Source organism: Heloderma suspectum, chromosome 2 (assembly GCF_057233095.1).
Source record: "Heloderma suspectum isolate Gila_16-S chromosome 2, 16-S_ref, whole genome shotgun sequence".
Classification (NCBI taxonomy): domain Eukaryota; kingdom Metazoa; phylum Chordata; class Lepidosauria; order Squamata; family Helodermatidae; genus Heloderma; species Heloderma suspectum.
Genome location: NC_139459.1, coordinates 183,284,298 through 183,428,022, shown reverse-complemented (window position 1 = coordinate 183,428,022; position 143,725 = coordinate 183,284,298). Strand labels below are relative to the sequence as shown.

Here is a 143,725-nt window from a genome sequence, read left to right as displayed (position 1 = left end):
GAGTAATAAAAATATGCCAAAAATCATGATAAGAGGAACAATGCAGCAGTACATGGCCCACAGTCTCCACCACGCCAGCTCCACAGAGGCATAAGCGCTCAGAGTATAAGGTACCATTGTATCTACCCTCCAAAAGTGCAGAGGGTAACACATTGAACTTGGCCAGCGTGAATGCTCTCCTGTATTTTGGAATGGTTAGAGCAGTCAAATAGGTTGCAGGTAAGAAAGCCCTCCCCCTATCTCTGAATTTGGAATATGGAGTAGCTACTCTTATATGATCTTGTAACTCATAATCCCTAATACTCTGGCGTATGTCCCCTTTGGCTTTTGCATGGCCAGGGCGAAGATAGCATTTTGTGAGAAAGCCAAATTATGAAGTTTCTTGTTCACAGCCCTTTTCCATTTTAACTGAAATGCATCAGTCAAAGTCAGAGGGGCCAAACCTTGAGGGGCAAATATCAGTTTTAACCAAAAATTTAACTTATACATCCAGACCCGGGATTCAACCAGGATTTGGCCTATCTCTAGACACAGGAACACATTGGGCACACAACTCGGAAGGCCGAGCATATTTCTCAGAAATTTTGTTTGGGTGGATTCCATAGCGGCAATGTTACTGTAAATACACAGCTGCGCACCATATAACATTTGTGTTAACACCTTGGCAGAAAAAGCTTTTTGGGCGGATGGTATGTGCTGGCCTCCTTTGGTGTAAAAAAAAGAGATGAGTGATTTAACACTCCTCTGAGCATTTGCAATGGCGTTAGAGATTTGGGTTCTCCAAGAGCCAGATGAGTGGAAAATTACTCCCAAATATTTGTAGGATTTAACCTGCTCAATTGGATGCCCATTTATCTGCCAGCGATGTTTAGTCCATTTTCGAGTAAAGACTATAGATTTGGCATAGTTAATCACCAATTTCTCAGTTTTGCAATAAATGTGCACGGTTCTTAGTAACCACCTCATGCCAATGCACGTCAGAGAGAGAAGTACCACGTCATCTGCATATAATAAGATAGACAAAGGTCTGTTTGCCAATTTAGGAGGGTGGGAGTTTGTCTCAGAAAGCCTATTGACCAGGGAATTGATGTAAATGTTGAACAAAGTAGGGGCTAAAACACAGCCCATTTGACATATAAGTTGGAATAGGTCTGGTCAGATGGCCTACGCAATTGCATCTCACCTGCAGCCAAGTTTTATCATAGAGACTACGAATAAGAATCAGCAATCACGTATTGATGTTAGCGGCCTCAAGTTTTTGCCATTAGCTGTCCCTTGGAATTAGATCAAAAGCAGACTTAAAAGTCAATAAAGGCTGTGTAAAGGGCCCCCCCCTCCAGCAAAGGATATTGTTACCTTGTCATGGTGCTGGAGCTTGAGCACCTCAATGACATCATGAGCTAAACCGTGAAGGGACACCCAAGACGGGAAGGTCATGGCAGAGAGGTCAGTCTAAATACGATCCCTGGGGAAGGAAACGGCAAACCACCCCAGTATTCTCGCCATGAAAACTAAATGGATCAGTACAACCAGAGATATGTTGGTTGTATATGTCGGAAGATGGGACTCCCAGGTCGGAAGATGGTCAAAATGCTACTGGGGAGGAACAGAGGATAAGTTCAACTAGCCCCAGATGTGATGACGCAGCTAGCTCAAAGCCGAAAGGACGGCTAGTGGCCAATGGTGCTGATGGTGAATGACGAATCCGATGTTCTAAAGATCAACACACCACAGGAACCTGGAATGTAAGATCTATGAGCCAGGGCAAATTGGATGTGGTTATTGGGGAGATGTCAAGATTAAATATAGACATTTTGGGTGCAGTGAAGTGAAATGGACTGGAATGGGCCACTTCACATCAAATGACCACCAGATCTACTACTGTGGACAAGAGGACCACAGAAGAAATGGAGTAGCCTTCATAATTAATAATAAAGTGGCTAAAGCAGCGCTTGGATACAATCCAAAAAATGATAGAACGATTTCAATTCGAATTCAGGGTAAGCCATTTAACATCACAGTGATCCAAATATACGCCCCAACCACAGATGCTGAAGAAGCAGAAGTAGATCAGTTCTATGAGGATCTGCAGCACCTACTGGATAGTATGCCAAAAAAAGATGTTATTTAGATGTTACAGATGTTACAGGAGACTGGAATGCTAAGGTGGGTAGTCAAACGACACCTGGAATTACAGGCAAGCATGGTCTGGGAGAACAAAATGAAGCAGGACATAGGCTGATAGAATTTTGCCAAGACAACTCACTGTGCATAACAAACACTCTCTTCCAACAACCTAAGAGACGACTTTATACATGGACTTCACCAGACGGTCGACACCGAAATCAGATTGACTACATCCTGTGTAGCCAAAGGTGGCGGACATCAATGCAGTCGGTAAAAACAAGACCTGGAGCTGATTGTAGTTCAGATCACGAACTTCTTATTGCACAATTTAGAATCAGACTAAAGAGAATAGGGAAGACCCACAGATCAGTTAGATATGAGCTCACTAATATTCCTAATGAATATGCAGTGGAGGTAAAGAATGGATTTAAGGTACTAGGTTTAGTAGATAGGGTCCCGGAAGAACTATGGACAGAAGTTCGCAACATTGTTCAGGAGGCGGCAACAAAAAACATCCCAAAGAAAAAGAAAGCCAAGAAGGCAAGATGGCTGTCTGCTGAGACACTGGAAGCAGCCCAAGAAAGAAGGAAAGCAAAAGGCAACAGTGATAGGGGGAGATATGCCCAATTAAATACAAAATTTCAGAGGTTAGCCAGAAGAGATAAGGAATTATTTTTAAACAAGCAATGCGCGGAAGTGGAGGAAGATAATAGAATAGGAAGGAGAAGAGACCTCTTCCAGAAAAGAGGTGAGTTCTGGGCAAAAATGGGTATGATCAAAAACAAAGATGGCAAGGACCTAACAGAAGCAGAAGAGATCAAGACAAGGTGGCAAGAATATACGGAAGATCTGTATAGGAAGGATAATAATATTGGGGATAGATTTGATGGTGTGGTCAGTGAGCTAGAGCCAGACATCCTGAAGAGTGAGGTGGAATGGGCCTTAAGAAGCATTGCTAATAACAAGGCAGCAGGAGATGACGGTATCCCAGCTGAACTGTTTAAAATCTTGCAAGATGATGCTGTCAAGGTGATGCATGCCATATGCCAGCAAATTTGGAAAACACAAGAATGGCCAACAGATTGGAAAAAATCAACTTATATCCCCATACCAAAAAAGAGAAGCACCAAAGAACGTTCAAACTATCGAACAGTGGCACTTATTTCCCATGCCAGTAAGGTAATGCTCAAGATCTTGCAAGGTAGACTCCAGCAATTCATGGAACGAGAATTGCCAGATGTACAAGCTGGGTTTCGAAAAGGCAGAGGAACTAGAGACCAAATTGCCAATATCCGCTGGATAATGGAGAAAGCCAGGGAGTTTCAGAAAAACATCTATTTCTGTTTTATTGACTATTCTAAAGCCTTTGACTGTGTGGATCATCACAAATTGTGGCAAGTTCTTGGTGGGATGGGGATACCAAGTCATCTTGTCTGCCTCCTGAGGAATCTGATTAACGACCAAGTAGCAACCGTAAGAACAGACCACGGAACAACGGACTGGTTTAAGATTGGGAAAGGAGTACGCAGGGTTGTATACTCTCACCTTACCTATTCAACCTGTACGCAGAACACATCATGCGACATGCTGGGCTTGATGAAGCCAAGGCTGGAGTTAAAATCACTGGAAGAAACATTAACAATCTCCGATATGCAGATGATACCACTTTGATGGCTGAAAGCGAGGAGGAGGAACCGCATGACGAAGGTGAAAGAAGAAAGAGCAAAAGCTGGGTTGCAGTTCAACCTCAAAAAAACCAAGATTATGGGAAGCAGCTTGATTGAGAACTGGCAAATAGAGGGAGAAAACGTGGAGGCAGTGACAGACTTTGTCTTTCTAGGCGCAAAGATTACTGCAGACGCTGACTGCAGCCAGGAAATCAGAAGACGGTTACTTCTTGGGAGGAGAGCAATGACAAATCTTGATAAAATAGTGAAGAGCAGAGACATCACACTGACAACAAAGGTCCGCATAGTTAAAGCAATGATATTCCCCGTAGTAACCTATGGCTGTGAGAGCTGGACCATAAGGAAGGCTGAGTGAAGGAAAATTGATGCTTTTGAACTGTGGTGCTGGAGGAAAATTCTGAGAGTGCCTTGGACTGCAAGAAGATCAAACCAGTCCATACTCCAGGAAATAAAGCCAGACTGCTCACTTGAGGGAATGATCTTAAAGGCAAAACTGAAGTACTCTGGCCACATCATGAGAAGACAGGATACCATGGAGAAGATGCTGATGCTAGGGAAAGTGGAGGGCAAAAGGAAGAGCGGCCAACCAAGGGCAAGATGGATGGATGATATTCTGGAGGTGACGGACTCGAGCTTGGGGGAGCTGGGGGTGGTGACAGCTGACAGGAAGCTCTGGCGTGGGCTGTTCCATGAAGTCACAAAGAGTTGGAAGTGACTGACCGAATAAACAACAACAACAACAAAGCCCCCCCCCCCCCGGAACAGAAGAATATTTTTCGAGCAGATGTTGTAACACAAGCCCCTGGTCAGCTGTGGAGCACCCTGATCTGAAACCTGCCTGCTCATCTTCCAAAAGGTTTTCCTCCTCCATCCAGTTTGAACGTTTCCCGAGGAGGTTGGTGGCGTACAATACTCACAATACTCAGTAGACTGATTGGCCTGTAATTAGCAAGATCCGATCTTTTCCCCTTTTTATATATCAGAATGATGGTAGCGAGGCCCCAATCCTCTGGTATACATGCTGACTGATCAATACAGGTAAATAAGACTGCTAGGACCGGGCCCGCTGTTCCATGTTGGCCTTAAGCAACTCGGGTGGAATTTTGTCACTCCCGGGGGCTTTGCCCAGTTGAAGCTTAGAAATAAGCCTGCTAATTTCAGAAATGGAGACAGAAGGCCAGTCAGGTAGATTATTCATTTCAGTTTGGAATAGTGGGGCTCCGGATTGTCTTTTTGCATACAAATTGCTAAAATATAATTCCCAGATCTTAACTGGAATGTGGAAATCTATTCCACCTTGTTTACTACGCCAACCTCTGGAGACAATTCTCCAGAAGGTGGCTGAGTCGTGAGCCCTCGAAGTGGCAATTAGATTCTTTTTCTCCTTTTTCTGGTTCTTTTTCTCCCTAATAAGTTTTTATATCTCTTCTTTAGAGTCAACCATTAAGGAGCTATAACTGGAAAATCTGATTTCCTGTATAGTCTATATTTATCTATTAGGGATTTCTTCATGTCCACACATTCTTGGTCAAACCAAGATTTGGACATACAAAGAGGAACGTGCTGGCTCACAGGAGTTTTATAGGTCAAGTAATTTTGCAAGGATAAGACCAATTCTTGATACAAGTCCAAAACATTTTGCAGGGATCTCGCAGTTAACAAAGTATCCCGCAATCTGAGACAGCTTTCAGAGAGTAACAACAAAGATCATTTTTCCTCTGATTTGGTTGACCATCTTATACGTGAGGCTCTAATTTCAGCTTCTGAATAGAACAGGTGTTCAAGATCCACATGGACATCCTGGTTCTCAGGGTTTAAGAGTACAATTAAAGGGAGGTGGTCACTCTCAGTGCGTGTAGCAAGGTGTTGGTGGAAAGATCTGCGTGTGCCACATGGCCTGACCTGAGCCCTCTAAACTAGCCTACCACCCTCAGGTGTAACAAAAGCTGCTGTCTCATTGCCAGTATTCAACTGCTAGTCTGATTATTTATTTATTTATTTATTTCTATACCGCCCAATACCCGAAGCTCTCTGGGCGGTTCACAAAAATTAAAACCAGACAACACATAAAACAATTTAAAATATATAGAACATTAAAACCACAATATAACAATACAACCACAATAAAACCTAGCAGCAGTACAGGAGTTTAAAATACAGATTTAAAACAGCAAAGATAAAAATTTAGAAAGCTAACATGCTAAAATGCCTGGGAAAACAAAAAGGTCTTCACCTGGCGCCGAAAGGAGTACAATGTAGGCGCCAGGCGAACCTCACTAGGGAGCTCATTCCACAGCCGGGGTGCCACAGCAGAGAAAGCCCTCCTCCTAGTAGCCACCCGCCTCACTTCCTTTGGCAGGGGCTCACGGAGACGGGCCGCTGAGGATGATCTTAAGGTCCGGGCAGGCACATATGGGAGGAGGCGATCCTTCAGGTAACCTGGCCCCAAGCCGTTAAGGGCTTTGAATGTTAACACCAGCACTTTGAATCGGGGCCCAGAAATGGACTGGCAGCCAGTGCAGCTGGAAAAGTACTGGCGTAATATGAGCTCGCAGGCCAGTCCCTGTTAACAATCTTGCTGCCCTATTTTGGACCAGCTGAAGTTTCCGGACCGTTTTCAAAGGCAGCCCCACATATAACGCATTGCAGTAATCCAGACGAGAAGTTATCAGAGCATGGATAACTGTAGCTAGGCCATCTCTGTCCAGATAAGGGCATAGTTGGTATACCAGCCTAAGCTGATAAAAAGTGCTCCGTGCCACTGAGTTCACCTGTGCCTCAAGTGACAGTTCTGGATCCAAGAGCACCCCCAAACTACAAACCTGATCCTTTAGGGGGAGTGCAACCCCCTCCAGAACAGGTTGAATATCACCTAGCCGGGCAGACGAACCACCCACTAACAGTACCTCCGTCTTGTCTGGATTGAGTTTCAGTTTATTAGCCCTCATCCAGTCCATTACCGTGCCCAGGCACTGATTCAGAACAGCCACTGCCTCACCTGGTTTTGATGAGAAAGAGAGGTAGAGCTGGGTGTCATCTGCATATTGATGGCACCTCAGCCCACACCTCCGGATAACCTCCCCCAGCGGTTTCATGTAGATGTTAAACAGCATGGGGGATAAAACAGAGCCCTGTGGAACCTCATGGCACAATTGCCATGGCACAGAGCAATAATCCCCCCGCACCACCTTCTGGAATCGGCCATCCAAGTAGGAGCGGAACCACTGTAGTACAGTGCCTCCAACTCCTAACCCAGACAACCTATCCAGAAGGATACCATGGTCGATGGTATCGAAAGCCGCTGAGAGGTCCAGGAGAATCAACAGGGTCGCACTCCCCCTGTCCCTCTCCCGGCAGAGGTCATCCCACAGGGCGACCAAGGCAGTTTCCGTTCCAAAACCAGGCCTGAAGCCTGATTGAAATGGATCTAAATAATCCGTTTCATTCAAGAGTGCCTGGAGCTGTTCTACAACCACCCGCTCAAGCACCTTGCCCAGGAAGGGGATGTTGGCCACTGGCCCATAATTGTTAACATCCTCTGGGTCCAGGTTAGGCTTTTTCAGGAGTGGTCTAATTACCGCCTCTTTTAAAGTGGCAGGCACCACTCCTTCTCTCAAGGAGGAATTTACATCCTCCTGGACCCAGCCAGACAACCCCTCCTTGTTTGATTTAATAAGCCATGAAGGGCAAGGGTCAAGCACACAAGTGGTCGATCGGACTTGGCCAAGCACCTTGTCCACATCCTCAGGCCTCAGTAACTGAAACTCATCCAATAAAACTGGACCAGACGGTGCTCTGAACGCCTCTACCAATGAAACTGCATTAATGGTGGTGTCCAATTCATGACGAATCTGAGCGACTTTATCCTCAAAGTGCCATGCAAACTTGTCACAGCGTGCTACCGTGGGTTCCACCGTCTCTCTCCCTGGCCCAGAATGTAACAGGCCGTGAACCACTCGGAAAAGCTCTGCTGGACGACACTGAGAAGATGCAATGCTGGTGGGAAAGAACTGCCTCTTTGCCACCCTCACCGCCACAGAGTAGGCTCGATAGTGGGCTCTTACCTGTGTTCGGTTAGACTCAGCACGAGTTTTCCTCCACCTGCGTTCTAGCCGTCTCCCCTCTTGCTTCATTGCCCTCAGCTCAGGTGTATACCAAGGAGCTGGCCGGGCTCTGCTCAGAGGGAGAGGGCGCTTGGGCGCAATCGTGTCAACTGCCCAAGTCATCTCTCCATTCCACAGAGCGACCTGGGCTTCGACAGGAGCACCAGCCATACCAGCAGGAAAATCCCCCAGAGCCCTCTGGAATCCATTGGAATCCATTAATCTCCGGGGGTGGACCATTTTAATAGGTCCCCCACCCTTGCAGAGGGGGAAGGCTGCCAGGAGTCTAAACCTCAGCAGGAAGTGATCTGTCCATGACAAAGGGACAGATGTTAATTCCTCCACTTTCAGATCACCATCCTCCTGCCCAGTCGAGAAAACCAGATCAAGCATGTGTCCTTTTATATGCATTGGGCCGATGACATGTTGGGACAGCCCCATGGTTGTCATGGCGGCCATGAAGTCCTGAGCCGCCCTGGATACAGCGGCCTCGGCATGGAAGTTGAGATCCCCCAGGACCATCATCCTGGGGGTCCTCAACACCAAGTCCGAGACCACCTCCGTCAGCTCAGGCAGGGAGTCTGATGGGCAGCGGGGTGGGCGGTACACCAACAGAATCCCTAATCTGTCCCGGGTACCCAACACAAGGTACAAACACTCAAGATCTGCACTCGAATGAGCAGGAAGCCTGGAGAGGGAGACTGAATTCCTATAGACCACGGCAACCCCCCTCCCCTCCCCTCAAGTCGGTGTTGGTGCTGCACCGAGTACCCAGGAGGGCACAGCTGGGAGAGAGTGACCCCTCCCAGTTCCCCCACCCAGGTCTCAGTAATACATGCCAGGTCAGCCCCCTCATCCACAATCAAATCATGGATGAGGGAGATTTTATTTTGGGCCGACCTGGCATTCAGCAGCAGCACCACCAGACCCGAGGGCAGACTGGTAAGGCTGCCAGGAACCATCAGGTTGGGGGAAGAACCAGAAGAGGGGACAGCTGTAAAGTGTCTAGCCCCTCTTCTCCTCAGCTGGCCTGTTAATCCCCCAACGCCATACCTCCCCCTGCCCGTGACCACAGTTATGGTGGCACCTCCCCCACCCCCTGAGTTGCCCAATAGTCCTCCCAGGCACATATTAAAATGTTAGGATATAAAATGCACAACAGTTTAAAAGAATATAAAAGAGATAAAAGAGAACAGCAGCTAAGACGGAGCAGATAAAGTGCACGTTTGCCCCTTTCCCCTTGTCTTTAAAGCTGCTGCCCTCTGCTGCTGCTATTTGCTGCTGGTATTGTGGCTGCTGGTGTCTCTGGAGAGGCAGGTGGGTAAGTCTTCAGATCCTACGCGACTCCAAGTGCGACGCTAAGTGCGCACTTAGCATCGCACTTGGTGCGACACCGAGGCGCTGCCTCTGGCAGCCCCACCTTAAGTACCTGTGGGCGGGGGCAGAAGCAGGCTCAGGCTCAGGATCCACCTGGTGCAGCTGCTGGCTGGTCCTCCTTCCCCAGGCTCCTTGGTTGACTTTGGAGTGGGGAGAGGCATCATCTTGTCCCTTGCTTCAGGTAGTAAAATGTCTTGGGCCAACCCCAGATGCAAATCTAATTAAAATACACATGCACAGAGAGAGAGCGGGGGAGACTCATTAATGTGAACTCTAAATTTAATTTTCCCAGGAGTTTTCCTATAATGAAATAGTTCCCACCACATTTTCACCACAAGGGAGCAGAACTTGTATTCCCCTGTCATATCAACGCAGCACTTTGACAATCCACAAAGAGTCTTCAGTCTTCATAGCAGGAGAGGCCCTTTCTTTATCGGCTGGGCTCACCCAGACAACAAAGAAAAGGGAGAGAGAAAAATGCAATTAAGGGCACAACCCTATACATGTTGAGACAGAGAAAATGCCTACAACTCCCAGAATGCTGGGAGCTGTAGGCCTTTTCTCTGTCTAACCATGCATAGGATTGCGCCCTAAAGTATTCACTGCACTAACCAAAGTGTTTATCTTCTACTGCTGAGCTTTCCCGCTTTCAGACTCCAGCAGGGAGGAGGGAGGGGGAGGATGAAAGAGTACAGCCATTCCACAGAACGATCATTTTGTTCTTCTCATTGCAGTCTTTCTCTCAAGCTAGAGCCAAGAAAATTATGGGTGACAGGAATGTGTAAGATAGCCTTTCCCAACCTGGTGCTCTTCAGGGCACTTAATGCAATTGCTGTGAGGAGTCCTACCTCCTTCTCATGGTTGCCATCAGAGGGCCATGCTGTTTCAGAGTTGGTGGACTGCACCCCACAAATATAGGGCTTCTCCACATCAGGCTTTTTATCTCACAACTTAACCGGGGGCTTCTGCTTCCAGATTCTTTGTGGGATTAAGATTGGCTCCTTCATATGCACCTCCTCCTTTTTCCCCCTGGGGATTGCCTTTATCTGCAGGTTCTATATGTTTTATGATACAGCCACTAGATAGTGCTGCTGTTATAGTGCAACTCAGTCATTACACGCTTAGATTCAAACCGCCATTTTTTTAATAGCTCATTATCCCCATTGCAAATAAAGCCGCGGAAATGGTCACAAAGCACAGGAGAGGCCCTGGAGGGTGATGACGTCATGTAATGGACCTGCAAACTTCCATGACTAACCAATCTCAATCACAGGATTTAAAGCTCTGTGTGGAGAAGCCCTCAGACAGACTCTGCTTCCAAACAAACTTCCAAGTTTTATTTAAACAAAGGCTTTTCTACAGAGCTCTCTCAGGCTATGGCCTCTCCCCGCTCATGCCAGAAGCAGTGGGTGTTGCCCTTAATTATTTCCTGAATCCTCCCAGGAAGCACAACCCACTCAGGCTGAACCTAGCAGTTCTTTCATATTGCTATACAGGGGACACACATCCTATTGCCCCTCCAGTGGTTGCAATGCCTGTGGTGAATATGGCCACTTTCTCCTCTCTCTGCCCCCCTATTAAGGAGATTTCATGGGGATTGAAGGAAATTATGCAGTTTCCCAAACCAGGACTGCTGCCTTTTTCAGATAAGCCCCAAGCCTACCCTACAGAGTGTATTGTTATGCACTTGGAGTCAGGGTAGTGACGTTGCTGACAGTTTGGGCATGAACCTCTTGGCCAGACCTGCTACACAGTGATGCCTCTCCCTTAGGGTGGCTCCCTCCTACTTTGGCTTCCAAGGGTGGCTATCCTGGTGGAGCGACTGAGCCCTGCCCCTAACTTTTCCCACTTTGCTTTGCGACTTGCCCTAGTGTCTCTCAAGTCACACCCCTCTTCCTCCTTGGAAACTTGAGTTCTAACAGTGAAGGGAGGGGGCAAGGACTCAGCCTAGGCCACCTGTTTGTCAAGGTCTTCAGAGGAATCTCTTTCAGCATCTTGGCTCACTAGGGAGGGTCCCTCCCCTGGCCTCTGAACTACCTGCTCCATCTCTGATTCCGAATCGGAGCTGTCAGACATCTCAAGGCACTTGGACTCAGCCCTGACACCCTGTACCATGAACTGAGGTTGGCAACCGCTACATACTAGTTGCCATGGATTATTTCACATGGTGGTCAGAGGCCTATGCCTTTGCCATATGCAAAGGCCTTGGTGGACAATTTCTTCACAAAATTTGGGGTGCTGGAAGAATTACGCTCTGATCAAGGGAGAAACTTTGAGTCAAGGGTGTTCCAAAAATGTGTGAAATTCTTGGAACTCACAAAACACAGAGTACCCCTGCCCACCCCCAGTCTGATGGCACGGTGGAAAGGTTCAGCTACACCCTAGGTGTCCAGTTGGCAACTTTTGTGCAGCAGCATCAAAGGTATTGAGATGAGCATATCCCAACTCCTCCTGATGGCATATAGGATGGCCGTTCATGAAAGCACTAAGTGTACCGCAGCCCTCCTCATGTTGGGCATGAACTGTGGACTCCACCAATCTCCCTTATGGTGCTCCTGATGATTAACAGAATATGACAGACCCTTTGGACTATGTGGAAAAATTACAATCTAAACTAGAGAGGGTGCATCAATTTGCAAGAGAAAACCTAAGGATCACATCAGATAAGATGAAATGGTTGTATGATGTGAGATTATATGGGCAGACCTTTGCGAGGAGAGATCTGGTGTGGCTTTACAAACATAAGTGGAAAAGGGGCAGGAATCCTAAAGTAGATAGGCCTTGGGAAGGGCCTCTGTGGTACTTAGGAAAATAAATGAAGTGATGTACCAGATACAGTTAGGAGCCAAACACAAGCCTAAAATTATTCATAAGGACCACCTAAGGAGATAACAAGGAGAGAAAACATGTGGCTGGCTCCATGAACTGTCAGTGGGGCAAGGCCTGGGGGCTGACTCTGGGAGCCTCAGAATGGAGGCTCTTGCATTGCCTAAGCCAGGTGGCTCCAGAACTGTGGCCGCTAAAAACAAGGATGTTGCAACTAGTGCTGTGCCGAAACTCCACCTGCCCTTTGACAACCTCTTTGTTTCGTTTTTCTGCCTCTTTTGCTGGGAAGTTGAGAATTTCTCTGAAATTTCTCAGTGTGCGGGGCTTCAGTGCTTAACGTATTGGAAGGAGGTGGCAGAGGGGCTCCTGTATGCTCTTTCGTTTACCATTTCCACCCCGCCGACCCACCCATTCTGTCCTTGCAGCCTCTCCAGCTGCTTGAGCTTCTTGGAAAGTCCACTGGAGGTCATAGCCAAGATTTCGTCCTGTGGGGCTTTCCAGTACCAAGTGCCTGAAAGCCAAGAGGGGCATTTTTTAAATGTTTCTTTATTGTTATTAAAAGTCTGAAGAAGAAGAAGACGTCGTCATCCTCCTCCTCTCTCAGCTTTCAGGCCCTTAGCGGAAAGCAGCACTGGAAAGCCCCAAGGCAGGTAGTCCTGGTTAAGTCCTCCAGAGGGCTTTCAGAGAAGCTCAACCAGCCGGAGAGGCTGCAAGGACAGAAGGGGGGGGGGATAGTAACAGAAAGAGCCCCCCCCCCGCCACCTCCTTCCAGTAAGGTAACCACTGAAGCCCTGCACCTAGAGAAATTTCAGCAAAATTCTCACCCCTTCCCACAATTTTTGGCTGCAGTTTCTCCCCCCACCCCCCACAAATGGTCAAAAATAAGTAGGTCAAAAAATTTCACGCAGTGCTAGATACAACTGCACAATGCGTTAGGAGACCACAAAGGCTAATATCTCTGTGTTTGTTTATGGACCGAACTCTGTCTTTGTTCTGTGCATCGGTAGCGTTACTGGAAATTTGTACTGATTTTTGTTGGAACTATCCTGTGTAGATTTTTGCCAAAATGTTCTTCCATATTTTGCTTAACCCTGTGCATTTGTGTCTTATAGGAAAAACTGTGATTTTGGTCTGCCTGTTTGTTTGTTTTTGGTGATCTGGAGTCCAGACCTCTTCGGAAGGGGGAATAGTGTTATGCACTTGGAGTCAGTCTAAGTAAACTTCCAGGGTTCCCTTACAACTCAGTGCCTCTGACTATAAGGAGAATGAGGTTTCTCCCCAACTCTTGAACTCTTGAACTGGCAACATCTGTTCTACTAGGACAAGGGGAGGGGCTGAGTGAGGCCTGTGGTGTAGCAGGAAGTCAGGCTGGCGGAGGGTAGATCTAAGACAGAGGAAAGAGCTGATTTCGGCTCTCTGCAGTCAGTCCCTACCAGCTGAGGGGGAGCAGGAATCTGTTGGACTGCTAATGTTGTGGAACCTCATCGTGAGCACAGGGTAAATAGAACTTTTATGAAAGAAACACCACAGGTCTCCAGTGTCCCCCTTCTCAGGAAACTGAAGTCTGAGTAAGTGTGGAAGCCCCTTAAACTTCTCACCTCTTCAGAAATGAGGTGCAGGAGCATAACCATATGTCTCATGGTGAGCCTGTTTACAGGGTCTGCCTTGGGGTGCGCCTCCCCGTTGTGGAAGAAGGGCGACACTTTGTTGGGATAGGGAAATATTGTCAATCTCGTAAAAGCCCTGACTAGTGTTTTGGGGGATAGTATCTGGATTTGTATGGTGGAGATGGCCCTACAAGCCCTATATCAGGGGAGGTGCTCAATGTCCCCACATGCTGTAGAATTCCATTGTCTAGTGTCAGATACGAGTGGAATGAGGCAGTGCAACATTTTCATTTCTACATGGTTGAAATGCCTCTATTAAGGATGAGCTAGAGTTGGCAGGGACTCCTAGGGGTTTGGATAGATTCATAGAACTTTGCAACTAGATGGATAAACTACCAGGCTGAGCATGCCCAAGAGAGTCATGGTAGGAGCTCAGCACTTACTTTTCAGCTAGCACAAAATCCAGCATAGTGTCAGGATTCCTTTTGCCCCCCACTTAACTTCAAATGCCAAAACATACACAGACAAGAGGCTTCAGTCTACAGCTTTTAATCCATTACTTCACAGGGTCATACAGATGCAAATTCGCAGTGACTCTCGGTCTACAAGGAAATGCCTTCAGGGTGTTCAAAAGGTAGCTACGAAAGTTCCAAACTTAAGGGGGGGAGGAACCTCTCTCCCATGAGGCTTCTGAGCACGGCTTCTCACGCAAGGCCAATTGGGTAAACCGTCTTAAGCTCCACCCCTGCCTTCTCTCTCTTTGCTCTGCATCTGTGCCTGACATCTATTAGATCAGATTCTGCAACCCCTCCCCTCCTTCTGTTTGCTGTCTCTCACAGAGGTGTGTGAAGAAGAACCCTCATCCTCAGCCAGCTGGGCATTTGTAACCTGAGAAGCTGGGCCAGTCATGTCTAAACTAGCCTGGGAAAACACCTTCCCCACGTCTGGTGGTTCTCCTTCAGAATCTGAACTGCTATCCCACTCCCTTACTGCACAATTTAGAATCAGACTAAAGAAAATAGGGAAGACCTACAGATCAGTTAGATATGAGCTCACTAATATTCCTAATGAATATGCACTGGAAGTGAAGAATAGATTTAAGGGACTAGATTTAGTAGATAGGGTCCCGGAAGAACTATGGACAGAGGTTCGCAACATTGCTCAGGAGGCAGCAACAAAAAACTTCCCAAAGAAAAAGAAAGCCAAGAAGGCAAGATGGCTGTCTGCTGAGACACTGGAAGCAGCCCAAGAAAGAAGGAAAGCAAAAGGCAACAGTGATCGGGGGAGATATGCACAATTAAATGCAAAATTCCAGAGGTTAGCCAGAAGAGATAAGGAATTATTTGTAAACAAGCAATGCGCGGAAGTGGAAGAAGATAATAGAATAGGAAGGACAAGAGACCTCTTCCAGAAAATTAGAAACATCAGAGGTAAATTCCAGGCAAAAATGGGTATGATCAAAAACAAAGATGGCAAGGACCTAACAGAAGCAGAAGAGATCAAGACAAGGTGGCAAGAATATATGGAAGGTCTGTATAGGAGGGATAATAATATTGGGGATAGATTTGACGGTGTGGTCAGTGAGCTAGAGCCAGACATCCTGAAGAGTGAGGTGGAATGGGCCTTAAGAAGCATTGCTAATAACAAGGCAGCAGGAGATGACGGTATCCCAGCTGAACTGTTTAAAATCTTGCAAGATGATGCTGTCAAGGTGATGCATGCCATATACTAGCAAATTTGGAAAACACAAGAATGGCCAACAGATTGGAAAAAATCAACTTATATCCCCATACCAAAAAAGAGAAGCACCAAAGAACGTTCAAACTATCGAACAGTGGCACTTATTTCCCATGCCAGTAAGGTAATGCTCAAGATCTTGCAAGGTAGACTCCAGCAATTCATGGAACGAGAATTGCCAGATGTACAAGCTGGGTTTCGAAAAGGCAGAGGAACTAGAGACCAAATTGCCAATATCCGCTGGATAATGGAGAAAGCCAGGGAGTTTCAGAAAAACATCTATTTCTGTTTTATTGACTCTTCTAAAGCCTTTGACTGTGTGGATCATCACAAATTGTGGCAAGTTCTTGGTGGGATGGGGATACCAAGTCATCTTGTCTGCCTCCTGAGGAATCTGATTAACGACCAAGTAGCAACCGTAAGAACAGACCACGGAACAACGGACTGGTTTAAGATTGGGAAAGGAGTACGCAGGGTTGTATACTCTCATCCTACCTATTCAACCTGTATGCAGAACACATCATGCGACATGCTGGGCTTGATGAAGCCAAGGCTGGAGTTAAAATCGCTGGAAGAAACATTAACAATCTCCGATATGCAGATGATACCACTTTGATGGCTGAAAGCGAGGAGGAGCTGAGGAACCTCATGACGAAGGTGAAAGAAGAAAGAGCAAAAGCTGGGTTGCAGTTCAACCTCAAAAAAACCAAGATTATGGGAAGCAGCTTGATTGAGAACTGGCAAATAGAGGGAGAAAACGTGGAGGCAGTGACAGACTTTGTCTTTCTAGGCACAAAGATTACTGCAGACGCTGACTGCAGCCAGGAAATCAGAAGACATTTACTTCTTGGGAGGAGAGCAATGACAAATCTTGATAAAATAGTGAAGAGCAGAGACATCACACTGACAACAAAGGTCTGCATAGTTCAAGCAACGGTCTTCCCCGTAGTAACCTATGGCTGCGAGAGCTGGACCATAAGGAAGGCTGAGCGAAGGCAGATAGATGCTTTTGAACTGTGGTGCTGGAGGAAAATTCTGAGAGTGCCTTGGACTGCAAGAAGATCAAACCAGTCCATACTCCAGGAAATAAAGCCAGACTGCTCACTTGAGGGAATGATTTTAAAGGCAAAACTGAAGTACTTTGGCCACATCATGAGAAGACAGGATACCCTGGAGAAGGTGCTGATGCTAGGGAAAGTGGAAGGCAAAAGGAAGAGCGGCCGACCAAGGGCAAGGTGGATGGATGATATTCTGGAGGTGACGGACTTGACCTTGGGGGAGGTGGGGGTGACAACGGCTGACAGGAAGCTCTGGCGTGGGCTGGTCCATGAAGTCATGAAGAGTCGGAAACGGCTGAACGAATAAACAACAACAACATCCCACTCCCTGCACTCAGAAACAACCCTGACACACAGGGGCTTTCAGCATAATGGAACCTGAGGCTGGGCAAGTGGATGGGTCCCAGGCCTGGCTCATAGAAACAGAAAAAGGCTGCCTCTGCCTCAGTTGTGGCCAGGAAGGACACCTCGGTGCCACCTGCCCAGCTAAGGTGGCCACCTACACATCTCCAAAAAAGAGGGCATGCATCACCAAAAAAGATGACATCAGTTCGCGAATTTGCATATACTAATTGATATGTAAAGATGCTCATTTTAGAACAAATTATCATAACATCAATAGAAATACAATATATCTCACCATAATGGGAAAAATGTTGACCAGGTGACCTGTGTGCCTCTCTGCGTAATCTGCTGTTAAGGTGCTAATGGTGGATGGCCAACCCGAAGGCCTTTGCTCTCCCAGCTTCTTATGTGCCTTTATAACGGATATGGACTGGGCACCCCTTTAAATAGAGGGCACCTTGAAATAGAGGACTGTCCTCTGACAGCTATTCAAATACAGGACTATCCTAATTTTCAGCCCCAGACACACTAGGGGAGTCCAACTGGGGATGCAACCAGGGCAGCTCCACTTCTTGCTCCCACTACAGGTCTTACACCGCACTGGAATCTTGGAATACCCACTCTCTGCCATGGCTGATCCCATGAAGTTAGCCTCTGCTAACTTCATGGATCTGGATTTTACCTCTGTGCTGGAGATGTCTACCTGTTGATAAGGCTACCCCATCCCAGTTGAAGGCATCAATGGTGCTTTCATGTCCTCAGAGCCAGTGTCCCAGGAAACCCTTCTCCAGGGGACACAATAAAAAGTTGAGATTTGAGCTGGTTCAGTCCCTGCATTTCTCCATCCCGGGAATCACCAGGTTGTCCACTCATGATCCTATGATTTCTTGGAGCCAGTGCACTGTTTCCAGTCTTCCTTTTGTCAAACCTCTTGCCTGCAGCAGCCACTGCCAGCTATGAAAACAAAGGAAACCGATATGCAGGCCATGGGGAGGCACTTGTCCACTCTACAGGGCATCGCCATGCCCTTCCAAGAACTCCCTGCCTCTGTGACATTACCTGACAAGTATAAGGACTTTCCAGATGTTTTGAGAAGAAAGGCACCAAGATATAGCCCACTTACCAGCCATATGATTGCTCAGTTGATCTCCAGCCTAGAGCTAACATCCCTTTTGGATGTGTCTACAACCTTTCCACCCTGGAGCTCAAGATATTATGGGACTACATACAGGACAACCCTGAAAGAGGGTTCATCCAACTATCTATTTCCATAGCAAGAACACCAGTTTTCTTTGGGCGGGGGGAAACTGAGGACTGTGTCCCTACGTCGATTATCAGGCACTTAATCAAATAACCATAAAGAAGCAGGGCCTTTTGCTGCTCATCCTGGAACACTTTGCCTGCAGGGAGCCTGATGGTTTACAAAACCGGATGTGAGAGGGGCCTATAACCTAGTGCAAATCAGAGAGAGGTGAGTGGATTCTATATGCATCGTGGTCATTTTGGGTATCTTGTAATGCGATCTGGCCTTTGCAACTTTGCAGTACTGTGTCAACAATGTCCCCAAGGACTTTCTAGATCAGACTTCCTCAACCTGGTGCCTCCAGATGTATTGGACTGGAACTCCCATCACCCCCAGCCAGCATGACCACAGGGAATGGTGGGAGCTATAGCTTCACATGTCTGGAGGGCACCAGGTTTGGAAGACTGTTCTAGATCAAGATGTAGTCTTTTACCTAAATGACATTCTGATTTTGTTCAAGGGGCCTGAGGAACAAAGCCAACATGCCCATTTAGTACTGGAGTGGCTATGGAAGCACCAAGAAAAGGGGCAATTCTTGGAGAACATAATTGCTCCCAGGGGCTTTTGGATGGATCCCCAGAAAGTGGCAGCCATAATCGACTGGCCTCCACCCATAGATATATGGGGAATCCAGAGGTTTCTGGGATCCACCAAGTTTTACTGCTGGTTCATCCACAACTTCTCCCAGGAAATTCCCCATCTCACAGTGCTCCTGAAAAAGTGGACCTGATTCCTATGGACTCCAGTAGCAGAAGATGCATGCAACCAGCAAAAATGTCCCTTTACATCTGCTCCCACCTTGGTGCACCCTGACCCAAGTTGTGCATTTGCAAAAGAAGCTGATGCATCCAGTCAGGCAGTGGGGTCTGTCTTGTCACAAGGCCAAGAGCCTTGCAGCCTCCTCCACCCCATGCCTTCTATTCTTGGCAACGGGCCCGAGCTGAACGAAAGTATGACATCTGAGGCTTGGAGATATTAGACATTAAGATGGCCTTTGAGGCATGAGCACCACCTTGAAGGGACTCAGTATCCCAACCAGGTACGCTGGAATACTTCTGAACCATGAAGTCCCTAAATCCCGTCAAGCTCAGTGCGCTTTATTCTTCACCTGATTTCAGTTCATAGTGAAATACCAACCAGGTGGTGGTGGTGGTGGTGGTGGTGGTATTATTATTATTATTATTATTATTATTATTGCCAAAGCTCTCTGTGCAGTTTACAAATATTAAAACCTTAAAAATACAATATAAAACATAATGTAAAAAACATATAAAATACTCAATAACAAAAATCCCAGGACCAGTTAAAACCTTATCATATGCTATCAAATGACTGGGAGTAAGGCAAAGTCTTAACCTGGTGCTGAAGGGATGACAGTGTTGGTGCCAAGCAGACCTCAGTGGGGAGAGAATTCCACAATTGGGGGGGCCACCACCGAGAAGGCCTTCTCCTTTGTTGCCATCCTCTGAACCTCCATCGGAGGAGGCACCTGGAGGAGGATCTCAGATGACAATCATAGTGTACGGGTAGGTTCATACTGAGAGAGGCACTCTGAGGTATTAAGAACAACAAGGTAGATGCCATATCATGGAAAGACAAACTCTGTCCCAGTGAAGAAATCTCTCCCCCCAGTCCCAATGTTAACCCATGTTAATTTTCTCAGTGGGACTATGGACAGGAATAGTTTTTCCCAAGTCCAGAGAACCCCACCCACTTGCTCCTAAACTTTGGGCAAGATTGCAGACACCAGATGATGACTTCTCCTTGGTTCATTAATGAGATAGTTGCCTATTCCACCACCAGAGGCTCTACATCCCTGAAGGCCCACTGAGGCTTCAGGCCCTTTACCAAAGTCATGAAACTCCCACTGCAGGACACTGGGGTTTTCATTTTGAAAATTCTTAAGCTCATGACTCATGCTTTTGGTGGCTTGCTGTCCAAAGATATATCCATTGCTGTGTCCACTCCTGCAACATGTGTGTCTGGACCAAGATGCTGCATCATAGACCCAGGGCCAGCTCCAGCCACTGCCTGCCCTTGAGAGGCTGGGAGCTAACCTCTCAATAGACTTCATCACCAAGTTCCTGCCTTCATGAGGAAGCACAGTTGTCTTAGTTGCAGTATATACACTGATGAAAACGGCACATCTTCTTCCAGTTTACGTCCTGCTGTCTGCCCCCCAAGACAGCCTACCTCGTCATTGACCAGGTGTTCCACCTGTATGGATACTCAGAAAATGTAATATTAGACTGAGGTTTACAGTTCACCTCTGGGTTCTGAAAAGCATTTATGGAGCTCCTTGGAGTACAGGTGCGCCTGTCCACAGCCGACCATCTGCAGATCAATGGACAGGAAGATCAGGTAAACCAGATCCTGGAGAAGTACCTCCACTGAATCCTTAACTATGACCAGGATGACTGGATCTTACTTCTACAGCTCACAGAACTTGCTTACAAGAATGCCGCCTATGTATCAATCTTCCAGAGCCCATTCTGTGCTAACTATGGATACCTTTGTCAGGATCATCCAGCCATGTCCGCCTCATTCTTGGCCCTTGCTGCTGGAGACTGTCTGGTGCATCTATGCAAGGTTCAGATGGTGCTGGTCCAACAACTGAACTGTGCCAAGGAAACCTACAAAGGCCATGTGGACAGGCATCAGGCAGCACTTAACTTTGCTATGTCATACAAGGTGTGACTCTCCACTGAGCACTTCTGATCCAACCACCCATTGGCCAAGCTGAATCATTGTTACCCGGGGTCTTCCCTGGCCTCCAGCAGATAAATGCAGTAATTTAGAGACTAGACTGTCTCACTACTATGAAGCTCCACCAGGTTTTCTATGTTTCTCAGCTGAAGCCCTACCTTTCAAACTCCTTTCCTGGGCATATGCTGCAACCTCTGCTTTCTGTGCTGGTCCCAAGTCACAAGGAATACTATGGACCAAGATTTGTGGCTGGCTGCATTACCTCATTGACTGGGATGGCACCGACACCTGCTTGTGGGAGTCTGCAGCCAACAGTGTTCCACTATTCCTACCCCAACAAACCTGGCCCCTAAGAGTGTGATGTACCTCACCTTTGTGTTCTACCACCGTTGTGGTCCATCACACAGTCATCAGGAACTACTGACCATTGCCCCATGTGGTGAAGGGCATAACTGCAGCCTCTCAGTAAAGGGCCAGGAACAGCATGCAGCTGCCCCATGTGGTTACATACTGGAGACCCGGTGACAGCTTCTCAGCATAGAATCTTCCAGACCTGGACTGACTCTGCCCATTGGACCTTCTGGGCAGGAAGGAATATAAAGGGCTTCCTGTTGCAACTGAGACTTGCTTGAATAACAAGGTCAACTTAAGCTATGGTGTCTTTTGTGTTTCTGGGTCTTGCTGTTCTGAAGGGTGGCCAGGTGCTGTCTTTTGTACTAGACCACTGCCCAGGAAAGTGTCCAGATATGTCCAGTACAGGACCAAAAGGATGAAATGAAGTGGCCGGCTGATGGGGCTGGCTTTCTTATTTAAAAAACGCAATAAAGCCAGCCAAAGACAAGACACTGCACCAGCTGAGCTGACCCGCCTGCTGCAATTGGAACTGAGACAGCTGGCATTTCAGATGTCTCTGTGAATTTATTTTACTTATTCATTACACTTCTCTACGGCCCAATGGCCAAGCTGTTTGGGCAGTTCACAAATATTAAAGCCCCAAACTGCATGATAAGACACGGATGGGGAGGGAAATGACTGTTTCCATTTTCGTTACAGCAACAATTATATGGAAGAAGAAAGGGCAGCTCCAGCTCCTCTGGGCGGGCTATGTGGGCAGCCATTTCTTTTATCTTACAATTGTTGCTGGAAAGGGCATGGGAACAAGGACATTTCCCTCCCTACCCAGACGCACTTGAATTTGTGCCATGCAGCGGGCAGCCCAACTCAGCTGCTGCAGTGCCTTTGCCTGCCTTTATTATATTTCAAAAACGGAAGACATGCCAGCCACACGCTTGGCCACCACGTGTCCTCGTTTCTTAGTAAGAATCCCACTATCAAAAGGGAATCGCAATGCGGGCCGTATTGACCATGAATTTAACTTGACTGAGAGGCAGTGCTGGCTCCAGGTTTTGAAGGTCCTTGGTCAAGACACCCTGCGTGGGCCCCTCCCTCAGTGAGTCTCCCTTCTCACCCCCATTGTCCCCGGCTGCTCTTGCCCCTCCTCCTCTTTCTCAGCACTGCTACCACTTACTACTTGACTGGCAGAGGGCCAGGGAGCAAGGGGGCCATGGCATCTGCTGCTCCTCCTCACCACCACTGTTGTCTGGGCCAGCACAAGAGGCAAGGGAACAAGCAGGTTGCCATGGTGAAAAGGAGGAGCAAGTCCAGGGGGCTCTGGTCAGTGGGCCCCTGCTGGGGTGGGGATCCTCAGCTCTTGACGCCACCCCTAGTTAGAGAGGATAATATGAATGATTGAACTGAATGGGGGTAATTAATTGAAGGGAAATTGGATTTGGAGCAGGATCTGCTAACCTGGTGATTAACTGAATAAGAACTGATCTAGGAGACCTGGGGAATGGAGCAACTTTGATTTGCATGGGAAATTAATTGATTTATCCTCTGTTAACATTTGATTCCAGCAACCATTTCCAAATCTGCATATGTGCCTATAGATTAGCATATGCAAATTAGCATCCCCTTCTGTTGTCTTTATTGGTGGTGCATACCCTCTTTTTTGGCAATGCGTAACAAGCCACCCATCTCTTTTGCCTTGACTCCTGGTTTGCTACCTGGCCCTGTCTTCTGGTTTGTCCTCTGATCCCAATTGCTCTTTGGTCCTGACTCATGGCTCCAGACTGCTGCCCATAGCCCAGCCTTGGCAGTGATTTTATATTTCAAAGAGCAAAAAGCCAGAGGTTAGCATGCCCAGTAATGCTAATGTTTCTGGGACAGATCTCATTGGATATCTTCCCTGTTAGAGGGAGATTGCCTGGAACTGTGAGTGGTCACTCTTAATTATAATTGCATTAAAGGTGCAATCCTATGCATGTTTAGGCAGAAAAAAGGCCTACAATTCCCAGCATTCCCCAGCCAGCCAAGTATACAGCCATGTATACATAATATACACATTGGCCCGGCTTGCATGATCACTGCATGGGCTGTTTTAAGGCCGTGAGTGGTTTGTTAACCACACCAACAACCCACCCGCACCAGGTTCGGATGTCACAATAAGCCACAGCAACCACTCGCCACAGCTTGAATATTCAAAATGGCCACCAGCATGCCCCACAACCCACTGTGGCTTAAATAAGCCACAGTGGGCTGCAGTGATGGTGCAAACCGGGCTGTTGTGTATATGAACCATGAACCATAAGGAGGTGACTGACCAAGAAAGAGATCTTGGAGTTGTGGTGGACACCTTGATGAAAATGTCAGCCCATATGTGCTGCTGCTGTGAAAACGGCAAATTCCATGTTAGGCATAATTACAAAAAGAATGGAAAATAAACATGCCAATATTATACTGCCTTACACAAATCTATGGTGCAACCACACTTAGAATACTGTGTACAGTTCTTGTCACTGCACCTAATAAGGATACTGTAGAGTTAGGAAAAAGTGCAGAAAAGAGCAACTAAACTGATCAAGGGGCTGGAGCAACTCCCCTATGAGGAAAGGTCACAACCTCTGGGATTGTTTCTCTTAGAAAAAAAGGCAAGTAAGGGGAGAGATGATAGAGGTGTACAAAATTATACATGGTGTGGAGAAAGTGGATAGGGAGACATTTTCTCCTCTCTCATAATACTAGAACCCACAGTTATCCCATGAAGCTAATTGCTGGGAGATTCAGGACAAATAAAAAGCCTGATTCCGTCTGGGAATCAGGCTTCCTGCATTGAGCAGGGGGTTGGAATCGATGGTCTTGTAGGCCCCTTCTATATATCCATGATATGGGAAGAGGTCATCCATCAGAGATATTACAGCTCCACCTCCCCCCACAAAGCTACATTGTCTGTCTGAGCCCTGGCACTCCCATTATGTAATTTGAGCACAGGTCGGACTCCTTGCATTACCCAGGAAAGACATTCTTTCCAGTCCTGTAGAAATCGATGGGAAACTAACCTGAGCTTTCAGGCCTGCTCAGCCTTTGGAACTAAAAGAGAGCCACTTACTTGCTCTGTGAATCGGGCATTGTGCTAGGGGCGGACCCAAGAGCCATGCCCCCACACAGAATGGCTCCAGCAGGAGCCCAGCAACAGAAATAATGGAAATCTTTGTATGATCTCAAAGTGGTGCATACTGTTTTCTGGGCTGTAAATTTGTACCACTAGAAGGGCTGCTGCAGCTGTGGTGGATGAGAGGCCCTAGATCTGGATCACACGCTCGCTGCTTTGATATGACTGCGTGCTGTAGGAGAGAAAAGAGAATTGTATTTGGCTGAAGTGCACAAATCCTTCAATCCAGGCAAGTTACTGGCAATTGCCAGAAGCTCAGCCATTAGGGTCATTTTATGTAATGCAGTTAAGGGCTGGGATAACAGACCAGGGCATGTCCAGATCAGATTAATGGAAATAAGACACCAGAAGCTCAAGTGGATTCTTTTGCGACAGATTAGTGTTGGACAAAATATGAACAGAGATGCAATCAGAATTCCAAGTACCTGGATGCGGTAATGGACTGGATGGGGGCCAATAAACTGAGTTTCAAAACAGACAAAAGGAGGATACTTTTAGTAGATGGTTCAGCTGTTCAGGCAACCTCCAGATGTGTTGGACTACAACTCCCATCACCCCAGTGACATGGGGATGCTGGGAGTTGTTGTCCAACACATCTGGAGGCCACCAGGTGGGGGAAGGCTGTGCTGCCTACTTGGGCCTTCCATGATCTGTGGTGTATGCCTAATGGTAGGGCTGGCCCTGCAGAGTGAAGTGGCCACTTTGGGCAGTCGACACTGGGCAATAGGGTGGGGTGGGGCAACAGCAGCATGTCCCCTGAGCCCTGCAGTTGTTCCCCTCTGCTGGAGGACAGAGCTGTGTGTGTGTGTGTGTGTGTGTGTGTGTAAAAGATTCAGCCTGCACTGTGCCCCCTACACTACCCTGTGGCCCTCAGTTCAGGGGAGGATGCCATCCCATTGCCAGTGTTGAAGTAAAATTAACACTGCCAGCCCAATTAGCTTCTGTATGTCAATTGAGTGGGGGAAACCACTGTGCTCATACATCTAGGGATGTATGAGAAAATCATTGCAATTTGTTTTTGATCAAGTTTACCCAGTTTGCACTTTCCCGACCAAGCTCATACTTGGACACAATCTGCGGTCAAAGTCTGTATATTTCTGACCTTGCAATCTGATTCACAGACCAAAAAAAATTTGTTCGACAGCATGCATACATTTGAAAAACGTGCATGAAAAACTGCATGTTTTGAAAAATTCACACAAATGCACTTTAATCAACGGGAGAAAAATGTGTACGTTTCTACAATGCATATCTTTTAGAAGGATGCAGATAAACTGGAGAGGGTTTAGAGGAGGGCAAAGATGATCAGGGGACTGGAAACAAAGCCCTATGAGGAGAGACTGAAAGAACTGGGCATGTTTAGCCTTGAGAAGAGAAGACTGAGGGGAGACACGATAGCGCTCTGCAAGTACTTGAAAGGTTGTCACAGAGAGGAAGGCCAGGATCTCTTCTCAGTCATCCCAGAGTGCAGGACACGGAATAATGGGCTCAAGTTACAGGAAGCCAGATTCTGGCTGAACATCAGGAGAAACGTCCTGACTGTTAGAGCAATACGACAATGGAACCGATTACCTGGGGAGGTGGTGGGCTCTCCCACACTGGAGGCGTTCAAGACGAGGCTGGACAGCCATCTGTCGGGGATGCTCTGACTTGGATTCCTGCATTGAGCAGGGGGTTGGACTTGATGGCCTTGTAGGCCCCTTCCAACCCTACTATTCTATGATCCTATGATATGTTTGGAAAACTGATGCACTTGTTTGGAGAAATATGCACAGAAATACAGACGGTTTTTTGAGTAAAAAGAAACAAAAAAAAAGCTCGCAATCCGCTATGAACTCAAGTTGGAACGAGCTTCAGGATGGAATTCAGAAAACTTTGGTGAACTTCAGTTTTGCTGATTTATACATCACTACCTTTGCCTCAGGCAGCAAAATGTCTCCAGCTGGCCCTGGGAGTATGGGGACTTTCCTGGAGTAGGAACTTCTTCAGTCTGTTTGCAATGTCTGCCATGCTCACAATAACTTGTGATGTTACACTCAGTTCGCCATTAGAGAAACAAGGGTTTGTTTGATTTAATGAGATTTTAGGGGATTTTTCCTGGAAGTGCTGATCCATAGGAATACTTGCTTGTTTTGCAGTGTGAATTTGTGTAGCCCTGGGAGTCATAAGTGAGTGTAGGAGTATACATTAAAGGTAAGCCAGGATAGTAGCTACATAAATAGTTGGAAAGAACTAAAACCTAGTGAAATAGATAAGGCATTACATTTATTTATTTTACTATTTTTATTTACTGCATTTATATCCCGCCTTTTTTCCTCTTGCACCTGATGTCCTCCTTTGGGTAAAGGAACTGCCAGATGGGTGGAGGAGCCATTGGAAAAACTAGAGTGGAAAAACATTGGAAAAACTAGAGTATTATCCATCACCTGAACACTCCTCTCGTTTTCTTCCTCTTCATTGAGTTAGGATAGATGTGGACAACAACAGAGTCTTGTGGCACCTTGAAGAGTAGCAAATATATTTTGGCCTAGGCTACAGTCCACTTCCTCAAAGGCGGTAATTCTCTGGGCAGGCACCTACCTGCACAGCTGACGGTGAAAGGTCACAAAGTGGCCTCGGTGGCTTGGAGTGCCTTGTATCAACTCTATTCGATAAAGAAACTGAACTTACCTGGCCAGAGATCGCGTTGCTTCAGTTATCCATGCTAATTTCCCATTTGGACTGATGCTGCAGCACAGTGCAGTGCATTATATGCAGGGCTGAGTTTGAAAACAGACCAGAAACTTCCATTGCTTCAAAACAGGGCTGTGAGTTTGTTAACTGGTACTGGACATTTAATCATATTACAGCAGTTTTTTGTCATCTGCTCTGGCTTCAAGTCAATACCTGGGCACAATTCAAAGTGCAGTTTTTGATGTTTAGAGCCCTTAATAGCTTGGGACCAGGTTATCTAAAGGAATGCTTCTTCTCACATGTGCCTGCCCTCATCGTGAAATTGTCTGCAGAGGTCCTTCTCTCAGGGGGCCCCCATCAAGCAAGTTTAGCTACTGGAGGAGGGCCTTTTTGGTGGTGGCATTGTGGCTGTGAAATACTGTTGAACCCCTATATTCTAATGTAGCAACAGGGCCCCCTAGAATGCTATGTTTTGTTACACTGTGGAGTTATCAGTAGGCAAAATCTTGTATTCCCCCCCGCCCACTACATCCTGAGGTTAATCTTTTTCACAGTAGTGCAACAAGCTAGAACAAACTAACTCTTTTGAAATGTAAGTTCAGCATCATTAGGGAAGTGGATCTAGCCTCTCAATCTTCTAACTGGCCATTGGCCATGCTGGCTGGAGATGATGGGAGTTGTAGTCCAATACATCTGAAGGGCGCCAGGTTGGGGAAGGCTGGCCTAGAGTTTTCAGCCAAGGCTCAGCCTGTGGTTGCAACTTATAAGAATTCTTTTTAAAGGATTCTTCATTTTTTTAAAAAGGGGATCCACCAGTAAGCAACAGCCTCCCCCAGTCTGTAAGAAATGCTTTCTCCAGAGAGGCTGAAATGGCACCACCTTGCAGTCTTTTCAGAGCAAGGTGCAGAACTTATTCCCCCCCCCCAAACCTCTTAACACTTAATTTAAAAAATGTGAAACCATTTAAATTGTTTTGAAAATTGGTTTAAAGTACTGTTGGCTTTACATTGAGAGTTTGTTTTTCATCTCTGCTGTTGGCATTTTTATGCTGCACTGTATAATATTCTGATGGTTAAAAACTGTATTTTATTGTTTTTTATTTCTGTAAGCCATTCAGCAAAGTGGATTATTGGGTGGCATACAAACTCAGTTAATAAATTATTATTATTATTATTATTATTATTATTATATTATGATTTTAACAAAACAGTTCATGAAGAGAAAAGAAAAAAAGAGAGGGGGGAAAGGACAGAACATTACATACATAAAAAATGTCAGTATTCTATTAAATACAAAATTCTAAAAAGATAGAAGATTATGCATAAACATCAAGAAAAGCAGACCAAATATCCATGTATTTATCCATTCGCAAGTGGCACCTATATACCACCTGTTCAAATGTTGATAGCATTATTAGGTCCTCAATCCACCGCATTATAGGAGGTGAGCCTTTGTCCTTCCAGTGTTGTAATATCTGTCCTTTGGCAGTCAAAAGTGCTCAGAAAATCCATTTGTGCTGACCATACATTAACTTCCAAGAAACTGGGAAATAATTTAGGAGGACATGTATATCATTCAGCATTACAGAGTGTTCCAATACAAAATTTATTCATATTATGACCTCCTCCCAAAAGGAGGCGACTATTGGGCATTGTGAAAACATAAAAGAAGCATTAGGTATATTACATCTCCAACAATTATGCGGATTAGACAAACCTTTATTAAAGATATGTTGTGGAGTCCAATAAACCCAAAACAAGAATTTTTGTTGAATAGGGGGTAGCCTAAGGCCCATAGATATTTCAGGTACAGACACTAAAACCACGATCCACGATTAGGCAAAATGGGGCACTCCAATTCTCTATTCCATTCCTGTCTTACACCCTGCGCATCATATTTATTTACTGATAACAAGTATTTATATACATGAATCATGGGTCGATATGACTGATCAGCTGCTATGAGTATTTCCAATAACGATGGAGACTCTGAAGCTGTGAAAGTGGCTGGACCAAACCTAGATTCCAACAAGTGTTGCAACTGCAAGTATTGCCATTCAGCTGTAGCAGGTAAATCATATTTAGCAAGCAAACCAGACAATGACAGAAACTTATTGTCCGGATCGGATAATTGATCCAGGGTAAAAATCAACTTATCTGTCTCATCATTAAGATGCCAGAAACTGGGAGGTCTAGGCAAGTCTGAGAATCGTAACTCCAAACGTATTGGGGTGTGGTCTGAACGTAAGAATGTATCAATCTTACAAGCATTTATTTGCTGCAGCGAAGAAGTAGAGACCAAAAAATAATCTAGCTGAAAACAATAAATCATGAGCTTTTATCATGATTGCTTTTATTTTCTGGAGGGTTAGCAACTGTAGCCTGGCAGCTCCCCATCTTCTTCATGGCATCTGCACAGGACAGCTTCCTGATGGATTGTGTCCCATGTTAATGAGTGGGAGCAAGGGTGCCATTTGGATTGTCTTGGACTAGCCCTGGAGATACTTGTACTTATTAATCATCCTGCTTCTCAGACTGGATTTGTTCCTCATTTTCCTTCATCAGTAGGAAACCCTTCTTGGAAGGATGTTGCTACCATAGGAGCACTCTTAAAAATAAAAATTCTTCCTTACCCAGACTTTGTCTATGCCCATTCTCCTTTTATATGTGAGGGTTTCTCTCCATAGAGATAAAATTCTAAGGACGTTTAGACAGAAAAAAGTCCTACAACTCCCAGCATTCCCCAGCCAGCTATGCTGGGAGTTGTAGGACTTTTTTCTGTCTAAATCTGCATAGGATTGCTCCCTAAAAGAATAACTCTGTTAGGTTTGGGCAGCAGCAAAAGGAACAGCGATAGCATCTTCGGAACTGTCTTATTGGGGCTTTTTTGTGTATCTGATGTTGACTGAATACCTTCAGATGCTTATGGCTCAGTTAAATTAAAATTCCTCCCCTCCCCACCCCCACCAAGCAGCCTTCCCTAAGGTAGTGCCACCTAGATGTTTTGGACTCCAACATCCATTATCCCCAGCAAGCATGGCCAACAGTCAGGTCTGATGGGGTTGTAGTCCAAAGCATCTGCGGGGCATCAAGTTGGCCATTGGCAGGTAGACTGGCCAAGCTGCAGGTAGACATCAACAGGGGCAGTTTTCCCCATTTTTGTATCTCTCAAGCCAAAAAGGCTGAACCTGTTGAATTTCTGCCTGTTATGCAACTATTACAGATGCTGAGGGAAAAGATAATCCTCATCCAAATCAGCCAGTTAAAGTGAAACTCTATGCATGTCTACTCAGAACTAAGCACCATAGAGTTCAATAGGACTTTCTCCCAGGTAAGTGTGTATATATAGAATTGCAGCCCTTATTCTCAACCGCCACCACATAAGATTTTTAGCCAGCCTTTCTGAAACGTATGTATCAATCATGGCAGTGTTACATTAGTTACAATTACAATCCACAAAAACATACCAATAAAATACAATAAAGGCATGTGTGACAGATCAAAACGAAAAATTAATTCTATTATAGTTGTTTTCAGTGAAGTTGTAAACTGCCTTTAGAACTTGAAAAGTAGAGCAGAATGCTTAAATAAAACCTTTTTTTATTTATGTAGTCATTCATTTCAAGCTTGTATTATTCCAAAGCACTGGGTTTGATAACAAGCAAAAAAGAAAAGAAAACTCCTATTGCATTAACATTTCTCCACTGGCTTAAATCTGAGCCCCAAAAGCCTTATCTGAGAGACAGAACTTCTGAGATTGTCATGCTTGGACTTTGGTGAGTCCTTTTGGGATGGGGTAGAATCATAGAATAGTAGGGTTGGAAGGGGTCTACAAGGCCATCAAGTCCACCCCCTGCTCAATGCAGGAATCCAAGTCAGAGCATCACTGACAGATGGCTGTCCAGCCTCGTCTTGAAGGCCTCCAGCGTGGGAGAGCCCACCACCTCCCCAGGTAATTGGCTCCATTGTCGTATTGCTCTAACAGTCAGGAAGTTTCTCCTGATGTTCAGCTGGAATCTGGCTTCCTGTAACCTGAGCCCATTATTCCGTGTTCTGCACTCTGGGATGATTGAGAAGAGATCCTGGCCTTCCTCTCTGTGACAACCTTTCAATTACTTGAAGAGCACTATCATGTCTCCCCTCAGTCTTCTCAAGGCTTTTAAACATGCCCAGTTCTTTCAGTCTCTCCTCATAGGGCTTTGTTTCCAGTCCCCTAATCATCTTTGTTGCCCTCCTCTGAACCCTCTCCAGTTTGTCTACATCCTTCTTAAAGTGTGGTGCCCAGAACTGGACACAGTACTCCAGATGAGGCCTAAGCAGTGCTGAGTAGAGGGGAACTAGTACTTCCCAGGATGTGGAAGCTATGCTTCTATTAATGCTGCCCAAAAGAGCATTGGCCTTTTTTGCAGCCACATCACATTGTTGGCTCATATTCAGCTTGTGATCGACAACAATTCCAAGATCCTTCTCACCTGTAGTGTGGTTGAGCCACGTATCCCCCATCTTGTAACTGTGCATTTGGTTTCTTTTTCCTAGGTGCAGGACTTCCCTAGTGATGTGATTTGGGGTGGGGTGGGGATCTGTTTCTGGGTGCAGAGGGAGAGTTGGTACCATGTGTCCAATCATCTGTCCAATTTATGTTGTCTTAAGGGGGGGGGCAGAGGGAAAAGTCGCAAGATGCGGCTGACAGCATTTTTTCCCCTGCCCTTGCCTTTAATAGCAGCTTAACACCAGAAATTAAGCACTGTGAGTTTCCTCATCTCCGTGGAAGCGTCACTTTCTTATTTTCCACCTGGCAGGTTACTATTAAAGAGAAACTTCGCAAAGTTGGCATAACAACCCCAAACTCACTGCATCTCCATGCTCTGGCATTTTCCCTCTAGACAGCTGTTGTAGGACAACAGTGCTTTGCAATCTTTGCATTTTCCTCTTACAACATCGCTGGTAAATTGACCGTATTACTTACTTACTCTTACAACATCCCCGCAAGGCAGTCCAACTATTCACATTTTCGAGACTGATCTCTCTGTACAAGCTTGGGGGAGGACCGTTGCCGACTGTTCCCCCTACCAGGGCGCCTGTGATTCTAAATAGCTGCGTGAGAAGCAGAAATGCAGAATGTAGGGTCGAACGTAGGTTTGTCAAGCACAGGAGCTGTGCGGGAGAGGGTTGGGGAGGAGATGGTCAACCCAGCAAACAAAAGACTGCATTGTATGACGGGGCGTCGAGGAGGAGTCAACCGCTGCATTGTCTAGCATGGATGATCATTTTAAATACTAGCTTTCCGAGCAGCACTTTGTGCTTTCCAAGCACTTAAGGGTACTTTATTTTTTAAACGTCCCGATTTTCAGCAGAGTTTACATTTTCAGTAGGGCGAGTGGGTGCCTGATGGATGGACTAGAAGAGAAAAAGCGAAGGGGGAGGAAAGGGATGAAGCCACACCGGCGTGTTTCACTCATCGCAGAATTTTCTCGCCTGCTTTCCGGCTCTGGCAAGTAGGAGAAGTCAAAGCCATTCTCCGTTTTATGCCATGTAGCAGCAGCAGCAGCACAGACTGGACACTCTCCCCCCCCCCCCTTCTTTCTCTTCCTCCTTTGTACATAGAGAAGAGCTTGGTTTACTGAGACATAAGAATCCTTCGTTGTGTTGAAACCACCAGGTCTGCGGAGCCAGAAGGGAGGCTATCCCGGGGTCGAGCGGCTGCACCGAACGCAAGATGTGAACATGGCCCAGAAAATGGTGCAGCGTTGAAACTGGGAGCTCCTCTCCTCCTCCAGAGCAAGGTACCCCCGCCTGCCTTCCCGCCCGCCCGCCTGCCTTCTCCTCCTCCTCCTCGGTGCCTGAACGAGGCTAAGCCAGGGGGTTTGCTTTTGTGGTGGCCTTTGTGGAGTGGAGACGGATCGAAATGATGGCGTGGGCTGGGCAGGTTTAAGAAGAAAGTGGCGGCGGAGCGAGAGGCGGAAAGATGCGGCTTTGGGGAGTGCGCGCGCGGGGATTACGAAAGGGGGATGGGGACTCTGCCACAATTTGGATGGAGAGGTGGAAACAACAGGCCTTCCTTGGATCCGGATCAAACGGAGCCATTTCTCCGACTCCCTTCCTCCCCCCCCCTTTCTTTCTTTCTTTCTTTCTTTCTTTCCTTCCTTCCTTCCTTCCTCTTCTCCTTTGGCAGAGAAAAGCGCCCCCTTTCCCACTCGCCTGCTGCTTGCCAGGGCAGTGATGGGTTAATGCCTCCTTCTCGCCGGCTTCCCTTGTCACGGTCGGGGGCTGGGGGGGATCTCCTGGGTGCAGGGTGCATTCTCTCTCTCTCTCTCTCTCTCTCTCTCTCTAGCTGTACCTCCCTCCCTCTGCGATAGAACCATCTTCTCCATGAGGTCTGGGATTTATCCCAAGGAGAGACAGTTAACCGAATTACCGTCTGGCAGGTGGCAAGATGAAGCTCCGGGAGCAGGCCCCGAGATGCCACCATGGCCTCTGAAGGGGTCCCTTCTTCTGCCGGGCCTGGGCTGACGGTGCTTCCAGAGCTGGCTTGCAGCCATGGACGGTCGGTCTGACTAGAGGGACACAAGACAAGGAAGAAGGAAGGTGCCACAGGAGGAGGAGCAGGCTTGGGCTGAATGGCGCAGATGTCTCTCGGATGATTCTCTGTTGGGGCCCCGCGGTCTGGAGAGGGCTTGCCTTGTACAGCTGCTGGGGGTGTCTTTTGAAGCAACAACCCTGGTTTACATAAGGATTCCAGCACTGGGCGCTGTCATCATTGCCACTGCTGTAAGGAATGGCTCAGATTCAGAAGCCGGGGTTGGTTCTTCCTCATTTCTCCTGCACCCCTGGGCGGATGTGACTCTTTAAAAAAAGAAGTCTGATGTATCCTCATGACAACCTGTGAGGTAGGTGAGACTGCCTGGCTTGTAGCCCCCAAGCCCGTGCATTTATGGGCCCGTGCATTTATGGGCAGACCGTGCTACATCCAATGGGACTTACTCCCAGGTAAAGTATGCGTTGTAACCTAAGGCTGTGAGTCTATGCACGCTCCTTGCTAAGGAGCAAGTCCATTGATCTCGATGGAGCTTCCCTCTGACGGTGCATTGCTCTTCAATCCCTGTAGGTTAAAAAAAAAGGCGGGGTTTTCTTTTCATGTTTTGCCTCCTTTCAGTTTATGCTTCCTGGTGGTAATGTAGCTCTCTAGTGTGTGATCAGGATCGTACTTAATTTAGATAGAAGGAAGGTACCTAAGATTTGCTCGTGTGTATGGTGTGGGCAGGTTTCATGGCTGCGAGTGGAGCCTTGAATCTGGGTCTCCTACATCACCACTGACCCATTCGTTTAGCTCCACAACTGGTAACCGCTCCATCACGTGCTCATCTCTTCTTCTTCTGGGTAGTCAAAGAATCACCTTGGTCCCCTTTCCCTCTGGTTTGGAGCCTGCATGCAGGGCCTTGCTCCATCACCAAGGGCAAGACCCTGGGGGAAGCCTGCTAAGCGTAGAGGGGAGTTCTCTCTGCCTGGCATTTCTTTTTAACCCATTATCATCCCACAAGGCCTATTGGCACCCTGCCTTGTCTGTCACCCCAGGCCTCGATGTGCTGCTAATCAGAAAGGAGGTGTATGTGAGTAGAATAGCAAATCAATCTAATGTGCGGCACATGCTTTCTTGATGGCTGTTACCCTCATCAGTTGTCCATTTCGCCCCTGCTTTCCGTAGCGATTGGAAATTTGGGGCAGTTTTTCCAGGAACAGAGTCATTTATATATTATCTTTTGGAAATTATGCATGTATACAAGGTTGCTTATTGCACTGAGCTGTGGGAGAGTGGTGCCATTACCCCATCACCTGATGGTTCTCTGGAAAGGGTGGGGGGGTGATGCAGCTACCACCTCTGCAAATAAAGGGGAAAGTGCCCCACAGCTGTCTGCCCCACATCCTTCCAACTAAAATGTTTTTAGTTTCATGCGGTGAGTCAAAGATGGGGTCTAAAGAGCTGTAAAATTCAATCAATGCTTTGAAAGTTAAAGTGCAATCTCTGTTTGAGGGTCTAAAGTGCAATTTTACAAAAGGGCTCCACATGCACAACCATTCTTGACTGCAAAATCAAAGAGGGGGAAACTGTGCATACAGTTCCTAATTACTGTACTCCAACTAACTTGGGGTATGTATGCAGAAGCTTTCTCCAATACACCCATAGTGCAGGCTGGATTGGGGCATGTGTATATTTTAATATGCTAAAAAAAATCAGTTAATTATTTATTCAAAACAAATGCATCTGCATGCTAATGATCTGGTTAACTTAGCTGCTCAAACATCTTAAATTTACAACGAACACTATGTAGGAAGTGTGTACCTTATACAATACGTGCAACTCAGTATTTTTAAATTAATTTTAGAAAATGTTACATGCTACACTGCTTAATTAATGTTTAACTTTGCTCGTTATGTATCTTGTTATGTACTGAGCAGAGCTGTTTCTTTTCACAGGGAAAATAAAGGAAAGCAAAGCACCCTTGTTTTTAGAGAGAGTAAATATTTATAATCTGAGAAATGAGCAAATGGAAGAGCTTGGATAGTTTTAAAGAGCATAAAAACAGGAGTATGATCCTCTTGGTGATATACAGCATGGCAGCTGGATCCCAGAGCCAATGATGTCTTGCCAAGCCCTGGCCTCCTCTATCAAGCCCATAAGAAAAATAGAGAATATAACTTAGTGTCCTATATTTATAATGCTTGATCTAAAGTGGCTATTTTCCCATAGTTATTTATATACATAGAAAAACAGCCTTTAACTCAATGTGTTTGATGGAGGGCCATTGATTCACTTTTAAGACAACATCGTCATCATTAGCAGCAGCATCAATGTGCTTTGCAGGGATACGGCATTCCAACAGGACAGGCCTGAGCTGTAGGTGTGTCGCTAGATGAAACAAAGCTAATCCCATTCTTAGCTACAGTAAAGCTGGTAGAAGTACACATAATTGGGAAGGCCTTATCTCTACTCCAGCACCATCTGCTACGGTTCCAAAACTGGATTTTTATTTTTATTTTGTGCTGAAAGGGGGCTTCCTTGATGCTTGCAGCTGGCTCCCCTTTGCTGGAGTGGAGGTATTTAACCAGAGGCTGGCACGCGGTGGTTGTATCCTGCACATAGATCCTGCATTGAGCAGCAGACAGTTGGAGCAGATGACCTCCAAGGCACCTTCCCATTCTGTTATTCTACCAGTACAAAACATTGCAAACTGGAATAGGATCCTTCCATTCTGACCTAAAGCTCTCTATCTGTGTGGCAAATTTTGCCTACAGCTGCCTCCACCGATCAAACCACAAGCCTAGCAGTGAGGCAGCGGAAAAACCTCTTTGCCAAAAAAAAGTGGGAGGTTCCCAGGTTATCTGGGAATGGTGTTGCTGATGCTGAACTAGTCCAAGCCAATGTTAAAAGCCTGTATATTTATTAAGAGACATCGCAGGATATGCATTGCTTTGTTGTATTCTGTTGCTTAGCATGAGAAATGTAGGATCCATAACTAATCAGCATGGTTCAGAGCATGGTTTGATGCAGAGGCGGCTCTATATTTGGGGCGAATGGGGCAGTGACCTCCCCTCCATCCACTTGCAGCAGAGAGATCTGCCCCACAACCAGGTACATTTGCTGGCCACCAATTTGGATGGCTTTAAAAGGTTGTTGGAGAAATTCCTGGAGGAAAAGGCTATCAATGGCTATATCATGATGGCGATGTGCTACCTCCAGTACCAGAGGCAGTGAGCCTATGTACACCAGTTGCTGGGGGACGTGGGTGGGAGGATGCTGTTGCACTCATGTCCTGCTTGTGGGTTCCTGGTTGACAGCTGGTTGGCTGCTGTGTGAACAGAATGCTGGACTAGATGGACCCTGGGTCTGATCCAGCAGGGCTCTTCTTTCTTACATTTGCCCCAGTGCACAGTATGCTGCTTCTGAGTGCCATTCCTGTTCTTCTCCTGACCTTTTCCAGCAATTGGTCCCTCCAAGGCTCCCTAGATAGCCCCACCCTCTTTCCCTTTCCCCCTACCACTGATCATTGCTGCCTTCCCAACTTTTGTGCAGTTTTTTCCTCTCCTCTCTCATAAGTCTTAGTTACTGGCACCAAGAACTTTAAACTACAATATGCTTGCATTCATATCCCACCCCTTTTGCTTTTGGTCCCACCCCCTTTGCCCTCATCCCCTCCCACCATTGAGTGCAGCCCCCGAGAGCTTCTCTGCAATGGAATTTGTCCCTCAGGCTGAAAGAGGTTCCCCACCCTTGCATTACTACCAATATAATTTCACCCCCAACCACCAAACCTAATTGTGCATGAGGGGAGGGCATGTTGGGCAGGGCTGGATGGGGAGGCGGTCCCCACCCCTGGCTTAAATCAAAGGATATAGGCTTTATTACAAAATATGCAAGAACACCAACTATATGGCTTTGATACAGAATGGAGAAGCTGATTGGACTGACCCAGTTAACCTTGGACTGGCAGCTATATCTCATTAGATCTAGTCTAAGCAACAGGAGAGGAGGAGGATAATGTAAGCCGCCTTGGGTTCCTTGCAAGAGGAAAAAAGGCAGGGTATAAATGCAATAAATAAATAAATAAAGGTTGGTTAGCTTTTTCTGAGAACAGTATATGCCAAATTCTTGAATGCCAGTTCTGGACGGGGTGCCCTGATTTGGTCTTCCCACGCTTGCAATTACACGCACAGGTGGCTGCAAGCAAAAGGGAAACTTGTGGCAGATGTGAGATATGAGGAATCCTTAAACATAGACAAGAATTCCAGAAGCCGATTTGGGATGACCAGGATGTAGACAGAGGAAGAGAGGCAGTGGAGGCAGGGGAGTTATGGCTGGCAAATGAGGGAACAGAGAGGGCACTAGGGCAGTGTTGGGGATCGACACAGTGGGGCAAACTCAGAATGTAAAAGACGGTGGGCGATTTGAGGCAAAACATGGAGCTGATAGCGAGAAATGTAAAAACCTAAGGAGAGTCTTTCCCAAAGGTGATCCAAATGTTCACCAAGAGCAGGGTGTTCAACCTCCTCCAGCCCGAGGGCCGAATTCCATTTTGGGGAAGCACTCGGGGGCTGTGTTCCAGAGGTGGGTGGGGCAAAAGGGGTGGAGCCACAATTCCAGCGTCTTTCAGCTTGCAGCTCTTGCTACCATTCTCTAAGCCGTAGGTTTCCCTTTCTCTTGCAGCCACTTGCGTGTGTAATTGCAAGCGTGGGAAGACCAAATCAGGCAGGGTATCCTGCCCAGATCTGGCATTCAAGAATTTGGCATGTAATGTTCTCCAAAAAAGCTAACCAACCATAGCAGGTTGCTTAGACTCCTCAGGGGTAGACAATCTGGGGTAAAATCCAACCTAAGTCCTACTTAGAGTAGACTCATTGAAATTAATGGAATTTAAGTTAGACATGACTAACTTAAGTTCCATTCATTCCAATGGGTCTACTCTAAGTGGGACTTAGGTTGGATTTTACCCCTGGTGCCCTCCAGACATTTTGGACTACATCTCCTATTCGCCCCTGCCAGCATGGCCAAAGGTCAGGGATTATGGGAATTATAGTCCGATACATCTGGAGGACACCAGCTCACCTACCCTTTGGCTTAGAGGAGTGAGCAAAATAGGATTTTTTGACAGAAGAGTGGTTTCTGTTTATAACATATGCAAACAATTGAAATAAAACTTTCACATCACCAATATCTCGGAGATCCTTTTGGACGGATCTGTTGTCTTAAGCATATAATAAGATACATGTATTGAGCCATTGCATGCCGAAATAATGACTCAAAAAGGGTAAAAAGGAGGAACCTGGGAACTACAGACCAGTCAGTCTGACATCAGTCCCTGGGAAAATTCTAGATTATAAAGCAATCCATCTGTAAGCACCTTGAAAACAATGCGGTGATTACTTGAAGCCAACATGGATTTGTCAAGAACACATCCTGCCAGATGAATCTGATCTCCCTGTGGACTGTGGAAATGCTGTGGACATAATATACCTTGACTTCAGCAAAGCTTTTGACAAAGTGCCCCATGATATCCTGATGAGCAAACTAGCTCAAAGTGGGCTAGATGAAACAACGATCCGGTGGATCCACAGTTGGCTACAGAATCGGATTCAAAGAGTGCTTATCAATGGGATCTTCTCCAACTGCGGATGGGTAATGAGCGGGGTACCACAGGGCTCAGTCCTGGGCCCAGTGCTCTTCAACATTTGTATTAATGACTTGGAGGAGGAGGTGCAGGGAATGCTGATCAGATCTGCATATGACACAAAATTGGGTGGGATAGCTAATACCTTGGAAGAAACAAAATTCAAAGTGATCTTGATAGACTGGAGTGCTGGGCAGAAAACAACAGAAAGACATTTAATAGGGATAAATGCCAAGTTCTGCATCTAGGAAAAAGAAACCAAATGCACAGTTACAAGATGGGGGATACGTGGCTCAACCACACTACAAGCAAGAAGGATCTTGGAATTGTTGCAGATCACAAACTGAATATGAGCCAACAATGTGATGTGGCTGCAAAAAAGGCCAGTGCTATTTTGGGCTGCATTAATAGAAGCATAGCTTCCAACTCCCAGGAAGTACTAGTTCCCCTCTACTCAGCACTGCTTAGGCCTCATCGGGAGTACTGTGTCCAGTTCTGGGCACTGCACCTTAAGAAGGATGTAGACCAACTGGAGAGGGTTCAGAGGAGGGCAACAAAGATGATCAGGGGACTGGAAACAAAGCTCTACGAGGAGAGACTGAAAGAACTGGGCATGTTTAGCCTTGAGAAGAGAATAGTGAGGGGAGATATGATAGTGCTCTTCAAGTACTTGAAAGGTTGTCACAGAGAAGAAGGCCAGGATCTCTTCTCCATCATCCCAGAGTGCAGGACACGGAATAATGGGCTCAAGTTAGAGGAAGCCAGATCCCAGCTGAACATCAGGAAAAACTCCCTGACTGTTAGAGCAATACAACAATGGAACCCATTGCCTAGGGAGGTGGTGGGCTCTCCCACACTGGAGGTGTCAAGACAAGGCTGGACAGCCATCTGCCAGGGATGCTCTGACTTGGATTCCTGCATTGAGCAGGGGGTTGGACTCAATGGTCTTATACGCCCCTTCCAACCCTACTATTCTATGATTCGGTGAACTTGAATTTCACATTTATTTTGTTATATTTGTTATACCCATGCATGCATGCATGCGCGCGCACACACACACACACACACATATATGAAAAAATGAACTGAGTTGGAAGACGTTAGGTGACCAACTTGCTTGTTCCCTGCTGGCCATTGTTTGTAAAACCTTTGCTGGCTGGAGAAATTTTAAAAGAAAAAAAAGGGGTTCCAAGTTGATCTTGACCTTTGGTGTGATGTGCAAAATTGAACAGGTAGCTGATCCTTTACCAGTGGTGCACAGGGCGGTGTTGTTTGTAAACAATGTGGTGGAAGTCTTATCTTTAATGGCTGTAAACAAGTGCTAATGTGTTTCCTCATGATGGCCCTTCATAAATTGAGCGTTCTTCCTGCCAGGTCTCTGGGTTGGCCAATTCCAGATGGACCCTGAGTAGCTTGAATAGTGAATAGGCTATCAGAGCCTTGCTGGTTCTGGAGTTCCCATGCCCTGTATATCAGCAAGGGTTACTTTTAGACCCAGTTCGCATGATCAAACAACCCATGATTTGTTAACCATGGGGTTGTTTGTGAGTGTGCAGGAATAAGTCAAGGTGCTGATTCTTGCCTGCCTCTGCTTTCAATGAACCCAGGAACATGATGTGCGAACCTGGAAACTCTGGGTTGTTTAGGGGTTAAACAATCCAGAGTTAGTTCCCATGTACCCCTGGCTATTCCTCAGTTAAACAACCCTGGAATTGGCTGTCACACGTGAAGCAGTTCTTAGTGTTTTGTGTAAGTTACAGGTCAGCAATTGTGAATGAGTGTTCTTTCTCTAGCTCAGGGGTGGGCAAATTGTGGCCTGGAAGGCCTACAACTCCCATCATCCCTCACCATTGGCTACGCTGGCTAGAGCTGATGGGAGGTGCAGTCTGGCCCACCAGATGGCATCACCAACCTTCCAGGACAAAATGGAGATAGAACCAAGGTGTGTGAGGCATACCTCAAAAAAGCAGTACCACTGAGCTCCTTGGTAACACCACTGTTCTTCCTTCTCCCCCTGCCCGCCAATATTTTTGTCAGCTCACCCCCAAAATTAGGCAATAGGCAATGTCCATTCCTATGGATGCAATTGAATTAGCAGATGCTGAGCTTTGCAGGATGTTGTGTGGGTGAAGGAAGCTTCATCAGCCATTCATTTGGAGCTGGTTGTTGACCTCTGGGTTGCATCCATCAGTACAGTCTTGTGACCATAGAACTGAGTCTGGTAGCTCACCTGAATGGGTGAGGAGAAAGGGAATTGGGGAAGTGCTTTGCTGGCTGTGCAAACAGGATTTGAATAGAAAATATAAGGGGCTATTAAGCAAAACACTTATTTTTAAAGTTGTTTAAAGTTGTTCCTGCTGTGGGCTGGCTGGAGATGGAAACAGCATTTCATGTGATACATATTGTCTGGAGGTGTCTGGCAAGGATCATGACTTGAAAATCTTGTAATGTGCATTCTTTGTTGCATGCCACATGTGTCTCTGCTGATTGTTTCCTTATGGCAAAAGCTCCCCCCAGCCCCAGTTCATTGCTCTCAAGTCCTGTTTGCCTTGCTCCTTCAGTCATTTCCGAGCACTTACCAGAGACCTCATGCTTGCAATATCTACCTCCTTGCCACATACTGCAAGAGGAAAAAACTGACTTACGCCCCATTGACACAGAGACCCTTTCTGAGGTGATTCCGTTTAAATCCGGATTTTTATGAAATCAGGTTTGTTCCTCCTGCAGTAAATGTAGCCAGCAAAGTGGTGTATACATTTTTTAAAAAACAACACTTCAAGGGGCAAACGGCATCTAAAACCACATTAGTTGGGGGTTGGGTGGGCGGAGTCCCACAAGTAGAACTGAATGTCATCAGTGGTGTAGATGTGGGGCAGCAAATGAGCAGAGGCTTGCTCCCCACCCCTCTCCTTGCTTCTGTGCTCAGTGAACTGCAATGGAAGAGAATGAGTTACTTCTGAGTAGATCTCGCCTCATGCCCACCCTTTCTTGGCAGGAATAAGGGTCATTTGGGGGTGATCAGCTGTTAAAATAATTAAAGCCATTTGGTCCTTCGCTCTTCCATAAGAGCAGAGATATAAAACAAGAGGCTTGCTCCCCGCGCCTCTCCTCACTTCCGTGCTCAGTGACTGAGGGAAGTGGGGGAAGCCGAGCTAGCTACAGATAGCAGGCAGTAGGCGGAACTCCAGGGTGATGACCAAGAGAGAACTCTTTGCATGCCCTTTTGAAACAGTGGGTTTGTAGGATGGGCTTTCTTCCAGATCAAAGAGAATGAAAAGGGGGTCTTGGTTAGGCCTGCTCTATGCCATGGCAGCGGGGTGCAACACTGACAGAAAGCTCTGGCGTCCTTTTTAATCAATTTTTTATTGTGAGTTTCAACAAAACAAACTCTCAAGTGTAACTGCATACTTTAAAGGCCTCAGTTTGAAATATAACAACATTCTTTAAAAAAAGGAAAAAGGAATAGATTACACACAGACTTCAGTAAAAGCAGACCAAATGTCCAAATATAAGTCCATTCTTGAGTGGCACCTATATACCCCTCTTCCAAATGTTGCAAATGTTGTTAGGTCTTCAATCCATTGCATTATAGGCACTGAGCTTTTATCCTTCCAGTATTTCAGTGTCAGTCTTTTAGCAGTCAAGAAGGTGCAAAAAATTCATTTATGCTGACCATGTGTTACATTCCAAGAAGCAGGTAAATAATTTAAGAGAACGTGTACATCAGTAAATATTAAATTGCTTTCCAATACAATATTTATCCATCTAATAACTTCCTCCCCAAAAGAGCCAACTATTGGTCATTTCCAAAATATATGAATAAAAGAAGCGTTAACTGTATTACACCTCGAGCAGTTAGCCGAGTTAGACAAACCTTTATTAAAGAGACATTGTGGCATCCAATAGACCTGAAGCAAAAGTTTTTGCTGAATAAGACATAGCCAGAGGTCCATAGAGATATCACATACCGATGCCAAAATGGCAGCCCATTGATTAGGCAAAATAGGACATTCCAATTCCCTGTTCCATTCCTGCTGAAAACCCCGTATATCATATTTATTAACTGATAATAAGTATTTATAAACATGAATCGTGGGTCGATATACCTGATCATCTTCAAACAAAGATGATAACAAAGATAACAAAGGGGACTCGGAGGCAGTAAAAGCAGCGGGACTGAATCTAGATTCTAACAAATGTTGCAATTGCAAATACTGCCATTCAGCTATAGCAGGCAAATCAAATTTAACAAAGGGGACTCAGAGGCAGTAAAAGCAGCGGGACCGAATCTAGATTCTAACAAATGTTGCAATTGCAAATACTGCCATTCAGCTATAGCAGGCAAATCAAATTTATCAAGCAAAGTTGAAAATGGCAAAAATGCATGATCGACACCCAATAATTGATCCAGGGCAAAAATCATCTGTCCAGGTCCACCACAACATTTTCTTTCCAATTTTTAAATCCGGATTTCCCCATAAAGTCAATTTAGCATGGGAAAGTGAGTCAAACTGTAATTAGCATGACATTATACGCCACTCTTCTCTGGCCACCAAGATTGTGGGAAGGGCTCTGATTGTGGAAAGAGCTCCTTAATATGATGAGAACCTAATGCCATCTGTTTGGAGAGAGGCTCCAGACAGGAAGATTCCAAAACTAACCAAGGTAGAAAATCAAATCTAAGTAGAAAAGAGCACAATTTAGTACAGGACAGCAAATAAGCCCAATGATATGTAGCAAGATCTGGAAAGCAAAACCCATGTCTTTAATTGGAAGTTGCATCCTTTTCAAAGATATTATTGGTGGAAAGGACACCCCCCCCAATTTGCGAAAGAAAGCATTAAGCTTTTGGAAATATTTGCCTGGTATAAGTAGGCTCTGGCTTCCTAAGCTCCCTTGCCATAGGTGCCTTGTACAAAACTGAATTGGGTATCTAGGCTGGGTTTGGATGCCAGACTATGGATGCCATGAGGCTTCCATACACAAACCTTGGCTGGAGCTTCCAAACCTTTCCTAAGGCCAATGGTGCCGATTTACTTCTCTGGAATGGTGCTTCAACTCTCCCAGATTCTGAATGGCCACTTCAACCAGTTGCATCCAGGAAGGCTGTGCACAGAAGCTTCAGAGCAAGGGCAGGCAGCTTGTGGTCCTCCAGATGGCTGGCCCTGTAACTCCCATTAGCCCTAGCCAGCTTAGCGAATGGTGAGGAATGATGGGAGTTGTAGGTCAACACATCTGGAGGGATGCAAGCTGGTTTAGAGCAAGGCCTTTGCATATATCCAGTGTTCTCACACTTCTCTGTAAGATGAAGGCAATCCTGGGGTGGGCCACTTCTGCGACCTCCAAAAAGAGAGCAACAGAAGGCACAGATGAGCATGACATTTGCACATGTTAATTTATTTATATAGATGCACATTTAGAAATAATTACTCTAATTTAAATAGAAATCCAGTACTATAGTGGGGAAGACTGTGCCTAGGTGGTGACCTGCGTGCCTGCTGTTCCGCTCTGCTGCCCCGGGGCTGACTGTTGATGGGCAACTTCAAGGCCCCTCCCTGCTCTCCCCTCCTCAGGGTTATTTCTCTTTAAACTGCACATGGACTGGAGAGCCCTTCAAATAGAGGACATGTGGCCACCCTAGGTGAGCCACCCCTTGTGAACACTGTAAAACGAGAACAGTAAACACATGCCCTGGTTCCTCAAGCCTCTGCTTGATGCACCTTCCTTCGGCAAAGTGGGTTTTTTTTTTCCTTTTGAGAGTTAAGGTATTAGGAATATACTTAAAACAGCAAGAAGGGCTGAGCTATGCAAAGTCCAAAGAGCATGATACCAGCCTATAGAGATCATTTAGACTGGGGTCTAAATCCAGTCTAACATCTTTAAAACGTGATGACTGAGACTTGGTGTTGCTTCTGAGGAGTTTTGCTGTGGTTTCAATTATCTGTATCTTCTATGGGTTGATATGTATTTAATGTATTACATTTATATCCTGCCTTTTTCCCTCTTGCAAGGAACCCAAGGCAGCTTACATTATCCTCCTGTAATGGTTAAGGCTAACATAACTAGTGTTACTCTTTAGGTAAGCGCCATTTTCTCCAAGCGAGGCAGTCATGTACTGCTGAGATGGCATAAGGGAGGGAGAAGGAAAGAGCAGAGAGATAAGAAAGCTGAAGAAGTCAGAAGAGACGTTGCCTCTTGAGGGAATGGAATGTGTGACCAAAGCCAACTGTATAAGACCCTTTGTGTACTGTGAGGCAGGGTCCTTCGACGTAAGGAACCACTGTGGTGTGTGTGCCTCTGTTTCCTTGAATAAAAGCTTTGCGAGAGCACGAGGTGGAAGTGTGGTCCCTGAAATTCCACCACAATTTCCTTGGTGCGTTGGTGGGGAAGCGGCAACGGAACGGTAAGCCAATTTGGGCACACCCTTGCTTCAGTGAGTGGCCCTCACTGGCTGTGGGTTCAGGAACCCATTTGATCATTTTCCCTTGAGCCGCTCCTTGAAGGGGAAGGGGGGACCCGTGAAGCTTTCCTCAGTGCCTGCTTCCCCTGGGAAACCCACCTCCGTGACCAGGGAAACAGATTCGCTAGGGCGAAGGACATTAATAACCTTGGCGTAGGTTATAAGGGAAATTGTAAGAGGTCTCGACTTGGCGTGGTCATAGTAGCCTGGTGAGGTCACCACCTTAAGGTATTGTTTTCACTTGGTGTTAGGGTCTGGACAAAGTAAATGGGTACCAACACCCAAGGTGGGGACGCCCGCCAGGTTAAGCTGCAATTCCCTTTGGAAGGGACATTCAAGTTAGAAAGAACAGTTCACCTTGGAGGTAAATGGGAGTCCCAGAGAGCTAAGGTCAGGCAGCCCCAGTGGGATGCGTTTTATAGATGGTATGAGGAAGCCGCTAAAAGTAAAGACGAGGCCATCATTAAGTCTTTGCAAAATTCTAATAGGAAATTAACAGCAAAATTGGCTGCTGTAGTAACACCTGCAACTGCACCTATGTATGTATCCACTTTGGCCTAAAGCAAAATCAAAAGAGAGTGATGAAGAACGGGGGGGCAGAGAAGATTTGTTGCTAGATATTCTCCTCCCCTCCCCCCCAATAATCCCAGGCTATTCTGTAGCAAGATCCGTGAAGCAGACAGGGGCGGGTCCACTGGTATACCAGTCCAACCAGCCCCAGCAGAACCGGTGGTAGTCACACACCCTACCCTGTCTTTCCCAGATTTAGATAGGTCTCTTCCCTCCTGCCCCCCTGATTTTGAGCCCAATAGATTTGGGGGTGGTGGGCTCGACCTCGCCATGGATCAGCACCCATGGTGCTTCCTGGGCAAATTGCCCAATTGCCCCTAAGGCAAGTCCTAGATTATAGAAGAGAAACCCAGTGGGTCCATGCCCCCTGGACCCCCACAGACCTTAAAAACGTGGCTCCCAATCCAAGGAAAAACCTAGCGAAATTCACTGATGAATTGAGAACTACCCTTGATTGTTACAAACCAAACTGGGCAGATGTAAATCAATTGATGAAAGTTTTTTTAAAGCCCACTGATTGGGCCAAGTTAAAAGAAGAAAACAAGCACCAAGCAATTGCAAATTACAGAGCAACTCAAAAGCTCAAACAAACAATCAGGTTGCAATGCAAGCATACGTGTAAGAAGAAGTGCAGGCATTGCACTTAAATAATCAGGAACATGAAATGGGTGCTGTGCACTGAGAGAATGGGCAAAGCAAAGTTCCAGGGACTTACAATTAGAAATCAAATATATAACAGACAAATAAAGCAAGGTGCATGAGAAAAAGATTGCCAGCTTAAATTGTTAATTGGCTATATGTGCAATTCAAATGGCCAATCTTTCAGTGAGCAGGGAATTGTCCTCCTCTCCAAAGAGAGGGGGGAAAGAAAAAGATCCTTTCTTGAGGTTTGACACATCCCTATGCAATTATCATTGGTACATTAAAAGTCATGTTATCTGGTAGCAGCTTTAGTAAAAATCAATCATTGTACAACTGAAAAAAAGGAAAAAGGAAAAAGTACAATGGGTCTGAATTTAACATGTTAAGTCACTAGTGAGATTCCACTGGCCCCAGTGGAATATCATGCCATTGACTTGCGGGTTTGATCCATTTAAAATAAACAAAGCAGCCCCTTTGGCTGATCACCTTCTAAAAGAAAATTTGAGACAGCTTTGCTGAAATAACTCATCAAAAATAGGCAAAGCAAAGAAGTGTGCTAGATATATTGAGATAGAGAGTCCAAAACAAAATTCCAGAATCTGTGAAAATCAAAGCAGCACTGCAGTGTGTGACTGATTAAGAGTTTGAGAAGAATGAATGTTCAATCCCTAAGTGTGTGCCTTAAGATGGGAGGGTGCAGGCTAAGCATCTAGAAACAGAGATGCCTGCCAATCTAGCTGTTAGAAAGCAGCTTAAAAAGATGACGAAGTGCAAGCAAGAATATAGATACCTTGATTTTAGAGTCCAGTTGAAGAGCTCATTAAACTGCAAAGATGTGACTAAAAGGTGAAAGAGAGCCTATCCCAAATGTGCAATCCTTTATGGATGTCACTGAGACTAGTGTAAGGCAGAAAGGTTTAAGTAGTTCAGTTTCTGTTGAGAGAGCTAGATGTATAGAAAAAGGGCTAAATGACTTTATAGCCTAACTTGCGGAAAAGACAGGCAAGGGTTAAGGCTTGGTGTATGCAAAAGAAGGTTTTATGTAAAAAGTTTGAAACATGATCTGCAAGATAAGCAGGTCAGAGAGAGAGAGAGAGAGAGAGAGAGATGTCTCCTCCAAAGAAAGAGAACAAATCCTGCCAGACGAATCTGATCTCATTTTTTGATCAGGTAACCTCCCTTGTGGACTATGGGGATGCTGTGGACATAATACATCTCGACTTCAGCAAAGTTTTCGACAAAGTGCCCCATGATATCCTGATGAGCAAGCTAGCTCAACATGGGCTAGATGAAACAACGATCAGGTGGATGTACAGTTGGCTACAGAATTGGACTCAAAGAGTGCTTATCAATGGGATCTTCTCCAACTGGGGAGGGGTAAAAAGTGGGGTACCACAGGGCTCAGTCCTGGGCCCAGTGCTCTTCAACATTTGTATTAATGATTTGGAGGAGAAGGTGCAGGGAATGCTGATCAGATTTGCAGATGACACAAAACTGGGCAGGATAGCTAATACACTGGAAGACAGAAACAAAATTCAAAGTGATCTTGATAGGCTGGAGAGCTGGGCAGAAAACAACAGAATGAAATTTAACAGGAATAAATGCCAAGTTCTGCCCCTAGGAAAAAGTAACCAAATGCACAGTTATAAAATGGGGGATACGTGGCTCAACCACACTACAAGCAAGAAGGATCTTGGAATTGTTGTCGATCACAAGCTGAATACGAGCCAACAATGTGATGTGGCTGAAGAAAAGTCAAATGTTATTCTGGCCTGCATTAATAGAAGTATAGCTTCCAACTCCCAGGAAGTACTAGTTCCCCTCTACTCAGCACTGCTTAGGCCTCATCTTGAGTACTGTGTCCAGTTCTGGGCACTGCACTTTAAGAAGAATGCAGACAAGTTGGTGAGGGTTCAGAGGAGGGCAACAAAGATGATCAGGGGACTGGAAACAAAGCCCTATGAAAAGAGACTGAAAGAACTGGGCATGTTTAGCCTTGAGAAGAGAAGAGTGAGGGGAGATATGATAGCGCTCTTCAAGTACTTTAAAGGTTGTCACAGAGAAGGCCAGGATCTCTTCTTGATCATCCCAGAGTGCAGGACACGGAATAATGGGCTCAAGTTACAGGAAGCCAGATTCCGGCTGAACATCAGGAAAAACTCCCTGACTGTTAGAGCAATACGACAATGGAACCCATTCCCTAGGGAGGTGGTGGGCTCTCCCACACTGGAGGCGTTCAAGATGAGGCTGGACAGCCATCTGTCAGGGATGCTCTGACTTGGATTCCTGCACTGGGCAGGGGGTTGGACTTGATGGCCTTGTAGGCCCCTTCCAACCCTACAATTCTATGATTCTATGAAAGAGTAACACTAGTTATGTTAGTCTTAACCATTGCACTCCTTGCCTCCATTTCATCCTCACAACAACCCTGTGAATTATATTAGGGTTAGAGTCAGTGACTGCCGCAGAGTCACCGAGTGAGCTTCATTGCCCAGTGGGGACTAGAACCTGGATCTCCCGAATCCCAGTCCAATATGCTACCCACTACACCACATTGGTTCTCATTGGTCTAACCACTACACCACAGTGGCTCTCAACTTCTATGAGTTGATATTTATTTGTTTTGTTTTATTTTATTTTATTTTAATTAATTAATGTATTACATTTCTATATTGCCCAATAGCCAAAGCTCTTTAGGCGTTTCACAACTTGGGCTTTGCATAGTACTGTCACAGGATATGATCAGATGTTTCCTTCAGTGTCACCGCATCAGCCTTACCACTTTCACTAAATATGATGATCCTGTCCCTATTGGGTTTTATAAGCTTGTGTTTGATGTCTTCTATCATACGCTTGTGAATCACCACCTGCAAAGAATAAACTGATTAGTGATGTGACTTTTGCAGCACTCAACGTTCTTCATAATTAGCTTCTAAGTAACTACAAGCTCTTAGAAATGCTTTATGCCCACCCATTAGGTGGGCGTCCCATCCCACATTCAACTTTTTGGCAAGATGTTAAATACTTGCATGCTGTTGTGGGAACTAGACAATGTAGACCAATGGAGGCTGGTGGCTCCAGTTTTGGAGGGGCAGTGATTCTATTCTGGGTTTTAGTTGGGACCAGCCAGAGCTCTAAAGATGCTATCCAAGATGCTGAAGCCATTTTGAGGATAGGGTGCAGCACCTTGGGTAGCACCTTTAGAGTTCTGGCTGGTTCTAACTAAAATCCAGAATGCAATCATTGCCCCTCTGAAACCGGAGTCACCAGCCGCCACTGATGTAGATCAGAAACGTGTTGGGGTGATATTGTCAGGGCAGGCAAGTGATGACAGAGAGCTAATCTGCACATACAGGTGGAAGAAACCTGGATTGTACCACTTGAGGCTGCAGATGTCATTTTTAAATGCTTCCCCACACTTAAAAAACACACAACCCTTCCCACATGTAGTAAACTAGCACATCAAGTAGGGGGCTATACTACATCTTTCCCCCTAGTGTGCTAGTTTACTGCATGCAGGGAGGGTTTAAAAAAAGAAGCACCATGGGGGAAGCATTAAAAATGTTTCCTGCAGTCTGAAGTGGTATAGTCCAGAATTCTATTTCTCCATTCAGCATAAAGTGATCAATCAGCATTGAGTAATGAAATATGATGGTTCCAAGTATATTGTTTGTTTGTTTGTTTAAAACATTTCTCTGGAAAAACTAATCAAGCCGGGTAACAAAAATATTAGAAAAACAAAAATGACAAATAAAACCTTAAAAACAACCTTAAAAACCATAACAATTTAAAAAGCCAAATTAAATAGTTGTGTCTTCATAGAGTCATAGAACAGTAGGGTTGGAAGGGGCCTACAAGGCCATCGAGTCCAACCCCCTGCTTAGTGCAGGAATCCAAGTCAGAGCATCCCCGACAGACGGCTGTCCAGCCTCGTCTTGAAGGCCTCCAGTGTGGGAGAGCCCACCACCTCCCTAAGTAATGGGTTCCATTGTCGTATTGCTCTGACAGTCAAGAAGTTTTTCCTGATGTTCAGCCGGAACATCAGGAAAAGTGTGGTTGAGTAACTGTGCATAACCCACACCCTGCACCCAGACACATGTTGTGCAGTTCCTGTGCTTCCTACGTGACGCCACCTAATTGTTTCCCCTACGGATGGTCATCGTTGCTTTCACAGTGGCAGCATGGAGGCAGCAATTCCTGCTGGGGCATGTGGAGTGGAGGAGGCTAAAGCGAGCGGCTAAACCCTCCTCCCCCTCCCCCTCCCCCCAGCATTGCTGCTTCCATGCTGCTAATGGCCGTGCAAATGCAGCAATGCCTGCTGGGGTGGCTGGGGCTGGGGGTGGAGCAGGCTTTAGCCTCCCCCTCCGTCAGTGACCCCTGAAGCAGCCTTCCCACCACCTCAGCAGTGTGTGTATGTGTGTGTGCGCACGCGCGCGCTCACACACATGTGGCCCCCTAGTTTGCTTCTGAGTAAGCATGCATAGGATTGCATTGTAAATCTTTCATTGCCTTCCATGTATAGAATGGGAACAATGCTATAGCCCTGCTTTTATTGACTGATTGTGTTTATGTCCGGCCTCTCCTCTGAGGCGCTTGGGGTAGTGTATGTGATTTCTCCTTGTTTTATCTCATTCATTTCATTTCATTTCATTTCATTTCTATACTGCCCAACAGCAGAAGCTTATCTTCACAACAACCTTGTGAGGAGGGTAGTCTGAGAAATGGTAACATGCTCAGAGTAACCCAGCGAATGTATTGGCTGAGTAGGTGCTGGAATGTGGGACTTCCACTTCTAGCTTCACACCCCATACACTGCATGGAGGGCTGGCCCTACCCTCAGGCAGAGCGAGGTGGCTGCCTCAGGTGGCAGCTGTTGGGAGGTGTGGTGCAGTGGTGGGGAGTTGGAGGATAGAGCTATGCTTGCCCTGATCCCAGTCCAGGGCCTTTGGGCAAGACACTAGGAATGGGCCCCCTTCCCTCCCGGAGTCGACCTTCCCACCACCCTTGTCACCCAATGCTCCTCCTTCTCTTTCTCATCATTGCTGCTGCTTGCATGAGAGAGCCAATAAGCGTGTAGGCTGTGGCCTCTGTGGCTCCTCTTCTCACCACCTCCATTGTCTGGGCTAGAGTGAGGGGCAGGGGAACACGCTGGGTGTAGTGGTGAAGAGGAGGAACAAGTCCAGGGGGTTCATGTCCATGGGCTGGGGTGTGGGCCCTCAGCAGGTGCCCAACCATGCCTTATTTATTTATTTATTTATTAATCACCAATCTGGCTGGTCACCCAGCCACTCTGGGCGATGTGCAAGCATATAATAAAACAGTTTAAAACAATAAAATTCTACAATAAAAGCATTTTCTAAAATACCTTAACCCACCCCAAATGCCTGCCTGAACAACCAGGATTTTAATGCACGGCAGAAGCTCATTAAAGAGGGGGCATGGTGGAGTTCCCTAGGGAAGGAGTTCCACAGTGTGGGGGCCACCACAGAAAAGGCCCTCTCCCTCGTCCCCACCAGTCTAGCTGTCCTGGCTGATGGGACAGAGAGAAGGCTATCCAAGGCTGATCTTGTTAAGCGGCCTGTCTGGTGTTGCTGGACGTGCTCCTTAAGATAGGCTGGGCCGGAACCATATAGGGTTTTAAAGGTCAAAACCAACACCTTGAATTTGGCCCGGAAAACAACTGGTAACCCAGTGCAACTCCTTCAGCACGGGAGTGATGTGATCTTGCCGGCGGCTGCCTTTAATCAGGCGAGCCACCGCGTTCTGTACCAGCTTCAGCTTCCGAACCGTCTTCAAGGGTAACCCCACATAGAGCGCATTACAGTAGTCTAAACGAGAGGAGACCAGGGTATGTACTAACAATGGGAGCAGATGGTCGGGAAGGAAGGGGCGCAGCCGCCGTATCAGATGGAGTTGATACAGCGCTGTCCAGCTCACAGCTGACACCTGAGCCTCCATGGACAGCTGGGAGTCCAAAATGACCCCCAGGCTGCGGACCTGGTCTTTCAAGGGTAGCCGTACCCCATTCAACACCAGGTCAACATCCACCAGCCTCCTCTTGTCTCCCACCAAAAGTACCTTGATCTTGTCATGGTTCAGCTTCAGCTTATTCCTCCCCATCCAGCCACTCACCGTCTCCAGACATTTGGACAGGGATTCTACGGCCAACCTTGGTGAAAAATTTGAACAAGAGGTAGAGCTGCGTGTCATCCGCATATTGATGACACCGCACCCCAAACCTCCTGATGATAGCCCCCAGCAGCTTCACATAGATGTTAAATAGCATCGGGGAGAGGATGGAACCCTGTGGCACCCCACAAGTGAGTGGCCACGGGTCCAAAACCTCCTCTCACAGTGCTACCCTCTGGTACCTGCTGGAGAGGAAGGACCAGAACCACCGCAATATGGTATCTCCAATGCCCAACCCCTCCAGGCAATCCAGGAGGATACCATGGTCAATGGTATCAAAAGCCGCTGAGAGGTCGAGGAGAACAAGGAAGGAGCATTCGCCCCTATCCAGAGCCCTCCTCATTTCATCCACCAAGGCGACCAAGGCCGTTTCTGCCCCATGCCCAAGCCTGAAGCCTGACTGAAATGGGTCTAGATAATCGGTTTCTTCCAAGTGTGCCTTCAACTGCATTGCCAGCACCCGCTCAATCACCTTGCCCCAAAATGGCAGATTCGAGACTGGGCGAAAGTTGTTCATAACTTGGGGATCCAAGGAGGGCTTCTTTAAGAGCGGTCTTATCACTGCCTCCTTGAGGGCTGATGGCATCACTCCCTCCTCAAGGGAGGCATTCACCACCGCCCTGATCCCCTCACCCAGTCTCTCTCTGCAGCCCATAATGAGCCAAGATGGGCAAGGATCAAGTAAGCAGCTGGTCGGCCTTACAGATGACAGGACCTTGTCCACTTCCTCAGAAGGAAGAAGCTGGAACCGATCCCACAAAACCGGTTTGCCACAGGCCGCCTCTTGCTCACTAACCGTATCCACAGCGCACGGAGTAACACTCCTAATCTGATCAATTTTATCTGCAAAGTGCCTTGCCAAGGCCTCACAGGAGGCCTTAGAATGCTCCAGTGGTTCCGGAGCCATTGGACCGACCAGGCTCCGGACCACTTGGGACAGCCTCCTGGGACAGCACTCTGCAGACGCGATAGAGGCAGCATAATATTCATTTTTTGCTGCCTTCACCGCCACGTGATAGGCTGAAGATACAGCTCTAGCCCGTGTCTGATTGTCTTTGGAGTGAGACTTCCGCCACCAGCGCTCTAGCCGTCTCACCTTCTCTTTCAGAGCTCGTAACTGTGGATTGAACCATGGTGCAGTCTGAGCCCTGTTCAGGGGGAGAGGGTGTTTCGGAGCCACCCAATCTAATGCCCCATTCCAGCCACCCACCAGGGTCTCGACCGAGTGGCCGTTGGCGTGCTCCAGAGAATCCCCAAGCGCCTTCAGGAATCCATTCGGATCCATAAGACGCCTGGGGTGGACCATTTCAATGGGTCCTCCACCCTGTGGAGGGGTTGTGGAACCGAGAAGTCCAACGTCACCAGATAGTGATCTAACCATGACAAGGGAGTGGTGGATATACCCCTGACTTCAAGATCACTCCCCGCTTCTCCAGAAACAAACACAAGGTCTAGTGCATGACTGGCTACATGGCTGGGCCCCGTTAGAATATGGTGCAGCTCCCAGGAAGCCATGGTCTCCATGAAGTCCCGAGGTGCCTCCGTGAGGACAGCCTCTGAATGTACATTGAAGTCCCCCAACACCAATAAGTTTGGGGACTGCACACGCATATCAGAGACCACCTCAAGCACTTCGGCCAGGGAGTCAGTCGTGCAGCGGGGTGGGCGGTACACGAACAGAATCCCCAGACTGCCCTTCAGGCCCAACCTCCAGTACATGCACTCCGCAACCTTGGTCTCCCAGAGAGGGGTTCTGGTGAAGACCAAGGGCTCCCGGTAGATAACAGCAACTCCCCCTCCCCCATCCCCATCCCTCAGCTGCTGTGCGTATGAAAATCCAGCCGGACACATGGCCGCCAGAGTTGGAGCAGCAGCCTCAGCCAGCCAGGTCTCCGTAATACATGCCAGGTCTGCACCCTCATCCAGGATCATGTCATGGATGAGGGATGTTTTCTGGGTAACAGACCTGGCATTGCAGAGCAGCAAACGAAGGCCAGAAGATGGAGTCACACCTCCCCCAGCCATCCTTTGGCTCTGGACAGGCCCGGCACAGCGGACAGATATTAGACATCTCCCCCATGTTCCCCTTGCCTGGCATGGCCTGCCCCTAGTGCTCCTCCAGTGCCTGCCACCCAGCCTCGATATGTTCTGGTCCCCAGCCCTCCCCCCACCGCCTCTGTCAGGGGGACACATGCCCCCTCACTCCCGCCTATCAGGCAGGCTACCCACCCCTAAAGCACAACAGAATCCCCCAGAAATTAAAAAAAAACTATTTAAAAATCCCCTTTAAAAATACTGCCAGGCAGGCGTCCACAGTAGTGATAGTGGTGGTGGTGGTGGTGGTGGTGGCAGCGGCAGCAGGCACGCCTCTTCCCCGGTGGTGGCAGCATCTCCTGCAGGTCCTGGCTCTCCCGGGCCACCTCAGCCAGCCAGCTTATGTAGCCCCTCCAGGAAGGGGCAGGTGGAAGCAGCACAGCTGGCTCAGTACCTGGGGGCTGGTCCTGCAGGGACTGGTGGTCTGCCAGGTCGAAGTCCGCAGGGAAGGCCTGGTGTTGGTGGCGGCCTACCCTTGACACCGGCCCTGCCTGCTCCCCCTAAACTAGTCTGCTGCCCTCAAGTGCAGTGGAAGAGGTTGCCCCATGGCCAGAAATGAAGTAAGGTTCAACTGTCAGTCCAGCCACTTTCTGTATGTGGAATGGGGAAGAGGAGAGGCCATCTTGTCCTTTGCCTCAGGCAGCAAAATGTCTTGGGCCAGCTCTGCACCTACATCACAGAGCTCTCTAAGTGGCCACACAGCTATGCAGCTGTTTAACAACAAAATGCCAGACGTTCAGTTCTCTACACCTCAACCACAGCACATATATGCAAGTATATAAAATATATATTTATTTGCTCTCACTTACCAGGGCCTCCCACCAAGGCCACTGATCATCCCTCCACCCTTGCAGCTTCTATGCTGTTGAAGTATCAGGTTCTCCCAGATCATTATTTGGGCCCAGCATGTCACAATAGTTTGTTTGTTTGTTTGTTTACAATATTTATATACCCCTCCTCATCAGAAGATTTCAGAGCGGTGAACAACATGATAAAGAATAAAACAATGGTTAAAAGAGTTAAAAGAGCTAAAACGTTTTTAAAAACGACAAATCCCAACAAAGTGGGGTTTAGTTCCTTCCCTGGTTCTCATTGCAACACATTTTCTCAGCTCAGCCACTTTTGGATGCTGTCAAGCCCCATGTCTCACTATTTCCCCCAAATCTTGAGAGCCTCTGGTCTGAGATCAGTACATTCAGACTCCCTGGCAGGCAGCCTAAGAATGCTTGAAACCTGCCAAGCGCCCCAGCTGACACTTTAGCCCAGATGACTTGCAGATGAGCAGCGGCTTGCAGGAGCAGCTATGCCCTAACTTCCATGAAATTTTGTCTGGGGGGTCTTATTTTGAACGGAGCAAGGGCCAGCAACATTGTTTCTGCCCACCGACACTCTCCCATATGAACCAGGGTGCAGGCTCGTGCTGGCATCAGGTTTTGGAGGGCCCCTGGGCAAGACATCTTCAATTGGCCCCCTCCTTCAGCAAGTCTATCTTCTCATCATCATTGTCACCAGCTGCTATTGCTCCTCTTTCTCAGCACTGCTACCACTTGTATGCTTGAAGGCAGGCAAAGAGCCAGGGAGCAAGCAGGCTGTGGGATCTACTGCTCCTCACCACCACCACCACTGTTGTCTAGGCCAGAGTGAGAGGCAGATGAACAAGCTGGTTACAGTGGTGAAGAGGAGGAGCAACTACAGGGGGCTCTGGTCAGTGGGCCCCTGCTGGGGGGTGGGCCTTCGGCAGGTGTCCAACCATGCCTACCCTTGATGCTGGCCCTGGTGCAGGCAAAGGGTTTGTTTATCCCTGAGCTCTCATAGTGAACAGCACCCGAGAAGGAATGTAGTAGGTGATAGTCTTGGGATTGTAGGATGGATTGGAAACAGACCTGAGCCCCTCAATTTGCTAGTTGCTGATCCTTAGAGTAGGATAACTAGCATGACTCAAGAACTTGGCTTGCTTTGGAATTGTCTGTTCCTAATGGAGCAGAGCTGAGGCAGGAATCTCTCAGCCAAAGGAAGAAGGCTGCTCATGCAAGTGGGTGGTTTCTTTAGTTGAGTCACCAAAGCATCTTCTGTTGCATCACTAATGGAGGAATGGAGACTTTTTCCTTTCAGTTGGGTGTCTTGCCTGGTTGTCTTGAACCCTAAGGTCAATTTATTTTAAAGAAGTGGACTTTCCCATGTGTGGTATTAGAGTCCAGGTAATCCTAGATAGCGGCCTGTGTTGCACATAACGACAACCCTGAGTATGGGTTGTGGGTTGTCACTGAATTGTGGGCTGATGCTGAATTGTGGGATATTGTTATGTGGAAGCCCTGCACTATGGTCTAACTATGGGTTGTTAATCACAAACAACCCAAGAAGAGAACCCATGGTTTGTTGTTGGGTTATAAACTCTGGGTTGTTTGTGGTTAACAACCCACAGTTAAACCATATGCAACCCCTGTTCTGGGTTGTCATTATGTGTGAACCAGGTCAATGGTTGTCAGATTCTGTCAAAAAAGGCAACAAGAAAGAATGTAGCTGCTGTGCTTCCATTCATCCCTTTTGCCTTCCCTCCTTCCCCACTGGATATGGCCTCTGTTAAAATAAGATCTGTTAATAAATCAGGGGCCAAAATGTAATTAAATATTAGTTTGCAGCCTGTCTTATGGTGGTGTCACCAATAGTCTTCAGAACAGTAGCTGTAAACACTGGTGTTTGGTAGAGGATATTCTGGGTCCAATTATCATTTTTCAATTAACAAAAAATTCAAAAGTTTAGTTGGTACATAATAATACTAGTTTTTGATCTAGGATAGTTCAGTCTATTCTCCAGGCTCATGGCATCTGGGCCCATGGGACATCACCTGTGTGGACATGATGGTTGGGTTCAGGCAATTCAACAACCCACACTCAGGGGTTGAGTATGGGTTGAGTGTGGGTTGTCACTGAACCGTGGGTTGATGAAAGGTGGGTTAGGTTGTCTGAACCCGGTCATGATAACAAACCATGGTTTGTTAACCATGAACAACCCTAAGTTCACAACTCAACAACAAACCGTGGGGTTTTTTCATGGTTTGTTCATGGTAATGAAACATGGTTTGTTATCATGACTGGAGTCAAAGAACATGATAACCCATATTTCAACAACAACCCATACTCAACCTTTGAGGGGCTGTTAACACAACATACTAACCCACACTCAGTAGTTGAGTGAGGGGTGGTTTTGAATGGTGAGTTGTTTCTTGAACTATGGGTTAGCATTTTGTCTGAATGCAGCCAGGGTAGCTTGTTAACCATGTAGTGTGGTTTGTGAACCACCCTGAAAAGCCCAACAACCATGGGTTCAAACAAGTAGCTTGTTTGAGAAAATAACCCACACTGCATGGTTAACAAGCCATCCTGGCTACATTCAGACAACATGATAACCCATGGTTCAACAAACAACCCCTGGTTCAGAATAACCCACACTCAACCACCATGGGTTAGTGTGTTGTGTGAATAGCCCCTGTGTGTAGGTTATTGTGTTGTTGGAACCCAGTCTGGGTTTGCATGACATGACAACTTGTCATGGGTAACTAGCCACAGTAGGTTGTTGTGTCATCCGAATCCAGCCTATTTCCCTCAGGGTGGCTTATTTTGGGGCAACAAGCCACCCTGACAACCCATGGCTTATTCTAGGTACTGTTCAACCCATGATGGGTTGGCATGTTGTCTGAACTGACAGAGCCAACCCATCATGGATTGTGGCAATCAGGCACAGAGCTGCTTGGCAAGAGCAGCAAAAATCCCTTCTGCATTTTGCGATCGTGTCCATCCGTGCCACCTCAAGCCTCCCCCACCAGTGACTGCCCTTCCAATTATACCCAAATGATCCTTTGGAAGGACTGTCACTTGGTCTCTAACCCCCTTTTTTAATTATCTTTTTGGCCCCAGACATTTGCACAAATGGGGCTGTAATATTATTTTTGTCGGTCTTATGGCTGCCATATATATGGCACTTACTGCTGTCTAATATGTATGGCCTTGCCTTGTCAATGGCCTTGTATGTTTCAGCTGTCAAAGGGAAGGAAGTGCAGTAGGAAATGAACAAGGAAATTGACAAGAGGAGACTACATATAGGCTAATTTGGTTGCTGTTGACAGTGACAACTGGGGAAACAGGGGAAAGATTAGGAGAAGCACGTGCACCAAAAATGGGGTGGGGACAAGATTGGCCACTTAGCAAGGTGATCCTCAGGGTTTTAAGTGTTGAACTGACATAAGAAGAACATAAGAGCTGTGCTGGATCAGACCCAGGGTCCATCTAGTCCAGCATTCTGTTTCCAACCTTACTATTCTATGAGGGGTTGGACTCGATGGTCTTATAGGCCCCTTCCAACCCTACTATTCTATGATTCACACAGTGGCCAACCAGCTGTTGACCAGGAACCCACAAGCAGGACATGAGTGCAGCAGCAGCAGCACCCCCATGTTCCCCAGCAACCAGCGTACATAGGCTTACTGCCTCTGGTACTGGAGGTAGCACACAGCCATCAAGATTAGTAGCTATTGACAGCTAACTCCTCCAAGAATTTGTCCAACCCCTCTTTAAAGCCATCCAATTTGGTGGCCATCACTACATCCTGTGGTAGAGAATTCCATAGTTTAACTATGTGCTTTGTGAAGAAGTACTTCTTTTTATCTGTCCTAAATCTCCCACCAATTAGCTTCATAGGATGACACAAGGTTCTAGTATTATGAGTGAGGGAGAAAAATGTCTCCATGCATAATTTTGTAGACCTCTATCGTATCTCCCCTTACTTGCCTTTTTTCCAAGCTAAACAATCCCAGCTGTTGTAAGCTTATCTCATAGGGGAGGTGCTGCAGCCCCTTGATAATTTTAGTTGCCCTTTTCTGCATTTTTTCCAGCTCTACAGTATCTGTTTTTATTTGTGGTGACCAGAACTGTACACAGTATTCCAAGTGTGGTCGCACTATAGATTTGTATAAGGGCAGTATGATATTGGCAGTTTTATTCTCAATTCCTTCTCTAATTATGCCTAACATGGAATTTGCCTTCTTTTTGCAGCAGCCACACACCGGGTTGACATTTTCATCGAGCTGTCCACCACAACCCCAAGATCTCCTTCTTGGTCAGTTACCACGATCTCAGATCCCATCAGGTTATATTTGAAGTTGGGAATTTTTGCCTTTGACTTTACGCTTGCTTATATTGAGCCACATTTGCCATTTAGATGCCCATTGCCATTTAGATGCCCATTGCCCAGTTTGGAGAGATTGTTTTGGAGCTCTTCAGAATCCCTTTTTGTTTTACCCACCCTAAATAATTTGGTGTCATTGGCAAACTTGGCCACTTCACTGCTCACTCCTAATTCCAGATCATTTACAAACAGGTTGAAAAACATCGGTCCTAATACAGATCCCTGTGGGACCCCGCTGTTTACTTCCCTCCATTGGGAGAATGTACCATGTATTCCTACTCTCTGCTTTCTGTTCTTTAACCAGTTATTGATCCATAAGAGGACCTCTCCTCTTATTTCATAACTGCTAAGTTTGCTTAGGAGTCTTTGGCTTTTTGTCAAAAGCTTTTTGGATGTCCAAGTAAACAATGTCTACTGGGTCACCCCTGTCTGCGTGTTTATTGACACTCTCAAAGAACTCTAAAAGGTTAGTGAGACAGGACTCACTTGTCAGTGTCCTGCTTCCATTCATCAATCCCCAAGTTTCCAGCAGTTCCAGAAAAGGGTGATCTGGGTAACCCCCCCCCGCCTTTTGTATCCCCTGTTCATAGCAGTTACTGCCACATTTACTGCAAAAAAAATTTACTGCAAAAGGGGGTTGGGGAGAGGGCAAAGCAGTTGTAAAGTGCTGTCGGGGGAACTGAAATACAAAAAAGTACAAACAGTGATAACTACTGGTTTTAATCCACTTGGGTTCTAGCCCTTGACCCATTTCACTGAAATGGGTAACTTGTTTTTATTCCTGTGTTCAGCTTTGGTGTGGGGAGGGGCAGGCAGGCAGGCTGAAATAGAAGGCCTAAGGCTATCATGTTTGTTGACATGAACTTTGGAAAAGGAGAGAGGCAAAACTCCAAAACAAAAGCAGCAGGTTTATAGTGGGCCTGTGAAATTTGTGACTAACCAAGCTGAGTACAGCTCACCATGCATATTGTGGCCAATTAAGGACTTGGGGCCAAACCAGGCATGATGTAATAATATATAAATACATATACATTTCCTTCCCACAGGGCAAATAGCTCAGAGCAGAGATCAATATAGATTTGGGAAATGCTGTAGGGAAAGGGGTTAAACTGCTCTCCCATAGCCCTGGTCCAATTTCTCCCCCCCCCCAATTCTGCAGCTGTGTTTAACTTCTCAAAAATTTCTTTCTTCTGCTATTGGAGAATTTCACAGGGAGGTCATGGCGCTCCTGTTCTCTGTGCTGGAAAAAATACCACATTTTTTGCATTTGGGGAAAACATGAGATAGGCTGGGGGAAATTGCGGGAGGTGCCTTGGAGGGTACGGCATCATGTAAAGACCCTGCAGACTTCCAGAAGAGAGCCATCTCAATAGCAGGATAAAAGTTCCATGTGATGAACCCCTAACATGAATGCCTGCAGACCCCTCCTCCCCCATTCCATCTTGGGATTCTGATCATGCAGACAATGTGACTTCACCATAAAGTCAGCTTTCACTCTCTGTCTCTCTATCTGTCTCTCCCTTACTCCCTTGCCCCCTCACAACCTGCTTTTTATAATATCTTGCCTAATGAAGGGATCTAGAGAGCTTGAAAGTGCGCATATTTTTAGTGATCTTTTAGTTGTCCTAATAAATGTATTCTGCTACTATGGATTGAAAAAACAGCGACCTGGTTCAGACAACAGGACAGCCCACTGTGGGTGAACTAACCCTTGGGGTGAGCCCCGGCCAGGGGTTGCAATGGCTTGCCATGTTATCCGAACCCAGGTGGCGGGGGTTATTTGAGGGTTAAACAACCTGCGCATAACCCAAGGTCTGTTTTAGGGTTATGAGAGGATTATTTAACCCTCAAATAACCCCTGCTGTGGGGTGTGGGTGACATGACAAGCCACAGTCATGCCTGGGTGGAGCTTGCATATTCATAATGGTGGCACTGGCCAGCACACACTGCAGCCCCTCACAGGTAAATTAACCCACAATGGGCTGTTGTGTTGTACAAACTGGCCCAGTTGTGTGAAGCACCTGGCAGGCTGACTGATGGACTGCCTTTTGCTTGGGGAGTTGGAAGTTGTACAGGCCTGGGAAAGTAATTGTCAGAGCTCAGCTAGAGTTTTTGTGAGATTGCCCTACCCAGTTAGGGTGGGAGCTACTGAGGCAGTGTTTGTTGCATGGCCTGCCTAAATTCCCACTGGGTCTCAGTGAATGCATAGCAACAGTTATTAAATGCTGTTTCTTCTCCAGCTCCATGAAATACATTCAGCTCTTTTCCTGCTTCCTTTTCCAGCTGCACTTTGCTGCTATGAAATCAGATGCAGCTCTCATGGAGACCTAGGCGCCCAGCCAGTTGGCCATTTTGCAGTGTTGCTGGGGCTGCCGTGCTCTTTCCTGTAGCTTGCTATGAATCTGAGTTAAATTCCTGTCAGGTTCTGGTTCACTTGTCTGTCTGGTGGCCAGTTCCATTGCAATGATCATCTGTTTGCAGTCAGTGCCTTTTTGTTCTTTCAACAGTGCAGTCCTCGGCTTCAGTTTTCAGAAACCACTTACCGAAGGAGTGGGAGGAGATGAGTAGACAACTCTGGAAGGGAGAGAGGGGGAAGCTGAACGGAGTGTAGCTTAACCACCAACTTCCTCCTTGTCGCAATCCAGCCTGCCAAATTCAAATAAGAGACAGGGTTCCTTCTATAGCTTTCATCTGTCCCACAGAAAAAAGGATTCTGGCAGGTATAGTATGTTGATGGTGCTGGGGTGGGACTTAGTTCCTTCCTTGGTTCTTGCAACACATCTCATTGCAACACATTGCAACACAATGAGAACACTTGGTTCTCATTGCAACACACCTGTGAAGCTTCTGCTCATCCTCCCAAGCAGCTACTTATGTTCTCAGGAGACCTGTCCTGTCCAAAATCTCCAGCCGGAGGATCTGGAGATCCTCTCTCTGGGAGGATCTCCAGCTTGAAGCTTAGCATGCCGAGCTCTGTGCACTTAAAATAAAATAAATCACATTTCAGCACATTTTCCTGTGCCAAGGAAAAGCTGCAATCTGCATAAATTATACAAGGACTTTTACTGACACTCCAAGCCCCAGCCACTCAACATGTTAGGACCAAACTACATATTACATTGGAGCTCTCAACTTAATTTTCTTTTTTTAAAAGCTGCCACAGGGGCCTACATCTTGCAGCTAAGGTGGCCGTGTGTCTTACTTTCCACAGGACAGTCCTCTGTTTGAAGCTATCCTCTCTTGAAGGTCCAAGTCCAATTTCAACATAAAGAACTGTAAGTTGCCCACTACCCATGAGCACCTGGACTGCAGACTGAGCAGGCATATAGGTCACCTGTAGGGATGCTGGAGAAATCTGTTGTGGACTCCAGTGAGGCTGGATCCCAAGAATCTGACCTGCGAAGTCTACAGCGGACTGGTCCTCTTTACCTGTGCTGCTCGTCCTCTGGATTTCATGTGGGGCAGTTTTCTGGCTTTAAAAAAGGCAAGTTGTAAGAATGGCAGCTGCCATTAGTGTCCCTTGGGGAAATTGTTGTTGTTCAGTCGTTCAGTCGTGTCCGACTCTTCGTGACCCCATGGACCATAGCACGCCAGGCCTTCCTGTCCTGCGCTCTCTCCCAGAGCGTGCTCAAGTTCATATTCATTGCATCGGTGATGCTATCTAGCCATCTCATCCTCTGCCGTCCCCTTCTCCTTTTGCCTTCAGTCTTTCCCAGCATCAGGGTCTTTTCCAGAGAGTTTTCTCTTCGCATTAGGTGGCCAAAATATTTGAGCTTCAGCTTCAGTATCTGTCCTTCCAATGAGCTCTCAGGGTTGATTTCCTTTAGTATGGACTGATTTGACCTCCTTGCAGTCCAGGGGACTCGTAAGAGTCTTCTCCAGCACCACAGTTCGAAAGCATCAATTCTTCGGCGCTCAGCCTTCCTTATAGTCCAGCTCTCACAGCCATACATTACTACTGGGAAATTACAGCATATTAAATTTGCATATTAAAATTTCCCACGATAGGTTAATGGCAGCCACCATTAGCCTATCTCACCTTTTTTAAAACCGGAGAGCCGCCACGCAAAATCCGGCAGACACACCAGGGCTCTGGTGAAATCTGCAGGTCCCCAAGTGGCCTGGATTTCTCTGTGGTGGAAACCCCACCCCCTGGAATGGACATCGGGGGGTTTGCCCATCCCTAGTCACCTGGTCACAGCCTTCCCCACAATGGGGAAATGACTTGTATTTCTATTTATATGATAGTGTTGTTGTTTTTTTACTTTAAACAAATTATATTTGCAGTTTCTAGCCTACACTTGCACTCCTAGTTTAAAGATTCAGTAACTATCATTCAGTATGACCAAACTATGGGGACTGTGGTCTGCCTTATACAATAAGAAGAAAGAATCTTGTGGCACCTTAAAGGCTAACAAATGTATTTTGGCATAAGTCATAAATAAATGTGCTCATCTTCAAAGTGCCACAAAACACTTCCTTGTTTTTGCTGCAGTAGAGAAGAGAACACGGTTACCCCTCTGGAAATTATACAATAAGGTAACTGCTGAAGGTGTGAGTGAACATGACCTTAGCTATAGCCTCTGCTATACCTCTAATGCACCCTTGGGTTAGCCACATGCAGTGCTCAGATAATTATGGGGCGAGTATGGAGGCCCTTAATGAAATCCACAAGCCCCATTCCTTGACTCCCCCCAATTTTCACCAAATCATGCCCCCCCCATAGCCTTCTAAACACAGTAGTTACAAGGGACAAGCCCATTATATGCCCAATGTGTAGTGGTTACATGGTGTAGTTGTTATAAGCCCATTGTCTAGTTGGACAGTATTGCCCAGAAAGTGAACCTGCCCCATGGACTGATTCATGCTGAGGTTAGTGGGGTGAAAGTAGTTTGAAACCATGATGGAATTTCTTAGAGGGCGCCTGCCCCTGGGTTCAGATGATGTCATCCATGTATCTGGGGAGAAACCTTTGGGGGCGGGAGCTGAGGAAGCGTTGTTTTGAAATACACATGAATATGTTGGCACACTGTTTCAGGAAGGGTAGCTCTGTTAGTCTGTTACAACAAAAATAACCGAGTGTCTTGTGATGCACAGAAAGTTAGCATATTTATTATGGCATAAGCTTTCATGGCCTGCATACTGAAGAGCTGTGCACGTACCTGTCCTAAGCATGCAGCTAGAGCAAGGTAAGTGCTAGCTCTTTGATGTCTATATGCTAATGCCCAGAGTATGGGAAACAAACAGAATGAACTTGAACTCTTAATACAGGGAAATTATGACTTGATAGGTATAACCGAGACTTGGTGGGGTGACTCTCATGACTGGAATACAGCAATTGAAGGATATAACTTGTTCAAAAAGAACAGGAGGAACAGAAAGGGAGGTGGGGTTGCACTATATGTTAGAAATACATATCTCTGCACAGAGGTACAGGAGGATGGGCTTGGTAGCCCCATCGAAGGCATCTAGGTTAAAATAAATGCAGCAAAGAATAAAAGGAACATGGTGGTCAGAGTCTACAACTGGCCACCCAATCAAGGAGAAGATGAGGATGAAAGAGCAAATAGCCAATGTTTCAAGGGAGTATGATGTAGTAGTAATGGGGGACTTCAATTTTCCTGATATTGTTGGGAGACAAATTCTGCAAAACATGGCCCCTCCAGGAAATTCCTGACTTGTGTGGCGGATAACGTCCTCCTACAGAAAGTAGAGGAAGGAACTAGAGGATCAGCTATCTTTGACTTGATCCTAACCAACAGAGATGACTTAGTGGGTAAAGTAGCAGTTACAGGAACTCTGGGGGAAAGCGACCATGTTATACTTGAGTTCATGGTTCTAAAGGAAGCAAAAGCCGAGTGTAGCCAAACCTGTACCCTGGATTTTAGGAAAGCTGATTTTAATAAACTCAGAACAATGATCAGTAAGGTCCCATGGAAAACGACTCTAATGAGAAAAGGAGTCCAAGATGAGTTGGAGTTTTTAAAAAAGGAAATTCTCAAGGCACAATTACAAACAATTCCAGCAAGAAAAAAAGGTGGAAGACAACAGAAGAAGCCAATGTGGCTTCACAAAAAGCTTAGCGATGACCTGAAACCAAAAAAGTGCACATATAGGAAGTGGAGAGAAGGCCAAGCAACAAAGGAAGAGTACAGGCAGGTAGCACAGAATTGCAGGGATGGCGTCTGGAAGGCTAAAGCTGAGAACGAGCCGAGGTTAGCGAGGGATGCTAAAAGCAACAAAAAGGCTTTCTTCAGCTACGTGCATAGTAAAAGGCAGAGGAAAGAAATGGTGGTTCAGCTATTAAATAAGGATGGCAAAACGATAACAGATGACAAAGAAAAGGCAGAGGTGCTCAATTCCTACTTTGGCTACTGTCTTCACGCCCTGCTTGGGGGCTTCCTGGAAGCATCCGGTTGGCCGCTGTGGGATGATGAACTATATGGATCTTTGGTCTGATCCCTTTGGCAGGACCCTCATGTTCTTTTGCTGTTTTGGCATCACTTAACCCATGCGGGGCCAGAATGTAGATCAAGAAAAGGCAGAAATGCTCAATTCCTACTTTGGCTCGGTCTTCTCCCAAAACAGGGTCTATGACCCCCCTGGCAAAGGCGAAGTACAGGCTGAAGGGGCAGGATTGCAGGTTCAGATTGATAGGCATAAGGTCAAGGAACACCTACTTACTTTGAATGAGTTCAAATCTCCAGGGCCAGATGAACTGCACCCTAGAGTAATAAAGGAACTGGAAGAAGAACTCTCAGAACTGCTGTCTATTCTCTTTGAGAAATCATGGAGAATGGGTGAAGTGCCAGAAGACTGGAGGAGGGCTAAAGTTGTCCCTATCTTCAAAAAGGGCAAGAAGGAGGAGCCTGGGAACTACAGACCAGTTAGTCCAACATCAATCCCTGGGAAAATTCTGGAGCAGATGATAAAGCAATCCATCTGTAAGCACCTTGAAAACAATCCAGGGATTACTCGAAGCCAACATGGATTTGTCTGATCTCATTTTTTGATCAGGTAACCTCCCTTGTGGACTGTGGGAATGCTGTGGACATCATATACCTCGACTTCAGCAAAGCTTTTGACAAAGTGCCCCATGATATCCTGATGAGCACACTAGCTCAAAGTGGGCTAGATGAAACAATGATCTGGTGGATCCACAGTTAGCTACAGAATCGGACTCAAGGAGTGCTTATCAATGGGATCTTCGCAAACTGGGGAGAGGTAACGAGCAGGGTACCGCAGGGCTCAGTCCTGGGCCCAGTGCTCTCCAACATTTTTATTAATGATTTGGAGGAGGAGGTGCAGGGAATGCTGATCAGATTTGCAGATGACACAAAATTGGGCAGGATAACTAATACTTTAGAAGACAGAAAGAAAATCCAAAGTGATCTTCATAGACTGGAGCGCTGGGCAGAAAACAACAGAATGACATTTAATAAGGATAAATGCCAAGTTCTGCCCCTAGGAAAAAGAAACCAAATGCACAGTTACAAAATGGGGGATACGTGGCTCAACAACACTACAAGCAAGAAGAATCTTGGAATTGTTGTCGATCACAACCTGAATATGAGCCAACAATGTGATGTGGCTGCAAAAAAGGCCAATGCTCTTTTGGGCTGCATTAATAGAAGCATAGCTTCCACATCCTAGGAAGTACTAGTTCCCCTCTACTCAGCACTGGTTAGGCCTCATCTGGAGTACTGTGTCCAGTTCTGGGCACCACATTTTAAGAAGGATGCAGACAAACTGGAGAGGGTTCAGAGGAGGGCAACAAAGATGATCAGGGGACTGGAAACAAAGCCTTATGAAGAGAGACTGAAAGAACTGGGCATGTTTAAAAGCCTTGAGAAGAGAAGACTGAGGAGAGATATGATAGCACTCTTCAAGTACTTGAAAGGTTGTCACAGAGAGGAAGGCCAGGATCCCTTCTCGATCATCCTAGAATAATGGGCTCAAGTTACAGGAAGCTAGATTCCGGCTGAACATCAGGAAAAACTTCCTGACTGTTAGAGCAATACGACAATGGAACCAATGCCCAAGGGAGGTGGTGGGTTCTCCCACACTGGAGGCATTCAAGATGAGGCTGGAGAGCCATCTGTCGGGGATGCTCTGACTTGGATTCCTGCATAGAGCAGGGGGTTGGACTCGATGGTCTTGTAGGCCCCTTCCAACCCTACTATTGTATGATTCTAAGTGGGCTGCACAAAGCGTAGGACCTGTGAGGTTCCCACAGTGGATGGACTGGAACTGAAGCCTTGTATAGCCTGCTATTCAGAGTCCTGCCCAGACACAGCTACAACGGTTTACCAGGCTTCCTACTCTTGAGGAGCCCTCCTACCTCTGATGAGTCTTCTTACTCCTAAGGGTTGGGTTTCTTTGGGCCCTCAAGTGTGTGCTTTGGCGACATGAGGCCACCTCAGCCTGCACATTTGGGCCTTGATGTTCCCTAGCATTGAGTGGTTGCTCAGCCTCCTCCTCCAACTCCAGGGGTAAGGTAAGGTGATCAGGAGCCCTGTCCACCAGTGCCTCTAGGACCCCTTGTTACCAAAGGGTCCTGGTGTGGCCTCTTTGGGGGCGTGAGGGACATCTACAGGAATTCTGGAGTTGAGGCGTCTCATAGGGTTGTACCCTCAGGACCTTTATCAGAGAAGGAGACTTCCTGGTTTGGGGCAGGCATGGTACTACTTATGCCATTGACCTGAAGATGCAGGTCTATCCTCATCTAAAATTATTTCAGATTGGGGGGGGGGAGTGGCAAATATTGGAGGCCAGATATGTCGGAGCATCATCACGGATAATATTTCTCATGGCTTGCAGTCCATCTTTGTGGGGGATATTGGTGTACAGAGCATCAGTGTCCATGGTAGCCAGGATGCTGTCCTCTGAGAAATGGTGAAAGCATTGTACTTTCCTCAGAAAGTCATCGTGGTTTCCCATGTGCAAGGATGCTATGATCAAATGTACTCCTGTTCTGAATCCCAAGGGCTGGGCAGCCCACTACCAGCTACATTGGGGCTGCTTTTTGGGGGTCCCTCCCATCCTATTTTAACGTATGAATCTCTTGTGTCAATGGCTTTGCAATGCAAACCTAACACTTGCAAACTGGACAGCATCCTCTTTTGCATGAGAAATTGCTCTCACCAGCCTTTTCCTTCCTAACAAGGAAGTTAACATTTAAAAACTGTCGTGGTGGTGATGTGAGCCTCATGTATGAATTAGTTCATAGGCTTGCAACCTGTTTTCAGGTTGTGCCTCCAAGTATGTGAAGTGAGCGGAGATATTAAGGGCACAATCCTATGGAGATAGGCGGCCACCTCCAAACTTAGAGGCGACCGCCTATCTAATGCAGGGCAGGAGAAGCACGGAGGGGATTGCCCCCTCCGCACTTCAGCCACCCTGCATTTGTGGCTAGACAGCTGATTTCAGCTGTCTAGCCATGGGAAGGTGGAGTGGGGGAAGCGGCTGCCCGACGACACATAGGATGTGTCGTACCCGCATTTCTGCCTTCCCCGCCCCGGAACACCACCTGAAACGCCCTGTTTTCACCACTCCGCACCCCTCTTCCGAGCACAGAACTGTTCCGAGCTGCCTGTAAGGCAGCGTGTGGGGGGAGGGGGAAGGTCAGTTCTCTGACTGCGGGCTCCAAGATCAGTTCCCGGAAACCGACATATCCTATGGCCGTCTAGCCACAAATGCAGCCATAGGATTGTTTCATAAATTGCCTTTGAGTATGTGCGGACTGCAAAGTGCTTTTCCCTCACTGCCTAACAAATACAACCAGTTCCCACCCATTCTGGCAGAGCGTTGGGCTAGGATTGACTCAGCCCTAAAGCATACTAGGTGTAGGCCTGCCCAGAGGGGGTGGGAGCAAACTGACAAGTGTTTTTTAAAATATTTAAAGCAGGCCATTCACATCAGCCCAGGCAAGGGGAGTGTCAGGTCTGGGGCATGGGTGGCAGGCATCCTTGGTGAGAACACTGGAACCAGGAGGGATGGAGGTGGGCAGAGAGCAGGGGCTCCCTGCCAAGGGTCAGGCCCAAGCAAGGCATGGCAGGGCCAGAGGCAAAAGCAGAGTCCAAACAGGCAGTGGTCAAGAACCAGCAAGGCATAGCACAGATCAGGAACAAGCAACTAGAACATGATACTGCCACTTGGATGATGTGTTGCTGTAGCAAGGTTTGCAAGGAAGCAGAAGCTCTTTATAGGGCTTCCTGAAACTCCCAGCTGGTCTGCATTAGAGGACCTGGGAACACCTGCAGGGCCAGGGCCTAATCCTGCAAATACTGTGAGCCAGGCTGTCCTCTATGTCTGGCCCCCAGGTGGCACTGCAGAGCTTCCCAGACTGAACAGATGTTGACAGGGAGCATTTTTAATTTTTTCTTAATTTCGAAAAACTGAGGATTTAAAAAAACCAGATAAATAATTATAATTTTGTTAACGATAAAAGAATTTCCGCTTTAGTGTGTGATTATATTCCTTGAAGACAGACACTCTGCAACTACTGTTTCATCTGTTTTCCTAGAACTCAAATAAGTCTCTGGGTTTTTCTTTTTCCCCTAGAATCCCCCAAATCCCACCCACCTATGTACACAGTTCAGACTCTAATTTTCACAGTATACAATGATCTGTAGTGTGTCCAGTTTCAGTTTATATTCATCTGTTTTTTTAAGTGTTTGTAAATTTGAGCCTATTAAAGATAAACAATAAACAAGTACCATGTTGTAGCAATAAAAAATAAATAAAAGCATAAAGAACATTTACATTTACCTTCTTGTTATTAGTGGCAGATTAGTATGGGGAAAATAACCTCTGATTTTATTTTAGGAAATTTTGATGTTAAATATTGTTAAAAAGACGTAAAGCATTATTAAAAAGGACTGATTTAATGTTTTTGTTTTGTTGCCATTTAATGTTAGCACTGCATCTGAATCTGGCCCAGCACTGATTCTCAAAAAATACGTCGAGCAGACTGAGAACCTTGGGGCCTGGGCAGCTCTGAATCCTTCTCCACCTCAAGCTTGAGGTGCATTGGCCATTCCCAGTGATTTTTAATCCTTTTTATTTAACCCAGTACTTAAGGGCCCCACCTTTTATTTCTGGTTTTTAACTTAAAAAATAAAATGTGAAAGTAAAAAGAAAAGGCATCAAGGGCCCCTCAAACCCAGTTTCTTATGATGGCCCAGGCGGCGATCGCAACCCAGCTCCCTGACCTGCTGATGGTATGCCAGTTCACTCCTGTAATAACGGCAGCATTTTAAAGTAGGGTCAGAGTGCCCCCAAAAATCTTTGTCACCATGTTACTCAGGCTGTAGCTAATACGGAATTTTAAATTTTAATTAAATGAAAAATAGTAAATTTTTAGCCATTTTTCTTCACCAAAATTTCCTTTAAAAAATTGTCAGTTTGTAAGAGGTAAACAACTTATATTTAAACATGAAAATACTCAGCCCAATAACAGATGGGATGCTGCTCTCCAACCCCGTTTTAACATCAGGTCTGAAATATTGTTAATTAAAGGTTAAATGTAATAATTAGTTATTAGGTTCAGATATTTCCATATATACTTTTTAATTATGCAGGTATTTATATGTATACTATCATTGTTTGAGAAGCTGAGACTTTTTGGTTTTGGTTTTCCTGACCAGACAGCCAGTCAAGTTAGCTTCTTCTATATGTTTTAATGGAGTTATGGTCTTTCAACTATATATATTTTCAAAATGATTGTAATTTTTGCATGTGACAAGGCCCCCCTGAAAATTCCATTGCTCCGGGCCCCCAGATTCCTCTGGGCAGCCCTGACTGGGTGACCTTGGGCTGCTCAGTATCTCTCACCCTAACAGGTAAGTTGTTGTGAGGATAAAACTGGGGATGGGCATGATCAGGTGCTGGTTAACAATACCTGACTTGGGTGGGATGTGTGTAGATGGGGCTTGAACCAACGCCAGCAGCCTCTGTTCCCGTGGTTTTCCAAGTATGACCTGAGCCTTGCAAGGAAGGTTGTGGGTGTGTTTGCTGAAATAGACGCAATGTCTTTCCTGTCTCCTCTTGATTGATTTAAGACAGTTATACCCTACTTCTTGACTGTTATTTTGAAGGCAGGAAATGCAAGGAGTTATGGGGTTCCTGTGTGTGTGAGAGAGAGAATAAACTGAAAAATCACCCCTGTGCAGGCTGTGAGTATGAGCAGAGGAAGGATGGCTGGGGAGAAGCTACTTACTTTTTTCTCCTCTGGATGTTTTCCAGCTCAAAATCAGCCTTCCCCATCTCTCAAAAGTAGCTTAGGGTGAGGAGGGCAGTTTTGAGTTGGAAAAACAACCTGAGCAGAATGGATGTTTGGGACTTCAACTCCCATCAGCCCCAGCCAGCATGGCCAATGGTCAGGAATGCTGGGAGTTATAGTCCAAAACATCTGGAGGGGCCCCGGTCGGGGAAGGCTGCTCTAGTTTGTCAATGTCCTTCTTAAAATGTGGTGCCCAGAATTGGACACAGCACTGCAGATGCGGCCTGGCCAGTACAGAATAGCAGAGAACTATTTTTGTGATCCGGATTGCTATGTGTCTATTAATGCAGCCTAAGATTTCATTAGGGCTTTTAGCAGCTGCATTCCAGTGGTGGATCATGTTCAGCTTGTGATCAGCTAAGATACCTAGGTCCTTTTCACATGTACTACTACCAAGCCAGGTCTTCTCTCTCCTCCACTTGCACCCTTGATGTTTTGTATCTCAATTCAGAACTTTTCATTTATCTCGGCTGAATCTTGTCTTGTTGATTTTGGCCCAGTGCTCCAGTCTGTCAAGATCATTTTGAATCTCGGATCTTGTCTTCTGTGGTGTTAACTTCCCACCTTTGTGTCATCTGCAAATTTAATAACCGTCCCTTCAGCGCCCTCATCCAAGTAGTTTATAAAATGTTGGAACAGCACAGGGCCTATGACAAATAGCCAATAGCACTATTGGATCAACGCAAAAGCCACAAAAGGTGTTTTGGGCCTTCTTCACTATTGCTGTGGTGAAGCCCGGGAACTTTTCAAAGGTTGAATCATCCCCATTTTTAATATGACCCGAATCTCTTGGGCTATACACCCAGCATGTTCCCCAGTCGCCCTTTAAAGTGGTCAGTGTTCTGCAGTAAAAATGGTGTGTTCTGTAAGGCTAGATCTGCCTGGCTGACTGGAGAAAAGAGCTTGATAGTGGCTGCGTTCGGACGTCGCTTTAAGCCATGGTGGCTTAATACGCTCCTCACAGTAGCTTATTTTTGAAATAGTCCACAATGCCCCATGGCAGGAGTGGGCTAATAAGCTAGTGTGGGTAGCTCATTAAGCATCTGTGCGTAATCCGAGTCATCCCCCCACCCCCTGCCGTATCAGTGGCTCTGTTTCACCCATTGACAACATCACAACAGCCTGTTTTAACCTTCCACTGTATCTTAGTGAGAGGGGAGAGGTGTGCGGTGAAGTGCAGGGGCTTAATTAACATCACCTTGGCAAGGGGTGGTGGCAGCTCTAAAGCACTGGGAGTTTGCAGGATTAGGACCAAGCTTCATACAAAGCCTCCTCTAGTTGGGAGGCACCCAACACATCATCAAAATCCTGCATGATTATTCACAAAAGAGAAGAAATCCCATGTGCACCAAAAAGAGGGTGGCAGCTATAAAACCTGGAGGTTTGCAGGATTGGGACCAAACTTCACACACAGCCTCCCCTAGTCAGGAGGCACCTGATGCACCATCAAAACCCTGTGCAATTACCCCAGAGGAGGGAAAATCCCAGGGACAACAAAAAGGGGGTAGCACAAATAAACCCTTGGGGGTTTGCAGGATTAGGACAAAACCCTCAATTGCTCATTTCCCCCCATAGCCATTGCTGGCATAGATGCCTTTATTGTACAAAATCAATGACAATAAAGTGGAGTTGCACATTTCACACACACACACACACACACACACACCCTGACATTGCTGGCAGAGCTTCTTTTGTTCGCTGTAGTGTTTTAGCGCAAAAGCGCAATTGCGCATCCCCCCCCGGCAGCCATTTTACTTCTTCATGGAAAAGTGACCAGAGAACAAAAAAAGGAGATGGGAGCTATAACTCCCAGACAGTTTGCTGAAATGGGGCAAAATTGCACAGCTGGGGTGCCCTCATGAGAGCCTTCAGATGCTGTAGTGGATTATAGGGGAAGCAGTTCTTTCCCTATTCCCCTACTTGCCCCTATTTGCGGTTTCAAAGTAGTGATCAGGGAAGCCTGCCATTGTGTAACATTGCTGTAGTGGGATAGTGCAACAGCATGAGACTGTCATACTCAGGGAAAGCTGTTAATTTTGTAACTGTAGTGCGGTATCAAGGACGGTTGTGCTTGTTTGTGGCTGTGGTTGTCTCTTGGCTGCTCGTCACATCTCAGAAAAAGAGCTGTGCAGGCTGCAGCAGAGTGGCCACAATGGTTTTGACTGCTTTTGCCAGGCGACTCTGTAGGCGATCAGAATCAGTCATGCTGACAGCCAGAAAACACGATAACCCACGGTGGGTTAAATAACCCTTACCTGCAGACTGTGGGTTATCGAAGTGGCTATTTTGGCCAAATAAACCATCCTGGATTTAAAAATTTCCAACAGACAACACAATAACCAACAATGGGTTAAATACGCCATGGTGGCTTATTTAACCCATTGTGGGTTATCTTGTCTGATCCCAGTCAGTTAGAACTGCTCTCATCTGCCCAGCTTGAACTGCAGTTAACATAGAGGGAGGGAGACATACTCATCCCTCTTGCTGGCTTTCAGCTCATATGTCTAAGGGCCAGTTCTTATCTACTTCATGATCAGTGGTACTTGTAAATATAACGTGAAGCATATTTTTCAGTTTGTTTTAATTTTTTTGCAAAGGCCTTTGGGCACAAGCAATAAACGTTCAACCTGACTTGACCTAAAAATGCAGGGAGTTGGAGACCTTTGCTTTGGTCATTGGAAGATTAGCAGCAGTCCCTTTCTAGAGTGCTTTGATTGCCAGGTGGCCTTCCTGCTGTTGGTAGAAGGTCCCATAATAACTTACCTTGATGTTCCACAAAACATTACCCAAAGTGGGGCAGTTCCACAAAAGCCCTATTCGCGTGTTCTCCTCCAATGTGGTTAAGATAACATGAGAGGGAGGGCGCAGCCCCCCCCCCACTGACCCCGCTCCCCCCCACACAATCAGCACACTGGGGGAAGGTCTGAAGAGGGAACTCTGCTCAATAAGCATAGGCTCTGCCCATAATTTGAAACCCTGATAGCACAGGATTCCAAATCACAGGGGGAACCTACATGCCTAGAGCAAATTCCTCTCTTCAGACCCCTGCGCTCCTGCCAGCAATGTGTGGGTAGTGGGGGTAAGATGGCAGAGGGGTGATGATGGGTTGGGGCCAGTGGATGCAGCCCCCTTCTCCCTCTCTCAGCCCAAATAAAGTTCTCTCGTATTCCTAGCTACAATTTGGGTTGCTAGGCAGGGGTGGAGCAGCAGTTCCACACGTTCTGCACCACTTTGTGTCAGGGCCGGCATCAAGGGCCCACCCCCCAGCAGGGGCCCACTGACCAGAGCCCCCTGGACTCGCTCCTCCTCTTCACCACTGCAACCCGCTTGTTCCCCTGCCTCTCGCTCTGGCCCAGACAACGGTGGTGGTGAGGAGGAGGAGCAGGAGATGCCCCGGCCTGCTTGCTCCCTCGCTTTCTGCCTGTCAAGCCAGCAAGTGGTAGCCATGAGAAAGGTAAGGAGGAGCGGCTGGTGACAAGGAGAAGGTCGCTTCACTGAGGGAAGGGACCATCAAGGGTGTCATGCCCAAGGACTCACAAACCCCGGAGCCAGCACTGCCCCCACACACACACGTGTGCGCGGTCTCCTCACTGTATGTTACTGAAGCGGAGAAGGCCGTTGCCATGACTATGCGGCAACGATGCCACTCAAGACACATAGGATCCAGCCCTGAATTAGAGTTGGTGGAGTAACATCCTAAAAAGAGTCAGGGACCTCTCGAGCCCACCCATCTTTGAGCCTCTGTGGAGTGTGTTTCCCCTACCACCAAGTAGCTACATCTGGAATCAGCGGTAAGGGCTTCAGGTCATAAGGAGTGACTGCTGGGCTTCCCAGCCTCTAAGTTTAGAAAACAAGCACCTCCCTGTTCTGGGCCTCAAAAAGAGTAGCTGCAGCTGAGACCTGGCTCAGAATAAGCCCTCAAGATAATGAAGAAGCAAGTGATGGGAGTCCAAATCAGCCCCCAGTGAGTAGCCACAGACGTGGCCAAAACACACTCGGGTGGTAGGTTAAGAACAGACTTTTACTGGAGATATAACAAACTTACATCTCAAGGTGAGTTGGCTGAGGTCAAGGTGAGTTGGCTGAGGGAGGAAGAAGGAAGGAAATAGAAAAGTAGAGGGAGGAGACCAGGAGAAGGCTGAAGCCTCTCAGAGAGCCCCTCCCTCCACACTCAGGCATATGTTAACCCTTCAAGTGCAGGCTAGGTGACTCATGGCCCTCGTCCCTCCAAAAAGGGGTAGCAATGACGAGACGGAGACGGAGGAGCAAGAGCTGCTGGCGACTCACTGAGGGAAGGGGCCCAAGGGGGGTGTCTTGCCCAAGGATCCTCCAAAAACCTGGAGCCAGCACTGCTTGGTGGTGTTTTCTGAGGCCTGTCTTTCCCTGGCATTCTGTGTGGAAGGAGGGGCTGATGCTCACCCTCCTTTTCTTCCTCTTCTTTCCTGCCTTCAGCTCCGAGACCTAGGCTGAGGAGCAGGGCCAATCCTCCCTGGCCATCCATACCCTCCCTTGAAGCCTGACAAGTCATGGAGGCTGCCTGCTGCATCCCATCCACTCCCAGAGCAGCCAGGGCCTTCTCCTGGAGTGTCAGCATCCCCATCTCCTTGGCCACCAGGTCGCTGTGCTCCTCCTTAGCATCCCGCGGCGTTCGTTGGCTCCGCTGTTGGGGCAGTTGCCACATTTGACAAAACAGCATCCCCCCACCCCCGCCGCCGCGCTACCCGGGGTGAAGCACTGTAGAGTCACATGTGCCACCTGCCTCAGGATTGGGACATGCCAGGCATTATTTATTTATTTATTTATTTATGTATTTATGTATTTATTACATTTACACCCTGCCTTTTTTCCTCGAGGAACCCAAGGCGGCGTACATAATCCTCCTCCTCTCCATTTTATCCTCACAACAACAACCCTGTGAGGTAGGCTGGGCTGAGAGTCTGTGACTGTCCCAAAGTCACCCAGTGAGCTTCCGTGGCTGAGTGGGGAGGAGAACCCAGATCTCCCGGCTCCCAGTCCAACCCTCTCACAACTACAAATAGATTGGCCCGCCCCACCCAAGAAAGCAGGCATGTGTAAGCTTGTTTTGTTTGCATAATGTATTCTTTGTAGCAGGGCCAGTGGAGTGTTCTTTTGTTGTGCCCTTCCCTGTGTGTTAAGCAGCCTTTTCACTCATAATGAGCGAGCGTTCCCAACAGCAGGGTCATGGGAAGAAAACGTTTTGAGAAAGCAGGCAGACCACCTGGAATGAGAGGAAGCAGGGCCTTCCTCATCTGGATAAGGTAAGCAGAGCTAAGGGGGAGGAATCATAGCTCAGTAGCAGAGCACGTACTTTGCATATGGGGGTGCAGGGTACTGGTCCTAGGTTCAATCCTTGCCGTTCCTAGGTTTGCAAATAAAGAAAAGGAGGGGGGGAAGGATCATATGGCACAGGGGTGTTCATCATCAGCCCTAGCCAGCATAGCCAATGGTGAGGGATCTTGGGAGCTGTGGGCCAAATCATTTGGAGGGCCACAAGTTGCCCACCCCTCAAATAGCAGGTGATGGGGAAAACTCCTCTCTGTCTGAGGCTCTGGGGTAGATGGACAGTCTGATTTGGATTACGGCCCCTGCCTGTTTCCAGGGCCAGCCGTAGGGGTGGGCGAGCTAAGCAGTTGCCCGATGCACCAAGCTGAGCTGAGGGGGCGCCAAGCTGAGCTCAGTGACTGTACATTTTTTGAATGTGCTGTCTGCAGTGAGCTAGGGTGGCAAAAAGCAAGTGTCTGTAGCCTTTTCCCCCAGTGTTCTACAGGTTGTTTGGATACTAATCTGTTTCTTTTAAGATGTTTTAATTGCTTTAATATCATGCTTTATTTGTTCACCGCTCTGAAATCTTTGATGTGGAGGGATATATAAACCTTGTAAATAAAATAAATAAATAAAATAATTACAAAAAATGATCTTCCTTCAATTAGCTTTAAAGTATCTTTCCTTTTGAATTTCCACTTTGATGTCATTTGTGCTAGGTAAAAATCAATGGAATACAGCTTTACTTTGAGATGTTACCAAGCACGTAGCGCTTCAAATACTGTCCGTGCATACAATAATTCTCACATGTGGCCCCAAGCTTTGTACACATATGTATGGGTCCTTATAGGGAACAGCAGCAGGGCCCCCAACATCACACCTGCACCAGGCCCCATAAACCCTCTGGGTGGCCCTGCAAAGCTGACCATTGGGGGGGGCAAAGGTACTCCTCGTCCAGGGTGCTATTTATCCTAGGGCCGTCACTGCCTGTTTCTAATGTGGATCGTAGGTTGTATCAGTGACAAGCAGGGTGTCAGTTTTGATCTGGAATGTGAAAAACAACAATCTGGGAGGTGAAGGTTTCAGATCTATGCACCCTTACAAACACCGCCGCATATAGACAGGCGGGGGAGGGGACTATGACCGGATACAGTAGCGAAGGTGGAAAATCAGAGCACATTAAGGGGAAATACCGGGATATTAGGGTATTGAAAGCGGGAGCACAGAAGTGGGAAATTCTGGTTCCAATTCGAGGCGGCTACTGCGTAGTGTGAAAGGCAGGCGGTGGAACCTCATTGGAAGCAAAAAAAGGCAGTAAGTGTAGATCCAGCCCTGGAATAGCCCTGCGTCTCTCTTCTCTGAAGAGAAGAGAGAGGGCTCTGAAGCTTGATGGAATAATTAGGCTAAGAGATAATGGCTGACTCAGGGTCACCCTCTCCAGATACTGAATGTGTCTTAGACTTGCAGAACTATACACACTTTCCTGGGAACACGTCCCATCGAACTAAATAGGACTTACCTCTGAATAGCCATGTGTAGGATGCATTTGCACTGTTAATGTATTTGCATTGCACCTCTTCAGTGCAGTTTGCAAAGCTAATGTATTTGACTTGTACCACTTCCAAAATAAGCACCAATCAGACCCATTGCGAAGAACATTCTGTTAAACATCCTTAGAAGTAAATGGTCATAGTTCATGTACTAATGCATCCGGCAGTCCAGATGTCAGTTCCGGAGAGCCAAAGGCATTTGGTGTCTCAGGAGAGGTGATGGAATAGTCCTGCTCTTCTCTTCTCCCTGTGCTCTGCAGCCTGATGGAATAATTAGGCTAAGGGATAATGACTGATCCAAGGTCAACCATCGTATTGGGGCTGGGGGCCCTTTCCTTGCTATCCCATCCAGGACACTGCTCTCTTTTTAAAAATGTTCCTTCTCTCGCCTCCCACTCCCCCCCCCACCCTCCAGGATGCGTCCAGTCCAAAAGTCCTTGTGTGTGCTGATGGTGCTGACAGCATTCTTGGCTTTTCTCTACCTTCATGTGTGGTTGCCAAAGCCCTACAGTACAGTGGACCTGCGGCATCGGCCTGACCGAATGCCCGAACAACTGCTGAATGACCACCTGTTGGTGCCTGACAAGAAATATGCGCACATTGCTTTCCGGATCAAGGAGGAGATCCTAGAGTAAGGCACCCCCCCCCCACCAATAACATATGCTCCCAATGCCCCTATTTTCTAGTATCCATCCCTGATAAAATACTGCCCCTGTTTTGTCTTTTGGGAAAGTGTTGCATTATATGTGCTTTTAAAAAATACTAGTGAGCAGTAATGAACAGGGATGGCCAGACCTCAGGCTTGCAGGAACTACTTTGTTCCTTACTAGAACCCCGAAATCCATCCACCCACGGGACCCCAGTGCAAAAGACAGTCACTTAGTAGAATTAAAGAATGCTGAGCCCAGATATTTGTTTTGAAGCCCAGAACTGACTGGAGCTCACAATCTTTCCACACAAAAATCTGCTCCTGCTTACCCCAAGCTTTCAACCTTTCAGCCTTATAATTTAGGCTGTGTGTGTTGCTGCTGCTATTTTGTGTCCATTTTGTTGCAGCTATTGAGAGTCAGAAATCCTTGCTGGTGTACTGCAAATTACTCAGAGATCTGCCATTAGATTCAGCTGTACCTTCTGCTGACCCTTGCACTAGATTTCTAGGGATTTCAGCACCCCACACCACCCTGGGTATTGAGAAGCTACATATCTAAATGTGGGGATGGATGCATCTTTACACAGGAGTACACATGCATACAAACAAGACAGGAGACTGTGCAAGGTGTGTGGCTTGGCAGGGCACCTGGGCTTATCTACTTTGTTGAAACAAATAATGCAAAGCCCATCTTCACTGTGAATCAGGGGTAGACAACCTGGTGCCCTCCCGATGTTTTGGACTACAACTCCCATCAGGTCCAGCCAGCATGGCCAATATCGGGGATTATGGGAGTTGTAGACTGAAACATTTGGAGGGCGTTAGATTGCCTACCCCTGATGTAAATTTACCCAAATACACACCAATTGCTAGTCCACTGTTTCCCTTCCATTCCCCCCTACTATTGCCTCTCCAGATGCTAAAGATGCCTTAGGCTGCAGTCGTATGCACACTTTCTCAGGAGTAAGTCCCACTGAACTCAATAGGACTTACTCCTGAGTAGACATGCATAGGATTGCACTGTCAGTGCTGTGCCTCTTCTGTAACAAGTAGCAGCCAGACCTTTTAACAGAATGTGAGAAACTTTCTGTTAAACATTCTTAGAAGTAAACTGTCATGGTTCATTTACGAATGCATTCTGTACTGTAGGACGAGCTATTATATATTCCATGAATTTGGCATACAGCAAGTGGAGAAGGCCCTTCCACAATGTTTACTGACATGGGCTCATCCCTTCGCAGGCTCCTTCCTAAGAATTCTTGCAAGTGTGAGGTGGAACCTAGTATGAACCTCCCCTTTCAGAAGCAGCTCTTCGGCCACATCTATTCTCTGGAATTTACTAGCGCCTTCAAGCCTTCCGAACTGCCAGAAATCAACAGCAAGCGAGAACAGGAGTACCGCAGCTACCGGCAGAGGTGAGCTCCACCCACGGCTGGATGTACATTTTGTTTGTTTGCTCACAGGCATTGCGCAAGCACAGAAGTTAGGATGCTGCCTTATACTGAGCCAGACCTTGGGTCCATCTAGCCCAGCGCTGTCAGCACTGACTGGCAGCAGCAACTCCCCAGGATTTCAGGCATTTCTAGCCCTACCTGGAGATGTTGGGGATTGAACCCGGGGCCTTCTCCATGCAAAGCAGGTCCTCTACCACTGAGCTGTGGCCAATCAGGAGATTTTAATGATATAGGGTGGGATATAAATGTTTGGAATAAATAAAATTAAGATAAATAAGATTGGTACCACACACAGAATTCATCATCCTAATACTCTCAGCTTTCTGTCTTTTTTTAAAAAGCAAGTTTCTAGCCATTAAGGCTGCCAACCTATCGACTTGCTTGAAAGTTTGCAAACAGAGCCTGGTGAAATAAAAAGCCAGAGAGAAGTGGACTGAGCAAGATTTCCATGAACGGTAGCTGAGGAATCTGGGCTGTGCATAGGCCTTTGCCCTTTCCACACCCCCTTGACTAAGCAGAGCAGGATAAATTAGGCAAATAAATGTAAATGTGCTTGGCTTGCATACATTGAACAGGTTGCAGAATTATCTCTTTTTCTTTCTTTTTTTTCCTTCAGAACAAGTTTAGGGCAGAAAGGACACAGCTCTGGCTATACTTCAAGTTGGCTACCACCCCCTAAAGCTGAAGGAACCTATAGCCCCATAAAGACTCCAAACTGGTTTCACTGAGGGTGTATTCATAACCCAGATGATGTCCCCTAGCCCATTTTCAGAGATGATGTATTGACTCATATACTCCGAATTTTGGCAACAAAAGAGCTCTCTAGGTGGCTTACAAATTAACATCAATAATGACAAATGAAGTACAACATCTTATCAATAAGTGACACAGACAAAATTAGTCTACCACGCAGATAAAAGATCACAACGAGATGGAAATGGGTTCAGCTAGGATCTTCTAATGCCTTCTGTCAATGGCTGCTAGTCCTGATGGCTATATGCTACCTCCAGTATCAGAGGCAGAATGCCCATGTACACCAGTTGCTGGGGAACATGGGCAGGAGGATGCTGTTGCACTCATGTTCTGCTTGCTTCCTGTGGGCAGCTGGTCAGCCACTGTGTGAACAGAATGCTGCACTAGATGGACCCTTAGTCTGATCCAGCAGGGCTCTTCTTACATTCTATTAAAATATAAGAAAAGTTGCTTGGCAGGCCTCCTTGGGCAGGGTCTTCCAGAATGAGGGTCCCAAGAAGGCCCCGTTGCTTGCTGCCATTTTTCTAGTTGTGCTAGGCTATGGCATCCAAAGCAGGGCCTCAGTTGATGACAACATGGGGCTCATGTGGGAGACAACATTCCTTTTAAGTAACCGGGCCGGGGGGGGGGGGGTCTCTATGAGTGATTTACTGCAAGTTGGCTGCATTTGGACTCAGGTCAGCACTTTGACCTCAGGTCCCGGACTCAGACTCCAGTAACTGGGAGCCTGGGAGCCTTTCAAAGAACTGGCATGATATGTTCTCTGCAGCCTATCCTGGTGAACAAATGGGTGCCACAATTTGCGCTGGTGGAAGTTTTCAGAATAGTTTTCAGTGGCAGACGCATCTAGAGCTAGGGTTGCCAACTTTCAGCTGGTCAGTGCCTTTAGCAGCAGCTTCGTATACAGACATGCGCAGGTAAGAATGTTTATTTCCATGCTGTGAAAAACTTCACCAGCTGACTTCTGTAGATCAAACTGCTGCTAAAAGCACCACAGCAGGCCAGGCTGGGGTTGGTTTGCTTGCTTGTTTGTTTGTTTGTTTGCTTACCACTGGGAATTGTAGTGCAACACACCTGGAGGACACCAGGTTCAGGAAGGCTGTTGTAACCTGCCCAGGCCAGTGGGAAGGAATGGGCAACCTGTAGGTCAAAGCATTCCATTGTACTGCTTGAACCAGTGTGCAGGGCTGCAAACAACGTGCAGGCCTTTCTCCTGAGCCTTGTAGGCATGTAGATTCCCCTTTGTCCTTGCGGATAGCAGGATGTAATACAGTAGGCACAAATAAAACTACTAACAACAGTACAATACCATAAAGCAATCTTCATAAAACAATTCAGAAGTAGCTATAAAACAAGCAAAGCAGATTAAACAATATACCAACTCAAAATGCACCAGCTCCCATTGTAGTTAGGCAGTTCGGTGTAATGACTGTTGCTGGATGGATAAAAGCACCACATTTTCAGCAGGTCTTTGCATTCAAATTTATCCCTTATCCCTTATAAAATCCTTTCTTTGATCTGGATGTGATGCTTGGCATGAGTTTGTGAAAGCCCGAGGGATGGTTTGCGTCCCCCACCAGCCTAAGCTGCCTGGCTCTGTGAACAGGACTGGTGTGGGTCTCTTGTGCCAGAAGAATTGCACTATGGACAAGTTGCCGTCCACTCAGGAAGCTGTACTTTTAACAGGCTCAACAGGCTGTCTACCAGGCTGTAGTCTGGGTCATGAGCACCATGGCGCATTAGCTGGCTCCTTCTCCAGGGAGCCTTGGCTAGGCCAAAGTGGACAAATCATGGGTGGCAATGTGCTTAACCATTCCAGAGCTCTTTAACATGCTGATGAAGCAACCCTGCAAGGGAAACTGTTTGAAGTGTAAGGGTGTGGAAATATATATGAGGAAGAAGATTTACCAGTTTGCCAGCTATCCTGGGTATCAGCGTCATCTCTGAATGCTGTTGAAAATTCAGAAGGGCCGTTAGGCTGAATTTCACTCCAAGGTCTTTAAATACAAACACAAAACAAAACCCCTCCCCAAACTCACAAAATGTGGTGCTTTTATCTACTTTGTAATGGTAATGCGAAATAAAGACACTAAGGGTGCAATCCTATGCATGTTTAGATAGAAAAAAGCCCTACAACTCCCAGCATTCCCCAGCTAGCATGCTGGGAGTTGTAGGGCTTTTTTCTGTCTAAACATGCATAGGATTGCACCCTTAGGCTACAATCCTGTCCCCACTTACCTGGGACTAAGCTCCATTGCACTCAGCGGGACTTAATTCTGAGGAGATATCTATAGGATTGCACTATAAAGCTGCTGTCCCGTACACGCTTAGGAAGCTGCTCCACTGAGCTCAATGGGACTGTCTTCTGAATAACCATAGGCCTATACTGCAATCCTAAGCATATTTCATAGGGAGTAAATTCCATTGAGCATTACGGGGCTTAACTTTTGAGTAAGCATCATGTTTAGGGACTTACTTCTGAATGAACATGCTCAGGATAGGGATTTTAGCCACCTGCCTACCGAGAGTCAAAGCAAAGCGTCAAGTGAAAGCACCCAAGCAGCTGATGTGTGGGTTTGTTCCTATGCCTCCAGTGGCCGTGGCAAGGCGATGGCTGGCAGGCCTGTGTGGGAGCATTTGTGCTTGTCACATGTCACATTTTAAGACACATGTTTGTGTCTTAAAAGCACAGGACCACCTTTTCAAAGCCAGATGCTGGCCTCCCTGATCCTTCTTCCATTACCTGCTCCCAGGTCCCAGTCCCCAGCTGACCAGCTTCTCATAGTCCGAGCCAACTCACCGCTGGAATATCCAGCCCAGGGGGTGGAAGTTCGGCCCCTGCGAACTATTCTCATCCCAGGTGAGTTTTCTCCCCACACCTCCCCAAAGTTTCCAAGGAAGGAGTGGGTGACAGGCAGGGCTGGTGGATAGGATGCCATTTGGGGAGGAGGTCTGTTTGATACGGAGACTTCTCACAGTGGCCCAGGGGCTGGTGAAAACTTACTAACCTCCTTGTACCTTTTTATTCCTCAGGCCTGAGCTTACAGGCGGCTGAAAGGACGGTGTACCGGGTAAGAGGCCGGGGGCACAGAGATTTGAGGGTGGGGAAAAGGTGCTGTTTTTTTCTTCTCAGCCTTATTTATTTATAATGCTTCTATACTGCATAATATAATGAAATCTCTAAGCAGTTCACACTAAAATGCATCTACAATGCAATATAAAATCAATATAAAATATAAAAATATTGATATAAAATCAATATAAAAACATTGCCCTATGACAGGGCAATGTCGTAGTGCCTTACAGTTCAGGGAAAGCCTGTGTGAACAAATACATTTTCGAGTTGCTTTTCTTCGTTGCTGACACCCCTGTATCCTTCTGAAAATGAAGGCCGCTTTATGTAGGGTACCACTTTGGGCTGTGCATGGGGTTGCATGTTTGAATGCTCCCCTGGGGTGGGAGGTGAACTCCCTGCATAGGGCCAGGCCTACCGTTAGGCACGGTGAAGTGGCCACCTCAGGCAGCTGATGTTTGGGTGTCACAAAAGGGCAGCAAATGGTTAGTTATTCAGCGTATTGTTGTATTTTTGCTGCCAAGGTAAAGAGGGATGCTTGAGGGTTTTTCTGCCTCAGATGCCAAAACAACTTGTCTGGTGGTACCATTTGCTGTGCCACCTCAGTCCCTGCATATAGAAAAAAATAGTATGTACCAGAAAGAAAGGTCCGGCCTAGGCTTCTCCCTCTCATACTATTTGCCTACATGCAGGCATTGGGGAGCAGACCATTCATGCTTCCACCTACAGGCTGAAATGGTGCAGGCCAGAAAAACATTTACTGCTTAATTCTGCTGAGTCAGCATATAAACTGGCCTTATTGCTTTAACAAATACCTAGTGTGCATTATCTCTTTGGTAGATCGCTGATAAACAGCTGAGCTCACAAAATCCCAAAGGCGTGGTGGCACTGTGTATGTGAGAGAAAGTGAGAGAGAGAGAGAGAGAGAGAGAGAGAGAGAGAGGATTGTTCATTTGTATACTCTGATAAATTACTCCAAGTTGTGGAGATGAGCTGGTTTTTTGGAGCATGTGACTCCTCTCTTAGACCAGCTTTACTGGCTTCTGGTTGGTTTCTGCATTCAGTGCAAAGTTTAAGGTCTGCCTCAGAGGCCCCGGTCATAAGCAGCTTAGTTCAGTTGATAGGCATGGGAGTCGGGGACTCTTCAGTGGTGGCCCCTTGACAGACAACTTGAATGCTATTTTACCAGAAAGGTGGGATATAAACGTGATAAATAAATGAAATGAAACTGTGGGACTCCTCCTCACTGAGGTACACATAACTCCATTGCTGCCAGTTTTTAAACAGGTTTTACACCCCATTTATTCCACGTTGCTTCCCCATTACCAGTTTTTAAATTAATGAGCTGCTGAAAGTATTGGGCATCCTTGTTTTAAGAATGCTACTGGCTTTGTGGGGTATGTTTGTCTTAAAGTGACCTATGTTTTATAATTGCATTTGGTGTTGCTGTATGGTTTGATTGAATTTGGTTTGACCACGGAAGCGTCTTCGGACAGCGCTAGCTCCTCGGCTTAGAAATAGAGATGAGCACCACACCCTAGAGTCGGACACGACTGGCTGGGGACACCTTTGCCTTTACCTTTTTATATAGCATCACTGATGCAATGAATATGGACTTGAGCACACTCCAGGAGATAGCGGAGGACAGGAAGGCCTGGCGTGCTATGGTCCATGGGGTCACGAAGAGTCGGACACGACTTAACGACTGAACAACAACAACAACATTTTTATTTATTGTAGTGAGCTGCCTTGTAAGGACAGTGGCATATAAATACTGTTATCAATAAACAGAAGTGTTAACTATTACTTTAAAAACCTTAAATGGCCTAGGACTGGGATGCTTAGGGAGCAATCCTATGGCCACTAGACACTGTCTAGAGGGCCATAGGATATGCTCATTTCCGGGAATTGACCTTGGGGCCAGTGCTCCAAGGTTGATTCCTGGAAAACCAACCGCCCCCCTTGCCTGCACTGCCTTGGAGGCAGCGTGGAGATGCCCTGTCCTCCGCACTTGGAAGAGGAGTGCGGAGTGACTGAAAAGGGAAATTCCGGGGGGTGTTCCAGGGCAGGGAGAGCGGAACTGCACATACAACACATACAATGTGTCGTATGGCAGCTTCCTCTCCCGGTTGCCCCACTCACCACCAAGTGAGGCATGGTTGGCAGAAACACATGAAAGGGGAGGGCCTTCTACATTTCTGCACTTAGGCTGTGGAATTCCCTGCCTCAAGAGATTTCTTTGGCTCCCTCCCTGATTATATTTCAGCATAACTTCAAGACCTTTTTGTTCCAGCAGGCCTTTGGCCTGACTGACACTTGCTTTTAAGGTCGTAGTGTGTGTGTGTGTGTGTGTGTGTGTGCGCGCGCGCATGCATGCGTGCATGTTCTGTATTGCGTTTGATTCCCCCCTTTTTTTGTCTTTTCTTCCTGCTCTATTCTTGTTGAATTTGTTTGTTATATGTGATCTGTGGAGTGTCCTACAAAAAGTTCTGTTCTGTTCCCAGCAAGCCAATTGGTCAGCTAGATCCTAAAAACACATGCTGGCTCCCTTTGCACCTGACCCTGCCATCCTTTTGCTCCTCTGGCAGGTCAACCTGACAGCTACATTGGGCACCTTTGATGTGGCTGCAGAAGTGGAAGGGGTCAAGGTGGAAGGAGAGGGGGGAATGCACCTCACCATATCAGGATCCCAGCTGGACAACCTCAACCGGCAAATGCAGTTTGTCACCTACACCAACACGCTCTTCCATCCCAACACTGCCGATACAGGTGGGTTTGGGGGCAGTCATTGCAACCCTACAGCATTGGGACTTCAGGGCAGAGAACTGGAGGGGCACAGCAGATACTGCTGAGAGAGTTTGCACAGAGAACCGAGGGAATTTGCAACGAGGCAGGAGAAATGAGAGGGAAACAAATGGGAACCTTTGTAGGGATGTAAGCAAAGGCTTTGAGGCAGGGCTGTTTGTTAGGGGGGTGCAGCAGGTGTGTCCTTCGTGGGCCTCCCTCTTGGTGGGGGACCCCAACAAATATGTAGTGTAATGTAGTAGCATAGTAATAGCATGGAGCTAGAAGTGTGGGGGCTAGAAGTGCGAGCTGTGAGCCAGCCAGTCCCCAGCTCAAACCTCTGCCATTACGTGACCTTAAGCAAGACACAATCTCTCAGTCGTACTGTCTACTATATGGGCATAACAATTAGAGATATTGCAAGAAATTTGACTCCTCGCAAGAGAGCGGGGCCATGCTCATAGCCTGTTGCAAACAGGGCCTGCTCAGTTTGATCGTTGGCACCCACCACCCCTCTCCCTGAGGGACCCAGGGACGTGCCTGTCATGGGGGAAGCAGCACAGGAGGCAGGGCACTCTGGCTGTCCAACAGAGCATTGGTTTGTTGTTCCACCAGGGTGAGAACTGAGACCACAAATCTCAGCAACCCCAGCAGAAATGTGATGCTATTTGCATCCATTTCCACTGGGGAAAGGGCCCTCCGCAGCCACCTCCCCCTTTCCTGCCCCTCATAGCTTTTGTGGGCCTTTGGGGAAAGCAGAGGGAGGGAGGAGACAGCAGGTGCTTTGAGTGCCCATTAGCACATGCTTACATGGAGCAAATGCAAAATATCGAGCCTTTTTGCAGGATCAATACAGGGGTGCTTGTATATCCTGAAAAATAATAATTGCCCTAGCTCACATTAATAATAATAATAATAATAATAATAATAATATAGGCAGCCTCACAGTGTTGTTGTGCCAGCGGTGCATTGAACACGCTGAAAAGACTAGACACTCTCCTGCAAACTGGCTTCCTTCCAGATGTGTTGGACTACAACTCCCATCGTGCTGGATGAGGTGATGGGAGTTGTGGTCCAACACACATGGGGAAGACTGCAGTAAAGCACTGTTCTTCTGGGCTGACAGCTGTGCAAGCGAATAATCTGTGCAGGCTGCTTTTTCAGGAACTCATGGGTGGGTTAGTTGCTATCTTGTCACTGGGACTGAGGCTAAACAAAGCAGTATTGTCAAAAACATTGAGGCCCTTGCAGGGCGACCCGGAAGACCAGAAAGATAAGCCCAGAATCAGCAAAGTGGTGTTGAAGGTTGTGATCCCAAGCACACCTTCTAGGAAGTAAGTCCCATTTAAGGCACCGGCACTTGCTTCTGAGTAAGCCTGCTGAAAATATCACATTTACATTGACTCTCATAGCCAGGATTGGCCTAAACCTGTGCTGACAGTATGTCCTCAGGATCTTGTCAGAGGTCCTTTTCAGTCTTGCAGGGCTAGCTGAGTTCCTGGAATCTGGGCTGTGGGAATGTCAATGTACAGACATGTTGGCAAGGATCACTTTTTAAAGGATTAGAACCTCTTAGGATTCCAGCTTTGTGGAAATGACCTACACATAAGAGAAGGGTAGGTGTTACAAAAATTGTGTTCTTTTCCCTGGTAGACTTTCCAATTTGTTTACCAAGAACGAGAGGAGGCAGAGATCTGGTCCAACATGATTTTATTCTGCAGAATAAGGCAACCCTTGGGGCTAACGCTCCAACAAAAGTTACAATCAAGTGATGTGATTCAAAAGTTTATATAGGCAAGACCTTTGGGGCTGTCTTACGCTTGCGCTGTACTAATCTCTTTGTCTAGCTGAGAGGGAAACAGAAGACAGGCAGCACCTTTGACATATCTAGGCATACGCAGAGTGGTAGCCTTGTACTCTAGTAAACACATTCTTGGCATTCCTGAGTCTCTGATAAGGTGCTGTAGTCTTTGTTTAGCATGGCAGTCTCACACTGAGGTAAAACAGACATAGCCTAGCTTATAAAATCATGGGATAACAGACATACTGCAACTGAAATTTCTATAACATAGGGGAGGGAGAAATTCCAGGCAAGGTGCCTGGAAGAGCAGGTGGAATGTTTAGAACAGCCTTGCCCAACCTGGCATGCTTCAGAAGTGTTGGACTACAACTCCCATCACCCAGCCTGCTGGCTGGGGATGATGGGAGTTGTAGTCAACACACCAGGAGCAGCTGGTTGGGCAAGGCTGGTTTAGAGGAATGAGGATCCACTTGAATGACAGTCTCACAGAGGGCAGAGAACAGTAACATTTATTAGTTCCAAACTGATTTCTCCTTAATGCTGGGCTGAATTTTTATGGGGTTTGTCTTTTACAGCAAAAGGTGCCAATTTGTGTGTCAGGGTGGTGCATTCTTGTCCTTATATTGCCGAGTGCTTTGCCAAGAGAGGGGGATGATCACGCTGTGGATTTCCTCCTCCTCTGAAGCACAGGCACCCCGCCTTGTGCTGCTGCCTCCTCTCTGCAAAGTCCCTAGAGAGGGAGCCTGCTGCAGATGGCCTTTTAAAAAGTGGCCATTGCTCCTTGGCAATCCTTTTGCTCCCTGCTCGTGTTCCCACCTGCCCGCTCCCAAGTCACCAAAACAAGAGGATAGAATATTTTGCTAAAACGGGCCTATATTTTGACTGGGCCGTAGTCTGATTTATTCCCTACTAGAGCTACCTCAGTTCCCCATAGAAGAGAAGAGAAGAGAAGAGAAGAGAAGAGAAGAGAAGAGGGGATATTCTTGCCCAAGGTCATTTCCAGCGCAATCTTATGTATAGGGCTGCAGCATTAAGAATGTAAGAAGAGCCTTCCTGGATCAGACCAAAGGCCTTTCTAGTCCAGCATTCTGTTCTCACAGTGGCCAACCAGATGCCCCACTGGGAAGCCCACAAGTGGGACGTGAGCCGAAGGAGCACCCATTTGCTCATGTTCCCCAGCAACTGGTGTTGAGAGGCACCCTCCCTTTGATCTTGGAGGTAGTATATCGCCATCATGACTAGAACAGATTTGAACGTTGGCATTACAATACTGGCCATTTTATTTTCAATCCCTCTCCTAATAATCCCTAACATAGAATTTGCCTTTTTCACAGTTGCTGCACAAGGTTTCATGGAATTATCAACCACGACCCCAAGATCCCTTTCCTGATCTGTCACCTCCAGCTCAGACCCCCTCAGTAAGCGGGTTCGCACAATCATAGAGGGAAAATAAGCCCTTGTGTGCTGGTCACAAGCCACTTAATTAGTATAATTACCCTCACCAGGTGTGCGTGGCTTGTTCTAGGGTTTCAGGGTGGTTTGTCAACCCACCGAGCCACCCACCCTCATCAGGTTCAAATGTCACAACAACCCGCTAATTATGCTAATTAGGCATTTGTGACCAGCACACACGGGGAGGGAAAATAAACCACCATGGCTTATTTTCCCTACGTGATCATGCGAACCCAGTGAATGTGTACCTTAATGCATGGGTGGGCAATTTGTGGCCCGCCAGATGTTGGACTGCCATTCCCATCAGCCCTAGCCTGCATAGCCAATGGTGAGGGCTGATTGGAGTTGCTGTCCAACAACATCTGGAGGGCCACAAGGTGCTCAGCCCTACCTTAATGTAATAATACTTGGCATTTATTATAGCAAGTGCCAAATGTTCAAAGTGCTTCATGTACTTTATTTCTGTAATCCTTACATCAGCCCTGTGGTCGACTAGTATTACTGGGTTTTTCTACACAAAGCATTTATCGTATGCTCGTCATTCCCTATTCATGGTTTTTTACGGGTTCTTCAGATGACATTGTGACCCTCCAGGTTCACTTCTGTGTCTAACCAGCACTTTTGCTGAGTTATTTTAGAGCAGGAAAATGCAGCATTTAATTATGAAAGTGAATGAAGCACAGTTGTGTATGCACTATTCCGCTATACCGCAGTGCCACCTAGTGGTTATGTAGCAGAAAAGCAGAGGAGGAAACACTCCTCGTTGTAATGCTTGGATCTCAGTTCTGTGACGAAACCTAAAGGAGATGCAGTGGATTAACAGCCACTTAATAGCTGTGTGTAGACAGGCTCATTATGCCCATCTTGCAGATGAGGGGGTGGGTGCTGAAGACGAATTGGTAGTGGTTTGGATAAGCCAACGAGTAAATTCATGGCTGAGATGAGAATTTGAATTGAGGGCTTCCCAGCCCAGCCTCTTGGCCATTATGGTACACCTGCTCTTACTGCTATGATCCTCTGTGTGGGGAATGAGCTCCTGTGCACCAGGTGTGAAAGGTAGAGAAATGTCAGCCCGCAAGCTAGACATGTTATGCTGGCTATCTGTTTAAGTAAGTGGATGCCCTAGATTGGTGTTCTGCCTCTTCCTCTGTTTTCCAGTGCAGTTTTCTACTGATGAGCATCATGCATCTTTCATCATCCGCATCCGCCATGCACCCACCCCCAGGCTGTACAACCCAGGATCCTCTGCCAGAGGGGCCAGTGAAGGTGAGTGCCACAGATGAGGGCCATGGGTCTCCAGTGGACAGATGGCTCATGGAGAAAGCATTCTAAGGAAACGGCTGAGCTTTGGAGCCTGTCTGCTGTGTACAGGCTCAGACTTGGAAGACCAGAGGTAAGAGTGCCCCTGAGCATGTGTAGGGTGCCCCCCCACCCCCATCCAGACCCCTGACTTCACCACATGCTCATGTCCTTATTACTCTGCTTGTTCCAGAGCTGAACTCTGGCTTTCAAAACAGGCCTTGGGGAAGAGCCCAGATCAAGGCTTACATGAAGCCTTGTACAGATGTACCTTTCACTGTTGCCACCCATTGTTGGTGGCAACAGTGAAAGGTACATCATTGTACAACAATGTACAACATTGTTGTACAGCGCCCATTGTTATGTGATATGAACAAGTGCTTATCATCACAATTTGCTGATTTTAATGCCTAGCTAAGTGAGACTTAATGGTTGTTCTAATGAATTTTGTACACTGCCCTGGAATTTGTTAATGAAGGGTAGTATATAAATGTTTAGAATAATAACAACAACAACAATGACCATGATGTAAGCAGTGTATCTTTTCAAGGTATCTCTCACTCTCTGGTAGCCAGTTCAAACGCTGCATCATTGTGAGATGCTGTGATGTCCGGCTGGTGGAACTCCAACCACTCTGGGCCCCTTGAAAGGAAGGGTTGGATATAAATCAAATAAATATATATGGTCAGGGCCAGAAATATTGGAACAAGGATAACTGTTTTGGCAGTTGGCCTTTGCACACCACCACATTGAAGTTGAAAGGAAACACACTCAGATGGGAGCGAAGTCAGGACTTTCAGCTGTAATTCAAGGGGTTTGACAAAAGTGGGGCACTAACCATTCAGGAAGTAACAGCCAGTGGCATACACACACACCCCCCATCGTTGGTGGCTCATAAGTAATGGAACAAACCAACATCATTTCAAACTTAAGGATCGCCTTTAATACCTGGATGAAAACCCTTTGCAGTCAATGACTGCCTGAAGTCTGGAAGCCATGGACATGGCCAAATGCTGAGTTTCCTCCCTCGAGATGCTTTGCCAGGCCTTGACTGCAGCTGCCTTCAGCTGCTGCTTGTTTGTGGGTCTTTCTGCCTTCAGTCTTGTCTTCAGGAAGTGAAAAGCATGCTCTGTTGGGTTGAGATCAGGAGACTGACTTGGCCATTGAAGAACACCCCACTTCTTTGCCTTGAGAAACTCTTGGGTAGCTTTTGCTGTATGTTTGGGGTCATTATCCATCTGCAATATGAAGCGGCGTCCTATCGGTTTGGCAGCATTCAGCTGAATCTGAGCAGAAAGTATAGCCCTATACACTTCAGAATTCATCCTGCTGCTTTGATCAGCAGTCAGGTCATCAATAAACACCAGTGACCCAGTTCCATTGGCAGCCATACATGCCCATGCCATAACACTGCCTCCACCATGTTTGACAGATGATGTGGTATGCTTTGGATCATGAGCTGTTCCTTTCCTTCTCCATACTTTTCTCTTCCCATTATTCTGGTACAAATTAATCTTGGTCTCATCAGTCCAAAGAATCTTATTCCAGAACTGGGCAGGCTTTTTTAGGTGTTTGCTGGCAAAGGCTAATCTGGCCTTTCTGTTCTTGAGTGTTACCAGTGGTTTGCACTTTGTTGTGAAGCCTCTGTATTTGCATTCATAAAGCCGTCTCTTGACTGTAGATGTTGACAATGACATGCCTACCTCCTCAAGAGCGTTCTTGACCTGGCTAGATGTTGTGAAAGGGTTCCTCTTCACCATAAGCATAATTCTGCAGTCATCCACTTTAGCTGTCTTCCATGGTCTTCCAGGCCTCTTGCTGTTGCTGAGCTTGCCAGTTAATTCCTTCTTTTTCGGGATGTTCCAGACTGTTGTGTTGGCCACTCCTGAGGTTTTTGCTATCTCTCTGATGGGTTTATTTTGTTTCCTCAGGCTAATGATGGCCTCACCCATTCGCATGGACACCTCTTTGGACCTCACGTTAGGAGTTCCAGTGAACTGCTACCAAATGCAAATGTAACACTCAGAACCACCTCCAGGCCTTTTCTCTGCTTGATTGGTCATGGGGCACCCAGGAAACAGGCCACACCTGGCCATGCAGCTGCTTGTCAGCCATACGTTCCATTACTTATGAGCCCCCAACGATTGGGGGGGGGTATGTCACTGGCTGTCCTTCCTGAATGGGTAGTGCCCCACTTTTGTCAAACCCCCTGAGTTACAGCTGAAAGTCCTGACTTCGCTCCCATCTGGGTGTGTTTCCTTTCAACTTCAATGTGGTGGTGTACAGAGGCCAACTGCCAAAACAGTTATCCTTGTTCCATTTCTGGCCCTGACTGTAAATCAATTCTTTCCCTAGGTCCAAGGTGGCTCATCTATTGTCTTTTCTGTTGTTGTTTTGGCACCAGGCAAAGCCCTTCCTTCTTGGTAATCACCCTAGAAATATGGTTGAAATGCGGTGTATAAGTCCTCTCAATTACATATGTAAATAGGTGTTGTGTATGTTGTTCTTTAACATGAAATTTTAACACTGTGAAGTGTACACGTTTTTCCACACCTTTGCCCTGTCCCACCCCTCAGAGGCCCCATCAGTCTCTCCTGTTTCTTCTCCCCAGCAGAATACAACATCAATTCCCTGGTCACCATAGCAACCAAGACCTTCTTGCGCTATGACAAGCTGCGAGCGCTGATCGACAGCATCCGCAAGTTTTACCCCACAGTAACCATCATCATCGCTGATGACAGCCTGGCCACTGAACATGTACAGGGACCCCACATTGAACAGTACTTCATGCCCTTTGGCAAGGTGTGGAGAGGCGAGCTGTTGGAAGGCCTCAGGCCTGACAGAGCCACTTTACTCGGTGCTCTGCAGTGTTCCATGGGATGTGTTTTAATAGGGCTTGATGGGAAGTTGTTATTGGGGTCCAAGCTTCTGAAATGGGGCAAGGGAAGGGCCTAAAGGACACTTGCTAAGTTGGGGGCAGCTCCATTGCCTACTTGTGTTGGGGAATATCCTATTTCTATGACCTCAAATTCATGATAGGGGACGAGCGGGAATCTTCTCATCTTGGTCTAGTTACTCTTCATCACACTAACTGTGACAATATTCCTAGTCAGGATGGGTAAAGAGTGGAATTTCCCAACCTTTTCCATACGTTCTTATGTACAATTCTCATCTGCTTTAATGATTGTGAATACAGAACCAGGAGGTAGTTTAGTAAATGTGGATGAGTTTAACATGGAGTTTGAGGGTGCTATCTGGTTTTCATGGTACAAATGGCTGGGCTTGAACAGTGCTTGAATAAGGCCACAGTATTGAGGCAGCACGCTGACAAGAGGAAGTAATATAGTTGGTAGGAAGCAGTAATGGAGTCTGCAACTGGAGGCCCATGAGTCAAATCTGGGCCCCTTAGGAACTAACTATCTGGCACCCTAATTGCCAATGCAGAGACCAAAGGGAGTTGCTGGCAAGGGACCTAGGTGTTTGTGGATGGGATGAGTGTTGTGCCTCCATTTGGGATGGAGGAGGACACAGAACACCTTAGCCTGAGAGTGTCTGGAGAAGGGGCCCAGCACATGGGCAGGCAGAAGACATCTACAGCTCGACCCAGCTGGCCTCACCTGTCAATCAGCCCCTGCATAAAAGACAGGCCGCAAACCCAGTTCAGGTGCTGGAAGCAATTGTCGATGTTCATCCATAGCAGAAAACATTCCTCCCAGCTCCTGGACCCAGCTCTGATTATTCTCAAACCCAGGATGACTCTAACTATTTTTCAGTGCATCCCTATATCTGGTTTTGTTTTCCTTGGCTTCAGATTGATACTCTTGGCTTCTTGACCTTAGACTATTTAATGAGTAACGCTAGCTGCTGCTTATCCCTCAATTTGAGTAATTTACGACAGCAGGGCAGCAATACTTGGGTCCATGGGGCCCAATAAAGAGGTACAGTGCCCAGTGATTGAGCTGATGTTAAAGTGGTGGTATTATTCATTGCTTTGTGGCAAAATAAGATGGGCCAGCAGCAATATGCAGTTGTGTGGCAAGGGGATTGTCTTTGGCAGTAGTCATGAATGGTGTTTACAGAACCTCTGCTCTCCCTTTCTAGGGCTGGTTTGCTGGCAGGAACCTGGCCATCTCCCAGGTGGCCACCAAATATGTCCTGTGGGTGGACGATGATTTTATCTTCACGCCCCGCACCAAAGTGGAGAAGCTGGTAGATGTCCTTGAGAAGACTAGCCTGGACCTGGTGAGCCCTTTCCCTGTGGTTGCTTTTCTTCCTGACTCTGGAACAGTTCCCCCATCTAAAGAAACAGATAGACATCTCTCCAGCCAAACCTTCTGAGGGGAGTGTGAGTCAATATGGCACCAAAGTCCCACATCAGGAGGTGGGGGGAGATTCCTGTAATGGAGCCTCAAGCCATGATGGGAAAACCTGACAGCCTTGGCAGTTGAGGAGACTGAGACAGACCCATTGGGCTGGTATAAATGGTACAGAGGCAAGTTGGGAGATCCAGGGATAAAGGAACCTTACATGGGCTGAAGTTGGTTCCTAGTTCCTTACTTGCAGTTTCTAGTTTCACATTCAGTTCCGAAATGAAGGTACAGCCTTACCCATGGAACTTAAAAAACAAAGATAGGTCCATGAGTAAAAGAATCCAAAATCGGGGGGGGGGGAGTAGAGGTGCAAAACCACAATAAGGCGATTAATACCTTGATTAGGACCAACCAAAACAGGATGGTGATTTGAAGAGTTCTGCCTTCCATATTGAGGTCTGAGTCCATTCTGAATACCAGATGCTAGGAACAAAAAACAGGGATGGTCACAGGTTTCATGTCTCTGAGAAGCAGCAGGGCATCTGGTTGGTACTGTTGGGAGAAAGGATGCTGGATTAGAGGGTCCTTTGGTCTGCTCCCAGCAGGGCAATTCTCATGTAAGTCCTATGTCCCTGCCATCAGAGACTGTTCTCTACAAGCCTGTAGTGGCAGGTCTGGCCCAAAGCTTACTTTGGGATCCAGAATTGTTTACATTCTCCATTCTTGATTCAGGCTTCATCTGCTTGAGGATGATATAATTGAATAAAGGTAAAGGTAAAGGTGTCCCCAACCAGTCGTGTCCAACTCTAGGGTGTGGTGCTCATCTCCATTTCTAAGCCGAAGAGCCAGCGCTGTCCAAAGACACTTCCGTGGTCATGTGGCCGGCATAACTGAACACCGAGGTGCACGGAAAGCTGTTACCTTTCCCGCCAAAGCGGTACCTATTTACTTGCAATTTCTTGCTTTCGAACTACTAGGTTGGCAGAAGCTGGGACTGAAGACGGGAGCTCACTCTGTCACGCAGCACTCAGGTCTCGAACTGCTGTCCTGCTGACCTTCCGGTCTGCAATTCAGCGTCTTAACCACCAACTGATGTGAGCCCCCAAGCCCACTCTTCTCCATCCCAAATGTCATCTCTTGTCCCTGGCAGGTGGGCGGAGCAGTGCGGGAGATTACTGGCTACACCACCACGTACCGGCAGCGGATCAGTGTGCAGCATGGCGGCGAGGACGGAGACTGCCTGCGAATCCGTCAGGGCTACCACCATGTCATCGAGGGCTTTCCTGACTGTGTGGTGACTGATGGTGTGATCAATTTCTTCTTGGCACGTACAGAGAAGGTGCTGCAGGTCGGCTTCGACCCTCGTCTCAGCCGTGTTGCCCACCTCGGTGAGTGATGCTGGCAACTCAGGTGGTACTTAGCATGTGTGTGAAACAAGCCCAACCCAATTTTCGTATATCTCTAGGGGTGGCACTTACCCCTTCCATACGAGGTAGCCAAAAAGCATCGTATGGAATGTACTGTACTGAATTTATACATCTGTAATGTGTCTGCGTAATCAGGACTAAAGGCAATTGCTGAATGCACCTCAGTGTTAGTAACCTCTGTACTAACCCTGGTGAGTTCCAGCAATCACAGTGGTACGTAGATACAAACAACAGATGATTTTATGGGGTAGGAAAACAGGGAAGGTTTTCAGCCGCTTACAGAGCAATCTTATGTCCCCTGGGAGAGCATCCCAGGACCGTAACATAGTTCAGATTGTCCCCTCAGAGGTCAGAGTCAGTGCTCCAACCTCAGAAGGGGGAGTCGGAGATCTGACCCCCCTCCCCCTCGCAGTCGGTATGGAGAGAACTGTGCTGGCTGCCCTCTGAGGTCAGAAAATTGACCTCGGAGAGGGGGGAAAGGGGACAATCCTATGGGCGGGGAGGGGAGGAGACCAGAGAGGCCAGGATACGAGTTATCCTGAGCTTCCTCCAGTCCCTCCCCATCCAAAGTGCCCTCACTAGACAGTCTGAAAAGCCCATCTAGTGGAAATCAGGAAAGATGGGAGGGTGGGGAGGCAAAGATTGCCTCTGCTGCTCCTATCATCCTGTCTCTGGCTTCTGACCGGCAAGGGTGCAATCCGGCAAGGATTGCGCCCTTAGAGGGTGGTGCACACAGACAAGAACTGTATCCAAAATGTAGGCCTTCCTGTTCCAGGGCTTTTCTCCCAAAGTCCCAGAGTTCGATTTGGTCCAAACTGCCAAAAAGGTTTGTTTGTTTGTTTGTTTATCTATCAACATTTGTATACTGCGCCACATCTAAAACAGATTACAGAGTGGTAAACATAAAAGATCAAATAATAAAAAGATTAAAAGGATTAAAACACCTGACTGGGTGCTTTAATCCTTTTAAAACACCCAGTGACTGGGCAGGTAGGTAGAGGAGCAGATGCTCTCTCAGGTATCCTGCTCCCAAGCTGATCATCTTCTTTGCCCCTGACTCCTCACTGGTGCTTCACCAGTCCTCACAGACATGCTCCCAGGTTGTAGTCCTTTTTCTTTGTGGGGCTGTTTGCAAGTAACATGAAGTCACCATGGGTTAATTTCTCTGTGGGGCTTAGAGGAGTGTGCCAGCCACTCTTTTGAATATATAGGCAGTGGCACAGTCGTAGCTTGCTGTGTCTGGCAAACATAGCTTGCTTTAGGGTTATTTGAGGTTGCTTACCCCCCCCAACAACCCACAATGCCAGGTTCACGTGACACCTGGCATGACACAACAGCCCCTGTGGCTAAATTAAGCCATCGTGTGCTGTAGTGTCGCGTTGTGTCGTGAGAACTGGGTCACTGTGTAATGTAAGTGTCACTCCCATTCCTAACCATACTTCCTCATCAGCAGCCAACCCTCAGAGACAAAGGTCACAGCAGGGGCTGTTAGGAAATGTAGATCTAAGCAGTTCTAAGACTCTCACAGACCCATTACAGTACGATCCAAATGGTGTGCTCAGGAGCTCTTGTGGTGACTTAGTCATGGAAGATGCTTGGGACACAATTGTGAATACTGACCATGTCTGAATTAAGGCATGGGATTCTTGTTTGTTTGTTCGTTATTTATGTTGTTAGTAGCCCTGTTCTCAGGGTGATGTACAATAATACACAAGTAAAATTTAAAAATGTGCATATTTATATGAGGGCTTCCTGCCTAAGACCCTTAAGACACTGCTGAGCCCCTTCCTCTTTTCTTTCTTGTAAATATAGAATTTTTCATTGATGGCCTGGGCATTCTGCATGTGGGTTCCTGCTCCAATGTGATAGTGGACCATGCCTCCAAGATCAAGCTGCCATGGCTAAAGACAGACAGCGAGAAGCAGTATGCCAAATTCCGCTATCCCAACTCCAGTGACAATAGCCTGACCCTCAAGCAAAGCCTCTTCTACTTCAAGAACCGTTTCAAATGTATGACGGGCAACTAGTCTTCGTTGCTAGGGCACTTAGCCCTGCCCCTGACAACTGGCAAAATCCTCCGGCAATCAGGTCTAGCAATCTCAGGCAGCCTGCTCTGGCAACTGGCAACAGCCCTGGGCAAATGGTCTTGCCTGTCAACTAGCCAAACCCCCAGGACTCAGGGAGGCCTCTGCATCCTCAGGCCTGAAGAGCGATTTGAGAAATGGGATAACCACTCCCACTTTTTAAAAAGTATTTTCTAGCAGGGTGGAGAGCTGTGCTGCTGCTTGTTTTGTGGCAGAAGGGGTGATGCCTGCTGTTTCATTTGTTTTACCCATTTTGCATCCAAACTGGAGAATCCTAGATGGGAGTGATACTGGTAAGCTGCCCTGTGAAGCCCTGGGGGTTGAGTGTTTGTTTTTTCTCTCCTAGTTGGGAGCAACTTTCTTCCTCAGTCATTTCTGGGCTTCCTCAGCTTCCGCCACACACACTTGTGCACATGCACCGTGTCAAAAACCTGCCAACAATATCCCAGCGTTCTCTGCTTCCATCTAATCTGAATGAGGGGAACATGATCCGAGAGAGACAATGCCTGAACTTTGGAACTGTCTCTGGTGCCACAATATATTGTGCCAAGTCTTTGCATGTGTGCCCTCCCCTCAGAGTTTCCCTAACTCCCCCCACCCTCAAGCTGGTGCCATCCTGGCAGATATTGAAGTGCCAAATACTACAGTGATGGAAAGCTACCACGAGGGGGACGCCTTGAGGTATGCACTGCAAGAACGTGACAGTAAAGCAAGGCAGGGCTCACTCCAACTACAAGGCACTTCCAGGTCTGCTCTCTGTCCTGTATCAAAAGTGGCCTGCATGCCCATGGGCAGGGTGGTGGGGGGGGAGGGGGTTGACACGCCAGTTTCTTTTGTAAAGTGGCAGAATTTTTATATGCGGAAGCAGAAATACTGTCTACGGCAGACTGCAATGGTTTTTTTTAAATTTTATTTTAAACAAGATCCGTTTGCCAGGACTTTCCCCATATTCCAAAACACTCCTTCCTTTGCCTTCTTGGTCCCAATCCTGTAACCTTCTGCATTTGCTGCTTTTCCTACAGCTGCTGTTTGTTAATGGGAACAAATATGTATAATTGGAGCTGGGTTTGGTTTTTCCTACATGTTTAGATCCAATGCACAGGGGTTGGTCCATAAGGTAAGTCACAGTAGAGGCTTCAGCCCATCAGACCACCCTGTTATATGCTACTCTTTCCAGCCCCAGCCCCCCTTATGTTGGGCACTCCCTCCTGGCAGTCCAGCTGCAAACTGTTCTCCTGCAACCAATCTGGGAGGTGGGAGTACTGGGATGGAGGTAACCACAGCATCAGCCTATCAGGTCTGTGGACACTGAAGCAATCATAGCACCGAGAGTGACATAATTATGTGATAGATGTGGTAGGATGCAAAACTCTCCATGGCTTGGGCAGTAATGATTGCACTGTACTAGGAGTGCAAGTACATCTGTTGTGTGTTATCACCGCCCCGCCCCCAGTTCAATACTTGATCATCCCTGGGCATGTCAACAAAAAGGGGAGTACGTGTTGCCTTCCTGAGAACATTCTTTGCTTTTCCACCACCATTGACAGGAGAGCAGGGGCCCCATCAGGTGAATAATTGTGTTCTGCTACACCCACATCCTTATTTTTTCCTTCTACAGACTGACTTACCTTTATTTCATAGGGTTGTTTCTTATTCCAAGATGATGCCTTTCTACTGATGTACTAGACTGACATCTCAAAAATACAGGATGGCTTAGAAATGGGTATCTGAAATAAGACATTGGGTGCAGTCTAGCAAAAGTTAGCCATGAGTAAGACTGTAATCCTATGCACACTTGCCTGGGAGTAAGCCCCACTAAGCGCAGTGGGACTTACAATACAGTGGGGCATTGCATCTTTCACTGTTCCCCACATGTAAAGGGAAAGAAATTAGTGCATATGCTAAAATGATAATGCAAGTTAAATAGGTTCAGCCTGGCATGCTAATTTGCTACGTACAGGTAGTTTGTTCACTTATTTGTGTATTTATTTTTCCCAGGGGTAGGGAAGGAATCATCCAAAGGTGCAGCTCCCCACCTCCATCCTGAATCGGTACAGGAAAATCTTTGCAACTTGATTCTGCTGACAGTATAAAAGACTTCCTGTCCCATTTCAGTAGCTTTTAGTGGGACTTAGCTGTGTTCGGTATAATGGCCTGGGGGAAAGGCACCACTCTTCAACAAAAGTGGCAGAGAGAACCACCTACAGTTCTCCCCCAATTCTCTCTCTACAAAAGTAAGGGCCATTCATTTCCAGATGTCTCTTGTGAACATTTTAATTTGGAAAGATCACTGGAAGTCTTATAGCCTGCTCAAGCAAATAAATGTTTAGGCTGGGGCACACTGAATGTAGTAGGAGTTCAAATCATAATGAAATCAACCATGCCAGTGTTACTGTGTAGGATGGAGAGCTAAAATTGCAAGCCGAAACTCTCCTGGTTGTGGGACGCTACTTCACAAGTAAGCTTCATCTCCCTTCCTGCTTTCAAGACCTTGCAGGATTGCCCACTGCCCAACCAACATGGAGAGGCAAGGACAACATGCTTTTTAGTCTTTAGGGCAGATTGCTTTTGTGAGCAAGCAAGTCCTTCAACGATGAGGGGGGAAGTCCTCTTTCTCCAGAGCAGCATAGGGAATCTATGGGGAATGTATGTCCCTCTCTACAACAGATTGCATTGGAGGCTGTGTTTATAACAGCAGTGTATATACACTGCTGCCCCAATACTGCTGAGGACAGCCTGGGATGAAAGAAACCCTGTGTAGGCATTATGAAAAACAGCGACGCTCACCACATGAGCAGGAACAGGGCTGTGCTGAGTCCCTCCCCGCCCCATAATAAAGCTCCTGACGAAGGAGGCCTTCACGCGAATGCTCCAAATCCAGATTGCTGCAGGTGTAGGTGCTGTACACATGGACACCGATGGGACTGGGAGGAGCTTTGTTAGGATGTGATGCCCGAGTGTGGGGCTACCCAACACAACCCCATTCCTGCCCACGTGGTGCGTCTCACCATGTTTCATAACGCCTGAATGAGCAATGGCATAGAATTGGCTACCTTTCGTTCCATGCTACCTAGGCCCTCTGTGAACACACAGTCTCACACCCTCCTCAGCCCTATGGGCCAAAACCCTGCCTGTCCCTTCCCTCTTGGTCTCAATGACATTTCCTCTGATTACTTCAAACTGATGTTTGTTTGTTTTGTTTTAAAGGAAACAGTTTGGGGAAGGGAATAAAGGATTTAAAAAAAAATATATGTATCTTTGTTTTGTTGTGCATGAACAATTTCTGAGCAGGATCCTGAAGAGAGGAAGCTAGGACAGGAGAGAGTGCGAGATAAACCCCTCCCTCTGCTAGGGTAGCAGTGGACTAACTCAGACTACACCTGGCCGCACAGGTCGTGGCACAGGGAAGAGGTGCTCAATCCAAGGGCTCTGCTCATCTCGCTGCGCTGCCTCTTTCCTCTCTGTGTCCATTCCTGACATGCCAGTAGCAAGCAGGGTCTCCAAGGCAGCCAGCTGCCTTTAGCATGACTCTGTGATCTCAGATAGTCTTTGTCCTGATGCGTGTGGGTTGGCTGACACAGTCCTTGACCCTTGGCAGGCAGGAGAGGGTTATACCCAGATGGTTGGGTCCTTCTGTTCCACGCTTTCCTGAGCAGAAACCAAACAGAGTTATTCACGAGGCTCTATACTGTGCATCAGAATCACCTCTCTACCCTGTTGATCCTCACTACACACTGTTCTTTCTCCTCAGGCCCGCCTTTGCAATATGGGGATGATTACCAATACTGATCTACTTGACAGGGTGGTTGTAAGAAATTACTAAGGTAACGTATGTGAAGTGCTTTGAATGCTCTGAACATGCTGTATAAAATGGTTATTGGAAGATGTCAGAGAGCAATAAGCAACAGACTCAATGGAGAATGGTCTACTAGCTTCTACAATGCAGCAGTTAGAGGACTGAATGTGTAGGCACTCACCCCACTGCTAAGGGCCGAATTCCATTTCAGAGAAGCTCTTGGGGGCGGCGTTCCAGTGGTGGACAGGGCCAAAGGCAAAAGGGGCAGGCCCAAAAATACAAGCGTATTTTAGTTTAAAGCTCTTATTGCTGTAATTAAGCCTTAGGACAGGCATTTCAACCTTTAGAGTGGGGAAAATGCATAAAAGCCAGGAAGCCACCAAATAAGAAATGGTTGGGGGAAGGGGTGGGGCCAAGAGAAGAAGGCATTGCCATCTGGAGAACCCCAGGAGCTGGACTGGGACCTCAGATGTGCCTGGTTTGGCCTCCAACCCTGGGGTTCTGCCCTGCTTCTCTAGAATATTCCAAAACCAGCTCTGCACGGGCACAGATCTCACATGTGGCACTGCATGGAGAACACAAATAAGTGCTCTCATTCCTCTCTTCAAAAGACACTCCTTGGCCAGTGCCTAGTGAAAAAGGCCTGTTAAGCCAGCACTGAAGGCGCCAGAATGGCTTGCTTAGGAAGAGATAGTGGCCCAGTTCTCCCAAACAGGCGATGAAGTGGTCAACCTGTGTCTGGACTGCAGCACTTAAAGCTACAGGTGAGGGTTCACTTGAAGTAATGCTCTCCCGTTGAAAAAAAACTATCCTTACACATAGAAAACTAGCAAATCAGGGAGAAGCTTAGGCTAGAATATTTCTATCTGTAGAAATGTGTTTCTTTTCCATAGGGGGCGTATTCAGTGATGTGAGTCTACAGCTGCAGTCTAAAGCACTGCAGCCTTGGCACTGCATTTGCTGTTCGGGAGAACTGGGATACAGTTTCCCAACCCGTACCACCACCACCACCACCCTTATAGAGGGGACTGGGTTAGAAGCAGCAAGCACGAAGGCTCTCCAGTTGTTTCGCTGCCCCCTCTGCCTCTTACCGTGGTCTGCTGGAGGTAGGAAGCGGCATCGTGCACAGTGACAAAAATCTGCTGTGGGGGTAGGTGATGCATGAGGCCACAGAAGCTCAAGGTCTGTAGAACACTGGCTAGATGGAAAGGAAAAAATAAAGGGAGGTGGTTGAGGTCTAGAATCTAGGTATCCTGAGTCCCAGTCCAACACTGTAACCATTACGCCACACATTGGATACAACCTAGACACACAACCTTAAGATTAAAACCACCAACACAGTCAACTGGAAGAGGACTAATTGACCTCCTTTTTCACTCACCATTACAGGCAGCCAAATGCATCCGCACACCTGCTTTTTGGCATTCCACACACACCTGCAAGGCAAGGCAAGCTGTTAGCAGAGAATCTCAAACAGCACCTTTTAACTACAGCCTCAATAGATCCTTGGCAGTAACTCCCTGGTTACCTAGGGGCAGTGGGATCTTCTAATCTGCCACTGATATTTGTGCAAGGAGTCACTGTATCCCATCCTAGGCTCTATCACGTTTGCACTCCCGTTCTTCATTTAAGTATTCAAAATCCTAACTTCAGATCACATAGGAGTAAATTGCTTAAATAATCATTGGCCTCAGTACAGATCATGGACCCTACTGTTTATTATCCAGTGGTGCGTGTTCTCTCTCAGTAAGTGTTAATGCTTACCTTAAAAAGGGGGCATATTTTAAACTGTTCTAGAGCTGTAGGCTGACTGACAGGCTCATTCCTGCACAAGATGAGATGCAGGCGAAAGGCTCTTTTTTCTCCTACCTGTAATGGGGACAGGGATTCTCCCTTATGGCAGAAACAAATCCATCAGTCATCCAATGTTGGTGGGGAGAGCCCTTCAAAGGCCCAAACCACATGTTTGAGAAGCAAAGTGGTTTAGTGGTTAAAGTGTTGGACTAGGTCTGGGAAGACCAGAGCTTAAGACCCCACTCAGGCTCAGCGATGAACTCTCTGGGTGACTGTAGACCAGCCCCCCCCCCCCGCCTTACAGTGTTGTAAGGATACATTTGGCCAGGGGAAGACAGAAGATGTACCTTGTGGAGAAGAGACAATAAATGTCATATATGAGTAAATGTTATGGGGAGATGCATGGATGTTTCTTACTTAGGTCTGCCTGTCACATTTCCCTGGTGATGTGCAGTTGAAAATACGTGCGCATGCACACGCACTGTGACTTCATTGTGGGTTCATTTTTGCCCCGCCCTTTACCCCTGCCAGCGTTAGCCAATGCAGATCAGCAACACTCATGTATCTCCCCATAATATGTAGTTTGGGCCAGAGGTAGTTAATAAGGGAAAGGGGGCTCTACCCCAGCAGTTGTTCAGTGGGAAGAACAGGGCTAAAGAGCTCTTTGCCTATATCTTAGCTTGTGCAAAAGAAAGCAGCTGGGATGGTTGGAACTGGACTCATTCTAGACCCATTCGTCTCACTATCCACCTTGTGTTGGCCTTGAACTTGCTCAGTTCTGAGAGGTTCCTTGTGAGCTGAAAAGTGGGATAGAAATGGGCAACAAAAGTGTGACAGATAGCCTTTTTTAGCTATGTGAAATGGAATATTCCTTTTTCATAAATTTGATGGTAAAACAGCCTTCTATGGTTGCCACCCTACAACCTTTTCTCACGCTGCTTTCTAACAATGGTTGCATTTGCATATAAGTATAAACCAGGAATCCTGGCTTATTAAGCCTCAGTGTGCACAAGCTGCATTCACTCATACAAGGAGTAAACAAAACAGGCATGGGTAGCTTAGTGTTACACCCATACCCTGGATTATGGGTTGTAAACCAGCTTGTTGATCCTGTTGCAGGCTTATGAATCCTAGCTTGTTTGGGCACAATGAAGCATAAGCCAGGTTTCAGGTGTAACAATAAGCTAATCATGCCTGTTTTGTTTACATGTTTGCACGGAGCAAAATGGGAGAGAACAGGCTGCGTGCATGAGCGTGCAGCTTGTGCACATGGTGGTTTAATAAACCAGGATTCATGGCTTAATGTTAGGTGCGAACATAGCCACTGAAAAGTAACAGAGCTGAGGAGGCAAAAATGGAACATTGAATAAATAGACAGCTATCTCAGTCCTAATAAAAAACCATCCCTGCTTTGCATATATAGATAAATCAAGCAGTTCTTCTGATGAAGCTAAGCTGATCTGGCCCTGTGAAATGCCAAAATGGGAAACCACATAGGAACCATATGGAAGCCACTCTTGACGGCCAAACTACGCTTGGCGCCAATGAAAGATTTCCTCCTGATGCAAATAGCGTCAGAGGAGGGGTTTTTCCCCAGGATGGGAGGAAGAGCTGACATTCCACCCCAATCAGAGCACACCCCATGGTGATGCTGTTTGCATTGTTTTAACAACCTTCACATTAAATGCAAAGACATACTAGAGACACAATCCTATGCATGTTTAAATGAGAAATAAATCCTACAGCTCCCAGCATTCCCCAGCCAGCATTCCCCTTAGGCCTTAGTGTCAAGTCTAGTTTGGCCCTGAACTCTTTGGAGGAACAGCAGAATTCACGTGTAATAAGCACAATAAACAGTAATCTTTTATGCTTTTCAGTATGTGTGTTTTTTTATTAATCAGTTGAAAGTCAGGCCATTAAAAAAAACAAAAAGCATTTGTCTATTGACAGCCTTGCTTGGAACCTGAAACATTTATGCCTAAATTGGGGGTGATTTTCTCTACACCTGTTTAATAGCTACTGAGGAGAGCACCTTTACCTACAAAGTGTCATTTTACTAATGCAGGGATGGGTAACCTGTGGCTCTGGGGCCACAACCAGCCTTTGGTCAAATTTCAAAAGCCTTCTGCAAGCAATCGGTTCAAAAGTCTGGCAGGAGCATGCTATCCCTCCCCTGGCAGCCTGCTAGTCGTGATGTAGTGGAGCCAGAACTCACAGGGACGCAGGGTTGCCACATTTTTATTAGCAGGGATGCCGATATCATCTGCTGACCGCCTCAGAATTCCCAGTTCCTTCTGAGCTGAGCTACAATGGTCACAGTGGCTTTGTGGGGAGAGGAATGAATTTTCCCAGCAACAATATATTGCTCCTTGTTGTAATGTAAAGTATTTTGGGGTGGCCTGGTCTTGAATGGGCAATTAAGACGCATTTGTTTTACAAAAGACCGACTCCTAATGGAGATAAAACTTCTAGAATGCGTTTGTTGAAATGGATTTATGCAGCTGCCTGAGTTTTTGAACTCTCCTTGGGGGTGTGGCTATGGGACTGTCATGATGAGTGCCTGAACTTCAATACTGACTACTGCCTGCTGGATAGGGAGGAAGAGGTGGGGAGAGATAAAGAGAGAAGGGGTGTCACAGAGAGAGAGAGGGAGGGAGGGAGGGAGAAAAGGCAGCATCTGAAAAAGAGAAAGAAAAGGGGTGACCCAGCCCACTTTTGGCTCTGGGTTTTCCACTGCGGGCATGCTGCCCCTGACAGATTCCCCCTGAGGGAATGGACCCTGCCCATCACAGCCAGCCCCAATGCATTGTGGTTAGACAGCAGGGCATCTGGAGAGGGAGCCTGGATTCCAAGCCAGCTTTAGTCTCAGCACTCACTTCTTTTTGCCTGTAAGTGCTCCATCACCACTGCCACCAGCCTGAACACATGCATGTTTGTCCTTTGGTACCTGAATAAGGAGACGGGCCCCAGAGGAGTCAACAAAGGACACTCCGCTGCAGTCAAGAATCACCGCCTGTACCGCTATGCCTGGAGGAGCAAAGAAGACAGAAGGAGTATCAGCCCTAATCCACAGAGGATCCATCATCATCAACAACAACATTTCTCTCTGGAATTGAGTATCCTCTGCAGGATTCAGGAAAGGGAAAAAAAGCTTTTCCCACTGCAGAGTTCAAAATCCATGCTTACCGAGCAAAATCTCCCAGGAGCTGAAAAGGAATTAACTTTTGCTTACCTGAGCTAAGCTTCTTCTCCAGGACAGAGACACTGCTCTCCTAGGGGGCAAAACCCAACAATTAATCTCCACTTAGGAGGGGTGGGAAAGAACTGAAGTTCTCAACTCCAGACAAAGTAAAATCCCTTACTTTGGGCATGTTATACAGGTATTTATTTAATATACATTTATCCTGCCTCATCAAAGGATTTCTGAAGCACCCTGGATGGTCAGTTATGGTAGGATAACAACCCCCAAACTCATCTCAACTTTTGTTGTTGTTTTAACCCACCAGAAGCCAATCAGAGGGTGAAGCACAGAGCTTTTCTACATGAGGGGTATTAATTTGCTGTATCTAATTGCATGTTTGTTGGGAGAATTGAGACACCTGGAGTGTTTCCTTTACTGCTTTTCCATTATCTAAGCTCTAGGTGGCACTGTGGTATAGCAGAATAGCGCAACTACGCGAGAGGAAATCACACCTTCTTTTGCTTTCACTATTAAATGCCTAATTTTCCCTGCTCTAAAAAACCTCTCAAAGTGCTGGCTAGACACAGACGCAATACTGGAGGATTACAACACCAGCAAAAGGATTTGTAAACAACCATGAGTAGGGAAGGACGAGTGCATGATAAATGCCTCATGTAGAAAAGCCCACAGCCAACAAACCCAAACTATATTGTGGGGGATAAGATTGCATAAATCAGGGGTCCCCAACCTTTTTTGGCCTGTGGGCGCATTTGGAAGTGTGGCAAAGTGCCATGGGCACCAGTGACAAAATGGCCACCATGTAGGCATGACTACTCATAAAATGGCTGCCATGGAGGGGGAGTGGCTACTTACAAGATGGCCACCGTGGGGGGAGGGGTCAGGTCAGAAAGATGACAAGACTGCAAAATAGTTCAAACATGAAATAATTTACTAACAAATAAATAAAACAGAAATTAAAACATCCAAATATTCCTGGCAGAGAAATGCAAACAAGAGACATCCAAACATTCCTGCCACAGAAATACAAACATCCAACTTGCCAGCACAGCCATAGCATGCACTATCATGGATCATCATGATTTTTATATGGGCTGTCCCTCAAACCAACCTGAAATTGCAGATCACACTGCGGATCCATGATTTTAAGGTGGTTTGGGGGAGATCACATGTAGAAATCATGAGTAAGAGAGTGCTAGGAGCAGGCGTGAGCAGTGGGTGGCTGTGTCGGAAGGGAAAGGTAAGTATTCCCCTTGAATGCAAACCAGCACTACGGGGGTGGGACCAGGCCTATACGGTGGCCATTTTGTCACTGGTACCCATGGCACTTTGTCAGGATTCCAAATGCTCTCACAGGCCGAAAAAGATTGGGGACCCCTAGTCTAGCAGCTACCACTTTTTCATTTTTACTCTAGAGTAGGCATAGGGCCCCAATTTAGATCTGGACGCTAGCAGGTCTGGGGGTGCTTTTAAGATCCAGATCTGAGAGCCCTGCACCTACTCTAGAGTAAAAATGAAATGAAGATGTGGCTGCTAGATACGCATTGAAAGTAGTGTCTGTTTTGGCCCTGATTCTAACTGAATTCAACCCCAATACTCCACCCAGTACACCCACCCACCCACATCACTATCCCACCTCAGTCTTTCACCAGGAACATGATTACCACAGTGCTGATGTCCATTTTGATCCTGCTGTCTGGACTTTGGTCCTCAGGCCACTCCCAGTCCTGGTTCAGCCCCACCAGTCGGCTGAGAGCATCACGAAAGAGGCTCCGGTTCCCATAATAGATGGGGGCCTGGTAACTTAAGATCTTCACACCTGGGATCTCAAAGCACTGAGAAGCAGGGGTGGGTAGATAAATGGGTACAAATGCATCATTGTGCCTTGCATAGCCTACGGCAGCCTTCTCCAACCTGATACCCTCTAGAGGTTTTACCTACAACTTCCCAGCATTCCTGACTATTGGCCATGCTGGCTGGGGCTCATTGAAGTTGAAGTCCAAAACATCTAGAAGGCACTACACTGGGGAACGTTGTCCCATGTCATGCCCCTGAGAGAGGGTGCACTTCATAAGTTGTCACTATAGGTCTGCCTTCCCCAACATGGTGCCCTCCAGAATCACAGGGTTGGAAGGGGCCTACAAGACCACCGAGTCCAACCCCCTGCTCAGTGCAAGAAGCCTGATTCCCAGGCAGTCTCCCATCCAAGTACTAACCAGGGCTGACCCTGCTTAGCTTCCGAGATCAGACAAGATCAGGTGCATCCAGCCCTTTCCTCCTTGGACTAAAGCGTGCAACATCCCTCAGTTGGGTTGGAGAAGGATGCTATAGGTTAATATCCAATATAGTCGCTATAGGTTAATAACCTAATATTGCTAGTTTGCTATCCTAACTAAAGGCGCAATCCTATCTGTGTTTGGACAGAAAAAAGTCCTACAACTCCCAGCATTCGCCAGCCAGCAAAGCTGGCTGGCGAATGCTGGGAGTTGTAGGATTTTATTCTGTCTAAACATGCATAGGATCGCACCCTAAGGGCGCAATCCTATGGCTGCTAGACAGGGGCTAGATGGCCATAGGATTGGTTGGTTCCCGGAGAACCGCCTCCCCTCCCCCTCCCCCATCACCTCGTAGTAGGCGTGGTTTGCCCTGGGCTCCACGCTTGTAAGCACAGTGCAGAGGGGGGCAAAGGGGGCATTCCTGGGGGTGGGGAGTGTGGAAGGGCTGGTACAACACTTCTTATGCATCGTCCAGCCTTCCCCTGCCCCCGCTCCAAAGTCCCACGATTAGACAGCCAAAATCAGCTGTCTAGCCGCAAGTGCAGGGCGCCGGAGCATGGAGGAGAAGATCCCGTCTGTGCTCTGCCCGCCTTGCATTGCCTCCGACTTCAGAGGCAGCCACCTCTCCACATAGGATTGTGCCCTTAGTGCATTAATTTACAGCACAATCCTCTACATGTCTACTCAGAAGGAAGTCCCACTGAGTTCAATGAGGCTTACCCTGAGGCAAGCAGGTATGGGATTGGAAAGGTAAGACAGTGGCAGGCAGGGGAAGAGGGTAGTTAGAACTAAAAGTAGCTTTGCTTTCCCTCCTAATTTTTGTTATGTTCAGCTAGCATGGGTTGGGTAGCCCGTCAGCAGCTCCAAGTTTCACTGCTCAGATTGATGCTCTCTGTAGTGGATACTTTGGGGGCACAATTTCAGATATGTGCCAGGTGCATTCATTTGTCAGACTCAATCATAGGAACACAGGAAGCTGCCTCATACTGAGTCAAACCCTTGGTCCATCTAGCCCAGTATGTCGACGCTGACCGGCAGCAACGGCTCTCCAGGGTTTCAGGCAGGATTCTCCTCCTAGCCCTGCCTGGAGATGCCGGGGATCGAACCTGGGACCTTCCGCATGTAAAACATGTACTTCTACCACTCGGCTACAGCCCCAGTCCTCACCACCTTTACCTTGCTGTTGTACTTGACAGGCTTGTAGATCTCTGTGTCAGCTGCCCTGCCCAGCACTGAGCATTCAGTTCTGGAAGACAAAGGAAGCAACAGGAAGGAGACATTAATCTGGGTAGAGTTTCCCCAACACCCAGCAAGCATGGTAGGAGAGGAGGAATCATCACACGTTCAGAGCTGTGACTATCAGTGGGGACAAGAGGTGGAGTTGAAGAAGCTTGAACTGCCCCTATTGGGTAGATTAAAAATATAATTCATTAATTAAATGAATGAAAATGAATTCCCTTTGATTCTCTTCCCTCCGGTCTGAGGCTCATGCTGCCCCTATGGCTTTGCCAGCATCCCCCATTCCCACAGGGGATAGAGAACCATGTGTCCTCTTTTACAGAGGCCTGTCCTCTATTTGAAGGGCTGTCCAGTCCAATAGTGGTTTAAAGATAAAGAGCCATAAGAGCTGTTGGCCAGCAAGAGTTAGTCCCGGGACACCAGGCCGAACAGACTGGTACACAGGTCATCTGGTCACAGCCCTCCACACTATGATAAGATTTACTGCATTCCTATTTAATATATATTAATAATAATAATAGTTATAATTATAATTATAATGTCTTAACCTGAAGCTATACATATAAATTAGCATATGCAAACGTTATGCAAATCACAAACTTCTTCTGTCCACTTCTTTTGGTGATGCATTTCCTCTTTTTTGACTATTCAAAACTGGCCACCCTAACAAAGGGGCATCTGATCCAAGCAGCTGGGCCAGATCCAGCCTTTGGCAAGGGGACTATGCAGAGGAAGCGGACGGCTGTGCAAGTACCTCTGTGTGCGGCAGACGACAGTCATCATGGAAAACACAACCCCCACAGCCAGGCCAAGGTCCACATTGAGCACCACCACAGAGAGCCATGTGACCACCCACGCTGTCTGTAATGGATGAGGAAAGATGGTGACAGAATGTCAACGAATCAGGGAAAAGGAGCTTAGCGACTGGGGGTGTTGGTCTGAGGCGCAAGCCCCTCCCCAAGTTCTGTCACCACTGACATTCATAGGAATCTTGTGTGTTTGCCCCTTCATTGACTCCATTCGCACAATCAAAACAGCCCACCACGGCTTATTTAAGCCACGGTGGGCTGTGGCATGTTGTGCCAGGCAGGTTTTGAATATTCAAGACCCAACCATGGCTTAGCATGACGTCCAGATCTGGGGACTGTGGATTATGTGAGAGTTAAACAGCCCTTGCGTAACCCATGGTCCCCGGCTTCAGACAGTATGACAAACCACGGCCAGGGCTTGAATATTCAAAATGGCCACACACGCGCACTGCAATCCATCATGCGAACTGTTCGATCTTGCGAACTGGCCCACCGGCTCTGCCCTTCCCTCTTGCCTGTTGCCTCTTCAGGTCTGATTAAGTTGAGCACGTTTTTCTGCTGTGCAGAAGACCTTCGAAATCTCCCATGGTGAAGCCCAGGTGGAACATGGCTGAACACAAGGGCCTATTACATTTGCAGTGATTCTTCACAAATGCAGAGAACAAGAAAGCTCCTTTATGTTTGTAGAAAATCTTTCAAAACCAAAGAGCAAGCAAGTTTCTTACATCTGAAATTTTTCTCTCAAGCTCCCAAATAAAGGACTTTTTTATTCGGAAATGGTAGAAAACTTTAATGTAGCTCTATGCATTACTCAGCATCAGAGTCATCTTCTCCTTTCTGGTTTAACTATGTGAGGTGCTGTTTCCCCCCACCCTTCTTCCCACTCCTATTTCAGTATGCCAGCAGGAACTTTCAAAAAGCAGGGGACCATTCATACAATGGCTAAGGAGCAGAGCCTTTCACAAGGTTGAGTGCCACATGGTCTCACCAGGGGAGATAACAAAGGGGCTTGTTCCAAAATCCATACGGTGTAATCCCTTTATTAGGTCAACTCAAAGATCACAAAAAATGTGCAAACTTTCTAGATCTCCAGATCTCTTAATCAGGCAGATGTTATAAAAAGCAGGTTTGTGGGGTATCGTTGAGGGGGGGATAGGAGGGGGGGAAGGCTGGCTGGACATTGTAATCAGGATGTTGGATGTTGTAATCAGGATGTTTGCATAGTCAGAGTCTTAAGATGATACAGAGGAGGACGGGTTGCAGACATGGCTCTGCTGGGTGATACGATGATTTCAGTGCACCTAGGACACAAGAGACTTGTCTGGCCTTCAGACTAAGTTTCCTCAGCGCCATGACTCTTGGTCATGATGGGACCATTGGTTGTGCCCGCAAGAACCTTGTGCCACCTAGAAGGCTAATAGGTTGAGGAGGCATGAGCTTTTGTAGGCAAGGCCATACTTTTCTCAAACCTATGCATTTTTTGCTGCTTTTGCTAAAAAGGCTTGCTACACAACAGATCTTCAGGAATTTGATCATAAGAAGTGGAATCTAAAATTCCATGTATTTCATCTGGCTGCATCAGAGAGAAAGGTGAAAAATGAGGCCTCCTCCATTGGCCAGGCCGGGAGGACCAGCTGCCAGTTGGCTCCTCCCTCCCCAAACTGCTGAATGTAGTGGCCAGGGTACCTGAGTTTGCTTGGTTTCTTCCTCTCTCTCCTCCCCTTTTTACTATTGCGTCTATTACATTGTAAGCCATTGTTTTACACCAGCCTTCTCCAACCTGGTGGCCTCCAGATGTTTTGGACTTCAACTCCCATCAGCCCCAGCCAGCACAGCCAATGGTCAGGAATGTTGGGGGTTGCAGTCCAAAACATCTGGAGGGCACCAGGTTAGGGAAGTCTGTTTTTACAAGGCACTGTAAACTGTTTTGGGAGCATTGGCAGAAAAGCAATCTATAAGGGCAATATGGTGAAAGAAAGAAAAGAAAGAAAGAAAGAAAGAAAGAAAGAAAGAAAATATATTCCAATTGCAAAAACTTGGCAGCTACATAAAACATTTTTGGTAACGTAGGAGCATATACAATCCTACATTTCTAACCACTACATTAGAAACTAGGCGATTCCCAGTTGCTGTCACTACTTACAAAGTCAACATGGCTGATCCTCCACAACTCAGGCAGGTCCTGAAACTGCAGAAACATCTGCCGAAGGCTGGTGACATTAATACAAGCCAAGACAGCCTAGAGGAGAAAGAGAATCTATGTGATACAAGGAGAAAGCTGACCAGGGATAGAGTAGAAGAGAGAATTTGGCACTTGCATTTGCAGCCATATATGAGGGGCCTCCACCCATGAAACAGGGTTAAAGCACTTCAAAGCCAGTGGTTGAGAAATGGTACCCTGTGCCACAGTTTCTCTGCCCTTGACACACAGGGTCACCTGGTATAGAAGGTAAAGAACAACAGCCCTTGTCGATGCCTCAGAGCATTTACAGAGTTAGATGTACCTAAGCCCATCAGCAGGCAGATCTACCTCTGAATAGAATTGGGCTGTTAAAAGTATGGGTGCCATTTCCTCATGAGAACTTAACAACCCGACCAACTACTGTGGTTGCTTCCACATTACGGTTCTCTACCACTGCTGATGCATTGCTTTTCTGCAATCAGCTGGAAGCAGAATTAAAATAGAGGTTCCACACAGCAATTAATATAGCACTATATGAACTAGCAATGCCCATTCCCATGGCCATGATTCTCATATAATGTTTATGCAGAAATAAGCAATTTTGCAATGCCCCCCTGAAGCTTTAATTAGAAGCTTCCTCTTTGTGACTTCTGCCTCTGTAATGGCTTCCTGTTCAGCAGGGATGTGGCATACCGAATTACCCCTTAATTGGTCCTTAGGTAGTCAGCTCCTGCACTCTGGGAAGAGAAGGTTGTAGTTACAAGTTTCCTCTCATTAATGAGAGGACTAGCACTATTTCAAAATAAAAAATAAAAGGGAATTAATGTTTTCCTTTTAATTGTGAAATAATGCTAGTTCATAGTTGGGGGGGACGACTTTACTTAAAGCCTGTCCCTGCCATTGAAAGCCAGAACTAGCTAGTTAAAGGACAATTCATCTGTAATTCCACAGCCACACTGAGCGGGAAGCAATCAGAAGCAAAAACAACAAGAAGGAAGCTTCTCACTAAAGGCACAGTAGTCCAGAGAAGCTTCAATAGCACTTCACCAGCCTACATTGGACAAGCTGGTGCAGTGGCATTTTACATTTTTTAAAAGTGCTGGGATGCAACAGGTTGGCAACAATGACATCTTGATTCTCTATAAAAAGTGAGAACTAAGGGCGCAAATTTCAAACTAAACAGTTAGCATGGAAGCAAACCTGTCTAGTAAGGGTGTATGTGTACATCTTACTTCACTTTGGGAGTCAGGCCTTTGTGTTACAAATAAGTAAATAATCAAAAATGTCCATCAAGAGAACTCAAAATCCGCATGGAATAAATGACCAGAGTTGATAAAAATATGCAAATATTTAACACACATCATTTATACATTTAATTTATTCTTGTTTCAGGATTGGCTGGGGATAATAAACTGCCTTCTGAATTATCCGTACTCCCATCCTTCTGACTAGCTTACCTTGGGCAAGTAGTAGAAGAGTGGCCCAATCCATAGCAATACAACCAGGACAACAGCACTGGTGAAGAGGCCAGAAAGCTGTGGGCAAGGAGGGCTGGTTAGTCATGGCAAAGTTAACCAAAGCCACATTAGGCCCACTGGGAACCAAGCAGCCTTGTCCCTTCTTAGCTCTACATAGCTAAGCTCTACACAGTGAAGTAGAAAACACCAGTGATACCAAATAAAGCAGTAGGTCTTTATTCATCGTTATGCTAATTAGCCAAAGAAGGGGTGGGCAACAAGCAGCCCATGGGTCGCATATGCCCTCCCAGTCTTCTGGTGCCACCCAAATTCGGCAGCATGGCAGCAAAATAAAACCAGCAGTTTGCTGCCAAATTTTGGCCGCGTACCACTACTTTAAAAGGCCAGATTTAGTGGTAGCGGCAGGAGTGTGACCTGAGGAGGCTCCAAGGGGTTGAAAGTAGCCCCCAGATACCCCAGAGTCACTCACCCCACTCTAAAGAGTAGAACTCCAGCTAAATTGGGGCTCTTACCCAGGTCAGCCTTGAATATACGAGTATAATTAGGACAATATCAAAATGATGCGGGAATGCACATACCACAGCACTTCATATAGCCATGCCTTGCTGATCAGCAGCCAAAGCTCACAGCCTCCCTCTTCACAAAGATCTTTTTTCTGGGCACAGGCTCTGTGCCTTTAACAACTGCATGAGAAGGAGATGACTTTTCCCCCAGCTTGGAGACACAGTGATAGTAAAATGTTATGCCTGTTGATTGCTGCCTGTTAAAGCCAGGCAGCCTCTTTAGTAAAAAGCTGGCAATCCTTTTCATATTTCTGAGTGAGCCTGAACCTCCAGCTCAGAACTAAGTTTGCCAACTATTTTTTCCAGCAGGGCTCCCGTGCCTTTAACAGCTGCATGGCGAGCAATTCCAGCAGCTGAAGCTTTTCAGTATCTTTTTGCCAGGAAGATTGGTCTCTGCTCATTGTACAGCTATTAAAAGCACAAGAGCCCTGCCAGGAAAAAAAGTTGTCGGCCTTGATCCCAGCAGGCTATTGCTGCTGCCAATGCCTCAAATCCAGCCCTAGGCCAACACTTTTCTTCCCCCTGTCACTGGTATCCTATGCCCAGTGCTTTGCCCTTCCTTTTATTTCTGTACCTGCTGGCCTTTTTGCCTCTTGTTCTTTCTAAGCAGTGAAACCAAATGTATCAAGATGGTACTAGGCAAGGCAAGCTCTAGCCAAAGTGCTGCTGAGACATCTACCTAATACAGAGCCAGCTCAAGACATTTTGCTGCCTGAGGTAAACAACAAGATGGTGTCCTCCCCCCACCCCCCCCATACAAAAGCCAACCAGACTGGCAGCTGAATTTTATTTCAACACTTGTGATGGGTCAGTGTCCTCCACTGCACCTGAGGGCAGCAGGCTAGCATAGGGGGCGCAGGGCAGGCTAAGTGTCACACAAAGTGCTCTGTCCTCCCTCCAACACCTCACCGTCACTCCCCATCCCCTGGCATCTGCTGCCTGAGGCAGCGGCCTCATTCTGCCTAATGGTAGGGCTGTCCCTGGCCTTATACCTGTGTGTATCCACCAGCACTCTCCAAAATGTTGGTTGTAGCCAGCGTGGCTGAACTGGGAAAACAGGTGAACAGGGAGGAAACCAGGTTTGAGAGGCCATGAGCCAATAATTCCTGTGGGAGGACAGAGGAAGGTAAGGTGAAAGCAGGTTCTGATCTGGTTGAACTAGAAGTGGTCCTGACACAAGGGAAGGGGCTGGGCTGGGGGCTAGATGAAGAAATGAAATGGGGTATGAACTCTCAAGCTAAGTCTACACTGCAAACAGAAACCCGTTTTAACCCGGTTTACTGTCATGGGTTCCCACTCCCCAAAGAATCCTGAAAACTGTTTGTGAGGGTACTGGAGTTCACAAAGATCCCCAGAAATACCTCACAAAATTTTAGTTCCCAGGGCAACTTGGTTGGAGAGGCAGGTGGGAGTGGGAGCACATGGAAGCTATGGCAGGTAGCTCAGTTTAGCTTTGCTTGTTATCCTGGATCTACTACAGGGGGGCTGGAACTGAGTGTACAAGTGATGTTGTTGATGCTTGGAAGATCTCTGCCAAAGACTGTTCAAGCAAAAATGAGATGTATCCCCAGGACATCACATTGGGGAAGGCTGCCTTAGGGGGTGCAGAAAGCTTGTCGGGGGATTGATGGCAGAAACAGCATCAATTTGGCCTCCTATGGTACCTCAAGTGTGGCTGAAAGAATATGGATAGTACATGCCATGATGACTACCATAGAAACGTCTAGAGCAGGAGTGTTGAGCCTCAGGCCTGTGAGCAAAATCTGGTCCACCTGGGGTCCCAATCCAGCCCTCTAGGATTTCTGCATATGTCCACGCCCTTTCCACTGCCCCTGCCCCCACCCCTTTTCCACGACTGCCCATTGTTTGGTGGTTTCCTGGCTTTAGCACAGTCCCCCCCCTTTCTAAATTTCTGAAATGCCTCACCTAAGGCTTAGTTACTGGCAGTAAAAGCAGTAAGCTAAAATAAGCTAAAATAAGCTGGTATTTTTGGTATCCCCACCCCACCCCGCTCCTGTTTTGCCTTTGGCTCTGCCCACCACTGGATTTGGTCCCCGAGAGCCTCTCCAAAATTGAATTTGGCCCTCGAGCTGAACAAGGTTCAACACCCCTGTTCTAGATTGCTCCACAGTCCTGAACTGGTTGCCATGTGAAAGCTGCCCTTTGAGGCACAAGCATTCAAGGTGGAGAGGGCAAGAATGGGAGAGCCCTTTACTCCTGTGTCTCTACAGTGCTCTGCCCTATGTGCCTAGCACTGGCTCCCCGATGCATGGCAGCATACAACACATGTGACACCCACTGAAGCCCAGAGGGAAGCCACATAGAGGTGTGACTCTTGTTTTGCTTCTTCCTTTGGTGACAAGCCAGAACTATGAGTCAAAAGCAAAAGCCAATCTCGGCTGGGTGGTCAGATTATGGTTCTACCTGTGGTGGTTGGATTTCCAAAGCAGATACTGGGGAAGTGGGGACTCAAGGAAAGCAGGCTTGAGAAGCAACAGTGGGGGGACAGAATCCTTGCTGGAAGTGCCCAGTTCTACCTCCCCACCCCAAGGACAGACCCTAGCTCTCCAGGCTGGGCAGGACTGGTGTCAAGGGTAGGCATAGTTGGGCACCTGCTGAGGGCCCACACCCCAACAGGGGCCCACTGACAACAGCCTGCTAGACTTGCTCCTCCTCTTCACCATTGCAACCTGGTTATTCACCTGCCTCTTGCTCTGGGCCTGACAACAGTGAAGGTGGGGAGGAGGAGCTGGAGATGCCACGGCCTCCTTGCTCACTGGCTCTTGGTCTGTCAAGCCAGCAAATGGAAGCAATGACGAGAAAGAGGAGGAGGAGCAAGAGCAGCTGCTGACAGTGGTGGGGAGAAGGGAGACTCATTGAGGGAGGGGTCCCATGGAGGGTGTCTTGCCCAAGGGCCCTCAAAATCCTGGAGCCGGCACTGAGGCTGGGCACACACCTGGTTGGGGTCAATGACATAGTGGTGCTTCTCAGCGTAGATCATGGCCAGGGACACCGAGATGGCGTAGGCCACGAATGTGAGGGCCACCGTGTCACCCAGCACTTGGGGCAGCAGATGCAGGGCTGGGAGCTGGGGCTGTGGGAACCTGCATGAAAGAATGGTGGAATGGGCATCACTATGTGCTGGGACGGAGGTAGTCCCCTACCCCTCCCCAACATTCATCCCCAGGGCCAGCTTGGCTGCCATGTTAGGCCAACAATAACAGGGTCAGGCCAAGACAGGAAGCTGCTGTCCTGTTGCAATGCCAACAGGGCGGCATGGCCCATAGTCGGCATGAAGCATGGGAGAAGAGGGAGAGAGAAAAGGCATCTTACCCTGCTGGGAGGTGTCCAACAATCTGCACGTTGTAGTGAGTGTTTAGGGAGGAGGCAAAGCAGATCCCAGTGGCCAGCAGTACCTGTCAAAGAAGAACCAATACAAGAGAGTAAGTCCAAGGAGCGTTGGCTGCGTCACCTTTCAAAGAAGCCCCCCAGTGCCATCTCCAGGACCTAGAGGGCCCTTGGGCAAGACACCCTCCATGAGCCCCCGCCTTCAGTGAGTCTCCCTTCTCACTGCCATTGTCACCAGCAGCTCTTGCTCCTCAGCCTCTTTCTCAGTATTGCTACCACTTGCTTGCCTGACAGGCCGAGAACAAGCGAGCAAGCAGGCTGTGGCATCTACTGCTCCTCCTTCTCACTGCCACCGTTATCTCAGCAAGGACGAAGGCAGGGGAACAAACAGGTTGAAATGGTGAAGAGAAGGGGCAGGTTCAGGGGGCTCTTGTCAGTGGGCCCCCGCTGGGGTGTGGGCCCTTGGCAGGTGCCCAACCATGCCTATCCTTGACAACAGCCTTGAACCCCCTCATCACCTTTGAAAGCAACTGCTGTAGCTGTTGTTACCAGGATGCCCCAAATGTGAAATCTTCTCAAATGTATTGCCTTATCTCTCAAATGCACTTCATTGTGAGGGGACATCTCACATCTGTCAAGGCCTCCAAATATTACAAGAATTAAGGCCAAGTTGGATTAACAAGGGGCACTTTTATATGCCAATCGGAGCAAGTAGGTATGTTTGTGTATGTGTGTTTTTAAGGGAAATCAAGTAGTACATAAGATCGCCTGGGCATGTTGCAAAGTTTAAATGCAGAGTTTTCACCAGTCTGGTTTTCCTACAGTGAAGCTTGGGTGTGTCGTTTCCCCAAATCTATAACCTCCCTTGCCTATTCTATCCTCTCTTCTTTGTCTCTGTTATCCCTGATTATATTTATATAGCACGGGCATGAAGTCTCTTTCTACCCAAGGGCTGAATTCGTTTCAGAGAAGCTCTAGGCCGTCATATTCCAGCAGTGCATGGGGTCAAAGGCAAAAGGGGTGAGGCCAAAATACCAAAAATACCAGCGCGTTGTAGCTTCAACCTCTTCCTGCCAGTCACTAAGCCTTAGGAGAGGCATTTTCAACCTCCTGGTGGGGTGGAAGAGGGCAGGAAATTGTACAAAAACCAGGAAACCATCAAACGATTGGTGGTGGGGGGAAAGGGGCATGACCATCTGGGAAACCCTAGAGGGCTGGATTGGGACCCCAGGTTGGCCAGATTTGACCCCCAGGCCCAAGGTTCTGCACCCATTATATCACAACGATTCCAGGATGTGCCTTCCATGGGCAAAGGAACTCCACTCATGGAAGCAACTTCTGCTCGATTTGGGGAGATCCCCCTTCGCCTCCTTGCACCACAGCTCACCCCATTCAGCAGGGTCCCTGAACCCCTGTGCAGCATTTTCAGTGGGCTGGAAGGTCTGCTGTTGCGAGGAGAGGGTGGGGAATTCTGCTTCTGTCACCTCAGGCACGTCTTCCTAAAACTGAATCCGACCCATAATTTTCAAACCCTCTGCTAACCTCAAAGATGAAATCCGAAATATACAAAAGAAATATGAACAGGTTGACTGAACTGACTCAATTTGTAAACGTAAATTGTGTATTTCCTTTGCATGGGCCCATCAGGTGGCTTGATGCTGTAAGACAGGGCAGAGCTGCCTTGGTTAAGGCTTCTCACGTACCATGATGATCTCTCCTGGGATGGGGACCCTCATCCGGCTACGGTAGCGGTTGTTGATCTCCTTGATGGGTACCAGCACAGCCAAGCAGAGGCCTGAGATGAGCAGTTCAGCTATGTTGGTTAAGGGCAAGGCTTCCACGACAGATGCCAGCGTCTAGGGAATAACACATGAGATGTGAATCATCTGGCACAGCATTCACAAAGGGAAGCCAGGTCTTCTGTCAGAGGCATAGATTGGAATGCTTTTAGCAGCCTGGGAAGAAGAAGCAGCTATGCTGCTTGAAATCTTCCAGCTTCAATCAACACAGGCATTGGCAGGCTGATTCAGCATATCTGATCAACCACAAAACTTTGCCTAAAAGCACCATGCCGGGGGTGGGGGTGGGGGGTATTTCCAGCTATAAGAAAATATATATTCATCTTAGCCCAGAGAACTGATATCTCCCATGTATTACATCCAGGAACAGGTGGCTAGGAATAAGAAAGACATTCACCCTCTGAACTTATATTTCTGGTGACTTCAGAAGCAGAGGCCTGTGGGGCCCCAGAATGCAAATTTGCATACCTTAAAGATAGTGAAGCAGCCGTCAGGCCGTGGTAGGGGCAGGCCCAATAGGCTCTGGACCTGAGACACTACTACATGCAAGGCAGCACCACTGGTAAAGGCCTTGACAACAGGCTCCGAGAGATAGGTGGAAAGGAAGCCCAAGTGAAGGGTAAACATCAGTATCTAGGGAAGAGGAGGAACATGTCAGCACTAGCTACATGAAGAGCAGATGTTCCCTGAACCAGGATTCTGTGTCTGCTGAGATTCTACTGGTAGAAAAGCTGTAGAATATGGCACCGGGTGTGTAACTGTGTTTCTTCAGCTTGCATCATCCTCATCATTTTATTTAATGCAACTTTCTAGTCCTTACGGTTACAGGTGTAAGGTTGAAAGTGTGTGGTCTAGGCCTAGTGAAATCTCAAAAGCCAGAGGAGTTACTGAATAAGGTTCCTAGAGGGCAATGCTACAAAGTTTTAGAATCCCAGCCCTTGACATCATTTGGATCAGAACTTTTAAAGAATAGACAAATAAAACTGGCTGTTCTCACAATGCACAATTAATTGACGGGACTCACTGCCATGAGATGCGGTGATGGTCACTAGGATAGATGGCTTTCCAAACGGATCAGTCAACATCATGGAGGGCAAAAGCTGTCAGCCAAGATAGCTAAGAATGACGTTCAGAAGGGGTATACCTCTGACTTATCAGCTCTTCTTATCGGCCGAACGCACCCTACAAATTCTCACAGCATGACCACCCTGTCAGCGTTCCAAGCCTCTGGCTCATGCCCTCTTGTGAGCCCGCCTTCTCTTGTTCTACTAGGCCTCCTGAAAGCCCCTCAGGCCCATCAAGTTCTGGCAGCACCCCCTGACTCACCATGAGGAGCCCCACGAGGAAGGCCATGGCAGCAGCCACACCAATGCGTTGGCCTTCCAGCAAAGCCACGTCATCGGGGACTGCTGTGCCATTCGACTGCTGGGGTGCAGGGACCAGACGCTCCACCACAGAGCCCGTCATCAGACTGACCACAGCAAAGGTGCCTGCGGAGTAGGAAGGGGTACAAGGGAGAGAGGAACTATTTAAATCCCTGTGTACCATCCTGAGTTAGAGGTCACAGTAACACCCATTCGTAAGCCCCATGTTGCTATACCAACAGCGACAGTGCCACCCATTCCTACTGAGAGACAGAAGCAAAGCCATTCCACCAACCCCGCTGAAAGAATTACCTTTTTTCTCTTCCCTCCCCATTCCTTTTTTCTTGCATGACATGTCTTTTTAGACTGTAAGCCCGTGGGCATAGACTGTCTTGTTTCACTAATTATATGTAAGCCACTCTGGCAGCCTTTTTGGCTGAGGAGAGGCATAAGAATACTATGAATACATAATACTTCCCACTGATCTCTCCACATTCAGAGAGCTGAAAAATCTCCACTCTATCCCAGAGCTACCCCATTCTATCCCAGGGTTGAGGAATAATGACTAGGGGTGCTTCCAGATAGAGGGCTCCCAGCGCTACCCATCAAAAGACGCTGTGCAGCTGATCCGTCTTTCCCTCCTTAATGGATTTAGAATCATAGAATAGTAGGGTTGGAAGGGGCCTACAAGGCCATCGAGTCCAACCCCCTGCTCAATGCAGGAATCTAAGTCAGAGCATCCCTGACAAATGGCTGTCCAGCCTCATCTTGAACACCTCCAGTGTGGGAGAGCCCACCATCTCCCCAGGTAATTGGTTCCATTGTCATATTGCTCTTACAGTCAGGAAGCTTTTCCTGATGTTCAGCCGGAATCTGGCTTCCTGTAACTTGAGCCCATTATTCCGTGTCCTGCACTCTGGGATGATCGAGAAGAGATCCTGGCCTTCTTCTCTGTGACAACCTTTCAAGTACTTGAAGAGTGCTATCATATCTCCCCTCAGTCTTCTCTTCTCAAGGCTAAACATGCCCAGTTCTTTCAGTCTCTCTTCATAGGGCTTTGTTTCCAGTCCCCTGATCATCTTTGTTGCCCTCCTCTGAACCATCTCCAATTTGTGCGGGTGGGGGTAAGAAAAAGATGGATGCAGCAGTAGGAAAACATGGGAGGGTTACCAGGGGAAGACAATGTCATCTGCCCCCCCCCCCTTAAAAGTCCATATTAGATGCAGGGTGATTGCACCATAAAAGCCTCACCTGGAAGCACCCAAAGGCCCTCCAGTAAGCTCTATGGCAGCGGAGGGTTTTGCCCCTGGGTGTGCTGTATCACTCAGCACTCAATGCAATGTGGCAGAATGTTAGCTCAGCCTTATGAGCAACCATAGGTTGGGTTTGGGAGAGTTCTCACATTTCAAATCTGCTCAGGTGATTCCTGAAAGGTCCCCAGATCTGAACTTGAATTTTGATGGGTTTGTAAGTTCTGAGTGAATGTTTCATGTTGGGAGTGAATTCCAGCTTTTGGTGATGCTTGTTAAGAAGGGGCAGAGTAAATCTATTTCTGTAAATGTGCCCAGTTTAAATGGATTAGTATTATTATTAACAACCATCATTATAACAGGTAGTGTATGTGGGGCAAGATGGACTCCATACTGAACCCCCGAAAGATGGGACACACTGCAACCCCCTATGACAGGGATGGGGAACCTGCAATCTTCCAAATGTTGTTGGACCACAGTTCCTATTGTCCCTGAGCATTAGCCATGGTGGCTGGGGCTAATGGGAGATGGAGTCCAACAACATCTTGAGGACACCCACTTCCCCACCCTTGCTTCCCTACAAGAATTCCTGTCTGTCTGGGCTGGTCCAAATGTAGCACTGGTGGGGAACAAGTTTTGTTCTCAATGAAACAGTGTCTCCAAGTTCTGGGCATTACTTTTCCCTGCAGAGGTAAATAGCAACCATTCACCTATATGGGAGAAAATAAAATGGTGCACTGAGAGATGCTGTTGGGGTGGGGATGGAGCTACGGTTGCTTCCTGCCCTTGGTGATCCCATTTGTTAAGAATTAAGCATTCATCTATCTGCATAGCCCTGCCTCTTTATTTGCATATCCTCATCCTGGTTTCTGTTTCTTGGTCATGCTATACTGTGACAGAATGCTTGAGACCAGTGTGTGTGTAATATACATATACATTGCATATGTACATCTGCATATGGATACAGAGAGAAAGATCACATAGGGGAGAAACAAAATTCTCAAGCCGTGCTGATGGTGGTCTCTCCCTGCCCCAGAACGTTTGACAGGTATATGGGAAACTCCCTAGTAAGGTGCCATATCTGAAACACATTCATTAATTTATTCGTATTACTAATAGTATTTTATGGGTGTAGATCTGTGGGAGAACATTACTGCTGGGAGGCCAAGAAGACTACCCCCACAGGCCACAGAGGGCTACTGCGTCCTGACTGAATCTTGTAGTACGCTTACCTGTGGACACATGGCGCCCGGTGCCAAAGAGCATGTACAGCAGGGCAGGGAAGAACGATGTGTAGAGCCCATAGACCGGCGCTACTGAGGTGAGCAGGGCAAAGGCCATTCCTGTAGGAAGAGCAAACAGAAAGAGCTGTATAATCCCCACTGGCCGGGAGGCCAAGTGTAAACAACCGGTTGGGACAGGAGTGCTGACCTCTAAAAACACACGCTGTAATTATTAGGCCCCACTCTTCTGCCAAAGGGCTACCAATGCCATTGATGCCTATGAGACAAGAGAACTGGCAATGGGAAGTAACTGGGCCTTATGCCCCTCCCCAGGGTTGATGTCACAGGTAGACATAGTTGGGGCACCTGCCGAGGGCCCACCCCCCAGCAGGGGCCCACTGACCAGAGCCCCCTGGACTCGCTCCTCCTCTTCACCACTGCAACCCACTTGTTCCCCTGCCTCTCGCTCTGGCCCAGACAACGGTGGTGGTGAGGAGGAGGAGCAGGAGATGCCCCGGCCTGCTTGCTCCCTCGCTTTCTGCCTGTCAAGCCAGCAAGTGGTAGCCATGAGAAAGGTAAGGAGGAGCGGCTGGTGACAAGGAGAAGGTCGCTTCACTGAGGGAAGGGGCCATCAAGGGTGTCATGCCCAAGGACTCACAAACCCCGGAGCCAGCACTGCCCCCACACACACACGTGTGCGTGGTCTCCTCACTGTATGTTACTGAAGCGGAGAAGGCCGTTGCCATGACTATGCGGCAACGATGCCACTCAAGACACATAGGATCCAGCCCTGAATTAGAGTTGGTGGAGTAACATCCTAAAAAGAGTCAGGGACCTCTCGAGCCCACCCATCTTTGAGCCTCTGTGGAGTGTGTTTCCCCTACCACCAAGTAGCTACATCTGGAATCAGCGGTAAGGGCTTCAGGTCATAAGGAGTGACTGCTGGGCTTCCCAGCCTCTAAGTTTAGAAAACAAGCACCTCCCTGTTCTGGGCCTCAAAAAGAGTAGCTGCAGCTGAGACCTGGCTCAGAATAAGTCCTCAAGATAATGAAGGGCAGGCCCAAAACATTTTGTTGCCTGAGGCAGATGGCATCTCCCCACCTTGCTATTCCATGTACAAAAGCTGACTAGAGTCACTGGCGTATCTTATTTCAATGCTGGTGACAGGACAGCATCCTCCACTGCACCTGAGGGCAGCAGATTAGTTTAGGGGGCACAGAGCATGCAGCCCTATCCATTCCATGCCCCTTGGCATTGCTGCCTGAAGTGGCCACCTCACTCTGCATCATGGTAGGGCCAGCCCTGTGACAAGGCTACCTCACAATTTTCACAAACACAAATTTAAATGGAAGTCTTCCGCCTCCATATGAAACCCTTTCCCCACAATACAGTATACCGCATGGGATCCAAGCACGAGTCTTCCCTTCCCTCTTGGAACAATGGAGAGAAATCCAGGACTCCTAATCCACCCTTATTCCTGCCCTTATTATAAGTCTAGGCAACCTGAAGTCCTGCTTGGCTCCCTCTCAGACAACAGGCTGCACTTTCCTCTCCTAGTCACTGAGCCAGAGCATGTGTTGCAACTGTACGGAACATACCGTTTGATGAGATCCCAAAGATATGGTTCCTGTTTTATTCACGGTGTGTACCAGTTTTTGTATACACTCAGAGCCTAAGTACATGTTAATACAAATGCATGTTTTAAGAAGGCAACATGACCCAACCTTGATGGATACTTTTGCTAAGCAAAAAAGCTTGGGGAGAAGGTGATTTCGAGCAGAAAAATGGCTGGAGGGAGGGAGTGCTTAACCCTTTAATCCCCTGCTGCTTCTCTGCTTCAAATCAGCCCACCTCAACTATCCGTCCTTCTGTGGGTTTCCAAATGTATGTAAACCCTCATCAGTTCCTCCCAAAGCTGCATTTGCTTCAAAAAAAGTAGTCATGTGGGGTTCATTACACATATTTAACCACAGCTAATACCAAAAATTACATGGCAACCATGTCAATTTGGCTGGTACAGTGCAGTCTATGTTAACTGGGCTGAGTCCAGACAGCAGCTCCCTTCTCTCTGGTAGTGCCAAATGGGAAGTAGAGGGAGGGTGAACCTCTTGCAAAGAGATACCAGCTAGCACAATGCCAGCCCAATCATGAGGCAGGAAATTGGGAGGGGGTCTGTTTTAAGGGTGGCAAAAGTTGGACAAGAGCAAGGTATTATCAGATCATAGTATAGAGGTGTTTGGCTTATATTTTTGTTTTGCAGGGTGTTTGTTGGGTTACAGCAGCCTTTCCCAACTTTATGATTGGAGGGCACATCGGACTACGATCCCCATAATCTCCAGTGGACAGATTGGCTGGGGATGATGGGAGTTGTGGTCCAAAACATCTGGAAGGTGCCAGGTTGGGGAAGACTGGGTTACAGGGAAACCCAAGAAAGAGGAACCTACAAAGAGGGAGCCCTCAACTCATGGAAATATGTGGAGTCACCTTCCAGATGCTGCTGGGCATGGGCATACAATGCCAGTTTCCTGAAGCAGTTGCTCTAGGGTAGCACCATCGTGTCTAGGGAGACACCACCTTCGGAAAATTACTCTAGGATGCCTGTGTGCAATGCTCCTGCTGCTCCTGGCATCATCTTCAAGCCTCCCCCTGCCCTGTTTCCCAGCACTGCGTCCCAAGGAGGAGGTTGTCCTGATAAGGGATGGGGGGAGGGAGTACAGGAGGCAGGGGGGAGAAGGAGCCCCATCCAGGGTAAGTGGCAACGTAGCCTTTTTCGCCAAAGTGCCAAAGGGAGATCAGCCAGGTAGCTGGACCAGGTGTGTCGAACCTCAGGTCAAAATCCAGCCTGCCTGCGCTCCTAATCTGTCCCTCCCAGATTCCCCAGATGGCCACATTGTCTTCCCACATCACCAGGTGGTTTCTGCTTCTTGCCCCCCAACCACTGATCGATCATTTGGTGGTTTCCCAGCTTTTGTGCAGCTTTTTCTCTATTCCCAAAGCTTGAGCTGCTTCTCCTATGGCTGAGTTACTGGGCAGGAAGAGCTTCAAGCTAGAATACGCTGGTGTTTTTTGGTACTGGGGGCTCTGCTCCTTTTGCCTTTGGCTCCGCCCACCACTGGAATGTGGCCCCCAAAAGCAGAATTCTGAAGCAGAATTCTGAAGCAGAATTCTGAAACAGAATTTGGCCCTCAGGATGAAAGAGGTTCAATATCCCTGATCTGGACTATCAGCTATCGGAGACTTTAGCATAGCCCCCGTGTGGCTTATTAGAGTCAAGCATTTTATGCTCAAAAAATCCCCACCTTGGAAGCAACTGTATCTCATGTTGCTGCTAATGTGTTTCTGAAATTTTACATTCTGAAAAATCTTACTGTTTCTAGAGTGACATTTTGCATGACAAATTTAAAAAACGCAGCGTCTCTTGGCACTGTGAAGATGTCCTGTACAGACTGTATAGCACAGACATTTTTGTGGGCTAGAACCAGTCTACCAGATGCAGGGTATGCCTGTTTGATCATGCATCTGATGAAGTGAACTCTAGTCCACAAAAGCTTATGCTACAATAAACCTGTTAAGTCTTTAAGGCGTCACAAGACTCTGTGTTGTTTTTGCTGCTGCGGGCTATAACACAGCCACCCCTCTGGAATTTAAAAAAAACAACTGCAGGATTTTGAAAGTGCCGTCTCAACATGAACACTAGCTCTCAGACAGCTAGACATTTGATATGATTATCTCCAGTCTTCTTTGATGGGTGGGGGAGACCTACGCCCTGGACGTTTCCTTCTTTTTCTCGATCAGAAGTCGGAGGAGGATATGCAAGAACAGCCCTGGCTAGGAGCTCACGGATGCAAGCTCCATTAACCCCAGCTGCCTAAGGCTGAGGTGGCAATGGAGGAAAAGAATCTCCACCTTAACAAGGGCAGGTAGGGCATGATTCCAACCTGGGGCCTCCAGGGCGGAAAGACAGCCAGGAGCTAAGGTTTTCTCTCTCTCTTCTTCTTCTCTATTCCATCACATAGCCGCAGCTTTCCTGCCCCAGCAAGAGAACCAGGCAGAGCAGAGGGAACAATTCCTAGTGCAAGTTGGACTGCCCAACCCTGTGCATGTTTACCTTGAAGCAAGTTCCACAGGGTCCAATGGGGCTTTCTCCCAGGTAGGTGTGCACAGGATCGCAGCTTTAGAAAGCTGGACAAATGGCTGTGTATTTGAAAGGAAGCTACAAAGCTGTTCAAGGATCTTAAAAGTATGTGAACCAAAGAGAGGGTAAAAGAGGAGTGGTTGGTTTGGAGGAGCAGAGATTGGAATGACAAGGGAGGGGTGGAGGGGGCAAGTCTCTTAAGGGTGTGCCTGGGACCAGGCAAAACCTAGGGGGAAGGAATGGGGGAAGGCAGACATGGAAAACCCAGTATAGGGGCAATGGAGAGCAAATCCCCAGGAAGGATGCTGGGGTGGTTTGGGCACAGAGATGCTTCGAGCCTCAGAGAGAGCAGGGGCATCCATCAGAACCTGCTTTAGGGAGCAGGGAGAGAGACAGAAATCTGAATTGCTGGGGGAGTGATGGGAAGTCTCTGAAGATGTTGCAGGAGGATAGCAGAAATCAGGTAGCTAAGACAAACTTGGAGAAAGGGGATAAAAACCTGTGAAGATCAGAAATCTTGGGAGACTTAGGAAGAGGAGAGATTCTAGATGAAGGGAAGGACAGATGTGGAGCAGGGGTGATGTCTGGCTGTGACATGGGCCCCCTTCCCACATTTTCCAAATAAACACCTTTTTGCTACCCAGCACAGTAGAGGCTTTCAGAAGGGAAGAATGGTCACCACTATTAACTGCAACAAACATATGCCTGGAAGAAGAAGAAGATGAAAAAACCTAGCTTCCCTGGATAACGTTCCTCTTCAGGCTTTTGTTGTGCAATGTGTCTTTTAGGACCACCATTGGCATTCAGTGCAGCTGTGTCCCTACACACTCACACTCACACACACAAACTCACCTTGTGGGATGTGCACAATGCCCACAGTTAGCCCTGCGACCACATCGCCCAGAAGCCACTTCTTGGGCTGGTACCTGGGCAGCCAGCTCCTGACAGGCAGCCTGCTTCGAAGTAAGTGCAAGGCGGCAGCCTTGGAGCACTGGCAGCCCCGGGTCAGCTTGCCTTTCAGCATCCCTGCCAGGCTGCTTTCGGGCTCTGGTGGTGCCCCGTAGCACTGCTGGAAGTGCTCCTCAGTGTAGATGCCACGGTACAAGGCCAAGCTGCTCATCCTGATGGCTGCAGGGAGGCAGGCAGGATGCTCACTGCCTGTCAACTTTTATTCCTGCCTGGGCTCGACTTTCCTGGCCAATCACAAGGCCTGGGTGGCTGGGATTCTCCTCCCTCTGGGAAGCAGAATGGGGTCTCGGCAGGAAGAGGGAGGAAGCTCAGGGTGCTAAGGATCAAACACAGGGCACTAGAGCCCCCGATGCCTCCTTGTGCCCTCTGAGTCAGCTCTCTAGGCTCCAGACACCTTGCCACGGTCCCTGATTACCAGATACTTCCCTAGCTAGAACAATATATTAAGCGGTCCCCTTGTTATCCTTGCATTTTCCTTGGAACCTGCTCTTATGAAAGACTTGGACTTTATTTTTATTTTTTGGTCTGTTTTAACATTAAAAAAACACAAGGGCCAATGCAAATATTATATCCCTCGTGAGTCATGACAACATAAATTTAATCAATGAGTACCCCCAAAAGATGTCAAATCCTGATGCTACATTTTGAGCTTAGGAACAGAGGAAGCTGCTTTGTACTGAGTGAGACCCTTGGCCCATCTAGCCCAGAATTGCTGACACTGACTGGCAGCAATGGCTCTCCAGGTTTTCAGGCAGGAGTCTTCCCTGGCCCTACCTGGAGAAGCCGGGGATCAAACCTGGGACTTTCTGCATACAAAGCAGGTGCTCTACCACTGAGCTACAGCCCTCCTCATCATGGGATATAAATGTCATTCTTAATTTAGGTCTTCAACACCTTGTGACACATCCACATCAAGTTGAATGTAGCCCATGAACTATGGGTGGCAGCCAGCCAGGGGCTTGATAAGCCTTGGACTACAAAAGCAGAGCTTTAAATCTCATGTACCTAGCAAGCTACTATACATGCATTCAGCTTGGTGGATCACTAATTGTGCAGTTCTGCTCAGAACACTTTCTGTCTTCAGACCTCAGACATTTTACCTAATCTGCTACCATGTATTAAATTATTTTCACTACCCGCATATTGCACTTCTATGGTCACTTGTACGGAAACCACACCGCTACTACATATTTCTAGCAGTGGTAGGCATATGCATGGAGAATCTCCACTGAGTGAAGCCATGCATATAACAAATGGATGTTCAACATTATGGTTCCCACATGGAATGCCCCACCACCACACACACACAAAAGAGTTTTTGGCAGCCTCCATATGGGGGGTGTAATTTTTTAATAGGCTCTGAGGGCTAAACGAGATGCAAGATGGGAGATCTGTGATCTGGTCTCTCCCTGGCCTCTTTTAAAACCAGCAGTAAAGTGGTCCAATCTGAATCCAAGCCAAGGATGGGGGGGGGGCTTAGCCTGTTCACCCATACCTTGGCTTCAGTCCAAATCACCCCTCAAAGCAACTATTACCTATGGCAGAGGTGCAGAATCTCTTTCAGCTTGAGGGCCAAATTCAACTTCAGAGAAGCTCCCAGGGGCCACATTCCCGTGTGGGCGGGGCCCAAGGCAAAAGGGGCAGGGCCAAAAATACCAGCCTATTTTAGCTTAACACTGTTACAACTGGTAACTAGGCCTTAGGACAGGAATTCAACTATCTTGAAGGGGGGGCTGCACAAAAGCCAGGAAAACACCAAATGATCAGTAGATGGGAGAAAGGATTGAGGCTCAGGAAGGGGGCGTAGCCATCTGAGGAAGCCCAAAGGGCCAAATTGGGACCAGTTGGACCAGATTTGGCTCCAGGGCCTAAGGTTCTGCACCCCTGATCTTCGCAGAAGGGAAAAGACCATCCGTGGCAAATAGAAGTTTTTGCGGGGAGTTAAATCGGGGCAATGACACAGGGGAAGGGCTAACCCACACCCCAACACCATGGCCCTGCTCTACATCAGGGGCCCGCATGGCTGTGTTTAAGCAAAATAAAATGAACATGAAAAACAATTAGGGCCTCCCATGTCCCTTCTAGTTATGTCCTGAGGTGTATGAATACATGAATGCTGTCAAAACTGTGGATGGTGAGAAATTCGTTCCTTTGAAAAGGCTAGAGCTTGGGATCATCTGACTGAAAAGATTAGCAGCGTTTTATTTAAGTATCAGGCTTGTATTCTGCCCTCCTTTTCCAAAACTGTAAAGCTCTCCCTTTTTATGTTCACAATCCTCCTGTGAAGCAACTTCTATATAGAGAAGTGCCCAAGGACAGCCAAGGAGCTTCAGCAGACATTTCAACCTAAGTCATCCACAGTCCAAGTCCATCCCACTCTCCATGGCTGCACCAGAATAGCTCTCAGCAGGGGTCAGGACAGAGCAAAGGAAGCTATGCCTTCGCACAATATGCCATTAACTTATGGAATTCATTGCCACAGGATGTTGTGATAACAACTAGCATATGACATTTTAGAAGGATGAGATAAATTCATGGAAAATAGATTTGTCAATAGCTGATGTCAGATAGAAATGGAACAGGCACGATTGATCACCAGGGAATGTGGACAAAACTCCAGGGATAGCCTCTCACCATGAGCCTTCTCTGCCCGTGAGCATACTTGGGGCATCTGGCAAGCCACTGTCAGTGTGCTGGGCTAGGTGTGCAGTGGCAGCCAGCAAAACAATTCACTGGCAGGAATTGCTGGTTGATGCTGTGGGACAATCGAAGGGAAAGAGTAAAGCCCTCTCTTATCGGTAACCATCAGAAGGCAGCAATGGAGGCTGTGGGTATCTCAGTAACATGCATGTATGTGGTTGCTGATTGACTAGCTGCACATACTCCAAGCTGCTGTCAGTGGGAGCTGCTAGCAAATTAGCAATCACACACCTGTGCTAGCCAGTTAGCAGTCCCATGCTTGCATGGGGCTGACTGAGATATTTGTTGACTCCACCGCTGTCTGTTCGCACTTTCTGATAACAACAGGTTTTTCCTTCCCACTCTGATAACTCTGCAGCATATTTGACCAAAGTGCAGCAAAATGGGGGGACTAGGGAAGCCTGGTGCAGCACTTAGAGCAGAGGTACAGAACCTCAGGCTTGGGGGCCAAATCCAGCCCTCTGGGATTCCCCAAACAGCCACATCCCCTTCTCCTGGCCCCATACCCTTTCCCCCAACCACCAATTGTTTGGTGGTTTTCCAGATTTTGTGCAGTTTTTTCCCCATTCTAAAGGGCTGAAATGCCTCTCCTAAGATTTAGTTACCTGCAGTAAAAGCTTTAAACTACAATATCCTGGCATTTTTTATATTTTGGCCCTGCCCCTTTTGCATTTGGCCCTGCCCACCACTGGCATGCTGCCCTAAAGAGCTTCTCTGAAGTGGAATTTGGCCCTTGGGCTGAAAGAGGTTCAAGACTCCTGGCTTAAAGTATCAGACCTGAGTCAGGGAGACCCAGGTTAAAATCAGCATTCAGCCCCTGCAGTTCCCCAGGTCACCTTAGGCTGGTCACTAGCTCCCTGCCTAAGCTACCTCGCAGGCTTTATGGATCGAGAGAAACTTATTCTACAGGGTATATGGTAAGGTACATGGATTGACTAAAAAGTGAACATGGAGGCTGTTCCAGGCACAGGAGCAGCATGGCAACAGCCATAAAATACCCAGCCAGCCAGCCATATTGTTCTAGTTCTGTGATGCATCGATCTTTTCACAGCTAGCAGGACTTTTGATTTATTAGCACTCTATTTGATCACTTTGAGGACTGTGTTGGTGACCAACTGCAGAGAAAGGGGATCAATAACTCCAACTTGGTAGAGAGTCATAGAATCTAACATGTGCATGCAAATGCAAGGCATTTATCAAAACCACACATCTCTATAAATGCATATATGTTCTTAAGAGGGCTGGGAACAATGAATCATCATTTCCAAACCACTGTGTAACAACAGTGAATTTTGTGGCTCCTTAAAGATGAGCAAATACATATTATGGAATAAACTTTAGTAGGCTGGAGCCCACTTTGTCAGGAGGGGCCGTAGCTCAGTGTGATAGAGCACCTGCTTTGCACACAGAAGGTCCCAGGTTCGACCCTCAGCATCTCCAGGTAGGTCTAGAAAGGAATCCTGCCTGAAACCCTGGACAGCCATTGCTGCCAGTCAGTGTATACTGGGCTAGATGGGCCCATGGTCTGACTCAGTATAAGGCAGCTTCCTGTGTTGTCAGTTGCATGAGCATGACCATGTCATCCTTAAGACTTAGTTTCTTTTACAGTGCTAACTGAAGAAGGGCAATGGGTGCGCAATGGTACATTTGCAAGCAGTTTTGAGATCAGTTCTGCCTCTGCCAATTTGGCCGACACCTTACAATGAAGCTCTTGTAAGAAAGGCTCGCCTCCTGTTTCCCCAGATTTGCTCACCATCATGTAATAAATATTAGAAAAGGCCCTCTGCCTGGAGATGTATTGCCAGCTTTCACTTGCCTTGAATCAGGACTGGTGTCAAGGGTTGGCATGGTTGGGCACCTGCCAAGGTCCAGTCCCCTGCAGGGGGCCCACAAGGAAGAGTGTCCTGGCCACTGCTGCTGGCTGCTGCTGCCTCCTTGCTTGCTCAGCTGCCTTTTCCGCTGGCCCAAAGGGGGCACGTGGATGGATGGCGGTGGTGCAAAGGAGACTGCCTGCTCATGGTCTCACCCTCCTTTCAGTTCTCCCCCTGGTAAGGAAGCAGGCAGCGGTGGGAAGAGAAGCAGCAGGAGCAGCCAGCCACAGTGGCCATGAGGATGTAGACCCCACTGAGGGTCCCTCGCTTGAAGGAGTCAGCACTGCTCCAAACATACGCACAACCTGAATACCACATGAGGAAGTTCAGACACTTTTCTGCCAGTAGCATTAACCCGAACTAAGTGGCGTAATATCTTTTTACCACCAATGACCTAGGGAGGTGGTGGGCTCTCCCACACTGGAGGCATTCAAGAGGAGGGATGCTTTGACCTGGACTGCTGCACTGAGCAGGGGGTTGGACTCGATGGTCTTGTAGGCCCCTTCCAACTCTGCTATTCTATGATTCTGTGATTCTATGATTTAATGCTGCCTTTCACAAGCCTTTTACTGTTTAGCTACTCAGCTATTTATCTCTTTTAAATACTGGATTTCTGTTGCTGCTTTTAAAACATTACCTTTTAATATGTTTTATTATTGGTATTATCATTGGCTGGCTTTATTGGTTTTGCTTTTATTTTGTACATAGCCCTGAGAGCTTTGGCTACATGGCAACTCATAAATGCTAACAACAACAAACAACAACAATAAATAGGGTGGTAAAACAATATAGGAAGGGTATGTGATTCATGATAGGTGATTTCAAACATGCTCTGTAAAACAAAGAATGGTCTTTTCATTTTCCTTTTTGCAAGAGATCTCACAGTTGGTTCATACTGCTCGACTCGGAACCGACCAGAAGCCTTGAACCCACCTCTCTTGGCATCATGTTTAAGCTGAGTCCCCACTTTCACCCCTGCAGACTTGTTTTGTTTCCTACAGGGTAGCCTGGCCTTTGTGTAACCTGCACTGGAGCAAATCCCTTTCTATAAACAGAATTTTCTCATTGAAACAGCATCTTGGGCCAAGAGCTGCTATCAAAATAAATGCTTCTTTGGACAGCCCATAGTCCCAGCTCAGCACAGGCTGTCCCCAGGTTTTCTGTCCCCCCTCCCTCCACTCAGCTCCACTATACCAAACACAGAAAGTATTATTTGCTTGGGTGTAAGCTGAGGGCACACAGCATTGGGAAGCTGCTGGGGTCCAACAGGAGCCAAGCAGGGCCCCAGACAGAACAGCTAAAAGGTGCTGGCCAGTGGTGCCATCACACTTCCAAGCTCTAGCTTTCCCCATAAGGCCTTCCAGTGGGTATGGTGATGAAGCGCACGGGGGGGGGGGCGTGTTGTAGAAGATGCACTCCTAGCATATGGGTATTAAAGAAGCACCTCATATCTATTGCATCTCACAGTGCTTTATTGTTCTTTTTTCATATTTACCAACAGCACCTTTGTAAACTATTTGAATGGCATTGGAAGCACATCCAATCCACATCTAGCTCTCCCCCACCCCCACCCCTCCAGCAGTCTACAACCGAAATCATACAAGGTGCTTTAATTATTACTGTAATTTTAATCTAGCCTTGCTTCAATTAACATGTATCACCACCATTCACAAGTTATGCTATTCCTGCTTTAAAAGTCAACTTGCCCCTTCCAGTTAATGCAGGATAAGACAGTCCCCCACCTGCCTGCCCCAGAAGCTGCCCCATGCTGCTCTGAAAGAAGAATGCAGGTCCCTGCCCTATGCAACTCCCTCCCAAGAGGTATATGGCTGGCTCCATCTGTTGTTAGGACTGTTTGTAAAACAGATTTGTTTTCTTTGGCCTTTAATTTATATATCTTTTGTTAATGGTTCATTTTTAAACTGGTTTTAAAAATAATTGATGATCTTATGAACTTCTTATATCAAGACAGAATTGTATGTTTTACATTGTAAGATGCCTTGGGAAGAATGCACTCTTGAAAGGTGGTTAAGAAATGGATTAGGGGTGCAAGCCTATGCATGTTTAGACCCCAAAAAAAGTCCTACAACTCCCAGAATTCCCCAGCCAGGACATTTTTCTGTCTAAACTGCACAGAATTGCAGCCTAAATTAAAATATATATATATTGCAGCACAGTTTCCTTCACATTCCACCCAGTTACTCCCCCCCCCCCCGCTCTCTGTTGAGAGGGAGAGAAAAGCATTGTCAATTTCACCAGAGAGAAGAGAAAGGAGGGTGAGGGATAGCAGCACTCAGGAAATTGACAAGGATTTCCCCTATTTCGTCAGTTTCACCACAGAAATGTAAAAGTGAAGGAAATTGGCATTGGTGAAACTGACAAGGTTTCCCTACCACACCTCGGCACAGGGAGGAAAACATAAAATGTGGGGAAGGGGGATTCCCAGATGTGTACAACTCTGTAGGGAAAATGTTGGGAGAAGGGCTTAAAATGCACTTCAGATACATAGATGCATCTCTTCACAGGTGTCACAAAAAATGCAGAAAGGTTGGAATGTAGTTGTAAAACTGTCTCCCTGTATGGCCATCAGTTGGCTTAAAAACTCACATAAGCATATGTAAAGTTGTATTTCTATCTTTGACATGTTCAGTTGGATCCATGATCTGTGTTCTGTGAGAGGAAGGGACCTTATGCAAGAGGAAAGTCCCTCCGCCTAATTTTGGGGGATCCTCCCTCCTTCCCATACCACAGTTCATCCCATTCAGCAGGGTCTCCTGATTCTCAGTGTAGCATTTTAAAGAGGACTGGAGGGGCTGCCATGGGAAGGATGGGGCAAGGAACTCCACTTCTGGCAGTGTTGTTGATCCTGCTTAACTCTGGGCAAACCATGCACTGAAATAGCAAGGCCGCTTTGACACCCTCACACACACCCTGTCGCAACTGCACAGCAATGCAGCTCCGAATCAGCATGCCCTGCAATACACTCGTGATGTACTGTGCACTTCCCTAACAGACTTGTCATGCCCTCTTTTTTTGCCATTGTACTGAAATGCGCAGCTGTGCAGTCCTGTGAGTGTGGGGGTGCGACACCTCAGTGGCTGTTTTGTATTTGAGGGGCTCTGCTGTGTCTTTCCATCCCTTTTTAGGTAAAAAGTGGGTGTTTTGTGCCCTTTCATTTCCACACCATCAGTTTTTGTCAGTTTCCCAGCCTGAGACTCTCGCAATGGTTCTCACTCAGAAGCATGAGCATGATGTGCCTAGCCATCGCTCCGAAATGGTGGCTGGAGCGATGTTGGTACTTCCCCAAGGACCCCCCCCCCCGGCCCTTGGGTACTGAGTCCAAAAGCAACTGTTGCCAAGATACAAAGGTGCAAAAATGTGTGAAAGTGTGATTAAATAGATGAAAATGCCCCTCTGTGCCTCTGTAACTGTGTAGCTGCGAAGGGATGGAGGAAGTAAAGGGGCATCACAGAGTGACGCAGGCACTACACACGCCTACAACTCGTCCACTGCAAAATGAGAAGTCGGTTTGGAGAAGGGACAGATAGCTCACAAGCACAGGGAAACCCTCAGCAAACAAAAAACATCAGAGCAAAACAATTCCTTGGAACTCTGCATTTTCTAGGCGAAAACCATGGATGGCTGCAAAATCACGACTGTGTCATCTATCTTGAGGGACCTCAACTCACACCTGCCCTGGAGTAAAAGTCAGGTGTAGATGGGCCCCAAGAGAAAGGTTCAAATGTGTTTTACATGGCACATGTGAAATCTGCCTTCATATAATGATTGCTTCAACCCAGACTGGCCTCTCCTCTGTCCCCGCTCAGTTTGGGAAGACCATCTCCATAAAATGCACAATTCGTCTATGGGATTCATCACCATATGACATTGTCTTGGCTGCTGGTTATCAAGTACCTTTTAAAAAACAAAATCATGGAGATTAGCCAAACCAACTTGGAACTGAACCTCCATGTACAGAGGCTCTATACCTCTGATTACTAAATAAAACAACTGATGGGGAACAGGATAGAAGGTTACAAATTTATGAAACTGTATGGCAAAAGAAAATAGAGAATCTCTCCCACACACACGCACGCGCACACACAATAATACTAGAAGTCAGGTCAATAACTTAAATCATTGGCCATGCTGGCTGGGGATCATGGTAGTTGTAGTCCTACACATCTGGAGGGCTCCAGGTTGGGGAAGACTGATTTAAATTGATTGGCAGTAGGTTCCAGGCATGCTTTCATGGATGGCTGTGCTCTTCCCAGAGGCATCTACCTGTGGCCAATATTGAAAATAGAACACTAGACTAGGTGGATCCCTATGGTCTGATTTAGCAGGGCAGTTCTTCCTTTAGGCCAGTTCACTCACACACACATACACACACACACGCACACCATAGAAACAATGTGGGAAATGCCACCAGATTCCAAGGCTGACTTCTGTAACCCACCATGCATAGAATCGACAAATTAGGTCAGATGTGAGCTGGCCCTTAAGAGCCAAGAAAACTTCAAATATCAGCAGATTTACACAGCCTTAGCCAGCCTCTTCACAACACGGCACCCTCCAGATGTTTTGGACTAGCATTCCTCACCATTGACCATGCTGGCTAGGGCTGATGGGAGTTAAACTCCAAAACATCTGGGCAGTGCTGGCTCCAAGTTTTTGTGGGCTCTTGGGCAAGACACCCTCCATGGAGCTCCTTCAGTGAGTTACTTTCTCACCACCGTTGTCACCAGCTGCTATTGCTCCTCACCCTCTTTCTCATCATTGCTACCACTTGCGTGCTTGACAGGGAGAGAGCCAGGGAGCAGGGTGGCTGTGGCATCTCCTGTTCCTCCTCCTCACCACCACCATTGTCTGGGCCAGAGTGAGAGGCAGGGGAACAAGCGGGTTGCAGTGGTGAAGAGGAGGAGCGAGTCCAGGGGGCTCTGGTCAGTGGGCCCCTGCTGGGGGGGTGGGTCCTTGGTAGGTGCCCAACTATGGCTACCTTTGATGCTGGCCCTGCATCTGGTGGGTGCCAGGTTGGGGAAGGCTGACCTATGCTGTTGCTGTGCTGTACTACTTCAGAATGCGGGTAAAGGATTACATCTTTGAACGCCCCTCCATCAAATCTCTGAATATTCCTCCTCATTCCTTCTCATCCTTCGGTGAAGCTTGGGCCCCAAAGAGCTGCTTGCCCACCCCCACCCCCACTGCCAGTGATGTCCCCTGCAAAGTTGTGCTCCATATAGCTGCGCTTGTACCATGGACCCACCTTCCTTGGCCTCTCTCTAGCCAGCTCTGGCCAGAACCTGCTGCTACCACAGCCCCCCAGAACCCATTCTTCAAAGTCTGGGTGGTGCTCACTCCAGAGCACAGCCGTCCAATTCCTTCTATTGTTCCCAGTGGCGTCTTATCTCGGCGGCTGGCCGCCTGGCCTGCTGGCTCGGCACGTCCTGTCAGCTGTAATCCCTCTGCAGGGAGCTCCCTCTCAGTCTCTCATTGTTTGCGGGAGGATCAGTCCTGGATGGGTTCCTGTGTTTTGGATGGGCCTCCAAGGATTAGCCTTGGCCACTGTCCAGCTGGCAGCTCACAGCCTGCCAGGGTGATGGTGGGGCGTAGTTGGGCCTGGACCTGGGTGTCGTCTTCATCCCCCCCTGCCCCCACCTCCCCAGGCTATTGTCTTGAGGGCAGGAAGCTGGACCAAACACGCGACGGAGGCCAAAATAGATTGCAATGGGCCCCAGGGGAGTGTCATGCTGAGCCTCAGCCTGGTAGGTTCAACACACACACACACACACAGTCACCACAAGACAGAGCATGAAATGGGCAACAGGTTTTGTTGCATTCATGATAAGAAGAAAAGGCAAATGGGGTTAGGTACACACAGGGTTGTGGGCGGGCTGGTTAACTTATCCAAGCACATCCCTTGATTATTATTTAGCACTTGGTGACCAGGAGCTGAATGATGTGGACAGATTCCACAGAAAAGAATTGCCTTTGATGTGATATCAGGGGTGGGGGGCATACAAAAGTCCTAGCTGTGGTGTCACAGGAGAAGCTGCCTTATACTGAGTCAGACCATCGTCCATCAAGTCCAGTATTGTCGACACTGACTGGCAGCAATGGATCTCCAGGGTTTCAGGAACTATTCTTTCTTTCAGGAACTATTCTGGAGATGCCGGGGATCACACCTGGGAGCTTCCGCATGCAAAGCAGCGGCTCTGCCACTCAGCAACAGCCCTTCCCTCACACATCACGTGTCCTGCTGACACATGGAAGTCATCATCAAGAGATGAATGGTGTTCGTACCAGCCCTGAGGCCATCCCAAGCATCCTTGCTTGTTCTGCTTTCCACTGGGAAGTAGGGTCCCTCTCCACAGAGCAGACAGAGGGAGACAGTGGAACACCCCTGAGTCTAGTAATGTTCACATGAACAAGCAGCTCAGGAGTCATGGCACATACTTCTCTTTAAAGATGAGTCTCCACTTGTTAGGCTCAGAGTCGCCGACTAGCCCAAAGTCACCCAGGGAGCTTCATGGCTGGGTGGGGACTAGAACCTGGATCTCCCAAGTCCCAGTCCAACACTCTAATCACTACACCACACACTGGATACAACCTATACATTACACACACACTCCAACAAAGTCAACTAGAAGTGGAGGACAGATTGATCTCCTCTTTCCCTCACCATTACAGACAGCCAAATGCATCCACATGCCAGCTTTTTGACATTCCACACACATCTGCAAGGCAAGGAAAGCCATTGGTAGGGAACCTCAAACAGTGCCTCTTAACTACACTCAGCCTCAGTGGGTCCATTGCAGCAATGCCCTGGGAGCTTTATGGCTGAGTGGGGACTAGAACCTAGATCTCCCAAGTCCTAGTCTAAGACTTTAACCACTACGCCACACCGGTTCCCACTACACCAACCAATGTAGAGTGCTATTACCACTAGGCAGGGACTGTTTCATTTCTGTCATCTGTACAGCATAGAGGGCAGACTTCAAGCTTCCAGGACCTACTTTGAGGTCCAGTGACTACTGGGTGCCAAATAGTGGGTTAGGAGTACAAACATTAAAGAACAGCAGGCTTCAGAGCACGTGCCCAGTGGGGAGATTTGCTTTCATTACCCAAACTGAGCTAACACATGTCTTTTACACAAAAATCCACTCCTGGT

General features: G+C 47.2%; 2 protein-coding genes across 7 annotated transcripts; one reads left to right on the top strand and one right to left on the bottom strand.

Moving 5' to 3' along the window:
• Positions 1–32,268: 32,268 nt before the first annotated feature.
• Positions 32,269–110,277, top strand: B4GALNT1 (beta-1,4-N-acetyl-galactosaminyltransferase 1). Of its 6 annotated transcripts, XR_014788086.1 has the most exons (14): positions 32,269–32,843; positions 33,486–33,947; positions 79,889–80,104; positions 81,364–81,537; positions 85,083–85,189; positions 85,363–85,400; positions 87,991–88,171; positions 92,598–92,705; positions 95,353–95,540; positions 96,840–96,980; positions 98,199–98,436; positions 100,288–101,240; positions 104,311–104,383; positions 109,106–110,277. XR_014788086.1 is itself a non-coding variant. In XM_084836637.1 (13 exons), the coding sequence occupies exons 4-13, from the start codon at positions 79,890–79,892 to the stop codon at positions 100,500–100,502; spliced, it is 1,605 nt and encodes a 534-aa protein (XP_084692763.1). In that variant the 5' UTR covers positions 32,287–32,379; positions 32,720–32,843; positions 33,486–33,947; position 79,889; the 3' UTR covers positions 100,503–103,883. The 6 variants fall into 6 exon arrangements, 5 of the variants coding, with proteins under 5 accessions (XP_084692761.1, XP_084692763.1, XP_084692762.1 ...); XM_084836637.1 differs by lacking the exons at positions 104,311–104,383; positions 109,106–110,277 and having other exon boundaries at positions 32,287–32,379; positions 32,720–32,843; positions 100,288–103,883; XM_084836636.1 differs by lacking the exons at positions 104,311–104,383; positions 109,106–110,277 and having other exon boundaries at positions 32,295–32,843; positions 100,288–103,883.
• Positions 101,499–132,134, bottom strand: LOC146353514 (solute carrier family 26 member 10-like). Its single transcript, XM_084836632.1, has 18 exons — positions 131,867–132,134; positions 126,889–126,999; positions 124,369–124,532; positions 123,511–123,675; positions 122,947–123,099; positions 121,229–121,311; positions 120,852–120,999; positions 118,888–119,001; positions 117,312–117,389; positions 115,816–115,911; positions 113,618–113,724; positions 112,801–112,870; positions 111,013–111,183; positions 109,382–109,421; positions 109,097–109,176; positions 105,737–105,791; positions 105,447–105,553; positions 101,499–104,207 (listed from the first exon to the last, which is right to left on the bottom strand). Exons 1-18 carry the CDS (start codon positions 132,132–132,134, stop codon positions 104,169–104,171), a joined length of 2,049 nt encoding a protein of 682 aa, XP_084692758.1. The 3' UTR covers positions 101,499–104,168.
• Positions 132,135–143,725: the final 11,591 nt, after the last annotated feature.

Excerpts from the sequence above, each read along its gene's own strand:
- B4GALNT1 (XM_084836633.1), top strand. The coding sequence starts at position 77,843 with ATGGGAAGAAAACGTTTTGAGAAAGCAGGCAGACCACCTGGAATGAGA. Across the intron at positions 77,920-79,888 it reads GCCTTCCTCATCTGGATAAG|GATGCGTCCAGTCCAAAAGT; the intron begins GTAAGCAGAGCT and ends CCCACCCTCCAG. Across the intron at positions 92,706-95,352 it reads TGCCAGAGGGGCCAGTGAAG|AATACAACATCAATTCCCTG; the intron begins GTGAGTGCCACA and ends TCTCCCCAGCAG.
- LOC146353514 (XM_084836632.1), bottom strand. The coding sequence starts at position 132,134 with ATGAGCAGCTTGGCCTTGTACCGTGGCATCTACACTGAGGAGCACTTC. Across the intron at positions 112,871-113,617 it reads GTCGTCTGCCGCACACAGAG|AACTGAATGCTCAGTGCTGG; the intron begins GTACTTGCACAG and ends TTTGTCTTCCAG. Across the intron at positions 109,422-111,012 it reads AAATGGACATCAGCACTGTG|GAGAGCAGTGTCTCTGTCCT; the intron begins GTAATCATGTTC and ends TTTGCCCCCTAG.